This window comes from Ictidomys tridecemlineatus, unplaced genomic scaffold (genome assembly GCF_052094955.1).
Source record: "Ictidomys tridecemlineatus isolate mIctTri1 unplaced genomic scaffold, mIctTri1.hap1 Scaffold_50, whole genome shotgun sequence".
NCBI classification, from domain to species: domain Eukaryota; kingdom Metazoa; phylum Chordata; class Mammalia; order Rodentia; family Sciuridae; genus Ictidomys; species Ictidomys tridecemlineatus.
Window position 1 is genome coordinate 116,513 of NW_027523264.1, and position 144,179 is coordinate 260,691.

The 144,179-nt window shown below is 38.1% G+C and overlaps 1 pseudogene; it reads left to right on the forward strand.

The window, feature by feature from the left end:
• The first annotated feature begins 755 nt into the window (after positions 1–755).
• Positions 756–72,675, forward strand: LOC120883660 (tRNA (32-2'-O)-methyltransferase regulator THADA-like; annotated as a pseudogene).
• The last annotated feature ends 71,504 nt before the right edge of the window (positions 72,676–144,179 follow it).

The window sequence follows — 144,179 nt, forward strand, 5'->3', positions numbered from 1 at the left end:
AAATTATTCTGAGGGCTTTAGGAGGGTGTTCTATACATACAGAGAAAATTCTGGGAGGAGTGCATTTTTGGTGTAACCTCTTAAATTCTTTTTATGCTGGTTTCACCAGCAGCAGTGGTGTGGCTATGCCATATCCCCAACAACCCAAGGGAAAGTGTGCTCTTAATTATCTATTGTTCATCTCCTGAGCAGATCCCATGGCTGGGCACCCAACTCACTCATACTGCTGATGCTGGGAAGGGCAAGGCAAGCATATCCCACTTCCTCAGGGAGTTTTACCAACACCCAGTGAAGACAGGCAATCAAAAACTCATCTCAAGTGCAATGGTGTTTAGGCTTGAATGCTGGTTAAGGCTTGAAGGCTTGAAGGCTTGTGCCTATCAGACATGAATGCTGCAGTGAAATGTGCACTTTTGTTTTACACATGTTCATATTAATTCCTAAGCCAGAAAAATTTTAGCAAAATGGAAAAGAGCATCCACATGTAAAATATCATCGACAATGAATAACTTTATGGTCCTTGCTTCCTGCTAAGCACTGCACATGCATTAATTTGTCTTGATAGTGACCATAATTAAATAGAAAGCTTTCTAATTAAGGCACAGAAAAGTTAAGTAATCTGGCTTTTCAAAGCCACACAGCTTGGATGGAAACATATGCAGTCTGCTCAGAAATCTTAGCCACCATGGCTGAAAGAAGGGGATACATTATCATACTAAGGTCCTATTGGAGCAGCACTATTAGAGAAGGCCATCATGGCCAATCCTACTCCAAGTTTTAGGGGGCTTCCCAGCCATCTCTGCCACAACCATAGCCCAGGAGGCAATGAGGTTGAAGGAACAGAACGCAGGTAACGGATCCCTTCTAGCAGCTATGTGACTCTGAGCCAGTACTTAACCTTGCTGTGCCTCAGTTTCTCCCTCTCCAAAACTACCTTGGTGACAAGTATGACTGTGGAGGATGCTATGGGTGCTCCAGGCATAAGTGCTCAGCCTAGCCCCAAACCTGGCTTCAGACAATGGCCTTTTGGGCTAACTGCTGTGATCTCTGCCAGAGGAACTCCTAGATGGGGACATGGACTACTGGAAGTGCTATGGGAAGAACAAGAATTGGTGGGCAGATCAAGGAAGGCTCTGCATAGTCTCCCAGGGATTCCCAGCAGGGTAGAGGCCCCAAATAAACTACATGCATTCAACTTCTTATCTCAGAATTACCAGTGGGTCTGTGTCAGAAATACTGAGCTGGGTAATTATACTTGGCAGCAAGATGCCCTGACTCCAGGTAAGATGGCTACATTCCAGAAATTATGGTGGGCCAGAGGGCCCTGTGGGTTAGTGCTCTGGGCATCAATCAAAGCAGCATATCAGGGTGCCCATGATGAGTTGATTCCTGCTGGTTGGGTTCTCCTGGCATCTGGACAGTAAAGCAACATGTTCCAGAATAATGTGTCCTGATATCGCTGCCACATTTTAGTTAATTTCTCCAAAGAACAAGAGCATATGTGAGCTTGCATGAGTTTTAAAACAGTTCTTCACATAAGCCTTAGGAGCTAGTATCGTGTGGTCACATCTCCACCCCTCATCCGATATCCCTTGATTTTTACATTTGAGAATCCAGCCTTTGAAGAACACATTTACAGCTTTAGAATAGCTTTTCTCTTCAGGCATTATCTAGCAACAATTAGAATGAAATGGAACCCAAGCAAAATGAAGCAAAAAGAAAACCAACAGTGCCTCTAAGTCTCTGTGTAACTGTCATACAGTGAGGACCTGAGAGGCAAAGGACAGAGAAGCCCAAGGTGACACAGAGGGAGCTGGTGAGGCCCATGTGAGGAAGCTCAGCTCCTGGGACACCTGACCAGAGGTGGCCCAGCTTTCACGCACAAATAGCCATATGACTGGTCCTGCCAAAATACCGCCAGAAGAAATAACATTGAACTTCACAAAGTTCACAGTGTCTTCCAGGTCTATCACTTGAGTACTGTTCTTATCCAAGCCAAACAGGGAAGACTGGCACTGTCGCCAATGGAAATTTTATGCCTTGAACACAAAACTTTATGGTTCATTTGGACATAAGTCAGTGGTGGGCAGGGAATGGTGTTGAATGGTTCTGGTGAGGAAAAGAGCCATGTATTTTCCCCATGAGGGTCAGGAATGGATGATTCAACTGAAAATCTGATTAAAAAAGGAAGAGGAGATTGGGCTAAAGTGAAACCCTCAAAAGTAAAGAGGAACTAGTATGTGAGTTTGCACATGGCTGGAGAAATGAACAAGATGGAAAATGTCGGGGTCAGGGGGGGAGCAACCCAGAAGAAAATACAAAATATTTTTCTGATATTGCTTAGCTCCTAAGTAATTATTAAGCATTGCCTTAGATTTAATTTCTTAGAAAACTCCCCTAAGAGATCTTAGCATGCATCCATGCTAAGATCCTTCACCAGCACAATCAGGAACCTTTTTTTTTCTTTAGTGATTGCCTCAGGTTCATCTTTAACATTATATATGCAATATATATATATATATATATATATAATTATACTATATACATTCTCTCTCTCTCTCTCTCTCTCTCTCTCACACACACACACACACACACACACACACACACACACAACTCCATAACATACACTTCTGCTGGCTATCTCTACACCCAGAGGTTTTATCTCACAGTTTGCTTTCCAAATAACAGTCACAAGATACATTTCATCAGAGATGAAAGAATGCTGAAGGTGAAAATTCTTCCATATTTGGTGACCTTGGGCTTAAGGGGAGTTGCTGACAGGGTGAACTGCTTTAATGATCATCCCCCATGTCCTCTATGCTTTGAGGAGAGAGCACCAGCTAAGCTAGTTGTCCTTGGACCAGCCAGAGAACTGCAATAGTTTCACAAAACATTGTTATCTGGGCTTTGCTTGGTCTCAAGGTTTATTTGAATACAAACTAGCAAGGGAGGCTGTGATAGGGACCCAGAGCTTCTGTACACTCCTACTAAAAGTCACCTTTATGGACTCTCCTTGGGAGGGAAACCAAGCCACTATATTTCTCCACCTTGTGGATCAACCCTTCAGCTATAGGGAGAGCTAAAAACCCTGCTCATGAGTCCCCAGCAAAACAGGAGACAGACCAAGTGGGGAAGTGGAGGGACTAAATCTCAGTGATGTACAGAATTTCCAGCAGAAAACTTGCACTAACATGGGTCTCATTTTTGTAAAACTGGAAAGCCTATAATAGTTGATCTCAAACGCCCTTCTGAATTAGTGAAAGTTTGCTACAGAACTCCCTGATTCTGTAAAATCACCTATATTTTGAATTAAATGAGTTTGTTAATGTTCATTAAAGGTTTATAGCTATAGAAGATTGTTAACATATACAAATGGAGTGAAGTAGAATAACCCCCCAGATATCACCATCCAGCTTCAGTGCTTATCAGCTCATAGCCAATCTATGTCTCCACACCAATCATTTCCCTCCTCCAAATCCTGGCTTGTTCAAAACATATATCCAACATTGTATCTTCCACAGATTTTATTATAAAAGAAAATAACTCTTAAACAATAACAATATTATTAAATAAAATAAGTCATAAAATTAATTTGCTTATATAAACCAAAATAAAGAAAATATCTGTGTTCAAATTTCCCTGATTAATTTAATTTTTTCATAATTTTTTATTTGTTCTTTTTAGATATACATTACAGCAGAGTGTACTCTGACATATTATATGAACATGGAGTATAACTTATTCTATTTAGGATCCCATTCTAGTGGTTCACCACGATGTGCAGTTACACAGATGGTGTATTCATATATAGACATAAGAAAGTTTTGTCTGATTCATTCTACTGTCTTTTCTGATGAGTTTTAAATGAATATTTTGCTCAGGCAGTGAAAGACCAAGCCATAGCATTTGAACCTCAGCATCCCGGAACTGCCATGAGACCCAAGCAAGTGTGTCCTCTGCTTTAGAGAGGGACAGGGAGCCAGGCAATTTAAAATTCTCACCCAGGCATCACTGTTAAACCTTCCAGGGAAATGTGTGTCCTTTCCTTCAGTGACGTGGTCTGCTGCTGCCAAAGCTGCTCATCAAATGACAAATCTAATGGCAGCTGGGAAAGCAAAGCCTCCTCCAAATGTCTTAAATATCTGAACCACGCAATTATTTCTCTGAGTGGATGTTAAAGGATACCCGCAGATCTCCATGCACACATGGTTGGTCACCCCAGTTGAGATGAGGCCACAGCTGAAGCCACGTGGTTCTGACCTCTTGCTGATTCCATGTAGTTCCTGCAACTCTTGTGGACCCAGGTCCCCTCAGCTTATTCCACAGAATGAAAAAGAAGACAAACCCTTAACTCCCCCAGACAGCCTGCAGGAATGGGGTACTGGCAAAGTGGGTTTGGATGCTTAGAAAACCTACAAGGTAACTTCTATTCCCCTGTTTGGAGGTTATTTTCAGACTCTCCCACTGTGGATAACTCAGGCTCCCCACCTACTTCTTCATTTCTGGTGTCTGACCTCTGCTTTGCTCTGAACTTTTGACTTGTATGTATCAGTACAAGATTTGTCCAGTTGTTTTCTGTTCTCTGAAATAATAGTAGCTACCATTTATTAAGCAGGCACTTTGTAAACAACAGATGCTGTTGTTAGCTTATTTAATCCTTTCAAAACCCCCTTGATTCATTTATTCCACATGTATTTTCAAAGGTCACCATGAGACAGGAGCCATCCAAAGTGTTGAGGATGCACTGTGAGCAACACGGACCAAAGTGCCTTCCTTTGGGAGACTTCTGTGCTAGGAGCAACCTTTCCTAGAAGTGACCATTGTGATTCCCACTAACAGATAAGGAACCTGAAGCTCAGAGTTGTTAAGTAATTCACCTGATATTCTGTAGCTAGGAAATAATAGCACACCTGGGATTCAATTTCCAAGTGGCATAAGTCTAAAATCTATGGATTTTTGTTTTAAACATACTATGCTGCATCATTACATGATCCTGACTAAAACAGTAAGTGCTTACCCATGGGCTGTGGAACACAAGCATGCTTTTAGCTTTTACACCTTTGAGTTTTAGACCCTGTACATGGTACAGGTAGAATCCTGCTTCTACCACCCTGAAAGCACATTTCTACTGCTCTATTATGAGCAGATCTTATTAAAATGGAAATCTACTGCTACCAGATAGAAATCTATTGCTACCATCTACAAAACAGGTACACTGTGTACTTTCTGTGAGTTTTTAAATGTCTATTGAAAAGCAAAGGTACAGGATCTACTCTTTTACAGAACAATAGAAAACTGGAATGGTGATGTTGTGCCAAAGGATACTTAAGAGCTTTTAAAGTCACGCTCAAATACTAATTGTTGCTGCCCCTAAAATTACTTCTGATCTAATTGCATTTGCTTTATCAAATGTTCTTACTGAAATTTGAATGTATTGAACATGCACTGGCTTTCAAGTCTTAGGCAAGGGTAAAATGTAAAGTAGTGATTTTGTGGTCATTGCAGGTTTGCCTAGTGACTTACAGGGTCTACAGCAAAGTCAGTAGCTCAGAAAGGCAGTTCCTGCTAGGTGCTGGCACTGACCTAGGCACGCACCCTCTCTTTGAGTCACTCACTATTACCGTGTGACCATGGGCCCCTCTTTCAGCCCTCACCCGACTTGATTGTTCAAGAGACAGCTCAAATGATAAAAGAAGCAAGCATAGGAAGAAGCAATATGACTAATTCAGAAGTGAAGAGTACTCATTAAAGATGAGACTTCAAGAAACTCTCAGGTGGGAAATGATGAAGAGGCAATAGAACCTTCAGAATCCTGGTCTGAGAATCCAATTCTCTACTCAACATTTCCATGACTGACCAGTAATCCATGACAAGCTTAAGGTTCTCTGGATTCAGGTTCTAAACTTTCCTGAGGCACAGACCCAGGAATTCTGTGCAGCCAAAGCTTGATGATGGTCAGTCAAGGTTAAGGACGTGGTCTCCTGAAACTGAGCTTAAGTGGCATTGACTGTCCCCACTATGTGCTCAGCATCAGAGACCCTATCTTTCTAAGCTCATCCCCAGGCAGTTGTAAGCTAAAGACAAGACAAAACTAAGTTCCTCTGCATTGTGGCCACTTCTGTAATGTTGATTCTCTGCTGCAAACCATGGGTTTAACTCAAATGGAAACTTGTAATTTTTTTCTATTTAGAGGGGGAAATCAACAGAGCAAGTTGGGGAAAACAATGGATCCACAAAGAAAAAGAAAAGAAAAGAATGGTCAAAGGAGCAGGTTAGGCATACAGGAAGGAAATCTGGAAGATGCGTCCAGGGTTTGGAGAATGGGATCCATTGATTTCCTGGTTTTTAGATTCAAATAGGTAGAAGCAATCCTTGAGAGTTGCTTCCCTGAGAATTTCAGTAGACTCAATGCCCTTTGAGTTTACATCAAAGAGCAGTTGGCTTACCAGTTCAGAGCAAGGACTGGTGCCATTCGTCTGGGGTTCAAACCACACCCTGCCCAGTTAATAGCTACATGCCCCTGGGTGAGTCACTTCTCTCTCTGCCCCAGGTCCATCATTGCAAAATAGCACTATCAGTGTTGACCTCACTGGATTACAAATATGAATTTAGAATCCATATTACATGCTTAGCATAGTACCTGAGGCACAATAGCTATTCAGGTGATGTTTATGATTATTGCTATACACTTTATCTACTAGAGAACTCCAAAAAGGCTTGTTCTACATGTATTGAGCCCAGATAGCTGTCACCAGCAAGGTTTAAAAATAGGTCATTCCCCAAATCTCCAATAACATGGGTTTTGGTAAGTTCATTTATTCTGGTGATTCATCCTGTATCATCATATTTAAAATTATTATAAGCTGTTCCTCAGTGGGAGCAATCTGTTTAGGATACATATGATAACTTGTGTAGGTTTCATTCACTTATAAATCGCTCAACACTTCATGATGACTGAATTCTACCGTGTGGGGTTGAATTCATCAGGTAAACTTTAATACTTATTCCTATTCTTTTTATATATTTTGTCCCCCACCAGGGGACATTTCACAATACCCGGGGACATTTTTTATTGCCATGTTTGAGGGATTCTACTGGCATCTGGTAGGCAGAGACTAGGGTTGTGGTTAAGTATCCTAAAATGAACAGGGCAGCCCACTCCTCCAACAAGAATTATCTGGTCCCAAATATCAGTGGTGATGAGATTGAGAATCCATGTTCTAAAACAAAATGACCACCCTCTGCGGCCCCTACTTAACCCAAACCAAACTATGAAAAAAGGAGAGTGTCCAGTAGCACAAACTGAAAGAGAAAGAATTTAGTCTTGTGCAGACAGGGAAGTTTTAGTGATTTATATGTTTCATTGTGTCATTTCACATGACACTGGCATGGCAGTGTTGGTGTCTCTTGTTTATGAATGGTCCCAAGAGAGGGGTTTCTGCTCTGAAAAAGAAAAAGAGGGGTAGTTTTAAACATGGTTGTCTTTCTTTATATGCAGGAAGTTCATGTGTTACAGACACATGCATATTGTACACATGCATATTGTTTCCTTCTTTGGCTTGTTCATTAATTCATTGAATTCATTTATTCACTTGCAGAGCCCAGTGCAAGGCTGGCCTCATTTGAAATGCTGGGAACCGGCCAGATTCTAGAGATAATTAGGTGATAAAGCTGATAGAATTCAGCTATTTTGTCCTCAGTACCACATAAAGTAAATAAAGACATTATGTCCACCTATAACTAAAAAATAAATATTTTAAAAAATCGAGTATATAGAGAAATAGCCACACTTCCTTCTATAAGGATTTTTCCAGATAACTGAAATCCACATCATTAGAATTGAGCCTGCAGTTTTATCCTTTTCAATGCATACTGCATAGACTCCAAACTTCCTAAGCAGAGCAAACAGAATGAAATTTAACCTTTTCTGCATGTCACGGGCTTAACATTACTCATGATGCAAGCCTCAAGCAAAGCTTCCAGGGGGCGTTAGTCATTCTCCTGCCTCTTTCTCTCCTGTCATCTCTGACTTTCCTTGCTGTCCCCATATCATAGTTTCTGAACAACCTCTGGGTGTGGGCATGCACTTCTCCTCTACATAGACTTTAATCTGGCATTTGCACACCTAGGGCTTTTAGGCATGATTCTGCAAATAAGGTTCTATTTCAGATATTTCAAATAGTTGATATCTAATCTGCAGATAAATGTACTTGTCTGCAGAGCACACGTGTGTCTGGATGCAGATGAATATCTTAAAACCCACATCAAGTCACACTGTAAGGACTAAAAACCTATATTAAAGAATCCCCACAATTATGACCCTTTTAACCTTCACATAGTCTACTGGATTTTGCTTACTTAATACGTTAGTTCTCTTTATCATTTTACACAGTGCCTATTATGTGACAGGCCAATCACATTAATTTCTACGACAATCCTCTAAGGCCAGTAGTAACATTCTCATTTTTATAGGTGAGCAATATGCCACTCAGAGACATGAAGTTCTTTGCTCAAAGTCATACCCCCTGGTTAACCTTGGACTGGAAATCAGGCTTAAAGGCCCAAAGTCCAGTCTCCTTTGTATACATGAGAGAATTCCTAGAAATTGAATTTTTAAGACCAAAAGTTATTCATGTTAAAATTTTTATAGCTATTACTAAATTGTACTCCCAAAAAGTTATGGCAGTTTGTACTTCCATCAACAGTGAATGAGTGCCTGTTTCTTCATAGCTCTCTAGCACTGGTTAATATCATTCTTTAAATCTTTACAATCTAAGGGTGATAAATACTCTCTTGTATAATTTGCATTTCTCAGATGCTCATGTGGTCGAACATTTTTTAATGTGTGAAGTTTGTCTTTTTAATCATTACATAACTTTTGTATATCTTCTCATAATTTTTTTCATTTGTAAGAACTATGAGTAGATTATATGCCATATATATTTCTTTTTCTTGTTTAAAGTTTTCTTCATGTTATCTTTTAATGAAAATTAAAGAAATATTTTGTTATCAACATTATTAATACTTTTCTTTGTATAGATTCCTGAGCTTCATGCCTTACTTATATGTTTTCTCTAAGATGATGATGATGATGATGAAGAAGAATCATCCTAGGCAAGCACTCTCTACTGACCTGTATTCCCAGCCTTCTAATACAAGATTACTAGAGAATTATTTACTTGTCTTATAATTATTATTATTTTTTTGTTCAGCTTTAAAATTCATCTGGAATTAAGTCCTGAGTATAATGTGAGGTAGAGGTTCAACTTAGATTGCTTTTTCATATAAAAGTCACTAATCACCAAACTCTTGAATAGTCTTGTCTTTCCTCACATATTAGGGATGCTACATTGTTGTGTTATATATGCTTGCATAAACAAGAGTTTTATTGATTTTAGACTTGGACATGTTCATTGATGTACCACATCATAGTCTTATTTATTGTAGTTCTATAACGTGGTTTAATTATGTAATTGTATGTTACCTCTCTACTGACTTTCTTTTTCAGAATATTCCAATTTTTGAATTTTTTTCTTCCAGAAAAGCTATTCAATCAATAAAAAAGCCTATTGGTTTTGATTTAGATTTTTTTAAAAGTATAGTTGTTGATAGACCTTTATTTTATTTATTTATATGTGGTGCTGAGAATTGAACTCAGTGCCTTACACATGCCAGGCGAGTGCACTACTGCTAAGCCCCAGCCCCAACACCTTGATTTAGATTAATTGAGGTAAAATTGACATAAGTTTAATTTATCCATTCAGTAAAGTTTTATTGACTACCTACTATGTTTTAAACAATGTTCTAGGAATTGGAGATATAATGAATCAAATAATCTAGAATGGGGTTGTATTACAAGGGGAAGATAGAAAATAGACAAAATAAACAACATATAAGATATTAGATGGCATGGGAGCTAAGGGATGGGGGAAAGAACATCAAAGGTGGGGTAGTAATTTCAGTGTAAAATACAGTGGCCATTTCACATAACTTTGCTCTATGTGATAAGGTGATTTTTGATTATTGGGTATTTGAGAGAAGAATGTTCTTGGTGGAAGAAATAATAAGAGTAAAGACTGTTAGGGTGTCAGAGGCCAGGGTTGTCAGAAGGCCATGTAACTAGAGCTAAGTGAACAAGGAGGTGAGGTTGGAGAGCTAATAGTGGATGGTGCAGATTGTATAAGGTCATTGAAAACTGTGTTTGTATGCATGTGTTTTGAAGTTGTTGAAGGCTTTTAGGCAGGTCAGCTCTGCATATGTGTGGGTTTTTCATTCAGCCAACCATAGATCAAAATATTCAAAAAATTGCTGTGTGCTACACGTGTATAGACATTTTCCTTGTTACCATTCCTAAACAATACAGAATACTATTTACATAGCATATACATTATATTGGGTATTTAAGTAATCTAGAGATGATGTAAGTATATGGGAGGATGTACACAGATTGTATGTAAATACTATGCCATTTTATATAAAAGACTTGAGCATCCTCACATTTGGTATTTGTGTGGGATCTTGGAACCAAATCCCTGTGGATACTGAAGAAGGACTGTCACATGGCATTTTAGAATTATCACTCTGGCTTTTCTGTTGAGAATGGTATAGGAGATGTGAGAGAAGCAATATGGAGCCAGGGAAACCAGAAGAGAAATGATAGACCAGGGAATTCCAGTGATGGTGATATGAAGTTGTAATTTTCTGGCTATACTTTGAGGGTTTAGTTCAGTATTTCTACATTTGGATGATTATCCTCCTTCCCCACATATTGGCAGTATGAAGTTGTCAGATTTTTAATATTTGATTCTTTTTCTAGCTCACTAAATGGCCTACCTAAATTTTTTCTAACTGAGGCTGTACACAGTTTTACTTCTCATCTTCAAGAAGAATTGAATACTACTGATCTATACTCATATAGGAAAGTAATTGACAATATATCTTCCTGTATGGAGAATTTTAATTTGGGTAAGCCAGCACTTTTCTAATACTTTTTCTGGATAATAACCTGTCATGTCATTATTTTTAAATGATGTTAAGTTTAGTGAAATTCCTTACTAATATTAATTTCCCCCCCCATAGGTAAAGCAAGTATTAATAATCTTCTTAAAAATGGTAAGTGCTATTATTTTATTTTGTTCTTAGGGTATTTTGTTGCTTATGTATCATTTTGGAACTGGTGCTTTTAAGTTTTTTGGCAATAGGAAAAAATCACTAAAGTATATCATGCTCTTTTTAAAATCTTTGCTTCTCTATTATGATATTTTAGAAAACCGATTTAAAATATGTTCTTGTACTGAAGTTAAAGTTCCCAATTTTAAGTTATGTATTGTCATTATATTCTTTTTGTTTCAGTACTTCATTTCCTGCAGGAGAGTTTAATTGAAATCCTAGAAGAAAATAGGCAAGTGCTATGTATTTACATGCTTGTGGTGTGTATGCGTGCATGCTTATAGTTGTACATTTTCTCTGTACAAAGAAAATTTTCAAAAGTTCTCAGATTGTGTCCTTTTCCCTTAATGTTAGACCTGATTATTTAAATTTATTCTATAGAAATTTGATATTTAATTTTTTAAAAATTTTATTTATTTTGTTTGAGAGAGAGAGAGAGAGAGAGAGAGAGAGAGAGAAAGAGAGAGAGAGAGAGAGAGAATTTTTAATATTTATTTTTTAATTTTCGGCAGACACAACATCTTTGTTTGTATGTGGTGCTGAGGATCGAACCTGGGCCTCATGCATGACAGGCGAGCGCGCTACCACTTGAGCCACATCCCCAGCCCATTGATATTTAATTATTTGTCTTAGTTATTTTTATTATGATGCTTAAATATAGGCACCTTGGCAGATGTTGACTATATTCCAATTTAAATATTATCACTTTATGAACTATAGGAAAGCTATTTTAGGTTGAGATGAGTATTGCTGTACAATGCTGAATGCAGTTTTTGACTTAAGTCATTTGTACAAATTAAGGAGTTATTCTAGTTACAGAAACTGGATAAGTTTCCTTAATTATAAGGTTTTAATTTATTTTACCAAGTTTTTTCTTGTTATTGGAATAAAAATATGTTTGCTTTATATAATTTGCTTATTTAAGTGATTGAGACAGTAATTAAAAATTGTTTTAGGCAAGTTGAAAGACAGGTACATTGGTAGAAGCAGTTTTTGTCTCTGGGAGAGAGACAATATTTGGAGTCATAACCTAAAGAAAGAACTATTTGTAGTCCTTTAAAATAGGGGTAAATATTCCATCAAAACTCAGACACTGAAGGAAATACTGCAATAAAGCATATTTCAGTAAATAATATGGAAAATGATGATCATGGTTCATTATACAAATCTTAAAATGATAATACTCTAACAGCATATCCTGCATAATTTAAACAGTATTTTCAACTAAAAGTTAAAGACTTTTGATTTCTGCATATAAAAATAAGCCATTATTTGTAATTTAAAAAAATTTTTGGAAGGTCTCACATGTTGCTCAGGCTGGCCTTGATCTCCTAGGCTCAAGCCATCATGCTTCCTCAATCTTCCCAAATAGCTGGGACCCTAGGTGTGTGCCACTGTGCCTGGCTTCCTTTAGGTCTAAGCTTTTTTTTCCCTTTTTGATACTGGGGATCAAACCCAGGGCCTTGTGCATTTGTTTATAATTTTTAACAACAGTTTTCCTTGCCTTTTTGAGAAAAACCCTCTGAATCTGTTCTGAAACAAGGCTGTCTTTCTTTTGATATCAAGGTACGCCAGAACTTGCTGTCCCCTTAGTAATGGCCAGTGTCTTAACCTCTGATACCAATAGGTTCTTTGTGATTTTCCTTTTATCTTTATTAGTGAGAAACAGTAAATCTGAAATGTGCAAAGAAGGTCAGTGTTTGCTTTTAAAGACACAATGACCTTTTAGTCACTGAAGGTTTTTCCTATTTTTGGCAGAAAATTGTTCTAGTTTGTTATTGTATTTCACTTTTTTCCCCTGACTTATTTCCTGGTTCACTTTCTAAGTATCAAGGAAAAAGTAAAAATATTAGCAAAAAAGTTACGATTTCTTTATGTTAACAGTATGAAAATTATGCTTACTTTGAAATTATTGACTCAAGAGCAATTAAATAATTTTAAAATAAGGATTACTTTAGGAACTTTAATTCATGTTAGAATTTATGTAAAATTTTATTTTTATTTCTGAAAACATAACTTTAATTGGAAACATTAACATTAACAACTGAAAATTGCAGTAGTCATTGCATAACACTGTCGTAGTCTTTGTTAGTGTGCTTTTGGGACAATCTCTTCCATCCTTAGGGTCTTGTGATAGCATAGGGGCTTTGGGAGCTTTGATGGCATGCTTGCGAACAGCTAGAGCTCATGGACATCTGCAGTCTGCTACTGATGCCTGGAAGAACCTTGTGTCTAGTGCAAGAGTGAAGCAAGTTTTAGTTCATCAGCACTGCCAAGTAAGGAAACAAAATACCTGGGGATTTGTACAGGACCCTGATTCTTTCAGTCCCAATATAGAGGCTCCTACATTGAGCATAGCACTGTTTTAGGGAGTCTATAATGAGGATGAACAGAAAGTGAAAAGTGTCATCCTTGTACTCGGCTATCTAGTTGAGAGACGAGAAAGCCTTGTGAAATCTGAGAAAATAACATAGATTCAAATATGCCTTATGCATGAGGACTTATCTAGGAGGCTCAGAAGAGACTAATCAGAGGTGGCTGATAAGAAAAGTAAAATATTGGAGCAGAACGACAGATAGACAAGACCTGGAGGAGAATTAAGGATGTTGTCTGGCAGAAAGAGACTGTTTTGTCTATTTTATAGACAGCTCCAATGCCAGGCTGATGACTTCATTACTTCCCAGTCACCAGTTAAATGAAGTCTTTCAGCCACAGCCACTCTGTCTTCAGCAAGAAAGTGGCATTAATGGAAACAGAGATGAGTTTCCAGAGTGAGAGCAAAAACAAACCAGGAGACTAGTTAGAAGTGCATGACAGTAGTGTGAGTGTGAGGTAAGGTGGTCCTAGGGTAAAGTGGTCACTGAGACAGAAAGTATGAAGCTGAGCATTGCCATGGAATAAAACTGGAGATTGTTGATTTTTATGTATCTCCAATTCATACAATAAGATAAATTAATAGAAAAGAGCTACAGGATTTTTGCAAGTTACATATGGTTAAATTTAGTTTTATTTTTGTTGATGGCCTGTGCAAATAATTAGACATTTCAAGTGGTTTAGGCTTTCCTTATCTCAATGAAAAATTAACATTTCATTACTTGGTATTTTAGGTACGGATAGATACATTAGGCTTGCTTTGTGAAAGTAATCAGAGCACAGAAATTGTTTCCACAGAAGAAACAGAGTGGATTCAATTCTTTATCACATACAATCTTAACAGCCAGTCTCCAGGAGTGCGGCAGCAGATTTGTTCTCTTCTTAAAAAGGTAGAATTGAGCATTAGAAAGTGGTGAACTTTGCTCTGGATATTGTTTTGAGGAAGAGCCCAGATTTGGGAGAGTGTGGGAATGATAAAGGGATTGGGGTACCTCTTCTTGGTCCTTCTGTGACTTGCTCTGTGATATTATAAAGCTTACATGTGGTATTAAAATCTAGAGTAAAAAGACCGTTCATTTTGGGGTAGCAAAACTGAAGGTTTTTTTTTAAGCCTTTTATTTACTTTTATGTGGTGCTGAGGATTAAACTAAATGCCTCACACATCTAGGCAAGTGCTATACCACTGAGCTACAACCCCAACCCCTTGTCCTCTTTTTTTGATAGAAAAAAATCTTGTGTTTGGGCTCTTGGAATGTAAGGTAGTTTTAAAAAAACTTTGGTAAATGGAGGAGCGAAGCATTTGCATTTTTATAGTTCTCTAAGCATCTCACAAAATGGGCATTTTTGAATAATTGAATTTGAATTCATCACACAACACATCCATGGGGTGAAGAATTGGTATAGAAATGAGTATATAGTCTTTAGATTCATGTTGACTTAAAGGAAAATGTAAGAACTGTGGTTTAATGGCTGTATTCTAGTTGCACTAATACTGACTTTGGTTTTAAAATGTACATGTTAATTTTTTGTCAAAAAGAAATACTGTAGATTTTGAGAGTTTAAAAACCAGTACTCTGTTTGCCTTAGATGTTCCCTTCCAGGGCTGACAGTTTAGTTTAATGTGAAGTTCAAAGATGCTTTTTATTTTTATTTTTTGTCTCCAAAGTTGTTTTGTAGGATACAGGAAAGTTCCCAAGTACTTTACAAATTGCAGCAAAGTAAATCCAAACATGAACCAGAGAATGAGTTAGCCAAAGAAGAGCCTTCTGTTTCCTTACAATTGTATAAGGTAGGTGATATCTTTCCAGATCTAGAGTTTTAAGAAACCTAAAATAATTGTACATAAGCATTAGAGGGAAACAAATGGAATTCTCTTGGTGAATTGTGTTCCTGTGCTTTTTCCTTCAAGCTGGGTGTTACATATTTCTTCTGGTGCTTTGGTACTCCAGGAAAGGTAGCACATGACTCGGGGACCAGGCTGCACATGAGGACTGCTAGAGGATGACATTAATGGGCTCACCTCAGTAAGGCTCACCTTACAGCTTATGTGGGCCAGGTGAAATTAGTACTTTAACAAGCAGGTAATTGCTGGCTCTGGACTTCTCCAGGCCTCCCCAGGGTAGGAGGCTACTGTGGCTGAGCCTTCTTCCTCTTGAGGCTGACATGACATTCAGTAGCTTGACATTACTGACCCCTTTCCCATAGTTCAGCAGTGGAAGGAGGTAGTGTCTATTTGTTCAAGTGAGCTTGGAGAGTAGAGCTACTTCAGGGCATAGCATTAATGGGAAGGATGGAGTCCCAAGTACAACAGCTCTGGTCTGGACCAGGGCTCAATTTAACAATCTTCAATTTATTTTCAGCAGAATATTCTGTTCTACTGAAAATCTAGCCTTTCAGAAGCAGACCTTTATTTTCTCCTAAGGTTAAAATCAAAGACAGAGCTAATAAGAAAAAACAATGGTGGTGGGAGAGAAGGTAGACCTCATCTGTTTCCATTTTAGTTTGTTTAGAGGAACAGGTGTAATAAATTAATGATACATTTGAACTATGGCATACCCTCTACCTACTCTAAGGATTAGTATGGATGGTCTTGGTTTTTAATTTTACATTTAAAAGATAAAATCCCATTCAATGAAGGCTTTTCTCATATAAAGGCTGAAATCAGCTTCATCATCTTACAATCCCAACAGTAAAGATTAGAAAATCATAGCCTGAACATTAAGGATGTAAGATGAGTCCCACTTCTGCTGTTACTAGCTGAGTGCCTTGAGTCTCTTCCACTGTAATTGGGATTAGTAACTCCTCTGAAAAGGTTGGCTTTGAGGACTAAGTGAGAAAGCCCTTTATAAACTATAAATCACTCTAAAAAGCCTCAGTGGGAGTCATTAAAAATGACTTAGAGTATATGTGGAGCCCTACCGTGTGTGTGACAGTTTTTGGTTAGCTTCTCAGAACTGCTAGATTTAAAGAAAACACATCTCTTTTGCTTCTTTCCACAAGGGTTAAAATGACATTTGTGAAATCTCAAGTATGTAAAACATACAACTTGTTTTTTGGATTGAGGTTCTGAAATTTAATGTATTCATGGTTTCTTGGTTTGAGCTTAAGGATATGTATTTTCTGAACATTGGTTCTTAGAGACTTAATCTGAGTCAATCTTGTGGTTATGATCTTTTCTCCTGACTGGTAGTCTCCTGTTGCTTCTAGAGGCTGTGGCAATGGCACTATGTTGTCATCATCCTCATAAAAATGGCTGTTGTACACAAAGTGCTGGGGAGGACAGGAAGCTATTAGTTGAAAAAATGCCTTCTAGGCTAATGGAGATGATTTTATACCTTAATAATTAGTATTAATAACAAAATTTTAAATATATTTTCAATGTTGATGGACCTTTATATTTATTTATTTATGTGCAGTGCTGAGAATTGAACCTAGTGCCTCACACGTGCCAGGCAAGCACTTTACCACTGAGCTACAACTCCAGCCCTAGAGTACTTTTATTTTTATAAAATGCTTTATATCCATTTTCTCATTTCATCTTTAATAAAAAGGCTGTGGGGTAAGCATTATCCCCATTTAAGAAGTGAGAAAACTGAAACTCAGTGAAGTTCAGTAACCTGCCCAACATCCCTCAACCAGTGAGTGAGTAGAGCTAGGGCCCAAACCAGATCTGCTTTTTTTTAAAAAATATATTTATTCTTAAGTTTTAGGTGGAAACAATATCATTATTTAACACTTATGTGGTGCTGAGGATTGAACCCAATGCCTCGTGCATGCTGGGCAAGCACTCTACCACTGAGCCACAACCCCAGCCCCTCGGATCTGCTTTTGACTGAAACATCTCAGTATTTTTTTCCATGAGACTAGCTTAAGTGAATGTATGGCGGTGAAAAAAGAGGGAGAACTTGGGGAATGGTGAATTCTCTGGTGTAAATGACTTAAGATTTGGAGGAATGGAGGAGTTGAGTAATGGGGAAAGAGTTTATAAAATCAAGTTGAGTGTAGAGAGTTTTCCATGGAAGGCCAAGGTGTTTGGAAGCCTCACTTGGAAGCATTAAAAGAGACTAGGGCATATATTGAGCTCCACCTGAAATGTAGGATGCTGTGCTCAGGACTAGGGATCCTAGTGTATATATGTGGTCTCTGTCTTCATTATGGTTACAGTATGATTGAGGGAAAGAACTGTATCTAAGAATGTAAATGACAATACATTTAGGGTAAGATAACTCTTAAAAGACAAGTTTGTGGTTCTTTAATGTGAAGGCTGTATTACTTAAAGTTAATTTAACTAGGATATTTTTTGGTAAACACCCTACTCCTTTGAAGCCCAGAATCATTAATAGGCGAGTAAACAGGGCTCGTGAGGGCTTAAAGGATAAATTCTTGAGGCTGTATGCCCACCAGAAAAATGCAGGGATTTTTTCATTCTTGACTCTTGTCTTGAGCCATTTGGAACCAGGGCTGCCTGTGTGCTGATTAGGGTGCCATAGTAACAGGATGCTTGAGACTCATAGTCATTCTTTATAATTTTTCTCTTTATCTTATGTAGAAACTATTATCATTATTATTTTAATTAGAGAAAAAGAGTTTATCCTGGACTAAGTATATTCCACTTTGCTTTTTCAAAATTGCATTTTATTATAAGCTTTCATTTTTAATCATTTATATAAACAGAATAGTAGAGCAGGAGTCTCAAAGGGCCAGGCAGAAGAAGACAATGGAATAGTTGGATCTTTGAATGAATTATATTATAGCCACACTTATCAAGTAGTCTATATTGGGTATTTCTTTGTTTATTTTAAAACATTAAAAAGTATTCATACCTTCGACACCTGAATGCCTCTGGTTAGGAAAATCAATATTCATACAGCTCTGTCACAAATCAGACAATAGATCTTGCTTTCACCAAAAAATATGTTTTTACTTGTCTGAGCTATAATAGGAATTGTATTTCTTGTTGACTCTGCTAAGATAGGTTCATTAAATCATATTATAGCTGATGATCATAGGTATTGTCTCAGTCTGTTTTGTTTTGCTATAACATACTACTTGTGGCTGGATACTTGAGAAAGAAAAGAGTTTGGTAGCTAGAAGGTTCAAACATCACAGTAATGACATCCGGCAAGGACTCTTTGGCTGTGTCACAATATGGCAGAAAGCTTGCACAGAGTAGAAGCAACACGTGTGTGAAAGAGTGAAAGCAAGAGAGCAAGCCAGGAAAGTTGAATTTGTATATAACAAACTCATTCTCATAGAAACTAATTTAGTCCTATAAGACTTGACATTCTTGGGAGAGAGCTTTAATCCATTCAGTAGGGTGGAGCCCTGAGTAGGCCTTGCCTCTTGAGGGTACTGCCATCTCAACATCACCACATTGGGGGCTTTGCTTGAAGCACATGAACCTTTGGGTGACAAGCTGTATCCAAATCATAGTCTATGCCAAGCTGAATTATTTAGAGACGTGAACAACCAGTATTAGTTTTAGAAATATTTTAATTAAAAATGAAAGAAACACCCATTCTTGAAGGTGATACTTTAAAGATAACCTATTGTGAGTGAACTCAGTTATGCTTACTGTAAATTTTTTTTTTAGAATTTCATGTCATCCATTTGCAACAGTCTTTTTGAAGCATTATTTCCTGGATCATCCTACTCAAGTAGATTTTCAGCTTTATCCATTTTAGGTTCAATAGCTGAAGTTTTTCCTGTCTCAGAAGGTAAGTTTTCAGTTATGTTTGGGAAAGGTTTTTTTTAAGACCCATACTTTTCAACATTTTTTTCTTAAAGTTTCAGTTTATTGTCTTGTCTTTAGATTCCTTTGTACTATATTGTTCTTACATGTATAAGATCAAATTTGCCAGTAAAGGACAGAAGGGAAAGAAACTATGTCTCCTTTCCATTGATCATTATTTGCCAACTCCACACTACAATTTTTTGTGCTTATTATGAGAAGAGGGAAGTGTTTTACCTCCCTCATTTTTTTTTAAGAAAGGGCCCCAATCTGTTCCTCCCACCCTCCCACCTCAGTATTGGTAATTGAACCTGTGGCCTCACATTGTTCTTTCTGTTTTAAAAATTAGAATAATAATCTTCCTTTTGTATTCAATATTGCTTAGTGAGTCTTTGTGGTTAAAATGTGGTTTCCCCTATATGCTATCTGTTTCATATGCCTCAATCTGGTTTTGGAAAGACATTATGAGGATGTCATTGCCAGGCATTCTGGTTTAGTGATATTCTGTTTTCCTTCTGTGGGGTACTCAAAAGGATAAGCACTTAGCTTCCCTCTTTGAATCATTTTATTTCCTTTTTGACAAGAAATGATTCTTTGTCCCTGTACATGAGTGTAATGTATAATTTAATATGGGTTTCTTTTCTTTTTTATTATTATTTTTTTTTTGGTACCGGAAATTGAACCCATGGGTGCTTGACCACTGAGCCACATCCCCACCTACCTTTTATATTTTATTTAGAGGCAGGGTCTTCCTCAGTTTTTTAGGGCTTTGCTAAGTTGCTGAGGCTGGCTATGAACTTGTAATCCTCCTGCCTCAGGGTTCCAAGTTGCTAGGATTATACGCATGTGCCACACGCCCGGCTTAATGTGGATTTCTTGTTTTCTCTGAGCTTTCCTTGACTCTGGTCAAGTAGGAAAATACCCTTCTCAGCTGCTCTTTAGCAGCGAATGGCCAGAAGACTGGAGAATGTCACATTGTATCTGTTTTTTTTTTCTCTTTTTCTAAAAAATTATTAGGTAAAGTATTTTTTTTAAATGGGAATGTGAGTTATTTGCTGTTAATACATGTTTGCTTCATTTGAAGGTCATAAATTTTCAGTTTTTATTTAAAAAATCATCCCAGCAGCAAAGTTTTAGTAGTAGTTTAATGAATAGCCATGTACCTTCTACCCTAAATTTATTTGTTTTTAATATTTTATCATATTTACTTTATCTGTTATCTCTTATTACTTTTATAACCATCACATAATTATCAAATTCAGGAAATTTAATGTTGATAAGTGCTATTATCTAATATGTACTCCATGTTCAAGTTTTGCCAGTTGTCTCAACAAATGGTCTATTATAGGAAAAACAATTTTCCCATGATCTGGGAAGCAGCCCTAGCTCACACATTGTGTTTTAGTCTTAAACTTCTCTTTACCTTCCTCTGATCTGTAAAGTTTCTTATCTAATGCCATTGACATATTGGAAGATCATGTCTTAGGTGAGTGTTGTCTCATTGTTTCCTGATGTTTTGATTCAAGTTATGCATTTTGGGCAGAAATATTAAGTTGATACAATGTTCTCAGGGCATCCTAGCAGGAGATAATGTGAAATTGGCTCATCTCATTATTCACAGGGATAAACACCTCACTTAGGTAGGGATGATAGGCTTAGAAAAGATCCCCCAAAGCATCTATGTCAAATCCTTAAAACCCGTGAATGTGAACCTTACATGGAAAAGGGGCTTTTGCACAGATGTGATTAAGTTAAGGATATTGTGATAATTTATTATCTGGGTGGGCTGCACATGCCATCAAAAGTTTTCTCTTAAGAAAGATTTAGAGAAAGATATGGCACACTGAAGAGCAGACAGGGTGACAGTGGAGGTGGAGGTTATGGTGAGGTAGCTACCAACCATAGAATGCAGGCAGCTACCACAAGCTAGAGGAGGCTCCTTTAGAACCTGTGGATTGAGCGCAGCCCTGTTGACTCTTTGGCTTTGGACTTCTGGCTCCTATGAGAATGGATTTCTGTTGTTTTTAAACTACTAAGTTTGTTACAATATCCACAGAAAGTGAATACCAGAGTAACCATTAGTTCAGGAATTTCAGCGGTGCTACAACTGAATTTCAGGTTTATCTGAGAGTGATCAATTACTTTACACATTCAACAAAATATTTTTTTGCATGTTTCATGTATTTATACTAAATCTAAGTGTATGGGGAAAATACTAGACTGTATTAGATATGTATTTTTCTGTCAGGAGAAAGATTTAATATATTTAAGTATACTTTGAAAATGAACAACTTAAGTCATCTTCCTAATGGAAGATGGAAAGTTTCTTATATGGAAACTTTATTTTATATCTATATGTATCTTATTTTTTAAAAAATATTTTTTTAGTTGTAGATGGACACAATACCTTTATTTATTTTTATGTGGTGCTGAGGATTGAATCCAGTGCCTTGCAAGTGCAAGGCAAGCACTCTACCACTGATCTACAACCCCAGCCCTATATGTATCTTATTATATAATATATATATATATATATATATATATATATAAAACTAGGCTGTTTCTGATGTCATAAGTACTTATATTAATTAAACAACGTGGGGATAATGAAAATGTAGCAAGCCATACTATATCCATAACTTTTAAAGAAGGCTGAAGAGCCATGCCTTTGAAATATAGGATGCAAAATGCAAATTCATCATTCATCTTCATCATAAGAGCTTTAATGTGGGGATTTTACATTATTTTATAGAAGAACTATGATTTGGTAATAGTCAAAATGATTTCTGCCTTTCCTCAATTGTATTCTAGACCATGAAGAATAGTCCGCATGCATTAAGTAGAATTAAATGTCACAGTATTCAAGGTGAGAAATTGAATTCTACAATTAGATTAAGAGGATTTGTTCTGGAAGTATTAATTTACTGCTTATTATATGTCAAACAGCTAAGGATAATGGAGTGTATGAAAGCAAGTGTTTCCTTTTTTGGAGTTTGTATGTTAGTGAAGTGAGACAGACAGTAGTTAACAATATGTAGAAATTCAGATGGTGATGAGTTCTATGAAAAAAAATTTTAGGAAGACAAGTGGGAGATAGAGAGTGCCAGGGACAGTGGGGAATGCTAGCACTTTCATACAGTAGTGTAAGAGAAAACTTCAGATTTGAATGTCTCTTACCCAGTTGGTCAAAGAAAAAAAAATCATGAAGCAAGTTAGAAAATACCTTGAAATCAATGAAAGCAAAAATATGACATACCCAAACTTATGGAATATAGCAAAAGCCATGCTCATAAGGAAATATGTACCTGTAAATTCCTACATTAAAAAGTAAGAAAGGTCTCAAGTCAGTAACCTAACTAATGCCTCAAAAAAAGTTGCAAATAACTAAAATCAGCAATGAAAGTAGAGACATTTCAGACTGGGGATATAGCTCAGTTAGTAGAGTGCTTGCCTTGTATACACAAAGCCCTGTGCTCAATCCCCAGCACCACAAAAAAAAAAAAGAAAAAAGAAAAAGAAAGTAGGATCATTTCTACACTTACAGCAATTAAAGGATAATAAGTCAATACAATGAACAATCTCCTGGAATGAGTAGGTCACTAGAAACATAAAAAATTCTGACTTAGGAAGAAATAGTAATTTGAACAAACCTATGACAAGAGATTGAAATAGTTAATCAGAAGCCTACCAACCCATGACTAGAGTAACACCACATCATGTACAACCACAAGAATGGGAAGATATACTCCATGTATGTATGATATGTCAAAATACACGCTACTGTCATGTGTAACTAAAAAGAACAACAACAAGAAGAAGAAGCCTGCCAGCAAAGAAAAGTCCAAGCCAAGAGGCTTCCCTGGTGAATTCTACCAAACATTTATAACACCAGTCCCAACTAACCTCTCACAAAATTAGAGAGTGATCACCTCCTAACTCATTCTGTGAGGCTCTCCTTACCCTGATACCAAAGCTGAACAAAGATACTGAAAGAAAACTGCAGACCAATATCCCTGTGAATACAGAAGGAAAATTCTCAGCAAAACACTACTAAACACAACAGTGTGTTAAAAATATTGTATACTATGACCAAGTGGAATTTATCCCAGGAATATTGGGGGTGAATATAAAAATAATAAGATGTAAGAATATGCCCTATTAAAATAAACCTCAAATAAAGATAAACATAAAAATAACATTATTCTGTATCATTTCATTCTAAAATACAGTAGGACTTTGGATTCTAGGTCAAGTTTTTAAAAAATTAAAAAATGTTTTATTGCTGCATATTATTTATACAGAATGAAGGATTTCATTGTGGCATACTAGATCAAGAAGTTTTATGAAGATTTTTCAAAAGATATGTTCCTAAATTTATTTGGTTTTATTTATTTTTTAAAAATTACTTAGAAATCTTTTATAGGATACCTTTTGAAAAACAATGAAATTGTTTTAAATTTCCTTATAAAGCTTATTTCCTATTTGGAAAACCAATTTTTTTAATTTTGTCATATGAAGAAATGAATTAATGGAAAAGTGTTTTTATGCTAGTGTGGCAAAGTATGAAATAAAGTAGTATCGTGAGTGAAGTATGAAGTGTGGATTTTTGAACTAATTTTCTATAAATTCGATAACTTCAGAAGGTTGTTTTCCTTTTTCTTAAATTCATTTTAACTTTTTTAAAAAAATTTAAATTTAAATTTTAAATTCATTTTAACATTTTTTTTCAGGTAGAGGCCAAAGAGTGTATCAGCTGAGCCATGATATTGATGTTGATCATTTCCAAATACTAATAGAATGTTTTACCAGTACTTTCGAAGACGTGAAAACTATAGCATTTGATCTTCTGATGAAATTATCAATAGCAGCTGTACAATTTCAGGTATTTGGACTTTTCCTATGGAAATGTAAATATGATATAGGCATGAAAATCTACTATTTTAGCATAGGTAACACAGTCTGAGAATTATCTTGATTCTTTGTGTCTGTCCTCTTATGTCTTTTGACTGTTTCTTTCAGTCATTAATGTCTCTTTTATTGTGGGGTAGAAATATTGCAAAAGAGAAAGTCCAAATCAGTGAGCCTGGTTTCTTCTTTTTCTTTTTAAATTGCTTTGTTCAAAGGAGTAGCATAGGAAGCAGTAGGTTTTATTATTTATAAGATTACTAGTAGATTTCAGTTAACGATAGTCTCCCCAGTTCACATGGCCACGTAATATTTGATCAAAACATGTCACTTACAGTAACTTGAGTTTTCTAAGTTAATCTTCGTATTCCTGGGAAGCTGAATGTACATAGGGTAGAGAACATGCTTCTGGTCTTCCAATAAGCAATAGCTAAACAGAGACTGAAACTCAAAAAGAGTATTTGAGGTTAGCAACTATTCTCTCCCAAGTGTTCTGCTCTGACTCTGGCCTCAGCCCTAGCCTCTGCCTAGCTCAAGCCCCTGCTCTTCCTGTCTTGGAGTAGGAGCCAAATATGGGCTTCAGAGTGAAGGCAGTGAAGGTACAGCATGGGGTGGGTCTGCAAGAATCCCCTCACTAGGCTTTTCACTTTGTACTTGAGGTGTATTCTGGGGCTGTCTGTTGGGGTTATCAGAAGAGTACTGGCTCTAGAGTTTTGCTATAGCTCTCTGTTAGAGTACTGTAGAGATCAAGGTTGCCTGCTGCTGAGCTCTGCATGGTCAGGGCCTTAAGCTGTATTTAGGGCTTGCCAGCTTGTAGGTGTAGTGGTATTGTGTAGGAGCACATACCAGAAAGCACAGTGTTTGTTTCTGTGGCTTTTATGGCATTGTAAGATCTCAGGGTATCTTTTCTGATTTGGATCCAAATTGGGAATTTCTCTCTAGTGTCTACCTGTGCCTGTGATCTTCCAGGTGCCCTGGTAAATAGAAGGTTCTTTGGTGCTTAGTTTGCTAACTCTTGTACCCAATAGAGTTTTAATATAAGAGACTCTTCCTCCCTTAGCTCCTATTCCCTTACCATTCATTACTTGTAGCTTTGTATCACATATAAGGCTATGCTTCCTTTCTGGCAAAAAATTTGAGAGTTTTTGGAGTGAAGAAGGTATATTGTAGCACATATGTAAAAGACCTGATTCTTAGATAAGCTATGCAGGGCTTTAGGGAGCCTCTACATCTCTAATTTGGTAAAAACACACTTGGTTATAAAGACACTAATGTAAACTTCAGAAAATTTGGTGCCACATGTGGCTTGCTGAAGGCTTTTGCTTATTCTCTCTGGTCTGGCTTGCCTGTTGGTAAACTGGTCATTTGAATAGGTGTTCAAGATTTTTAAAAATGTTAACTAAGTACCCTATATTTAATACATATTTGTGATGACATATCTTTCTAAATATGTCTTTACCACTCACTTGGTTTACTGCCCTTCTTTCTGTGGAGCTTAGGTCTTCATGTTGTATTTTGATGGATCTAAGATGGTAGAGCAAAGATATTTAGATTTCAAAGTCTATTTATTCGTTTTTTTAAACTAATTGCCTAATAATACTATTCAAGGATACTATCAGTTGTCAAAATGTTTTAGGTGCTTAATTGTTACTTTTTATATATATTTAAATTTGAGTTGGTTTTTTTAGGAAGTACTGGTGACTGAACCCAAGGGTGCTCCACCATTGAGCTAATCCCTAGCCCTTTTATTTATTCAGAGACAGGGTTTTATTGAGTTGCCCAGGCTGGCTTCAAACCTGTGCTCCTCCTGCCTCAGCTTCCTGAGTTTCTAGAATTACAGGTGTGCACTACTACACCTGGATGGCCACTATTTTTTAAGTTTAGGTCATAGAAAATTAAACATATAAAATGACAAAGAACTTAAACTGATAATCAAATCAGCACATTAGATATCTACTATTTTGAAATTATAAGACATCTTTAAATATCTATAATAAGCCTAAAAATTGAGGTTCTAAAATATTTCCCCATGTACTAGACAATTATGGAATAATCCTAGTAGAATCAGTATAGTATTGAGAATTCAACCCCTGATTTCCAGTGTGGTGAGCACATGGCCTTTCAGCTGTTGAATTAGAACTGGGACCCATGACTCCTGTTGTCCATCCAGGGCCTTCCATGACTATTACAGTGAACCATTCTTTGTTCTGGCTTCTTTAGACTATGTGAGTAGATATTTATAGGAGATCTAGGTGTGGGAGCTCAGATGCAGATTTGTGAGGCTGATCTGATTACTTCATTTCCCACTTGTGGAATTTCACAATGAATAACCTCCCCGTAGCTTTGTAATTTTCTGCATTGAACTACCTGTATGGGAAAGGGGATGGAGAAGAAGGGCAGACATATAATTTGGCCAGGTAAAACATAAACTGTGAGGAAAAAGATTACATTCTATAGAAACAACAAAGGTGATTTGACTGTAGCCATAGTGAATTTCTATAGGAAAAAGTACACATTTGCTGAAGAAAGACTTCAGTTTTAAAAAAATGATAGCTGCTGGCCGTGGTGGCACACGCTTGTAATTCTAGCTGCTCAAAAGGCTGAGGCAGGAGGATCACAAGTTCAAAGCCAGCCTCAGCAAAAGTGAGGTGTGAACCAACTCAATGAGACCCTGTCTCTAAATAAAATACAAAATAGGGCTGGGCATGTACCTCAGTGGTTGAGTGCCTTTGATTTCAATCCCTTGTACCTAAATAAATAAATAAATGAATAAATGATAACTTATAGTGTTGAATTTTCCAATTGCAAGCATTTTAAGCATCTTCATCTCTGAACTAATAATAATTATCATCAATTGCTATAAAAAAACTAACATATTCAGGAAGAAAATAAATTAATCTTCATACTGAGTTAGTTATATGGTAGGCTGTGGTTTTTATTATGTGTTATTCCATCAAATCTTGGAACTCTTCCGTGGCAGTGACTGAGACTGTACTTCATTCTAGGATTCTGAGAAACTGCAAGGCTTTTTCCAGGCAGCTCTGGAGCTCAGCACAAGACAAAACCCTATGACTGTGTAACAGCCTCCTACCTGCTGAGATTTTTAATCTATCAGGATGCTCTGCCCTGGTCCCTTTCTGTGGCTACACCCCAGCAGGACCCATGTGGTGATGGAGAAAAATCTGCTGCCATGGTGGAAAGGAACACACTGATGGGTTTGTATTGAGGAAATGACCTTTTGCTCCTTTTTTGTTGTTGTTAATCAAAACCATTATCTTATTCTCTCACCATTCATTGGTTAGATTCTCTCATGGTTAAACATTTACTCATGTTATTTTTTTATTATTTTTTAAAGATTTATTTTTTAGATGTAGGTGGACACAATACCTTTATTTTATTTTTATGTAGTGCTAAGGCTCGAACCCAGTGCCTCACGCATACTAGGCAAGTGCTCTGCCTCTGAGCCACAACTCCAGCTTTACTTGTGGTTTTTTTTTATTTAAGAGTTTACCAGCATATAAATGCCTGCAGTTCCTTTTTTTGTGAATAAACAGTGAACTCAGCTATAATATTTGTTTCTAAACAGAGAATTTTTGTTAAATAAATTGATATACAAATGTCCATTAATAAAGTACTTTTTAAAAAAATATTTTTTACATGTTGATGAACCTTTATTTTATTCATTTATATATATGCAGTGCTGAGAATCGAACCCAGTGCCTCACACATGCTAGGCAAGCACTCTGCCTCTGAGCCACAACCCCAGCCCTAATAAAGTACTTTTTAAAAGAAGACCTGTTTCTCTATAGAATGTCTGCTCTTTTATTCTGCAGAAATTTTACCACATTTAGAAAGATCAGCTTCATTATTTCTATAATGAAGAGTACTTGAGGTTAGCAACTATTCTCTCCTAAGTGTTCTGCTCGGACTCTGGCCTCAGCCCTAGCCTCCACCTAGCTCAAGCCCCTGCTCTTCCTGTCTTTCTTTTTGTTTTGCACTTTGCCTCTGAGCCACAACCCCAGCCCTAATAAAGTACTTTTTAAAAGAGGACCTGTTTCTCTATCGAATGTCTACTCTTTTATTCTGCAGAAATTTTACCACATTATAGACAGATCAACTTCATTATTTCTATACAGAGCAGAGTTCCCTTATCTGTTGGAGTTTATGTTCTGATTGACTGTCATGCTCCCTTCCCTTTTTTATTTTTATATAGCCTGTTCTAAAATCTTGGCTCAGAAATGGGTTAGGTTTAGTGGTTTTCTGCAAATATTTGTTTGGGATTCATAGTCTTAATTTTATGCTAGTAAATATTTATTTTGGAATTGTAGTGGGTATATGAATAGATACAAATATATATATTTTAGTACCAGGGATTGAACCAGGTTAAGCACTTTAACCACTGAGTCCCCTTTTATATTTCATTAGAGACAGGATCTTTACTGAGTTGCTGAGGCTGGGTTTGAGCTCACCATCCCTCCTGTCTCGGCCTGCTGAGCTGCTGGGATTATAGGCATGGGCCACAGTGCCTGGCTAGATACAAATTTTTGCAACTCAGATATAGGTCAGAAATAGAAAGAAAGTTGCAAATTATTTTTCTCAAGATGATAAAAAAGGCCATGATGAAACCTGTAGTGGGAGAAAAGTAGGAGGTATAGGTAGTTCTGGTGGGAATGTGGCCTTTAAGTCTCCAGAGAGATGACAGAATCATAGAAGATGACATTTGCCCACTTTAGTTGCTTCAGGGCTAGGTTCAAAAGGAGACCCTGGAAGAGGACTGCAATTGGGGTGTGCTGGGGAGTGCATGAGTCACAGAAAGCCTTTTAAGATATTTTATTTTTTATTTTTTTATTATTTAAAATATTTATTTTTTAGTTGTTGTTGGACACAATACCTTTATTTTGTTTTCTTTTACTTATTTTTATGTGGTGCTGAGAATCGAACCCAGGGCCCTGCATGTGCTAGGCATGTGCTCTACCGCTGAGCCATAACCCCAGCCTAAGATATTTTAGAACTTCATTTCAGACATGCAAATAACACTTGAGTAAATAAGGTTTAAGTAACAGAAATAGAAAAGCTTCATAAATTTTGTTCACTAGTTAGGTGACGACAGCTTAAGAAGTAGAAGAGGGGTAGAGGTAGAGCTCAGTGGTAGAGAATGTGCTTAGCCTGCCTAAGGCCAGGTTTGATCTCAGAATAACAAAACAAAACAAAATAACAATAGTAAAAATCCTCCCAAAACAAACAAAAAAACAACTCCTCAGTTTTTTAGCTGGATGCAGTGGCCCATACCTGGGATCCCAGCTTCTCTGGAGGCTGAGGCAAGAGGATCCCTGTCTTGAGCAACACAGGGAGACATCCATCTCCTAAAAAAAAAGAAAGAAAAGAAAAAGAAGAAGCCTCTTCTTTATTCTACTTAATCTTTCATTTTGTTTTCTTTTTTAATTTACCACCAATGTATTGTCATAAATTTGGTTTCACATAATTTTGAAAGCATTGTATATGTTATACAGATTTATCACAATTTATTAATCTATTGTCCGGTTTCAGAGAAGCAACAAATGAGCATAACACACTTGGTTGAATCATCATGATAGCAATCTAAGTCTTCATATTTCCCATAGTACCTAAAATAAAAGTAGAAATACTATATGTATGTTGGGGGTTAGGAGTAGGGACACAAACCTTTATTCCTTAACAGACATTTACCTAGAGAAATGAAAACATGCCCAAATAAAAATTGTACAGGAATGTTCATAGCAGAATTATTTATAGTAGCCAAAAAGTAGAAATAATTCACATGTCTATCAACTGATAAATGGATAAATAAAAATGTATGGCCATACAGTGAACTATTATGCATCCATATGAAATAAAGAATGAAGCATCTGTATATGTGGCAGCGTGAACATGGAAAATGTTATGCTAAGTGAAAGATGCCAATTACGGAAGACCTTTTATTGTGTAATTCCACTTATGTGGTATGTCCAGAATAGCAAAATCTATAGGAACAAAAGGTAGGTTATGATTGCTGAGGGAAGAGGAAGAATAGAGGTGCAGAGAGGAAGAAACTGCAAATAGGTAAAGGTCTTTGAGTGGATAAAAAAATGTTCTAGAATGTGGTATATGCCTATATCTCTGACTATACTAAAAACCATTGACTTGTATGCATTAAATGTGTGAATTGCACAGTGTGTGAAATATGTGTCATGAAAGCTGTTATTAAAAGTTATCTCTTGACCAATTAGCACATGCCACACGGACCTGGGCTTTGATACCCCAGCTAGAGGAGGTTTAGAGTGAATGCATAATGAATCCAGGCAATTAGGGAAGACACTCAGTTCTTTAACTAGTATCTTTAACTTGAAATGGGCAGTGGGCCAGATAACCTTGAAAAATCTCTTTCTGGTTCAAGTATGAAGTTCAGTTGAGTGTTTTTCATGGGTACTGTTTTGCTATCCATAAATTTATAAATGTGTTTTAAAATGGGTATTGTTTTCTCCTTGCTTTTTCTAGTTATCAAGTGCTTGATGGAAAATCTTGAGGAAGAGGTAGCTCAAGCTGAAAATTCCTTGCTTCAGGCAGTGGCATCGTTTCCAATGTATGGGTGAGTTCACTGTATAACAGGAGCCCCGCAGAAGTTACCACTAAAGCAATAACATCCACAGCCGCCTCTCCTCTCAGAAGCACACTTAGGCCCCAGCTTTCACCTCTTATCAGTGTGTCCTGGGAATGGAATGTAGTCTGCTGCCTTAAAGAGAATAGAAAATTAGACTTATAAATCTGTTTATACTTTTTTGTGTTTCAAGTATTTCATATATTACCCAATTTTGAAACACATTCTTTAAACTCTTTTTATGTATCAATTTCCATTATTAATATTTGTTTTTTGCTTTTGATATAAGTGTCCCCAATGTCCTTGTTGCAGCAGCCTGCAGTTGGTGAGTGAGTGGAGACTTTTGGTGGAGAAACTCCTGTCCATGTCCTACAGGCTTTCTGCTGTGGTGTCTCCGGTCATTCAGAGCTCCTCCCCTGAGGGCCTCATCCCCATGGACACTGATTCAGGTCAGCAGACAAAGAGAGCTATAGTGCTGTTGTTTGATTATTATATCATCTGTCTCTCTTCTTTGGTAATCATACCTTTGGAGAGATATAGAAGCTAAGTTGAGAAAATAAGAAAGGCCTGTAGAAGAAGAAAACTAGTAAATATTTATTGATTATGAATATATCAGTGAATGAACAATTACTGAAAGGATAGGAGCCAAGCTTAGTGTCTGGGAGGTCCTACTGTGATATGCATGGGTACTTGAACAAGTCCAAAAAGATTGGCTATTAAAGATGTGCACAAACATAAAAGTGTACCTTTAAAATGAAGTAAATTCATATTTCAGGTTAAAGTTTGTGAATGCATTTTGTAATGCAGATGAGAGCCTTTTATTAGGAAGAGTCTGAGTATATTATGAACACATGCTGTCCATACAATGAAATACCTTGGGATGATATTTAAAGTGGCTTGGAGCAGTGTGTTTTACATGGAAAATGTTGGCTTTTTAAAAAAATAATAATAAGTTCGGTAATGTGTTGGTTCATGATGCTAAGACACATTTATTTAGGTTAATGTTTTAGCTTTCTTTCTTTGTACATGAAAAAAGTAGTCTTTTTTTTTTAAACTTTTGAAAATTATTTATTTTTATGTGGTGCTGGGGATTGAACCCAGTGCCTCACACATGCTAGGTAAGTGTTCTGCCACTGAGCTATAGCCCCAGCCCAAAACATGTAGTCTTATAGCTGATATTTGGATCAGGCAAATATCAGATTATTCTGGATCAAAGGTCTTGAATATTTCAGTTACCTATTGTAGAAAGAGCCTATAGGGTATACTAAAATTCTTTGTGTAGGGAGTTTTAAAATATTTTTGGCTCACAGACTTTTTAAAAATTCTGTCTCATCTTTTGATTGTCTTTATTTTCCCCCTTCTTCCCCATGTTATCTGTCATGCATTCTGAATTTTTTGGAAAAAAACCTCCCAAGAACCATAGAATAAATAAACAGGATTCTTGAAATTTTATTCTGATTTTTTCCTCATCTTTGTATGGTATCTTTTGGGCTAGTGTTACTTTTTCATAGCTATTGAAGTTTGTTTGGGACAAAATTTCAGTGAAGAGACAAATGAACATAACACATTGGTTGTATTTTCATGATAGCAATTTGAATTTTTATATTTCCAACAGTACCTAAAATATAAGTATAAATAATAGATGTATGGCTAATACCTGTTCTTTGATTTGTTCATCTATTCTGCATGATTACCTGTTGGTATTTTTAAAAAGTCAGAGCTTGGGGGCTGAGGTTGTGGCTCAGTGGTGGAGTGCTTGCCTAACATGTGTGAAGTCCTGGGTTGGATTCTCAGCACCACATATAAATAAATAGATAAATAAAATAAAGGTTAATCAACAACTAAAATGTGTATATTAAAAAAAAAAGTCAGAGCTTGGCTAACTTCTTATTACCTAGCCATTCATTTATTTGTTCAGCCCATGTTATTGGAACCTTGGCCATGAACCAGTTTCTGTTCTAGGCACTGGTACTCCGCAGTGTACAAAGTGTTGCGTTCATGGAGCTTACTCCTAATCTAGTGATTGCTCATTGAGTAGAAATGAAATTTAATGAAATACTAGGACTGTAAACCTCACTGAGAAAGCAGTATATTATATGATGTATTTAAAGCCAAATATGGAGTCTTCATGATATTTTTATGAAAGACTGTTTGGTTGTTAATTTTAAAGAATTTTTAACATTTATATTTTTTAATTATATTGCAGATAGGGAAACAAACTCTTAAAATTAATTGAAATTTATTGGACTTCTTTCACATAATAAGCATCATGTTTGAGATACTTTTTTTAACCTTTATTTATTTAATTATTTAAAAAATATTTTTAGTTGTACATGGACACAGTATCTTTATTTTGTTTATTTACTTTTATGTGGTGCTGAGGATGGAACCCAGTGCCTCACACAGGGCAGGCAAGTGCTTTACCACTGAGCCACACCCCAGCACACCTTACCTTTATTTTGCTGAGGATTGAACCCAGCACCTCTTGCATGCTAGGCAAGTGCTCTACTGCTGAGCTACAACCTAAGCCCAGTGTTTGAGATTCTTAAGACAACACAGAAGCAATGTAAATGAAATGGCAGCCTTTGTTCTGTGGATGGTTATGGTTGTATTTTTTATCATATCTTCAGCCCAAATTGCCATGTTTTAAAAGTACACTTAAAGGGGGCTGGGGATGTGGCTCAGTGGTAGAGCATTTGCCTAGCATGCACAAGGCCTCAGATTCAATCCCCAACACTGCACCCCTGCTTAAAAAAAAAAGTCTACTTAAATATCATGAAGACTCTATACAAATAATTTTCACATTACCTACTCTGTCTCTTCTAATAGAGGTTATTATCAGGTGTTGAAAACTACACAATTTTTAGTGCAGGTACCCCCAAGTGAATCTGCATGAGATGTGGAACTGGAGTTTCGTGTCTTTCTTGCAGAGTCAGCAAGCCGCTTACTGGTGATTCTCAAAGAGATTCAGGCACGAGATACTAACGATTACTTCAACCAAGCCAAATACTGAAAGAATGTGATAGTTTTGATTTGGAGGACTTGAATATCAATGTGTCAAATATTGATACTTCTGCAGAAATCAAAGGTAACATATATAAAGTTGGTATGTAATCATTGTTTTTTTTTTTTTTTTTGGTATGGTACTGGGGATTGAACCTATGTCCTCATGCATGCCAGGTAACAGCTTTATCTTTTAGTTTTAGTTTCAGCCCCACGTGATTAAGTAATAGTAAAATACATGGAATGTTTTTTATTTAATAAATGAAGTCTTTCTTTAAAAAAAATTGGTTTTGGAAATGATCTGGTTTTAGGAATGAATTTTATAGACTTTTAAAACCAGAAAATGATGTGTTCCAGTTCAGCATACAAGGTGGTATAGCAGAAGGCTTTTGAGTGCTAAAATCCTCTTGACAGGCCAGGTGCTGTACAAGCAGTGTTGCTCCTTGAATCTGAGTGGGGCAGCAGTCATTTCCTTGCAATGGGGTTCATCTGCTGTGCAAGTTCTTAAAGTAGAACAGCCCTTAATGGAAATAAACTTTAGTACTCATCAAAATGTGAGGTGCTCTGTTTTACTAGGCCACCAGAATTTCAGTCTCTACGGCTTGTTTTTATCATTAGTTGTTACTATTGAATTTTCTGTGATACTATGAAGCACTAGTTTCTTGATTTATTACATATTCTGCATTCTCCACTAGGTGGCGATATGGTTTTACAAAATTGTCTTTGCAATTATATTTTTAAAATTACAAAAACTATTATTATGTGCTTATTGTAATAGTTTCATACAACATAGAGATAAATACAAATTAAAAACAAATTAAAGCTGACTGTTATTACTTCCTTTTCCACTTTCCTGTTTAGTATATGTTCTTTTATACCTATAGTATGTTATTTTTTAATAACATACTATAGGTATATATATTTATATATATATTTATCATTTAAGTTTAGTGGAATTTTTTTTTAAAAACTTGGGATTACAGTATAAATATTATTTTGTTAATTTGTATTTTTAATTTAAAAGTTTATTTTGGATTTTAAAAATGTCAGTACTAAAACACTCCTAAAGGGACTGGGGATGTGGCTCAAGTAGTAGGGCGCTTGCCTGGCATGTGTGCGGCCTGGGTTCGATCCTTAGTACTACATACAAACAAAGATGTTGTGTCCGTCGAAAACTGAAAAATAAATATTGAAATTCTCTCTCTCTCTCTCTCTCTCTCTCTCTCTCTGTCTCAAAAAAAAAAAAAACACTCCTAAAATATTCCTAAAGCAAGAATAAGGTAGTAAATCAGGGTAATTGTAGCTTATTGACCATGGGATTTAAATATATCTTCAAGGAGATTTTGTATTATTCTTTAATTTATTTTTCTTCAGTACTAGAGGTATCAAACCCAGGGGTGCCCTACCATTGTGCTACAACCCCAACCCTTTTTATTTTTATTTGAGACATGGTCTTGCTAAGTTACTGAGCCTTGAAATTATGAGCCTCCTGCCTCAGCCTTCCAAATTGCTGGGATTACAGGTGTGCACCAATGCACCTAGCTTTTTCCTTTGATTTTTCCTTTGGATAGGAAAGAGGGGAGAGGGAAGAGGGCAAAGGGGTAGGAAAGACAGTGGAATGAGACAGACATCATTACCCTAGGTACATGTATGATTGCATAAATGGTGTAACTCTACTGCATACACAACTAGAGAAGCAAAAAATTCTGCTCCATTTGTGTACAATGAATCAAAGAGCTTTCTATTTTCATGTATAACTGATTAGAACTAATAAATAAAAAACAAAAGGAAAGAAAAAATAAAAATGTAAAAATAGAAAATAAAGTTCTATTCTACTCAACTGATATAACAGCCATATTTGCCAAAATAAATAAGAAGTGTAGTTATTAGTCATTCATATAATACTTTATGGATATTAAAGAGGCAAAGAGAATTTGTTTCATTAATTTCCAAAAGTTAAACTTAAGTTTTGAAGGAATGTTTTGTTTTTTAAAAAATTGATTTTGAAAACAACAAATTAAAAAATACTTAGCATGATTTCTCCTCATGGCACATGCTTGACAAATATTAGATTTTTTCTCCTGAATAAATAGAACATATAACAAATTGGTTTGTTTAAATGGATTATTCTTGGGGAAATTATGAACAAGCTTGTTCTAAGAAACCTAGGGTGTGAGTAACCGAGTGTCTAGTGTTGCAATAGTTTTTTTTTTTCCCTTAAGGTAAAGAAGGAAAAACATGTGATGTAACTGCTGAGATGGTGCTGGTGTATTGTTGGAGAAGTATGAAGGAAGTTGCTTTACTTTTAGGCACACTGTGCCAGCTTCTACCTATGCAGTCTATGCCAGAATCTTCTGATGGATTATTAACAGAGGATCAGGTAAGGCTTCAGCAGGTATCATTTTTGATCAAGATGTAAATCACAAGCTTCTATTTATGATCCAACTTTAAAAAAATTTTTGAATTTTTCTTGAATAAAATTTTACAGCTGTCAACTGAAAAATAGTTCACAATAACTTAGGATTTTAGACCTGTAGTACATTTCAAAACTATGGCATTTTAGGAATATTTTTATATAAGCATAGTTTTTAACCTCACTTTTTACTGCAATATTATTATTTTAATTCTCTTTCTCCATTTAACACACATAAACTTAAATTTTAGTTGAAACTCTCTAGTAAAACTCTCCAACTCTCTTAAATTTTGCAGAGGAATACAAAGTAACATATTGGTTGATTATGGATCTTATGTTTCCCACTACTTCAATAATAAAGCTGTAGTCACTTTGGTTTTTTTGGCTGACTTTTATTTTAAGACCACAAAGTTAGTTCACCATCTGGGACTGTTCAAAGGACTTGAGGGCAGTGTTTACAAGAAATTAGTTTACCACAAGCATTTCATTTGGAAATATTTTAGATTTATTAGATTTCTGTTTTTAATTGATTCCCTCTTCCTTTCCATATGGTTTCAACAAATCCATTTCCCACAGTTTTCCAGAAAAGATATATAACACATACTTTCATTTTTAACCTTTTTCAAATAGAGATAATTTTTTCCCCTAGGGTATTACAACATTCAAGAACAAAACAAATATTGTAGTATGCTAATGCTGATTATTTCTGTAATCACCACGTGACTCATTCCATGGAAATAATGCTAATATTTTTATTCTCACACTCTGTGGCTCATGTGCTTGCATCTGGTTAACAGCTGGCCTGTGATGCTGCAAGGCCCCAGGAAGGAGAGAGGCAAAGGTGAACAGTACACTGTGGGCAGCATTATGTTCCTTATTCTCCTCCAAATCAAATAGGTATAAATGCTCTAGAGTTACTTGGAGTGGTTGCTGGTAACTGGCTGTAGCGCCAATGCCAACATCTTTGCTTAGGAATCAGTTATGATTAATGATTACTTCACTGATGTTTACCATCTTGCTATGAAATAAATATGTGCCTTGATTTCTCATCTTCTCTTTACAAGGACAAGTTAAAACATATAGTTTTTGGGGGGTTGTTGGAGAGTATTAAAAATAAATTAAGGGAAACATTTTGTTTCCACTATAACTGAGGCAGACCTGAGAGCTTCCTATGAAAATTATTTTGCTTTGACATCTTTTCTGATGCATCCAAAGTTTTATGCAATGTAAGTGAATTTATGTGGGATAACTATGTAAAAATTCTGAATTAAGATGAAAGAGAAGTTTGTAAAAAAACTCACAGACTAACAATAATAATAATAAAAAGATGGGCTCTTAAAAATCATAGAGTACTTCCAATGGTGATTTGCTTGAATAAAAATAGAATTCTGACTTTTTTTTGTTAAACCTTAGTTTCCATTTGAATGTCCTGCAGTCATTTTTCCAGTGTGTTGTTCTGTGATAACTGTAGTTTTGAGAAGAAACTAATGGCTTAACAAGGGATCAAAAATATACGTGATAATTGTGTTCTAACATTGAAATACTTCTCTCTATGGAAAACTTTATTCTTGATCTTGCTGACTTTAAAGAAATGTCTCAGTTTAGGAGTATTTGGTCCATGAAAATCCAAAGTCATCAAGAAATTAGTTACATGACTGTTTTTAAACAAAAATTTCTACTTCTTTAAAAATATTCTCATGTCCTTAATACCTTTAAGAGTTAAAAATATAAATGACAGAGAAGAATGTAATTTACATTGGAATGGCTGGGCACACCTCAGGTATTGCCTAGTTTATCGCCTAGCTTCCTGGATAGTTGGTGTGTGTCTAGGTTTCTAGCTTGATGTTTTGCTGATACAGACTTTTGCTTGATACATTTTCTTGGTCCTCTTTCCATGGGATATCTGATACCTGTTGCCTACTGATTTTTTAAAGCAACTTCCTCTACCTGGAGTAGCAATACGTTTACATATCTTTTCTGATATTCCTAAAAAGAAGCTTTTGTGCAAATTTTTCATTGCTCTTCCCTCTACTCGTAATTGTTGGCACAGAAATCATGAATAAAAATAATTGCCAACTATTAGAAGAACTTCTACTTTATTTTTATTTTATTTTTTAATATTTATTTTTTAGTTTTAGATGGATACAATATCTTTAATTTATTTTTATGTGGTGCTGAGAATCAAACCCAGTGCTTCATGCAAGCTAGGTGAGCACGCTACCACTTGAGCTACATTCCCAACCCAGAAGAACTTCTACTTTAGATTTGGTTATAACTTGCATAATGCACAGGGCTAACTGGGTTGATATATTCCCTCTAGGTTTTTCATTATGGTTTTAGATTTTTTGAAATGGACTACAAATGAAGTATATGTTTATTAGCATTTGTAAATTTAAAAGTAATTGCCTTTGTATTTTATTTTGCCCAAGATTGATTAGTTTTTAGAATTTGAATTGTGTTGCATGGAAGTTACCTTTTTTAAATTTATTTTTTAAATTTTGAGATAGGCTCTCACTATGTTGCATAGGGTCTCACTAAGTTGCATCAGGCCTCACAAAGTTGTTGAGGCTAACCTTGAACTTGCAATCTTCCTGCCTCAGCCTCTCAGTTTGCTGGGATTATAGGTATGTGGCATCTTGCCTAGCTGAAAGTTATCATTTTTAAGTTTTGAAATGAAGTTGAGCATGAAACCACATCTTTTAGTCACCTATTTATTGGCTACCTTACTATATGGGTATCGTGGGGACAAAAAAAAATAATAATTTGTGGTTTTTCTGACCTTAGAGAGCTTAGAAGGATAATAAGGGGCATAAGACAAGTTCATTAAAAAATTCAGACTAAAGGGCAATGGTTAAAATGGCTCACGATTAAGAATTTGCTAGAAAGCAAAGAATAAACACTCTGGTAAGATATAGGTGAACACCAGAAAACTATGGCCTTTGTTGTTGTTACCCAGGAAAACAATGTTTCAGCTTTGAAGACATCACTGTAGTAGAGAATGTACAGTTGAAAACATTAATTATCTTACTGGAGGATAAACTTTTGTAAAACATCTCATTTAACCAAAGTGGAATTTGAAACTCAACTGTTGACATTCTCAAAGTTATAAGAAGTGACTTTGTTTTGAATTGAGTCTTATTTTTTAAAATACAAATAAAGCCCCAAATGGACATTTCTTGATTGCTGCTGTGCCAGGTACTCGACTAAACACTTATATGCTTAAACTCATTTATTTCTCACAATCATCCTGTGAAGTAGGCTTTAGTTCACCATCTACTGGCTTCAAAGTCTCAGATCTTAACCACTGTATGTGCCCTTGATAGAAGTGTCCCATCTGTACTTAAATCTTCTTGGGTTTATGTATTTATGAATGGAATGAGTCTTGATTTGTCTACTATATTTATTGTATAGGTAAATAGTAAGTTTTAAAAAGTGAGTTTACATTTGACTTTTGTTGGTGTTATATTCTAGATGAACATTTAGCATCCCTGATTTGTCTGGTGGTAAATTGTAGATATCTGAAGACATAGCATGTAGCTGTCTTTCCCTATGGCAATTTACATGCTATAAATGCAAAAAGCATATTAATTTGCCTGCAGAAATAAGTTTATAAAAAGTTAGAAGCAGGATATGCTAAATTAAAAGACAGTCACTTGAATTTAATTTAATTTTATTTTATTTTAAAAAAATTTTTAAAGTTTTATTTTAGTTGTAGGTGGAAACAATACCTTTTTTTTTTTTTTAATTTATGTGGTGCTGAGGATCGAACCCAGGGCCCCAAACATGAGAGGCGAGCGCTCTACTGCTGAGCGCCAGCCCCAGCCCCTTGAATTTAATAATAAATAAAAGAAATCATTGCCATTTGTTCTGCATTTTTAGCGTAATTCTTTTTTTACAACCCTGAGATGTATGCTATTTATATAAAAATATTTTGCAAATACATCATTCAGAAAGAAGGCATTTATGGATTTTTTTTAAGCCAGGTGTGCTCTACCACTGAACTATTCTCCCCTCCCCCACTTTTTTTCTTGTATTTTGAGACAAGGTCTTCCTAAGTTTCTGAGGCTATTCTCAAACTTGAGAGACCCTCCTGCCTTAGCCTCCCGAGTGGCTGTGATGAGAGGTGTGTGCCATTACAGGCTTTTATGAACTTTAAATAGGAACTCAGTGGCACCTAATAAAAGACAATTGAGTTGGAGTTTTCAGAGAACTTTTTTATTAAGAATTAATTAAAAAATTTTTTTCTTCCTTTTTCTTACTTTTTAAGTGGTTTAAATAAAATTTGTTCTCCAGTCTGAATATCTGCTGGGAGATGTCTGGAGGGCCCTTCTATGTCTGCTCATAGACCACATTACTCACTACTCCATCCCAATAGTTGGGTTCATCTCTTCCTTGCATCCCCATCATCCACTGTTTTGTAGCATGAAACCTCTAGGTCATTCATTCAGGTCTTCTAGCCTTAGCTTTGTTTATGTTGCATCCATTTAGATAAAAAGACCTAGCTCAGTGTCTAACAGGTGCTTAGAAAATGTTTATTCATTCATTCTAGCCTCCCAGCCTCTTCTCATGTCAGTTATGCCTTTCCATTTTGGTCCACCCAAATGTGTATATCCTGTTCAAGGTCTAGACATGAAGCCTTTTCTAATTCTAGTGCAGAAGGATCTTTGATTTCTTAGAACTGGGTACCTCTCTGCATATTGATTTTTCCTCTGCCAATCCGAACTGAAAGCCTACTGAAGACAGACATTTGTTTTTATCTTCTTTATCTACCCCAGCCATTAAGCTGCTAAGCATTTTGCAGGGTTCCAAAGAAGTACTTGTTTTCTGATTAACAGTAGTTTTATATATCCTACAAAAGCAAAAAATTCATAATAAGCTTGGTTATTATCTGTGTGTGTTTCTTGGGAGATGAAGAGCAGAATAAAATGAGGAAAGACTCTATTTCACCTTTTTCTTTAAAATGTCATTCTGATTTCTGAGGCCAGGATTAACTAAGGCAGAGGTCCAATCTTAAGAAGACTGGTCACCCTACTAAGGTCTTTATTATATGCCTTTTGGTTTAGGTCCCTTTGGAGGAAGTTAGGATAAAGGAAGCAATGAAAGTGGATTTACTGCTTAAGGAGATTGCAAATCATTACTGAGTCCACAAAGAAGCACTTTTCTAATAATATTATGTTTTCCTGAAGTATGTTTTAATATCTGTGACATTTTGGGAAACAGAATTAACTAAGAAAGAAAGAAACTATCTCTATGATTTCCTGTTTTAATTTTCTCTGATTTGAAACACCATAGAAATCTTTTATTTCTCTAATAATAGAAATGGTGGATGTGATGAGTTAGCTAACTGGTGTTTCTTCTGGTCCCCGTTTGGTAGGATTAGATATTGAGCTTCAGATCTATTTTGAGGATGGAATATAGATTTAAGTCTTGATAATTTTGTTCAAAATATCTTCTGCAATTACTGTTTTGAAGATGAAATAAGATCTATTTTGTGGCCTTTAGCCTCATATAATGTGACCTTTAAAAATATTAAAGGAGTAACATTGAGATATGAGGTGAATCATTAGATGTTTATAGGAAAGCTTTAACTGAAGAACATGATATATTAATCTTTGGGATCTGAAAGTGTTAGAACTTTAAAAATTTAACTTTATACTGCTTTTCTGGATCTTTGTTGGCCTCGTTTCTGAGTCTTCTTTCTCTAATGACATCACTTGTTAGGTCATAATAATCAGGTAACACTATGAGCGTGGATACTTTCCCTCTGTTTAGAACCCCAGAAGGCTTATGTCAAACCAAATTAGATTATAGGTTATGGGCTGGTTCAGAACTTGGCAATTTATTCATTCTAACAGAACAACTTATGAGGTAAGTTCTGTTACAATCCCTAAAGTGTAGATGAGGAAATTGAGACACTGCCTGTGGTCACTTTTTTATTCCTTGTGCCTCCTATCACCTCTGATACATGCAGAACACTAATCTAGTCACTCTGCTGACATGAAGGCTGTTTCAGGGTAAGTAGATTAAAGTATCCTGGGATGACTTGCCTTCCACTCTACTGAGATCTGTGGAGATGTGGATCAAGAGATAGCTGATAACAGCTTTGGTTCTGAGTTTTTTGCAAAACCTGGGTTTTCTAAATCCAGTAGCCACCAGATATAATGGTATAAAGCCCAATCAAACTAACCAGTTTAACATCATAAGAACCAAAGCCACAATCACAACTAATTGTTACATGTGTTTTCTTTAAATAATCAGTTTAAAATTTGTTTGATTTTGCATGGGGAATCTGAATCACAGTGATAACTGTTGATTTTTTTAGTATATCCTTTGTACTAAATCTTATGTTGCCATTAACAGCGTATCACTGGAAGGCATTTATTGGGGGTTATTGTTTACTGAGTGTATTGTTTCAGTTTGGGAAGGTGAAAAAATTCTATAGTTGAATGATTTTGAGGGTTTGGTTATACAACATGTTCCTGACATGTACTTAATGCCACTGAATTGTAATTGAAATTAATAAATAATTAGTAATTTAATTAACAATTAAAATGGTTAAAATGGTAAGATTTTTATGGATGTAAGAGAGGGAAAAAAACTTTTATAGAAAGCATGATTATTTTATCCAGGCCTACGTATGTGAGTGCTGTTGTTTGGTGTATTTTATATTGGTGTTGAATGACAGGAGCACACTGTGAAGTTTGTGACTCTGGCATAGGAAGGCAGTTCTAGTGTGGCACTTAAAGATGGCTGACTCTGGAATCAGACTGCCTGGTTGTGTGTCCTGGCTCCACCACTTACTTGCCATGTGACCTTGGGAAGCTACTTACCTTTTCTGGACTTCAGTTTCCCCATTGTGGAGTAGAGATAATAATTGTACTGGGCCTGGGGTTGTGGCTCAGTGGTAGAATGCTCGCCTAGTGTGGATGAGGCACTGGGTTCAATCCTTAGCATCATATAAAAATAAATAAATAAAAATAAAGGCATTGTGTCCACTAACAACTAAAAAAATATTTTATAAAATGTACTTATTTCCTGGAATGTGAGGATTAAATGAGATAATAATAAAAATGCTTAAAGCATCATCTGTCACACAGTAAGTGTTAAGTGGATGGACATCTAGGAGTAGGTTCTAAGTTATATTACTTATATACATATAAATGTAAGCATAAATTGAATGTTTTTTTAATTTTTTTTAAGGTAAAAGAAATAGGAGATTACTTTAAACAACACCTTTTACAATCCAGGCACAGAGGAGCATATGAACTGGCTTACACTGGTTTTGTGAAACTAACTGAAATACTAAACAGGTAAAACAAATATCCTTTTGTGTAGGTTTTTAAAAGACTAAACGTATAAACCATGTGCTTGGAGTATAATTTAGTTTTGTCTTTTGATGTTGAAAAGAATAAAGACTTAGTTGGCTACAAAACTCTTGGAAGGAATGGTTTTCTTAGGTCTCATTGTGTGATTTACTGCAGATGATTGAGTGAAATGTCCATACCAAGTTGCTCTCTCATTGAAAGGTGATTTGAAGTCAACTCAAAAGTTTTTGCTAAAAATAGCTTTGAAATTACTATTTTTTTTCATTGAACAAAATGAATGTTTTGTCTGTTTGAAAATTACTTGGCATTTGGAATAAAATAAGCCCTGGAGTTTTGCATTTGTATGTATTACAGACAGAAAAAAACACTTAAGGATTTTGTCTTTTTCTTCATAATTTTGTTTTATAGAAAATTAAAAGGAGCAAAAAGAAGATTATTTCACATTACCTAGAAAAATACTTAGGCATATTTCATATGTTTAACCAAATGTGTATTTTTGACATAGGTGTTGGTAGTTTCATTCATTCATATAATAGATTTCCTCCGAAGAGCTTGTGAGGAAACCTTAAATTACTTAATGAATAAGTGTTCATGGCAAGTGTTCTCTAAATAAAAGGTAGTATTTTCCAGGAAATCATTTCATTGGCCTAGAAACTTTTTGAAATAAAGCAGAGTTCTGCCAGCCTTGTAGCTTCAGCAAACATTTTATTTTGGGCTGTTAAGACATCTACTCCGGGGCTGGGGATGTGGCTCAAGCGGTAGCGCGCTCGCCTGGCATGCATGCGGCCCGGGTTCAATCCTCAGCACCACATACCAACAAAGATGTTGTGTCCGCCGAGAACTAAAAAATAAATGTTAAAAATTCTCTCTCTCTCTCTCTCACTCTCTCTCTCCTCTCTCACTCTCTCTTTTAAAAAAAAGACATCTACTCCTTGAATATTTTTAAAACTTTTCTTTCACACTCCTGGTGAAAACATTTATAAAACATCTTGGCAGTTATGGACTGCACAGAATATCTTTAAATAATCCTTTTAAAATGTCCCTGACATTAAACTGCTGATCTTGAAAATATTTTGTTATCTTTTAAACTTTTGTTTTCAGTGTAGATATGACTTATGAATATTTTTTCTCACAATGCAACATTTTCCATTCCTTCAAATCAGCTGACCAATACATATTGAATGTTAGCTGTGTGCTTGGTATTGTTTTTATTTTGGAGAATATACTACTTATTTATAAGACATGGTTTCTGTTAAGAATTTATGGTTTCATTTGGGAAATAAGCATGGATGAAGTTCACAATGTTTAAAAAAAGGTGTGCCCTGGGTACCAACTGGTTAGAACAGACACTGGATAATAGGCATCAAGCATCTCTCCGTGTGTATGGGGATGTGCTGCTTGCACAGCAGCCTGGAACGTTAGACCAACACGCTTGAATAAGATGAAACTGCCAAATTTTTATATGAAATTGAGCTTCTGTTGTAATGGCAGAGAGAGAAAACCATAAGAATAGGCTGGTAGGTCTTCATAGGAGATAGAATTTGTGCTCATACTTGGGTAAGGTTTGAATGCATAGGAGAAGAAAGCAGGAAAAATCGTTCAGAGGCTAGAATCAGCATGGTTTATTGTTAGGTAACTAAGTCTTTTTATAGTGCTGCTGCTGCTGCTGCTGCTGCTGGGGTTAGTTATTAGCTAGATAGATTGAGGCCAAATTCTTATCAACCTTGAAAGTAAATTTGCTGTGTTAGGGATGGGGAGAGACATCAATTGTTTTTGATCTGAGTCAGATCATAGTGTCATAGACAAGAGAAACAATGATGGGATGTAACTTAAGCTCTTCTTGGTATACCCATTCTGTTAATTGGTAGCAAACTGGTACAAAAGTTAACCTCCTTAGCTTCTTATCTCTTCATCTCTAAAATAAGAAAAAGAATATCTGCCCTCCTGAAAGATCTCTTTGGCTTTGGTTGTATGTAGCAAATAAAATAGATTTTATAACAACTCTTTGTATTATATAATTTCCTACAAATGTGAGATTCTGTGAGATTTGTTTTGGTTGTGGGGCTGGTTGTATTAAAATAGTTTTTGGTTGGAGGTGTTAGGTTAGATAGACTGTGATGACAGATTATAGTGAGGAGAGTCTGGATCCAGTTATAATGACCTAGAACCCAGGTGATTGGTGCTTCCTTTATGTCAATGGCTGTGAGGGTGGAGACAAAGATGTGACATTTCAGTTAACATATGACCTCAGGTAGTAATGGTTCCACATATGACAGATGGAGTGATTAGAAGAAAAACTCTGGACATATTTTATTACATTTTATGAATTTGTGTGCCAGGAATTAGGGCAGGGCTCAACTGGGTTCTTCTCCCCAGGATATTTGCTAAGTTCAATGGGTAGAATTTAGCTGACAGATAAAATGGTTGGAAGGGATCTAAACAGCTATGATCACATTTCTTTGATGGGGACAGCTAGAAGATTGGGCCTAATTGGGACTATGTGTGACCTCTCACTCAGCATGGCAGTCTTGATGTAGCTGAATTCTTATGTGGCAGCAGGCTTTCCTCACAGAGAACAATCCAAGAGAACCAGGCAGAAGCTATCTGGTTTTTTCTGACCTAGCATTGGAATTCTCACAGCATTTTGGTTATTAGTAAGTCTCTAGATCAGGCTGAATTAATTTTCACCTTCTGATGGCAAAGTGGCAAGATCATGTTGTAGAAGAATGTATGGATGAGAGACACTGTGATAGCCATCTTTGAAAAATGAATCTGCCTCTTGAACCATTGAATGTGGGTTTGGAGGTCATCAAGGAGTGATTGCTTCTCTGGTTTTAGTTTATAGTGACTAGAAAAGTGGGATTGATATTGCCTAAATTAAGGAAAAATTGGCTTTGTTCTCAAGGAATGAGGTAATTTGTTTGATAAAGATGACTGTTTGTTTGGTATGGATCAAGTGTGAGATAATGATGGCATATCCTGGTGGAAATATTTAAGTTACCAGTTGGAAGTAGGGAATTAGTTTAGCTGATGTAGCAAAAACAGAGATGTGGATTGTGAGTTATTTTCCATAAGCATCATAGTTAGTAAGATTGAAGTTATTAGAGGAGAGCAAAAATGAGAAAAGAAGAGAGGACCAGGTACAGAGGCTCCTGAACTACTGTGTTGGTATAGTTGAAGACGTACCAGATACAAGGAATGGAGAGACTAGAGAAGGCCCCTAATCTACTTCAAAGATCTCCCTCATGGCTGTCACTGGTGGCTTTTAACTCATCTGTCATGAATTCTTGGCTGTTGCTTCCAAACCATGTGCTTCTTTCTCCTTTTGGAGACATTTCAAATTTGCCAAACAGAATGTTTTACATAGAACATCTTTGTAGTATGTGTGACTTTCTTTTGTTTGGTTTTTATTTTTAAGAGAAAATTTTCTTTTGGACTCCTTTTGAAAGCTTTTTATAAGCTCTTTAGTTATAAAAAACTTGTTGAGGCATATAGCATTTTTCAAACTTGCTAAAAAGATTTCTGGGCATTCATGAAAACTCACAGAAATGGAGGCCAGCTGCTGGCCAGCTCTTGAACTACAGCTGCATCAAGGAAGGAAGCACTTAAAGAGATTAATAGGTACATACCCAAAGAGGTAAACATGAGCTATGCCATTTAAACTGGTTTTTAATAGGATTATTCAGAATGTCTTCAAATGTAAACTGATTTCCCTGTCATACAATCATCTAGGAATAAATAACGAGGGGCACTCTTTTTCTGGGAAATTTTTTGAAGTAACACTTGTACACATAAGATACACAAACAATATGTTAAATTTTTATAATCTGATTTTCTTATGTAGTGATTTCTATTTAGAATTTGAAAAAATTATACTTTCTTTGAAAAACACAGTTACTGTCATGAATAATTACCTGCCTAAACATTTGGTTGGTTAATGGTTAACTACATTAAAATCATAACTCTAAATTGAAGTTCTGATAAAATTCACAATTGCTTATTTACTATATATGATAGTAAATTTCTTAGTATTTGAAGTTGTCCTTTCAATTGAAATGACCAGAATCCTACACTAGGGTGTAAAGTTGCAGAATCTAGTTTTCATTTATCCAGCCATAAATTAAATACTTAATTATAAGTGGACAAAATTATTGACTGCAATTCTAAATCTAGAAGGTATGTTTGTGACTACTTGGCAATATCTTATTCTTTGTATATTTGAATTGCTCTGCTTATTGCAATATTGATAGGGTTTATAAGATGGTTGCAGTGCAACCATTTTTCCACTGCTAGCTTAAAGATATAAATGCTGGCTTTTAGCTGTTTTTGTCATAAAATACTTTTGCTGAGTCATGGAAATCAACACTTATGGTGGACAGAAGTAATTTAAATATGTATTTAAACTTCATTAATTAGTTATTATAATTCAATAGAAAGCCTTTTAATGAAAAATTAAAATATAATAGTAAAAAAAAGCCAATTTCTTTTACCTTTCTAGAGATAGAAACACTATGTCTTTAAAGAAAATGCAATTGAATAAGAAATAAATGTTGAATGTTAATATATGAGAGTTTTGGAGGGAAAGTCATTCAACTCTGAATGAAAGAATATACAGTCTTGTCTAAAATTTAATCACTTTTTTTTTAGTACAAGTGTCAAAAGGATTCTTATTTTGCACTGGACATCCTGTGAATTTTGTTTGATTATTAATAAATAAAGAATAACTAAGTTAAGAGTCACTTTGGGGAGCCATATGAATTCTTCATAGAACAGTCCTGTTGACACTCTGAAATGGATTAAAACGATCTGGGGAAAAGCAGAATGTCTTAATATTCACCATCTAAATCATTATGTCTTTGGTTTATGATCTGTTAATGACTCTTTAATTTTTATTTTTAAGTCTGCTCCTATAGTGGAGTCAAATATTATCTTTTTTTTCTGGAAATTTGTACACTGGTTTTCAAAGTCCTCATAAAAATCCTGTGTCATTTCAGCCACAGCAGAGGGACGTATTCTCAGTGAATAATCTCTATCCTAGTTTTTTAGAACTTAATTTTTTTTCTTCTTGATCTCAGGGAAATTGTATTAAGAGAACAACTATCTGTATGTTCTTCTTCCAACCACTTTTAATGGCCCTCTGGTTGCTAATTCAGTTTAGATGTTGTCCTTGTTACTGTTGTGTGTGTCTGTAACTGAGACTTTGGAGTCACCCCTGAGGTTTTAGCCTGTAGTAGACCTTGGCTGTGGGGCTGTGGTGAGGAGGCTAAGATGGCCCCTGCTGATGATGTAGCTTTCTCACTGGGTCTCATTTGGACAAATCAGTTTCCGGGCTTAAGTTTCTCCATGCTTCAGGATTCTGTTTCCTTTTAAAAACAAGCTGTACACACACAGCCTTCCTGCACACATCTGTCAGCATTTAGTTTAATTGAAATAATAAACATGAACCTTGAAATAATAAACACGGTACTTGACCAAAGAATAAATGGAGTTGGAGAATTTAGCTAATAAAATAATTGGAGATTAGAAAAATTTCTAAATTAGGAAAAATAACCATGCTGAAATAGTTTAAGGAAATAATAACATTTCTCAATTAACAATTCATAAGCTATATAACTAATTGGAAGTATCAAAAAAATAGCTATGTTGCCACCTACGTGGATGGATGAAGCCATCAGAAAGCCACTTTGTAGTCAGAGAATCTGATTTATTAGCATAGAATAATCTAATGACCAATTAGGGGAGTATACAGCACATGTAATTTGATTTTGGTCTGTGGGTTTTATGCTTATCTTAGAATACTTACCCACTACGAGTGAGATAGCTCTGTGGATAGAAGTTGGACTAATCTGTTTATGGAATAATAATTTGCTTCAGTGATCTGCTGAAGACAACTCAAAGGCCTGTGCACTGGCTCCTGCCCTGTGTGTTTCTGTAGGGGCTCAGGGCATAGCACTTGGCTTAGGAAAACAGCATTATTTCCTGTCAGCATTGTCCTTCCCCACCCCAGTTTTTGGACCCTTCTTGATTTTGATGAGGAAAATTAGTGGTTCTGATTGTCCCCCACCTGCATGAAAGAATTTGGAGCTATGAATTTGAGTGAGTAGATTTATCTATTGGCTTGTTAACAAGTAGAATCATTTACCCTTACTGGGATTCTGTTTCAGCTCACCAGAAGATAAGCAAGTTGGGCTGTGTAAGCTTCCTTTGGGCATTCTGCTCATTGCACAGTGCTGCTTTCCAGTTTCCACTTGGGAAAGTCTGGGGACTTGGGGTGTGTAAGATTGTGGAAAGCTGGATACATTTTAGAAAGCTTCTTTTAGAACTGGTAAACTGATCTCATAGAAATATTTTGTACAAAAATATTAATGTACAAAACACATGGTATTAGTGAGTTGTTAATGATAAAGCTTAGAGCACTGGGAAGAAACTTACCATTTTCTCTGTGGCAAAAGACACAGCATGTGTTGTATTAGTTTGAAAGGACAGTCAAATAGAAGAGCCTTCAGACAGAGAGGATGTCTGCCCTTTTAGCAGAGAGGCAGTCACTAACAAAAGTAGGATTTTGGAATTCCCCAGGACTGTGGTTGGTGACTGCATAGAGCTGGCAAGGATCCAAGGGCTGCTTCTTTACTCAGGAACCTTTCCCTTTTCCTCACTGACCCCTGGGTGTGTGATGAAGAACCAAAACAAACAAGAAGGGTTTTTTGCATTGTTCTTGGGATTCTTGTCTGTTTTTACCTCTCAGTTCCTTCATTATCATAAACACCAACAACACTAGAGCTTTGCAGTCACTTTCTTATAAAGTCATCTTTCCTTGCTTGGAGTACACAGAAGGTTCATTAACTGGCCTCAACTCTAGATGAGAGATATTGCATTTTGTTTTATTTTATTTTATGTTATGATGTTTTATTTTTTGGTACCAAGGCTTTAACACAGAGGCACTTAACTACGGAGCCATATCCCCAGCCCTTTTTTATTTTATGTATTTTTAATTTAGAGACAGGGTCTCACTTAATTGCTTAGGGCCTTGCTGAATTGCTAGGGCTGGCTTTGAACTTGTGATCTTCTTGCTTCAGCCTCCTGAGAAACTGCACACCTGGTAGGGTAGTGTATTCTTAAAGGCATAGTAACTTGTCACTATTGAGAAGCCTTAAATTCCAGCCCCCCTTTTCCACACCTGGCTTTTCAGTTTTGTACCTACCAGGGGGCACAGCTAATGTGCAGCAGCTGTACCAGTGCTAGTTGGGCCTTAATAACCCCATTTAAGAGAAGGAACATCTATTGTGTGCCAGATATTGTGTTAGATCAACTCCTTTGACAGTTACTCTGAACCTGGAGACAATTAATAGGGTATAAATTTAGGAACAAAGGCTTATGTGGGGCCATGATATAAATTGTTGGGTGACATTCTCATCAGGAGCTTTGGGCACTTGTATATTTTAGGGTCATTGCCTTCAGTAGGTCAGGGAATTGCATCTTGTTGGAGTTTTAAAGCATTTCTTTAGTGATATTATTTCATTTTTAAACATTGAGAAGTGAAGTGATTTGTTCATAGTCATATAAGTAGGTGACAGAACTAGTACTAAAATCAAATATTTTTCTGGAATTTTCTTAGAGATTAGCAATTTAACAAAACTTTATTGATAAGCTACTTTATATACAGGATTGTGCCAGGTGGGCACTATAGAGGGTAAGAGTACTGATAAAACACAGACCTTGTTCTTAGAGGGACTTCTAGCCTAGCATTTTAAACTTGGGAATTAGATAAGTGAGCTAGAGAATTTATAGACTTAGAAAAAGGTCCACTTATTGAGCTATTCCAGGTGATGGGAAAAATCATTAATGCTAATAACCAAAAAGCAAGGCAAGGAAAAAAGTGCTTGATGGGAGGCAGAATGGCACTTTAGACGCATCATTTGGTGTTGGGGTGCTGCCTAGAAGGAGGACAGACGATTGGAAATACCAGTCAAGAAATTGGGAGAGGAGTCAGAGTTGGAGATAGGGTGACCTGAGACTCCCCCAGTTTTTTTGTACTGAAGTACAGTGTCCAGGAAAGCCCTCAGTCCCAGGCAAAAAGAGAGTTGGTTACTCTGACTGGAAATATGTATTTGAAAGACAAACAAGAAATAGTAGAAGCCATGAGCTTGGAAGGAGGACTCCTAAAGAGGCTTAAGACAGAAGGGAAAAAAGTTATAACCTTGGATTAATGTTTTATCTATTGCTAAAACTTGAAATATTGGTTTGCAACATAGTTTTTACCTCACTAACAACTGTACAACACTTTTTGTGAACCTGAACTATCCTTGGTTTTGAGCCCTATACTTGGTTTTGTTTTGTATTCTGGGAAAAAAAAACAAACAAAAAGAATATCTTTTGGGGCAACATTTAGACTAATAATGTTCATTTTGATAGGCTACTTGGAGATTTCAGTAGAAAATTTAATCTTGATGTGAATACCATCCCCTTGGGATGTAGAGATTTGCTGAATGTTTTTATGCTTGATTTAGGAAGCTAAGCAGCTGACTCCATCACTGAAGACCATGTGTTTATGCTTTCTTCTCTAGTTACCATAGCCTCTGTATTTGTCAGCCTGGCTTATTAGAATGGCATACTCAAGGCAGTTGGTCGATCATAGACCATTCATTTATTTATTCAAAAATATTTCTTGAGTTCTCTGTTAGATGCCAGGCCCCATTGTAGATGCTGGTAATAGAGAAATGAACAGAAAAGAGTATGTTTTATTTTGAAGGACACATAGTAGTCACAAGAAACTATCAGATTGCAATGGTATTTTGGCATGATAAAAGTTTGGTGGCAAGATAAAGCTTTTCTTCTTGGAGTAAAGTACCATTCTGAGTAATGAGAAGCAGCAACTTTCTGGGGAAGAACTTTTCAAACAATAGGAGCAGCTAGGCAAAAGTGCTTTGCGTATTTAAAGAACAGAATGAGATGAGATGAAGAAGAATGAGGTTGTCCAGATGTGCAGGGCTTTGTGAGCCACTGTAAGGAGTTTGGATTTTGTGCTCCCTGGAAATTATATTTCTTTTTAAAATATTCCACATGGGTGAAAAATTAAAAGGTATCTTTGGAGCTGTACAAACAATAATGTTGTGGATTCTCAAAAGTACCTTTGAGATTATGAACAAATAAAGTATGTATTTGTGTTACAGAATTGCCTATAATGAATGGGAAGGAATTGGATTGGATAATGAGAAATTTTGTTAATGTATAAAATAAATGCAGATAAAGTTAGCACTGGTCCTTTCTAAGCTGTTCATATCTTGTTCCTGACTCTTTGCCTGCCTGTTCTTAAACTTGAGATCATTTGCTTTGGTATCATTGGGAGATTATGTGTGTGTGTGTGTGTGTGTGTGTGTGTGTGTGTGTGTGTGTGTGTGTGTTGTTGCTTGGGATTGAACCCAGGGCCTTGTAAATACTAGGTGAGTATTCGAACACTGAGCTATATTCCCAGCTCTAGTAGATGGTTTTAGACACAGACTATTTGAAGCAAGTAGCTCATGACAGCAAAGATATCTTTTTACATAGAAGATAAGTTTCCTCTTCTAAATCTATAGGATGTACTGCTACAAGTGTTAGGGTGTAGAAAGGCACCCTCTGACATAGTTGAAAGTCAATAATCTGCATTTTTTTATGTTACAGGCAGATAAAAGCTTTGCTTTTATCTTGGACTTAGGGTAAATGTTTGAGAAAACTAAAATTCTGCATGACAACATTAATATGATATGAGTTTGGAGGTGATTCTGACATTATCAGATTATCTTTCCATTTACTTTTTCTGAAAGACTCTTTTTAAAAATGTATAGATATGTGTTTTTCATTTTTTTATGATTTTATCTGTAGGGAAGAAAACAGCTCTTAGATCTTTACCAATTATCCTCCCCTTGGTTATCTGTGTATCATTTACTCTGAATGTATTGTGAAGTGTTTTAACAATCTAAAAGAGTGCTATCATGAGTAGCCAGTCTTAGAGTTTGTTATTGTTGAAATTATTGTTTTCATTCAGATGATGCTATTGATGACTGATGATGTTGAGTTTGAGTAAACATGTATCATTTACTTCATATCAAGGATAGGGACAAATTCTTGTTCTGTCCCAAGAATTTTCCTTGGCATAACTCAGAATTGTTTAAATAGTTGGTAAATGAAAAATAAGGGGAGAAAAATAAGGAATCTTTGTAAGTAAACATTTATTAATAATCAGCAAATAAATGACTGTTTTGTTGATTTTTATTTTTCTTGACATAGTAGAAAGCCTTTAGTGATGACAGCATGGTAAGCAAATGATTTGGTAAACAGAGGTATAAGCACATCTTTGCCTTTACTCAGATAAGGTTACACATGATTAATTTCCTAGCAATTGGGTCTTGGTACATTTCTGGGAAATTGCTTCATATATTAGCTTTAAATGTACTTAATGTTTCAATGTGAAATTAGTTGCTTTGTGTTTGTAGGTGAGATAATTCCTTTAGGCCACCATGAATCATTCAGTTAATAAAAGAAAGCAGTTTATTAACAGAAATGCATTTCTCAGTTCCCCAGGGGTATTGGAGTACCTCCAAAATGAATGAGACACAGTTCATTTCATGCCAGTCACAAGTGGGTTATCCACCAAGAAGATTTTCTGTAAGATACTCTAATTCTCTTGGTAACTTTCCATCTATATCACTGAGTTAATTTAGAACCATTTTAACCCCACCCTGATAGATGTTCAAAGATTGAAAACAGTCTGAAAGACAACCTAAATAAAACAAGGTTAGGAAGATAATTTCTTAAAAGTAATATTTTCTGATAATACATCCCAAAGCCTCATGAAAATGCTTCCTAATTTATATGCTGCTCAGCATTTTTATTCTATTGCTCTGTTTCTAGGGCATAGGATTGTGCAACATAGGTACTAGGTGCATCATAGATCATTTTTTTTAATGAAAGAATGAAATCCATTGAAGCAAATAATAGAGAGTTGATGGTATCTTTATCATAAGACAGATAAGCCAGAAGTGTAACTGAGCATTTATAGCAGGTACCTTGAAGTCATGCCTTCTTGCTAAGCAAGAGCTTTAGTGTCAGTCTCCATTTTAATTCTCTTTCTGCCACTTCTTCACTCTATACCATTGGGCAAATATTTAACTTCCCTCCACCAATTTAGATTTTTTATTTTTTACCCAATTTATAAAAATGGATGTGAAATAGTTGAACATACTGGAAGGTCTAGTGAAAACTGTCATCTAGAGTTTATGGCCACATTGTCAGTCTCTGGAGGAAGAACATTCAGGGAAGAGAGATGTCAGGTGCAAAAGTCCCAGGAGGTATGGACTTAGGGTATTTAAGAAATATCAGGTAAACATAACTGAAGTGGTGTGCATCAGGGAAGGAGTTGTCGATGAGATCAGAGAGGTAATGGGAACTAGACATTGTGTAAGGACTTGGCTGTTCCTTTGAGTAAAATGGAGAGCCAGGGAAGGGTTTGTGAATAGAAGAGTGAACATTTGTGGTAGAGACTGAACATTTAGTTGGTTTGCATCTGATTCTTAAATAGAAGTTATCCCTTCATTTATCTTAGGAGTGTACTCAACACAGTTATTTTAAAGCCTCTATCAGACTGCTTCATAGGATCATTTTCATAGGAGTGAATTTATGTTCTAATTACTGGATTTTAAGATTGTCTTAATATGAAATTTATTTCTGTAATCTGAATTTTGGTTTGCTGCTGTGATGGGAAGGCTTTTGGTTTTTTTACTTATTTTTCTCTGGAGAGCTCATTTCTCTATCTAAGAAACTATATTAGATGGTGACATTTTGTTCACCCACCCATGTTTCCAGTTTGTTCCCCAGTGATATGGGGGATACCACAGATCAAGTCAGAGTTAGTAGCCAGCCTGATCAAGGGTCTTCTGGTGCCCACGTCTTTCCTTGGCTGCAGCCCTAGGCAGCTTTGGCAGTAGCCCTTTTTCAGTGTCCTTTCGTGAGAGAGGATGCCACTGAAATTCTCTGTTTCCCAGGAGAAAGGCAAGTTACACCACGAAAATGGACTTTGTGGCCACCACTGCTGCTTGTAAACCTTTCACCCAGCAAGCCTCTGGCATCAACACACTCAATGCTTTGTGTTTTCATTCAGTGTTACCCAGATGATTATCTTGTTTTCCAGCTCATCTTGTTTTAGTGTTTCTATTTGTATATTTTGGGTATTTATTACTAGGATGTGTTGTGTGTGTGGGGAGTGTCTTGTTAAAATGGAAACAAACTAACTTTTCAGTCTTTTATCACAAATTCCATTGAAACTCTTTAGAACTTGCATTTTTCATTATCAGATATCATATTTTTAGAAAACAACTGTTAAGAAGAACTTATTAACATTATACAAGAATCAAGTCATTGAATCCTTCCACCAACCTCATTTTGATAGAAGAGGAAAGTGAGAAGTGGAGAGGTTTAGTAACTTACCTGGATCACATGGATGTTAGTAACAGAGAAAGGATCTAAACCTGATAACTTGACTCTGGTGTTGCTATTCCTAACCATCGTGATACATATTCCTCTCATCTGTCAGTTGGGAAAAATAATAGTTTCTCACAGATTTGTTGTTTGTAATAATGAAGTAAGATCAGATATGGAAAACCCTGGTGTTGACCAGATATGTCATAATAGAATTTAATAAATGTTTTTCTTTTCTTTGTAGCAGGCAATATAGTTCTAGTGTTTCATAAAATATAGTAGGTTTCGTTTTAGTGGAAAACATGGGGAGTCCTGTTGTTGAACCAAATTCTCCTGTATGGCTAGGAGGATGTGGGCCTGGCCTGGAAGAGTTGTAGAGCTAGAAAGAAAGGGAATCAGAAAAATAGGATTCAATGGCAGAGTCCAAATTGGAAACCAAACAATTCAAGGATTCTGCAGAAAAGCTCATTTGAATCTGGGGAATTCCAGAGCAGAACAAGAAAGTCTGGACTAGATAGTAAGAAGTAGTGCCTTGAGCATTTCTCAGAATTCCTGAGGTTCCTGGGTTTTTAGTAGTGGGCAAGTAAGGCTCTTTCTGAGGGCACTTTGCCAGGTATGACCTTGTAAAACATTCTTCTGACTTATATTTTCAAATTCCCCAAATTAGCAAGGAGCATTTGGTGCTTAGTGCATAATACTCAAGGGAATAAAGGGCCTGGCCAAAAACTTAAACTTAAAATAGCCAGGAATATAAATCAGGGTCTTGCCTCTGAGGCCTTGATTTTCACTATTCCTACACAACCTTCAAAATGTAGCTCAGATTCCACCCCTTCTAGGATACTGTACACCTTATGCTAAGGAATTGCTGTAGATAAATTAGAAGGGTATAGAAAGAAAAGGTTCTTGTGAGATGCAGTTTATTTGGAGAAAGTTTTATCAATTTGGATGAAGAGGGATATTTGTAGAGAGCAAAAACAAATGCTTGGAAATATGGCATATCCCAGCATTGTGTTGTATGTTAGCATGGAAACCATCAAAGAGAACAACCTTACTAGAATCTTACTTCAGTCTCTGTAGGAACTGAAAAAGCTGAGGTTTGATTTGAGGAAAAGGACTGAGTTCATATCATTGGTGATCTTTCAGACTAGGAGAATTTGATCAAGTTGGAAGAGGAGTTAAATAGATCAAGATTGGTTAAGAGTCAAGAGCCATTGTAAGTTTATGCAAAGGAGAGAGATGCATTGTGAGACAGCCTAGTCTGAACTCAGACCTGACTGCTTTCTAGAACCTCTGTATACCAGGCAGGCAGGCCCAGGAGTGACTCATTGAACATGTTGAGGATCATCACTGAACTAAGATTTGATGTACTCTTATTTCAGTGCACTGAACAGAAGCAAAGGAAGTAGGAAAGTACCCCTCATCTGATGCTGTTCCCTTTTCCCTTAGTTTTTACTACATAGTGAATCCCATGCAAGACATCACCTTAGATGACAGTATTACCTGTACTCCAGTTAGCCCTGTGTTGGGGAAGAAAACACATGTAAATGAAATCCATTGATAATATTAGATCAATAGTTTTTTATCTATCACCTGTATAACTCCAGGTTTTTCTCAGGTGGTCAGATCACCAAAAATGACTTATGTGTTAATTCTCTTTCTTTCTTTTCCTTGCCCACTCATTATGGACTAAATTAATCCAAATGCACTATTTTTTGTTGACAGTAAAGAAGGAACAAAATAATCAGTTATATAATCTACAACTTTATCATTAGAACAAATAATTGCTAGGAGGCATTTGGATTTCAGTGTTTTTTAAAAAATATATATGTTTTAGTTGTAGTTGGACACAATACCTTTATTTTATTTATTTATACGTGGTATTGTAGATCAAACCCAGGGTCTCGCATGTGCTAGGTGAACTCTCTGCCACTGAGCCACAACCCCAGCCCAGGATTTCAGTTCTTGATTGAGCCATGGTGTGAGGATTATACCAACTTGGCAATGTTAGTAATAAACTAAATAAGTTATTCCATGAAGCATAATCTTAAAAATATACAAAATCCAGTGGTTTATAATTTAATTTCAATCCTCAAAAAATGTAAAAGGTATGAACATTGTTTTAATTATGAAAAAGTTCAGCCATGTATATGTGTATATCCTACAAACATATGTTTAAAGGAGAGACACTAATAGAATGAATTGCCTTTGTTCATCACCCAGATTCATTCTCTATCAAAGGTTTGCCATATGTGGCTTTGTCTGTTCCTTTGCATTGTTGTTTGCTGAAGCATTATAAAGTTCATCACAATTTGTGATTTGCACTCCTACACATTCCAGCATGCACCTCTAAAACTACTTACGCTTTCACATCCATACTGCCATTGGCACATCTTAAAAATAATTCCTTGGTGTCATCTCATATCTGGAACTTATGTAAATTTCCTCTATTTCTTGGCAGTATCTTTTTTTTTACACTTGATTTGTTTAACTCAGGATCTAAAGAGGGTTCACACATTGCACTAAGTTCTGTGTCTTTGAATCTGATTTAATTCAGTGGTTCAGATTTTTAGAGAGCTGGTTTTGATGGCTGAGGTGGATGGATTTTTTTAAAAAAATTCTGTGAGAAGCAGGATTGACATGATAGCTTTTAATCCATGCTAACGCGAAGGAAACCTTTTAAATCACAGAGTCTGAGTAGGGTGTTTAGATTATAATGCTTATGGCCAAAGTATCTTTGAAGTCCCTGTCAAATTTTTTAAAGCGACTCTTTTAAAGTAGTATTGTTTATATATAATCTGTTCTATGTGAAACATATGCCTGAATTTAAGCTGCTGTTTGGAATGTGTGTTAGTCAGTTTTTCTTCACTGTGACCAAAATACTCTATAAGAATAACTTAGGTTCCATGGTTTCAGTTAGTCCTTGGTTGGCTGACTCCATTGCTCTGAGCCTGAGGTGAGGTGAATATCATGGTGGAAGGGAATGGTGGAGGAAAGCTGCTCAATTCATGGTAGCAAGAAATTAGAGAGAACACGTAAGGAGCCCCCGGACAAAATGTAATTCCAAAATGCAATGCCCCTAGTGACCTAATTCCTCAAGCCTTGCCCCACCTTCCTCTAGTTGCCACCCAGTAATTCATTCAGATTATTAAACCATCAGATGAACTAATCTATGATTAGGTTACAGCTTTCATAAACTAATTGAATCACTTTACTTCCAAATATTACTGCATTAACACATGAGCTGTTTGGGGAATACCTTATATCCAAACCATAATATTCTGGCCCTGACCACCAAAAAACTCATTTTGCATCTTACGGTTTAGAATGCATTCAGTCTATCTCCAAGAGCAAATGATTAGTCAGAAACTTAAGTTATTGCTGACCATGGTGGCACATGCCTGTAATCATAGTGACTTGGAAGGCTGAGGTAGAAGGATTGCAAATTCAAGGCCAGCCTCGGCAATTTAGCAAGGCCCTAAGCAACTTAGTAATATGCTGTCTCAAAAGAAAAATTAAAAAGGGGTGGGGATGTGGCTCAGTGGTGGTAAAGTACTCTGAGATCATCCCTAGAACCAGGAATAACAAAAACACAAAAAGAAAGAAATAGGAACTGAAGTAATCTATTATTGAATAAGGGGGAAAAAGAAATCCCAAATGTGTTTCTAATTCTCAATACAAATTGGAAGCCAGTCATATTTATGCAGATTGTTTTCCTCAATTTAAAAAAAGAGTATATTTTTCTGACTTTTATATGTTTATTTTCACATATTAATTGCAGTTATGTGTAGGTATTATACTTCTAAGAAAATTGTGTCTACCTATCACTGAATATGCTATTTCTTTAGATAATGTTATATAATCTGATAGGGTATATGTTTCAAAATTACAAAAAAAATATTCTTAAGTACTCTAGGAAACCAGTAATAGGGCAGAAACCCTGATACAATGTTCAAATAACCTCAAAATGTTCTTGCCTCTTCCCAGATAGCTTTGATTTTTACTGTACCACAGGTTGTGTTGAAAATTTTTTTTGTGGTAAGCCACATTTTGAGAGAGTTGAAAATAGAATTTAAAACATGTTTACTTTGTGTATAATCTCTATAAAAATAAAACATAAATTACAGTAAACTGTAATTATATTCTCTGTTGGAAATCTTGAGTCTTACATTAACCTTCTCTTGAACATTATTAATATGGAGGCAAGACTATGTATTAAAGCTTAGTTTGCAGATAAGACACTTGCTTGGTACATAGTAGTTCTAAGATGTGGAAAATAGCTTCAAATCCTAAGACCCATAGTAAAGAAGAGAGTAAATGAACAGTACAAGGGAGACATTTTTTAAATACCCCCTTGCAAAGATATTTATTATTTTCTAACAGGGTTAATATATAGAACTAATTTGCACTTTTTTCTCTTGGTACCTGATAATTCCAAATGTTTGCTCATATGTACCTTTCAGGTGCCCTAATGTGAGTTTGCAAAAACTGCCAGAACAGTGGTTATGGAATGTTTTGGAGGAAATCAAAAGCAGCGATCCTTCATCTAAACTCTGTGCTACAAGGCACAGTGCTGGAATTCCCTTCTACATACAGGTATGTATCTATAGGATCACAGCTGGCTGTTTGTTTTTTGATAGTGTATTCTAACCTCCTTGACATGTGAGTGAGCTTATTGCATAAGGGACATTTCTTTCTCCTTAGTACCATAGCATTTATGGCTTTGTTTTAATGTGTGGACAGTGTGTTCTGTGACAGCTCTTTCTTGGAATGAACCCTCCAAGAGGTCAATCTTGTAATATAAACAGAAGGTGTATAGATTTCCGCCTGTAGATTAAGTAGACAGACATCACTGTGGCACATGCATTGCTCAATTCCAGGAAGTATGTGTTGCCCCACCTTCCAAATTGCAAAAGAATAGTTTTCCTCTCTTTTCAGAACCCTCAAGACTTTCTATAGACAACCAATGTTAATAGGTTCTTTTGAATCCTTCCATGAAATGACTGACCATAAAGTGATCATAATCCTAATAGTATCTAACATTTATTAGTGTTTATTTCCCGTGCATTTCCTCATGTAATCTTTCCCCAAACCCTATGAGATAGCTACTGTTATCATTCTATATGTTCTAGGTGAAGAAACTGGGACTTAGAAGCGTTACGTGACTTGCCAAAGGCCACTGAAATAGTAAGAACTCAGAAGCAAAACAAAAAACACCCCAAAATGTGAGCTCAGACAACTTGACTCCTTATCCCCTCTGGATACAAAAATGTCTGTGTGCACACAGTTCCTGAATGCAGAGGAAAACATACTAGAGCCACTGTTGGCTCTGTGTTCTTTTTCACAATACTTGAAAGGTTGCTGCATATCAGAATACCCACGGTTTATTTTTAATGCCCCAGTCTGACCCATTTTGAATTTGTGTGGTTCTTTTGACTGTATCTCTTTCCTACTCTGTGTATTTATGCATCATTCATCTATTTCAGGACAAATGTTAAGGTGATAGTGAGGTCATGCTGCATATTGTGCTTTGTACTTTTTCTTTCTGTGGTTTTCAACTAGTATGAAGTATTGATCTTGGTGACAGAGCACTGAGCAGCTGTACCTTTCTACTCCAGCCTCAGTAAAAGTGCCATGACTTTGCCCAGTACTTTGAGGGAAAAAAAAAACAATGGTTCCAAGAAGATATTTTGGTAATTGAGTGTAGCTTTCTTTTTTTTTTTTTTTAGTCGAGTGAAGTCTAAATTATTAGAAAAATATGCTCAAAGATACTCTATTTCTCTCAGCAGGACTTACCAGTAACATTATATTTTTTGTTCTGATGAAAACTTCTGCCTAGTGTTAGCTATGGAGAAAAACTACCTGCTTAGTTTATAAGTTTACTTTTGTTTAGGTAGATATAAAATTTTTTGATAGTTATAAAAATAATATATATGTTTTCTGAGCATAAGTGTACTGTGAGAAATTTCTTTTAAACTTGTTTTGTGGTTGTTTCTCCCTCTGGAGATGGCCCACATTCTTCCTGGAATGTATATTTTTTGCTTTATCCCCAATGCTTCTCACTCTTTTTAAAAATATTTATTTATTTTCTTAGTTGTATTTGAACACAATATCTCTATTTTATTTACTTATATGGTGCTGAGGATCGAACCCAGGGCCTTTCACGGTGAGGTGATCACTGAACCACTGAGCCACAACCCCAGCCCAAAGCTTCTCACTCTTGAGATAGCCTGCATTCTCTCTTAAATATGTTTCTGCTTTTCCAAATAACCTCTTCCTGTGTCTCTGACTGATGTGTGTTGCAATTCTTTTCTTTATGTGTAAGTGCCAAGGACCTCACTTGTCTTGAGTCAAAGTCCCTCTCTCAGGGATCTCCTCCAGTAATAGGTTCAAATCAGGATGTCCCCCTCTGTTCTAGAGTTTCAGGGCTGAGGGTGTAGCTTAGTGGTAGAGTGCTTACCTAACATGGCCAAGGTCCTGGGTTTCATCCTCATCACTCCCCAAAATTAAAATAAAAATAAACTTGCATATTTTAGACTTTCCTCTTTTCTGGCTTACAAATGCTTAGAAAATGTTGATTAGCTTAAAACTTTTGCTCTGGGGAGCCAGAGGTTACATAATTGAAGAAAAGTAGATATGGAAGAAGGGAATCTGAGAAGATGACTAAGTGATATTTCTTTAATAGCTTTGGGGAGATATAATTCACTTATGATACAATTCGTACATTTCAAGTGTGAGTTAATGATTTTTAGTATATTTGCAGAACTGTAACCATTAGCCCAATCTAATTGTAGAATATCACCTGAAAAGACCTCCAAACCCATTAGCAGTTGCTCCCCATTTTCCTCTACCGCTGCTGCTCCTAGCCCTAGGCAACCACTAATCTACCTTCTGTCTCAACAGATTGGTCTGTTCTGGACATTTCATGTAAATGGAATCATGTAATATGACATCTTTGTGTCTGGCTTCTTTCAGTTAGCATTATGTTTCAAGGTTTATCTGTGTTGTCACATGGATCAGCACTTCATTCCTTTTTACTGCCTCAAGTGGATTGATATTCCTTTTTTATGTTTCTTGTATTTTGGTGAAGTGTTTGTTATAAAGTAAATAAGCAGCTCCTGCAAAATTCAAATATGAGATCCCTTTGGAATTTGCAGTGTTCCTTCTTGTCCCAGGGAGTTTCAAATACAATGATTTGATTAGTCTTCCAGGAATAGAGTCTTGTATGAAAAATTAAGAAGTTGATCAATCTCTAGGAAGCCTCAAATTCCTTACAAGAACTCTAACACAGAGGGTTTATTGTTTTATTGTTGAATCAACCAAAGAGAATTTTTTGTTGGATAAATTTGTTACCCAAAGTGACTTGCTTATTGTATCTGATTCTTGCCACCTAATTGTGGCTCTTAAGGACTGGAGTAGTTAGAAAGAGCTGGGTGTGCTGTAATCCCAGTAACTTGGAGGAAGCTGAGGCAGGAGGATCACAATTTCAAGGCCAGCCTGGGCAATTTAGTATGACCCTGTCTCAGCTTTGGGTAAAATGCCCCTGGGTTCTAACCCAGTACTGGGGAAAAAAGATAGCTGTATGTTTTTAAGAGAATTTCGAATATGGGAATTGATTATTGATGCACAAAAGCAAGAAATTGCTGTATGTAAAATAAGAGTTCATTAATAGCTGCATTTTAATTTTTTTTTAATAGGCATTGTTGGCATCTTAACCGAAGAAAGGCAAAATGGATTTGTTGAAAATAACAATGAAAGAATTAATTTCCATGGCTGGGCCTGCTTGTGACTCACAAAACACAGTTCCTCAGGTAATAATTAAAATAAATAAACCCTGCTAAGATGGCAGTGATTTTAAAATCTTTGCTACATATTTATTTTCTAAAAGTATCTGGTAAAAATAAAGAACTCTAGAAGATCAGGCATTTGAAGTTTGGATTTTGTTTTTCTGTCTTTCCTGTCCATAAAATAAGCTGTTACTTGAGTTGATATGTAGGTCAAAATATTTTTAGCCTGTTGTGGTGTCACGGGCCTGTGATCTTCAGCAACTCAGGAGGCTGAGGCAGGAAGAACGCAAGTTTGAGGCCAGCCTAGGCTGTTTAGTGAGACCCTGTCTCAAAGTTAGAAAGAAAAACAAAACAAAACAAAACAGGGCTGGGAATTTAGTTCATGACAGAGGGCCCCTGGGTTAAATCCCTAGTACTATTAAAAAACCCAAATCAAACCAAACCAAAACAACCAAACAACAACAACAACAAAACTATTTTTAAACTCTGGTGTAAACATAGAACTGATATAAGATATTTTATAAAATTACTATTGCATCTACAAATTGGAAAGTGGATATACAATTACTTTGGAATTCATGTTTGTTTCTTTGAGTTAATGTACATTTTGAAACTAAGTAGTTGAATCTTTCCCTAAAATGTAATATCTGACTTTTTAATTTTAACTAATATTTTACACTTTTTAGTCACTTCCTCTGTGTCTGAACTTGTGTTAAACATTCCTCACAACTCCACTGTAATGTTAGGTGGTAATTTATAATTCTTAATCCTTGTAATCTACACTTTCTTAGTAAATGCTTCAAAGTTGGATGTTTCTACCCAACTGCAGGAGCCCCATGCTCAGTCAGGGAATATAATGAGAGCTAAAGTTTATAATCAAGTACAGTAAGTTTTTATGTTTCTATTTTAGAACCCGTGGAAGGTGTTAAAAGGAAGCCATGGGTCAGAATGTAGTTGGGCTAGGGGAAAAATACAGTGTTTATTAACATGTGGTACATAGTGACCAATGACTGTAAGATACTTTGTTTAAAAATTTAGCGTGTTAATTAAGACTTTTCAAAAATTATCATTTCAAGATGTTTTCCAATGAAATGTGAAAATATAATTGTTTATACTTTCTTATATTATCACTTTAAAAATTCCTAGTTTTGTAAGAACATCTAAAAATAAAGGGGTTTAAATGTGGCATATACACAATGGAATTTTACTCAGCATTAAAAAGGAACAAAACCATGGCATTTGCAGGTGAATGGATGGCATTGGAGAAGATAACTCAGTGAAGTCAGCCAATCCCCCAAAAACAAATACCAAATGTTTTTTCTGATATAAGGAGGTTGACTCATAGTGGGATTAGGAGGGAGAGCATGAGAGGAATAGATGAATTCTAGATAGGGAAGAGGGGTGGGAGGGAAAGGGAGGGGGCAGGGGATTAGCAAGGATGGTAGAATATGATGGACATCATTATATAAAGTACATGTATGAAGACTTGAATTGGGTGTCAACATACTTTATATACAAACAGAGATATTAAAAATTGTGGTATGTATGTGTATTAAGAATTATAACACACACACACACACACACACACACACACACACACAAGGAATAGCATTACCTTAGATTAAGTAGAGGGAAGTGAAAGGAGGGGAAGACAGAGGATGTGGGGATAAGAAAGATAGTGGAATGAAACAGACATTATTACTGTATGTATATATGTGACTGTATGACCAATGTGATTCTACAATATGTATACTCAGAAAAATGAGAATTATGTCCCATCTATGTATGATATATCAAAGTATATAAGTGCATTCTACTGTCGAGTTTGACTAATTAAAAAATATTTTTAAAAAGCATATAACATAATTAGAGGAAAATTTAAAAAAAATAAAGGGGTTTTCCTTTAAGTTGTTCTGTATGATTATCGCTGTCCTCTATTTCAAGCTGATTAATGGCAGTTTAATTGTTTTTAGGAAATTAGTGAAATTTTAAAATTTAGTCTGAGATTTGTCTTCTAGGCTTTAGTTGATAATTTTCTTTCTTTCTCCCCTCCCATGGCTTATTTATTATTTTTAATATGTATTTCCAAAATATATCAGCATAAAATCAACTTTTTTATGCTGTGAATAATGGACATCTATGAAACCAATTCAGTATAAGAAATTAAATATTACAGATACAGTTGCAGGGCTGGGGATATAACTCAATGGTAGAGCACTTGCCTACTGGGTTCCATTCCCAGTACCAAAAAAATAAAACAAAAATTAAAAAAAAATTACAAGCATATAGTTGGATTTCTCCCCATCTCATTCCTTTTTCTTCCCTTTCAGTTGTGATCACTAACCCAAATTAGTATTTATCATTCCCATGAATTTTTGCTAGATGGTTAAAATCTTTTACCCAAATGGCATTATCTACACAACTTTTTTATAGTTTGGGTTTTTTCAGTCAACATCATTTTTTAAGATTAGTAAACTTCACTTCATTTTCATTCCTAAAAATTGTTTCAGCATCTTATTCCAATTCATACCTTCTGTGAATGGACACTATTTGCGTTGTTTCTAGTTTTCTTCTATTATAAACCAAGTGCAAACATTCTTTTGTTTCTCCTTACACATAGTGTGTTGCCACAGGTTGTGTACCTAGAATTAGAATGGCAGGGTTATAGGATATGTACGTATTCAACTTCAATGCTGTCATTGTCACCAAAGTGTTTGATGGAATTTACATTCCTACCCACAAGGTATGAGAATTTCTGTTGCTTACCAGCACCTTGGTATTATCAGATCTTTACAGTTTTTACTTTTCTGTATGAAATGTTGTTTACTAGTTTTGTTTTGCATTTCTTTGATTATTAGTTAGCTTTAACATCTTTTCATATATTTACTAATCTTGTGAATTCTGTGAATTACCTGTTCCAGAGATTTTGCCTACTTTTAATTATTTGCCATCTTTTATAATACTTGTTGTTTTAAATATTTTTATTAGTTATTGATGGACCTTTATTTATTTATTTGCTTATACATGGTGCTGAGCATCAAACCCAGTGCCTCACACATACTAGACAAGCACTCTACCACTGAGCCACAACCCCAGCTTTACTGTGTTGCCCAGGTTATCTCTAAACTCCTAGGCTCAAGCCATCCTCCTGCCTCAGCCTCCTGAGTTGCTGGAACTATAGACACATGCCACTGCACCTGGCTTAAAATATCATTTTTCAAAAAAACCAAAAGTATTAAGGAAGATCTGTATATAGAGAAATATGCCATATCATTGTCATTCTTGCAGAGGTGGGGGGGGGAGTTTCAGGGAAATAGAATCCAAGGCCCCATTGCATGCTGACCATCACTCTCCTGACCTACATTCCCATATCTCATGGAAGATTCAATATAAAAAAAAAGTCATTTTCCCTAAAAAGCCAATTTTTCACTTTAAATTCCAACAAAAATTCCAAGAGGACATTTTGTTGAACTTAACAAAGTGATTCCAAAATTTAGATGGAAATGTAATGGGATGAATATAGTCAAGGTAATTCTGGGGAAAAAAATGAGATTCATCCTATATGATATTATATGTTATTATAAAGTATAGTAATTAAAATCATCAGTTTAGTCCAGTGATAGACCAGCAGATCAATGAAATGGACAGAAACAATTTCCTGTGTATGCAAATAGTACATGATAGAAGTAATGTTACAAATCAGTATATATGAGGAAGAAATAATAAATTGTATCAAAAATGCTTTTATGTTATTTTTCTAAATGGAAAACAAAATTATTTTCATATTTTATATAAAAAATCAGATTACAGGTAACATAAAGAAAGAAGTGTGACAAGCAAAACTTTAAGACTTTTAAAAGAAAATATAAACTATCTTTCTGACCTTGGGGTATGCAAGAATTTCTTAAATAAGTTCCAAATGCACAAACCATAAAGGAAAAAGCTGACATATTCCACTTAATTAAATTTTAAAACTTCTCTACAATAATAGAAACCATAAGCAAAATAAGAGAAGCCCTCAATGAGGAAAATATATGTGTAATTCAAATAACCAAAAAGGAATTACTATCAGGGAAATATTTTTAAAACAACAAGTCTTGGGCTGGGGTTGTGGCTCAGTGGTAGAGTGCTTGCCTAGCATGTGTGAGGCACTGGGTTCGATTCTCCGCACCACGTATAAGCAAATAAATAAATAAAGGTCCATCAATAACTAATAAAAATATTTAAAACAACAAGTATTACAAAAGATGGCAAATAATTAAAAGTAGGCAAAATCTCTGGAACAGGTAATTCACAGAATTCACAAGATTAGTAAATAAATATATGAAAAGATGTTAAAGCTAACTAATAATCAAAGAAATGCAAAACAAAACTAGTAAACACCATTTCATACAGAAAAGTAAAAACTGTAAAGATCTGATAATACCAAGGTGCTGGTAAGCAACAGAAATTCTCATACCTTGTGGGTAGGAATGCATATAGTTTCCTCATAAAAGTCTTATGGACCTTTTATGAGGTTTATTTCTATATATTTTTCTTATAAATGATATTTCAAAATTTTATATTATCTGTTGTTCTCTGTGAGAATGAAATTGATTTTTTGGTGATTGTTGTACTTACGTTTAGCAACTTACCTGAACTGCTATAATACAACTAATGAATTGTCTATAAATTCTTAGGATTTTCTTTATAGATAATCGTATCCCTAGTAGGTAATCCTAAGTTTGTTAGCTTTCTAGTGCTTAGTCTTTTAAAAAATTTTTTTATCTTATTTTGCTGCTGGAACCTGTAGCACAATTTTGCTAGAAATAGAGATAGCAGGCATCTTTATGTTGTTATTTGTTGAAATTTTTAATCTGTCCTTTATCTGATTTAAAAAAAAGACAATTCTTGAGTGTTTTCCTGCATCATTTGAGATAAATACGTTTTGTTTTTTCCTAGAATTTTCAAATATCATGAATTACATGTTATTCTTTTTGTTGTAGTTTTCAATGCTGGGGATTGAAGGGCCTTGTACACGCTAGGCAATTGCTCTACCACTGAACTACGTTCCCAGCACTTATGCTGATTTTTAAATATAATATATTTGCATACTGAGAATGAACTCAACTTTGACATGTTTTTATACATTATTAAATTTTCTTTAGAAAGGATATACATTTATGCTTCTCACTGGGTTCATAATTGAGATTGGCTTATGTTCTTCCTTTCTCATGCTGTCCCTGTCATATTTTATATGCATTTTTAGATTTAATTATAATATACAGTGTGCAAGTCATTACAGTTTTACAAAGTGATCACGTTTGTGTAACAAGAAAGAAGCAGAACTTTTCTAGGACACCAAGGCCCCTTCATGTTCTCTTCTAATCAGCACTCTTTCCCTGACAGTAACCAAGATCCTAATTTCTAACACTTTAGATTTACCTTTTACTTTAATGTTATAAAAATGAAATCCTATATTATAAACCATACTTTTGATAGGGTTTTTTTTTGCTCAAATTAGGTTTATGACATTCATCCATAAATACTATGATTTATTCATTCTTGTTACTATTTAATAGTATAAAATTTATCCATTCTGTTCTTTTTTGTGTGTGTGTGGGGGGGTGGGTACTGGGGATTGAACTCAGGGGCACTTGACTGCTAAGCCACACGCTCAGCCCTATTTTGTGTTTTATTTAGCTACAGGGTCTCACTGGTTTCTTGGCGCCTTGCTTTTGCTGAGGCTGGCTTTGAACTTGCGATCCTCCTGCCTCAATATCCTGAGCCTCTGGGATTACAGGTGTGGGCCACTGCATTTGGCTTATCCATTCTATTCTTGATGAACATTTTTATATGTTTTCATATATTCTTAGTGGTGAACATATGCATATTTTTGTTGAATATACATATATATTCAGCTTTAATAGATACTACCATTTACACTCATACAATGCTGCTGGGACTGCAAATTGGTGCAACTGCTCTGGAAAGCAATTTGGAGATTCCTCAGAAAACTTGGAATGGAACCACCATTTGACCCTGTTATCCCACTCCTCAGCATATACTAAATGACTTAAAATTAGCATACTAATAGTGACGAGGCCATATCAATGTTTATAGCAGCTCAATTCACAATAGCTAAGCTATGGAACCAACATAGGTGCCCTTCAACAGATGAATGGATAAAGAAAATGTGGTACATATACATAATGGAATGTTACTCAGCCATAAAGAAGAATGAAATTATGGCATTTGTTGGTAAATGGGTGGAACTAGAAACTATCATTTTCAGTGAAATAAGCCAATCCCCCAAAGCCAAAGTCTGACCTGTTCTATCTGATATGCAGATGCTGACTCACAGTAGGCTTGCCGGAGGAAGGAGTGGATGTTCACTGCATTGGACAGGGAGGAGTGGTGGGAAGGGAGTTGAGTTGGGAATGGGAAAGACAGTAGAATAAATTGGACATAACTTTCCTGTGTTCATATATGAATATATGACCAGTGAAACTCCATGTCATGTGCAACCACAAAAATGGGATATTATACTCCATGTATGTATGATATGTTAAAACACATTCTATTGTCATGTATAACAAAAAGAACAAAGAAAAAATTAGAAATAAAAAAAGATACTATCATTTTACCAAAGTAATTATTTATACCTTGTTTTGATAGTCAGGATATGTTAGACTCAAATCTGTGAGTCTTCTCTTGATAGCTTATAAAATGGCAATTTTCTATTCTTTCAATATTTATAGAATTCATTTGTAAAATTCGGTATACCTTTTTTTGTTACTGTAGTTAATTTATTTGATTTTTTAAAATCAAAGTCTGGGAGGATTTAAATTATTGATTTTATTTATTTAATGGTAGTATCTAGGTATTCAGTTATTTGTTTTAATAAATTCTATTTTAGGGGATTTTTTTGTTTTATATATAATATGTAATATATAGTATGTATGATATTATCATTTTTACTGATTAGTATAGGATTAGTCTTGGTTTTGTCTTTTGCTTTATTCTCGACTTTGTCTGTGGTCATGTCCTCATTGGTAGTCATAATATTGTGTTTGTGCCTTCTCTTGGTTAATCTTCTCAGAGGTTTGTTACAGAGAATCAGCTTTTGGATTTGTTTGCCCTTAATTGTATCTGTGCTGTTTAAAAGAAATTTCTATTTTTCTTTTTATTTCCATTCTCTATTTTGAGTTTATTGTAAAAAATTATAATTGTCATTGTAAGTGGACTTAGCACATCCAATTTTGGTCTTTTTTTAAAAAAAAACAGACCATTTAAAGTACACATTTAAAGCATGCATTTCTTTCTTTCTTTCTGTATTTCTTTGTTTGTTTGTTTTTTAGTTCCACTTAAGGTGCAGCCTATAAGTTTTGATATGTAGCAACTTCATTATTGTTCACCTCTAAATATGTTTAAAAATTTTCTTTGACCAGTGTTTTAAATGTGTCAATTTTAGAATTATTTAAAATTTTATTAGTTCTTTTTAATTATACATAACATTTGGATTCATTTTGACATAATTATAAAAACATGGAATATAATGTAATGTATAAGTAAAAATTCAGTTCCCGGTATTTCCATTTTCCCTTCCTGTCTCCCTCACCTTATTCTCTTCCCTCTATTCTACTGATCTTTCTACTATTTAGTTACAGTTTTGTTTTTTTTAAATAGTGCCTTGTGGGTATACATAAAGATGAGTTTCACTATGGTGTATTTATTCATATGTAGACATAGTAAAGCTAGGTCAGATTCTTTCTACGGTTATTTCCTTATCCTGTCCCTCTTCCCTATCCTCAGTCCCCTTCCTCAACTCCATTGATTCTTCTTCTATTGAGATGGAATTCGCTCCCCCCTCTTTTTTGTGCCCCCCTCTCCCCACCCCCTTATCTTGGACTAGTTTCTGACTATCATAGAAAACATTCAGCCTTTGACTTTCTGGATCTGGCATATTTCACTTAGCATGATGGTCTCCAGTTCCATCCATTTACCAGCAAATACCATAATTTCATTCTTCTTTATGGCTGAGTAATATTCCATTATTTGTATATGCTACTTTTTTTAATCCATTCATCTGTTGAAGGACACCTAGGTTGGTTTCATAGCTTGAATATGTGAAGTATGCTGCTGTAAACATTGATTGATATGACTGTGTCACTGTAGCATGCTAATTTTAGATCTTTTGGATATATACTGAGGGGTAGGGGGATAGCTGGGTCATATAGTAGTTCCATTTTAGAATTGTTTTTGAAAAACTATAACTCACTTCCACTGTGATGACAGCATAATCTATAAGATAATAATTATTTGGTATTTTATTGTGACTAAGTTTGAGGCCATTTTAAAAAATAAATGTTCCTTGAAAAGAATGTGTTTGTTAGATTCAGGATTCCTCATAGGTTCGTTGGATCAAGTTTTTTATTACATTGTTCTTACTAATGTCTAAAAATTATTTTTATCAATTATTATTTTATTAAATCTACTGTTTCATTTGCATATTATTACTTTCTTCTTGTAATTTTATATACAGATTTAGAATCACCATAGTTATTAACCCACAGCTAATTTTGAACTTCTTGTCCTGGTTCATGCTTTGAATATCCTCAGAGCCTTGTTTAGAGATACACGTCTAGGAGAAAATATCATTCCGTATGTTGCCGATGGAGCTAAGGCTGCAATTCTGGGTTTTACCTCACCAGTCTGGGCAGTGAGTGCTTTTGCCATTTACTTTCATTGATTTAATTGTACTTCTGATTAAGTTTTAGTAAACCTTTCACTGGATGATAAAAAATATATATATTGCATTTTATCAAGGAATTTCTCTAGGGAATAAATTCTTGGATCAGACTATATTTTGATTCTTGATGTTTTATGGCTTCATTTTATCTCTTTTGTTGGTTTATTAGACGTAAGTCTTTTATTTTAGTGCAGTAAGCTATAACTTTAACTTATCAGAGTCTACCCTTGAGTGATATTTTGCTGTGCCACTTAAAGTATAAGAACTTAATATTTTGCTTCCTTTTTCTTCTTCCTATCTTGATGCTGCTATTGTTATATATTTTACTTTTTTGTGGGTTGTAAGCCTACCCTAGGTTATTATTACTTTTGTTTAAAATCAGTTATCTTTTTTTAAATTTGCCATTTTAACCATTTAACATGGCATAAGTGTATACAATATTCATCACATTACACATTTTCAGAACCATTTTGTCATCCCCAACAAAAGATCTATACTCATTAAGTTTTAACTTCCTGTATTTTCTCATCCCCGGTAACCTCTATAATACCTTAGGATTCTATGAATTTACCTGACCTAATATCTCTTATAAGTGGAATCATAACAATATTTATTAATTTATGTTTGGCTTATTTCGTTTAATATAATGTCTTTAAGGTTCAACCAAGTTGTAACGTGTCAGAATTTTATTCCAGAATTCATGGAAGAATCTGTCTCAGTTTATGGATTTTTGAGAAGCTGTCCCAGCTCTAGACTCCTCCTGAATGACAGAAGCCATGCAAGAGACTCATGAAGGAGTCAGTGACATGGAGTCACAGTTCTGGCCTTGTCAAGCGTCTTTTGTGCATATTGCCAATAGAGGCACCTCGGTATCCTCTCTTTCTCTTGCTCTCTGTCTCTCTCTCCTTCTCTGTCTCTCTCTCTGTTCTTGTGGTGCTGGGTATTGAACCCAGAGCCTCACTGCTGTACCACTGAGCTGCACACCCCCCTAGTCCTGACTTATTCTTTTCAAAGAATGTTGTTTTGACGTTCTTGCCTGTGGAAAGGCAGAATTTTAGAACAAGTTTCCTCTCTCCTTCTCTGTCCTCTCAACCCTGTCCTCCAACCTTTTTCCATGGAAGAAGGACAGACGGAAAATAAAGTGTTCCAGAATAGTGTCCACTCACTCATCTATGGCAGGGTGAAGTGAATGTCCTCCTATGTCTAAACCATATGTCCTCTTCACCTTACCCTTGAACCTTGGTAAGACGGTCGATAAAACATGGTGAATTCACTTTCACTACTAGTTACTTCTTTCTGACTGAACGATCAACTCACTTTTACCACAGTCCTCCTTTTTGAGGAAGACTGGGGCATAACAAAAACTCAGTACTTCCCCCAGCCCTCAGCCCCTTTTCATCAGCCAAGCCCAGCCTTCTGGCCCTCAGACACACACTCAGCTGTGTTCCAGCATACAAACATTTGCACCCATGCACACACACAGAGACACTTTCCTACCTCATCAAATCCCATCTTGTCTGGATATTTAGGGACAACTGACACAAACTGGGAGGGTTCCATGGGAGGACGGTCAACTGGAAGACACAAGAAACACACAGAGTGCTTTGTTAGGGAAAGGGTCAGAAAACAGAATTCCATCTGCACACCTGATCACCAGGGCTGGAATCACCCTAGACACCCAGGGCAGGGGACAACCATTCAGCAGTTCTCCAGGAAGCCTGAGGGTCAGGCACTGGTTGTGAAAGCACTTGTGCATATGCAAATTACAGTATCTGCTTCACATCCCTGAAGACTTACTTTAATTGGGTTTGGAGGCAGGTTAGCATAATGGCCAAGAGAGAGGGTTCTGGAGTCAGATGATCCAGTCAGTGAGAGCCTAGGAGAGTTATGAGACCTCTCAAAGCCTGTTTCTTTGCATGCAAAATTGGGATAATAAATGTATTTTTTGCTGGATTGTAAAATTTAAATGAGATCTGCATGCAAAGCATGACCACAATAATGTAATAAATTCTCTTAACTATTTTACCCTCTGTGGCCCATGGTGAAAGAGCTCAGAAATAGGTTAATTTTATCCTCCCTGAAGAATGTTCTTTTTCTGTACATTTTTTAAAATTGTCAAAGCCTGGGACTACTTTTATCCCAACCAGGCAGGGGCAGCTACAGGTGTACAGAAGGGCTTTTGTTTTAACTCCATCTCACCTCAAAGGGCTGGCTCACCTCTCAGGCTGGGTACAGAGATGATGGAAGATTACTGACCCTCAGAAAAGCCTTCTTATATGCTATATGCTTTAATGGTTTAGAGGAAATGGTTGAGAGGGTCTTAAAGATTTTTTTTGGTGTTGTACAAATTCAAAGCACTAATCTGATTTTCCTTAAAGAGATAAAGAAAATTTGAAATGAGAGGTGATCACTGGGTTGTTTAAAGATCTGTGAGTGATGTCCATCCCTACTCTCATCAGCACCCTCTCTCCTCTCTTCTGGGCACAAGAAATGAATACACTTTCTTGCCCATGAAGTTAGTCAGGGCCATGTGACTTTCTGAGGAGGTTTGGATGACAGCTGCTTGGCTTGGCTCTCCAAATCCTTCTCCCTATCCCATCCTAGTGTCCCCAGGGATGGCAGCAGCACGTGTTAAGACAGAGAAGGCAGAGATCTGCAGAGCCTGGAATGTTCCACACCTGGAGAGCAGCTGCCCAGAAAGACAGGAGGACTGTGACTCTGATGAGCAGAAAATGAGCCACCAGTGCTTGAAATCAAAGAGATTTGGACACAGTTTGGCCAGCCAAGCACAAGTCTGCCCTTCTTCAGATACTGTGCAAAGGGTCTGATCTGTTTAACTTACCCTTCACTGAGGTACTAAGAGAAACCATGGCCAGTTTCACTTAGGATCAAATCATGTGAAATTCTAGAAGGTAGTGAGAGAGCTTTCCTTGGCCAAACACAGGAGTTGGTCTCATCACTTCAATCCTGACCCTGACAGTTACATTTCTGGGGGTCCATGGCATGTGTATTATTCTTTCCAACAGCAGCTCAGAATAGCTTGATCCTTTCTGCTCCACTACTACTTATTAGTTTCCTTCAAAATCAACATGCAGGGTCCACCATGTACAGGGTTAGGTTTTGAAGAGAAAAAAACTTAATGTTACAACCCCTTCCTATTGGTCATGCTCTGGAAATGGTCTGTCTTCCTCCTTGGCCTTAGACCTGAGTTATACTAGTCAAGTAGTCTCTGGCGACTAGTCTTCGGTTTCTTACCATCAAATATGGGCATCAAATACGGACATTCACAGGACAAGTATTCCACAAAAGTTGTAAATGGCTGTTGGGAAAAAAAAAAAGGAGTGTGCCTGGATTTCATCAATGATGGCGGCACTAAACCATAGGAGGGAGACACAGGACTTGATCCAAAGAATCAGACCTAAGAAACTTACTAAAGGGAGAGCAGGATGTGTCTTTGCTGACATCACACTTGAAGGTTAGTAGGTCCCAGATTTTGTTGTGGTCATTTCTGACTCCATCATTCACAGCTTATTCAACTTGACATTGAATTCCTTCCTGGAAATAGTGCCTCCTATATCACCACTTAGGACAATGGACTTCACTGGCTTTCAGATAGTTTCAAGATCTAGGACTAAATAATTAGAGCTACCCTTATGAAGATCATATGGCTCTCTGGGATCTGGGATGCCCTCTTGACGTATATGGTAATCACATTCAGCTAATCTTCACATGTCCTATGTGACAGGTACCAGTCTCTATTTTTACAGTTAGGGAAACAAAAGCTTAAATAACTTGCCCGAGGTCACAGGGCTCATAGAGTTGGTATCTGAACACAGAAATGACTCTTGCACTTGAGCTCTTAACCCCCACTCCACATGAATCCTTGGTGGCCACAGTTCTGTGCTTATAGCTGTTCATTTAGACCAGTCTTGTCTGGAAAAGCACCTCAGAGATCGCACCAGATCAAACCCTAACACTTCTTTCTAGTTTCTCCTGAACTTCATTCATTCTGTGGTCCTCCCAGCTGAGGGCCTTGACCATATTTTTCAAACATACTCTCAGGCTTGCCTATCCTAACTCATTATGCACAGAGTTGTCAAAATAATCTTCCTAGAGTACAAATTTTGTTCTTGGCCTTAACAATTACTTAAGTGCTTTATGGTTTAAGTGTTTTCATAGCTACCATGTAATTTTATCTATACTCTTTGGTGGTGGTTGTTTGTTTGTATAGGTAAACAAAGGGAGACCAATACAGATATGGACTTGCCCAAGGTTAGATAGTGAGTGATTAGCAGAGCTGGAACTCAATTTTAAACCATCCAACTTCAGATCCAATAATCTTAGTAAGCTTAATGTGATGATCTGTTGTCTCAAGATTTTGGTACTGAGAATGGGTACCTGAGATTACTTATCATTTCATGCTGTGATTTGCAGGAACAGTCTCTGTGCCTCATAATCCATTCATATCTATCCCCTCTACAAGATCTAGCCTCCTGCCAGTCTTCTCCCAAATTCTCTGAACAACTCCTAATGTACTAATTAGGAGCTAGTTACATGTACTAGTTAAAGCGATAGGCACTGTGTTTTTAATAGGTGTCAGTTGTTGTAATAATGCATTCCCACACCACTCAAACCCTTTCGATCTGATCTCTGAGACTGTAGTCTATAAAACTCCCTGAGCATTTCCTTGTACAGACCCTGAATTCCCTTCCACTGATCTCGCCTGGCAAGACCCTGGGCCCACGTGAGGCAGCACCTCAGGAGGGGAGGTCCCAGCTGCAGAGTGCGGGATCCTCGTGAAACCCCATCGCCACATACTCAGGATACACTCTACTGACCAGGTCACTTCAAAGTTACAAAGACAGATGCTGAATTGGCAAATGATGCAAATATACTTCTACAGCAAATTTACTCTCCCAGTCTCTAAGAGAACCTCCTCAAATCTCCAATAGCTCTCTAGCTCATGACTGCACAATTGCCAAGAGAATTCAGAATCAATTAGATCTACCTTTTCATTCTACCTCAAGTCCACACACGAAATTGCGAGTGCACCTGTGCATTTCACCTTCCCATTTGCGGCAGGGGATGAAGCATCCCTGTGTCTAAACCTCTTGTGCCGTCTCAAGTTACAGCTCCTTGCTTTCTTAGGCACTTCCATCTTGTGATGGTCTCCTCTTTGGCACCATCAAGCTTTCCTTCTATCTTTGACCCTTCTCATTAGCATGCAAACATGCTGTACTATCCCCACATAACACAACAAATAACACAAAGAAACCAAACCAGAAAGCAAAGCAAAACCACCAACAACAATATACTCTCACCTCCTAGCAGCCCCAACCCATTTCTCTATTCTTATCCGTTATGGTTTGGATATGAGCATCCCCCAAAAGTTCCTGGATTAATGCAAGAATATTCAGAGGGTTAAATTGATTGGATTGTGAGAGCTGTAACACACTCAGCCCATCCTAGTTTGAATGAACTGAGTGGGTGGTAACTGTATGCATAGGGGGCATGACCAGAAAGGGTGGGTCACTGGGGACTTCCCTGGGAGGGCTCAAGTTCCCTATTCTCCCACCTCCTGACCTCACTATGAGCTGAGCAGCGCTTCTCTATTGGAATCTTCCCTCCTAATGTGCTGCCTCCCTTGGGCCACAGCAATGGAGTGGGCTGTCTATGGACTGAGACCTCGGAAACCCTGAGCCCCCAGTAAACCTTCCCTCCTCTGCGTTGTTCTTGTATTTAGGTGTTTAGGTCACAGCAATGCAAAAGCTCACTACATGCCACCCCAGCAAGATCCCTGCTTCTCACCTTTTTGTCTTCTCTTTGGCCGGCTCCAGTGGGCTCTCATCTGCATCACTGCCCTGAAGAAGCTCCTGTCAAGCTCCACACAACTCTCTACCTTGACAGAATCCATGATCCGTTCTTTGTCCTTTTCCTTGACTGCTCAGCAGCATTTGGCTCTGTCTTGATCACTCCTGAGTTCCTTCCCAGCTTTCTAGCTGTTTGTCTTTCCCACTCCCCCAGGATCTGTCCTTCTTCTATCTTCTTTTACTATAGGAGTGTGCACTGTTTCGTGGCTTCAAATTCCTTCCTGTGTTGATGATTCTCCGATGTCTACCTCTAGATGGAACCTCTTCCCTCAGCCCCAGATTCACATAGCCAACGACCTTCTGACTTCCCTACATGGGTACCTAGTACATATCTTAAGCTCACATGACCAACACTTCCCTCCCCAAGTCTTTCCCATCTCAGGCCCAAATCCTGGAGTCATTCCTCACTCTTTATTTCCTACCTAGACTGCACCCAGGCCTCTAAGTCCGAAGGGCTCTGCCATCAAAATATCTTAAATCTGTCTTTTCTCATCATGCAGCTCAGATCTCAGCCAGAATCATCTCCCTCTACCCAGCTCCTCGTTCTCAACCATGATGGTCTTTTGTCCCTGGAACCCACCAGCTTTCCCCTAACGGCCTTTAGAGGTGCTGTGCTTTCTGCTTGAAACACTGTTCCCCCAAATACTCATGTGGCTGCTTCTTTAATGCCTTGTCTATCTCTCCCAGTTAGAAGATAAGTTCCTCAGTAGCGAGACTTCTGCCTGATTTGTTCACTGCTGTATATACCCCAGAATCTTGAGCAATTAGGGACTGAAGTATGTGTCAAATAGATACTTACAGCTTTTTAAAAATTATTTTTATTTTTTTTAGTTGTTGATAAACCTTTATTTTATTTATTCATATGTGGTGCTGAGAACTGAACCCAGTTCCTCACACATGCCAGACAATTGCGCTGCCGCTGAGCCCCAGCCACAGCAGATAGTTAATAGTTTGACCCTGTCTTCCAAATTAAGACACGGCAACTCTTCAAGCTTTATTTCCTTCTACTGATTTAAGCCAACTTTTACAGAGGAAATGCTTTGGCTGATCACTGTTCCCTTTGCCCTGAGGGTCCTCACTGTATTCCTCGTTCTCAACCATATTCCTGTTTAAATGCCACGCTCCTATCCAAGTTCAGCTTAAGAACCACCAAGAACCAGCGTAATGGTTCACACCTGTAATCCCAGTGGCTGGGTTATGCATTACAGGTATGGTTTCCATATTTGTTCACAAAAAATGCACGTTCTAATGCTTCGGTGAGTGTAGTCCAATAACACTGCCAGCAGCCGTTTTCACTGCCCATTTGGTTCCAAACACTGTGCAAAGTGCTTTCAATGTTTAGTTCATCTTTCCTTAGAGGAGAACACTTGATAGATATGATTTCATCATTACCAACATTTTATTCACCACCTTCGGTCTTTGGCCCATATTTCTGCATGATAACCCTCAAAGCTTTGTTTCCCAATCATATTATTATTTCAATTATCTTCTATATTTTAAAATTCAGAATGTGAAATTTAAACAAAAGCAAAACCAGAGAAAGTAAACTACAAGAATTAAATAAAATGGCCAGGTGTGGTGGCACATGCCTTTAATTACAATGACTTGGTAGGCTGAGGCAGGAAGATGGAAAGTTCAAAGCTAGCCTCATCAACTTAACAAGGCCCTAAGCAACTTAGCAAGGCCCTTTATCAAAATAAAAAATAAAAAGGTCTGAGGATGTGGTTCAGTGGTTAAGTGCCCCTAGGTTAAATCCCTGGTACTGAAAAAAAATGAAATAAAATGTCATATATAAAATGCTTAGCATTAGAGTTGGCACATATAGGGAGAGCAATAACAAAAGCTATATTTTATAGGTTCTGCCTTTTAATCCCTCTTAAAAAAAAATGTGTTTCCGCTGGAATACATCATGATGGAAACATGCAGGCTCTGGGCTGTTCAGAGGGTTGGAGAGAGAATCACCCAAGGCCCAGATGCGAGCTCCCTGGGGGAGACAGCAGGATCACATTAAGGGCTTGATATTCAGAGCCTTCCAGAAAGCACAACAATGAGGTGCCTGTCTTGCCACAGACTCTACAAGCAGCTGCTCACAAAAGCTTCTGTGGCTGAGGTGGATTCTTCTACTGAGATAGCAAGCTGGGCACCCACGTGTGCGGACGCCCTGGGAGAAGCTGAGGCACTCTGGCTCCTCCCTCAGCCTGAAAGCTCCATCCAGGGCCCAGGAAGAATGAGCCATCTCGGGTCTGCCATTCTTCTCTATCAGACCAGAAAAGAGATCCAGAAAGTGAACAGACGTCACCGATGACTCCTTGAAGCAAATCAATGAAGTGACCATCTGGAGGGATGATCTGCAAGTGATTTACAGTCACTAGTCAAACTGGAAAGCCACTGTCTGTGAAAACACAAGCATCCTGCTGTGGTCTCAGCGTGTCCTCCCAAACTTCGTGTCGAAACTGAATCACCAGTTTGATAGTGTTAAGTGCTGGGGCCTTTAGGAGATCATGAGGTCAACCTCAAGGGCAATGTGACTGCTTCTGCTCCTGCCACAAGATGCCATTTATAAGCGTAAGATCAAGCCCTCTCCAGATACCAAACCTGCCAGCACCTTGATCTTGCACTTCTCCACCTCCAAACTATGGGAAATACATTCTCCTGAGAGGCTAAGATTGCTCAGCCATTGCCTTAAATCTCCCAAGCTGGAGGGGTTCACACTCCACTCCCCTCTCTCTTCCCTGGGTCTCTCTGACTTGGGTTGGGGGCAAGGAGAGCTCAGCTCTTGAACTGTGTTTAGTTTTCTTTGAATCATGTTGGGTTGATATCCCTTTGCCCTCAGAGAGAGCCAGGACTGTTCAGCCACTGAACAGATTCCCTTTTCTAATTTTAGGGGAACTCTGACCTTGATATGGTCTGTCCATCAGCCCCTGCTTGGCTTCTTTGGAGTAGGATCTGGAATGGAAGATCTGCTCCAAACAGGTACAACATCTGTTCCAAATAGGTACATGGTGCCAGAGGGAAGTGTGGGCCACTTCTCCCCCTGAGGCTGCTCATCTGCTTCCTCTCTGACCCTCTTCTAGTTCCTGTTTCCCCTTCTTTCTCATCTCTAACTGTAAGTTAGCAAGGGCCCATGAGCCCTGGCTCCAAAATTCAATTAGGACAACGGTAAACACATACTAGGAATGTGATTGGTAGCATGTGTGGGTGGCAGATGAAGATCCCAGGCTAAAAGGTGCTTTGTCACTTGGCAGGTGGAAGAAAGTGCACAGACACCAGTGAAGAAGCTCATCTGCAGCATGGCACGGTTTTATGGATGACTCTGAGCCAAAGAAATTTGAGATTTTATCTGGCAAAGCCTAAAATCACTGACATTTCTCCTTGTTCCAAAAAGTCAGTTTTCATTCCTGTGTCTTGGCTCTTAAACTGATAGCCAACTTTAAATAATTAGAACTGACTTGTTTATTTTGCCACAAGTCCAGCTGAGGTTGTTAGGGCTAAACTACATTGGAAAGTGTGGGGAACCCAGAGACTGAAGACAGGGTGCTCCGGATCGCTTCCATCTACACGGAGCCCCAGGGAATGTTCTCAGTTGCCCCTGGCTCCCCAGAAAGTCTAGACCTCAAGTATTACAGAAAAACAGGACTATGGTTGATGGGAGGTTGGTAACACCAGACAGCAGTTGGTCTTTGCTGCCTGAAAAACTGGTTCCCCAGAGACTCAAGGGAATGGCGATGGAACGAACAACAAAGTTAGTCACCACCTAGACAATTCCCCCCATGACAAGCAAATTGGCTTATGTGAATTTTCCAACTTAAGTCTTCAAACCCTCTTAAAGTTCTCTTGTTTTCATCCAGCAAGAAGATTCATCAGTGTAGAAAAGAAAGAACTTCACCTAAACCTATTCCACATATGGAAACAGTTAGTGAAATGCATTTTCAAGAAAGTTCACACCATCTAGTCCCATCCTGTGTCTGATCACACACACACACACACACACACACACACACACACACACACACACACACACCTGCCCAGAAGCAGATGTGACAGGGGACAGGTGTGTTCCACCACTGGGCCTGAATACACCCATTAATTTTTGCTCCCTGGTGCCAGGGTAGAGCTCTAGAGATCCAGAACCCATCCAGCTGGGTGGAAACTAGACATGGATATGGTTAAAGATGTGAATATGAATCAAGGGGCTGGGATTTCCATTTGTTCTAAATTATTTATGAGCATTCTATGATAATTTATTTATTGTTCTTGGCGGCTGAAAGGTAAAAACCTTTTCCTAGATCCCACCAAGTGGATCAGTTACAATTCTTCCTAATGAATGAAAAAAATCAGAAAAACTCGCTTCTCAGAAAAACCTTCTCACCAATAAGTTAAATGTTTTCACTCTGGCAATGTCTTTCCTCATGGTGCCCCTTCATCCGGGAAATGATCACAGACATAGCACCTGAATCCTGGGTGAGCATGATGTAAACAGAGGTATTTGATACTAGAAATGCATGGAGGGAATTTTTCCTAATGATAACATTGCTGCTCGTCCAGTTACCAAGCGATTCATAAACCCAAAATCATTTTAATAAAATCAGGATGAACTTGAACTTAATGCAAGCAAACCATGTCATGATACTTTTGATTCTGACCTATCTTTTTCTTCTCTTTGTGTTAAGAACTTCTCTGTGTCGTGTACTACCTCCCTTTCAAGTCCTGTGATCAGCTAAGTTAGGTATTATTTTTATTTCCTCTGCTCTGGGTTTTTCCTTCAGGACTGTCCAGCAGAGAGAAGATGCCCAGGAACCACCCGTCAGATTCTCTACCCAGTCAAGGACATTAATCAACATGACCAATATGATCATCTCAGAGCAAAAGATAGAAAAATCCCAGCAGAAAACCAAACTAGAAAAACGGAAGGACTCGTCAACTCCCCACAAGTTTGGCTTAGGTTGACCTCAGCAAGATTTCCCTCGGAGTTGAAACTCTTAGAATTCTGCAGAAGTATCTGGAGCAGTGCTGAGACAAGACGAATCTGTTCCTCATTTGTCTAAGTACCTCTTTTTCCTGTTTTTCTTCTCCTCTGTCCCTTGTTTATTCTTTTTCCCACCTGTTTTCACCCGCTCTTCATTTTCCCCTCTCTTCTCCTTGGTGGATTTCCCAATTATGTTACCTTCCCTCTGTGGATGTGGAGTTCCTCAGGAAATCTTCCTCCCTGGTTAAGAACTGAAGTGTTGGTGCTAAGTAAGGCCCCAGTGGGACCCAGGAACACTCTCCAGGAGGAGTGCTCTCCGCTCCAGATCACTTGGGCTAGACTGAATGCCCCGTATCTGTAATCACATGTATCCAGCCTTGAACTTGCTGATGTATTATGATTAACTGGTTCTATTTCTTTATCACCAGACTCTCTTCCCGGAGGAGAGGAACTGTGCCAGGACCTAACAGAGTTTACGTACAGAACAGACTCACTGCTTATGAGTTTGACTAATGAATAAATGAATATTTTCAGGGGGAGTTTCCTCCATTCCTGTCAAATGCCCACAAAGGCCGAGCATAGCTAACATAAAGCAGCAGAATAGACCATATATGAGCTAATGTGTGCGAGGTAGGCTCTTATGGGCCCCATCTGATTGTTGCCATGTGAGAATATGTGCCCAGAAATGCTAGATTTTCCAATTGTCTCAGGAGAAACCAGCTCTCCAGGTTATAGAGATAAAAGTCTATTTATAACCTACAAGAACTTTTAGGTTGAAATGCTATGAAAATATTCCAGCCTAACAGGGCCTCTCTGGAAACCATGGACCCAACACAAAGACCACATTATCTCAGCTCTTAGCAGTTAAGGCCCATCCATCTGCACATGCCCAGGGTACATAGTTCAGTAATTAAATATTCCAAGTGTGGCTGGGAGGATAGCAAAAATATCACTTCTTTGTTTTCACAAACACAGATACCATCTTCAGTTAAAAAAGAAAGACAAACACACAGGATGAGCAAAGTCTAAATAAGTCTCTTGACCACCAATAAAAACAGAATTGGGGGGAATGATGCAGGCACCATGGAGCCATCGATCATAAGCACACACCTCCCCCACACACCATTTGTATCTTGTTCCATTGTATAAAAACTAAGGCACAGACATTTTTAATTTTGAGATGGGGTCTTGCTGGTCACCCAGCCTGACCTTGGACTCCTGCGCTTGAGCAGTTCTCCTGCCTCAATCTCCTGAGTAGATGACACTACAGGTGTGCACTACTGTGTCCCGAACAAAAATAAAATAACAGATTTTTTAAGATGTGATACACATCTCATATTCACTTTTTAATTTTTCAAATTCAGTGGTTTTAAGGATATTAGATTTGTACGACCATCACTGGTTATCCAGAATACTTTCATCACCTCAGAAGGAAACCCCGAGCCCAGCGAGGTGTGCACACCTGTAATCCTTGTGGCTCAGGAGATTGAAGCAGGAGGATGGCAAGTTCAAAACCAGCCTTAGCAACTTAGTGAGGCTCTGAGCAACTTAGTGAGACCCTAAGCAACCTAGTGCCAGACGCTGACTCTAAATAAAATATAAAAAGGGGATGGGGATGTAGCTCAGTGGTTAATGCACCTGGGTTCAATCCCTGGTATAAAAAAATAAATTAAAGAAAGAAAGAAAACAAAAGAAACCCTATACCCTTCAGCCTCATTCCTTCCCTAATACATAGTTCTACTTTATGTCTATGGGTTTGCCCATTCAGAGTTTTTCACATAAATGGATTCAGTGTCTGATTTCTTCCACTTTGAATAATGTTTTCAAGATTCATCCATGTTATAAGATGTATCTGTAATTTGTTTCTTTTTATGGCTAAATAATGTTCCATTGTATGGACACAACTACAAATTGTTTATCTACTCATCAGTTAGTAGACATTTGGATGTTTTTGTTTTTCAATTATTAACAATGCTGCTGTGAGCATCTATGTGCAAGTTTTTATGTGGTTATATTTTCATTTTTCTTGAGTAGTGCTGCCCAAAGTTTAAAAGTTGTAGAAAAAGAGGAAAATATATTGTTTTAATTTGTTTGTCATTTATGGAAAACCTATTCTAGCACACAACTGAACATTTTAAAGATGGAACTAGTCCTCGTAGTGATTTTCAAGTAGCTATTATTATCCCCATTTTACACCTGTGGAACCTGAGGCTTGGAAACTCTCCCAAAGCTTATTTTATTTTCACTTATGATTTCTGAAATTCTCCACTTTCTATTCCAGTGCATCAGAGAATTCCTGCTTCCTGTGTGTCTTGACCATGTGTGACATGAACAGAGGCAAGGACTCAGGAACGAGAGGGAAATTGTCCACCCACAGAAGTGAGGGCTCTAGGGAGGAGCTGGGTGGAGAAGCTGGAACAGGACAGGATGATGAAGCCCCAAGAGGAATCCCAGCTCTGCCTAATGGTGCAGCTGGGTCGATGCCACTGATGTAAACAGTCAGCCTAGAGCCTGGCAGGGCAATGCTATGGCAAAACACGGAACCTATGAAACATGAGGTCATGGTGAACTGCAGCCAGAGTGACCACAGAGAAAGCCACAGCCTGGGGACTTGCCTTGCTGAATGAAGCAATCCTACAGGAGGGTCTCACCACCCCAGGATCTATGAGTGGACGGTAGTGACAATTGAAATTCAACGAGGCCCCCTGCATCCGGGACCAGAAGAAAGGTGAAATAGTGTTCAGGCTAAATTCAGGAAGGTCGGCTTTGATTCACTGCTTCTGGAATCAACTGCAGCTAAAAATAACAGTAAATATTTTGGTCTTGAGTTACTTGAATCTACTATTTAACAAAGCACATCCTTTCATCAGATAAAAAATACAAGGTCAGGAGTCACGCCTCTTCTAAGAGTGAGCTCTATGATCTTAATGAATTTGCTGGAACTCTCTGCGCCTGTTTTTCCATCTGTAAAATGGGGAGTGACATCTACTGTATCTACCTAGCTCTGTGGCTTATCATGTGAAGGAGCTTTCAAGAATGCGTTCTTTAAAAGTTGGCCTTTCCCTGTCTCCAATACATGCGTGCATGTGCACACAAACACACACACACAAAAATGAGGCAGCTTGTTAAACAACCTCAGAAAACACATGCAACAAAGTTGAACACATGCATTTCAAGCAAACAACCCAGAATTACTAGAGTCTACCATTTTTGAAAGATAAAAAGTATACATCCCATTTAAACTCAGAAAAAAAAAGGCCAGAATAGTATGATAAAGACTGCTAAATATCTTGACATGTGTTCTCCTCTTCTTCTCAGCAGTGGACTCTTCAGCTGAGTCCATGGCCACCCAGCTTCAAGGACAGACTGCAGTCTCCGTGACCCCAGGCTGTTCATTGTTTCAACCCCAGCACTTAAAAGTGTCCCTGGCACATAGGATGCGCTCAACGAATATTGGTTGGTTTTTCCTTTTCTCATCAAATCCTTCACTTTAAAAGAACCATAAAATACCTGCATGGTTCGTTCAGTTCGACAGACTCCAGCTATGCATCTCCTTGGTACTGGGGTCATGGCACCTGATGGAAAACATCACTTTGTTGAGGACATTGAGGCACATGCAGTTTTTCATGGTTTAATAGGAAATAAAAGTGCATACACAAAGAACTGTAGTTCTATGTAGTTCAATGGTGTGTTTGTATGACAAGGTCTCCCAATGCCAGAGAGAAGGGAATGGCTGGGTAGGGTCCTAGGGAGGCTTCTTGAAGGATAAGAGTCCTGAACTGAGACTTGAAGAAGGAGCAGATATCTAGGGGGCAGGAAAGGTAGGAAGAAGACTATTCCAGAAGGAGGTACAACATGTGTGGAGGCAGAGAGGTATGGGACAGTGTGACTTTTTTGTGGAACTACATTTAAATTTGCTGGACTAAGGCTCATAAGTCAAGGGGGTAAGGTGGCTGTGGAAGGTCAGGATGACACAACTGTTGGGGACACAACAAGTATAGGGAGCGGTGGTCAGGCCCATATTCCTGGGTCCTTAGCATCCAGCCCTGCATAGAAAAATAAAGCAGTGAATGGGGTCTACTATGAAATAGTCTACTGTTCCAGATTATGACTGATTCGCCCTTAGCATGAAATTCATTCTCTGAATTCCTCAAAGGAAATGCTCAAAAACACATAGGGTTACTTTATTCCATTATAGCTGTCATTCTGTATCTGCAGTTTCCACATGTAGAGATTTCATAAACTACAGATCAAAACTATGAAAATAGAATTGTGTCTCTACTGAATATGTGCAGATATCTTTCTTGTCATTATTTCCTAAACAATACGGTATAAGATGAACATATATAACCTATTTGCATAGCCTTTACAAGGTGTTAAACATTGTAGGCAACCTAGAGATGCTTTAAAGCATATAGAGGATGTGCATGGTCTATACAAAACTACAGCATTAGTATAAAAACCTTGAGCTTTCATGCATGTTGGTATCTGCAGGGATCCTGGAATCAATCTCTTCCAGATACTGAGGGATGTTGGTGTCTGCTGGGAACCCGAGGGAATGACTGTATTCCCCTTTTCATACACAGGTCTAGCTGTCCCATAGGCTGAGTTTTCTGGGAAAGGTGTGGTTTCTAGCACTCTGAGCCATTTTCTCCATAACTTCACTTGCATGTACTTGCCAGACTACATGTCCAAATTTTTCATTCAAAAATTGTGTCTGGAACATAGTAAACACTCTGCATGAACTTGTGGGATGACTAAGTGAATAAATAAATGCTCACATAAATCAAAGACAAAAGAAAAATATGGTGGTCATACCTAGTAAGGGTCTACACTTAATCATATGAAGCTGTAAATCTATGAAAAAAAAAAACAATACTAGTCCTGTACAAAACACTTTGATTTATTTTAACAATTATGGTATTTTCCCCCATTGAAAAAGTTGGACTAGGAACAGGAACAAGGAGAAAAAGCATCCACTTCGAAAACTGAATTTAAGGCTGTGTTCCCACAGAATCACCCAGAATGAGAGCTTGGCTTCAGCTGGCCAACATTTCCATGCCGTTACCCAATATCTGTCGTCTTGGTGCCAGTATCAACATGCCCAGCCCACTCAGGAGAGAGACAGAAATGTTTGCCTTGAATTTACCTGCCTTGAAAAGTTTTAAGTCTGGCTTTCCCGTGCACTTCATTCGTGGTTTCTTGACATGGAGTAGGGGACGGCTGTTGGCAGGTGTTAGGGACACGTTCATCTTCTAAGCTCATACCCACATGCAAATTGAAAAGTCCCAAGAAATATTTTTGAGGAATTTTAAGTCCTTTTACTCATCGTTGTGGTGTCCGGGCAAACAGGAGCCTGTTTCGGGTGGTATTTTCTCCCATTCTATTATGGAAAACTACTGTCAGAGGGCAGAGAACACTCTGTTCCTAAAGTGTCTCCGTGACATACTCCTGGGGAGCAGGACATGTAAACACACTGTTCAGAGCCATCTTCTACTATCTTTTGGACTCACTACTCTTCTGTAGAGAAGAAGGAGTGACCGTGAACCCCAGGGCCCTCCCTGATGTGCACTGAGCTAGAACTCTTGTAACCTCAGGTCTATGACGCTGTGTTCTATGACCCCCTTTATACACAGGAGGAACCTCAGGGCCAAAGAAGCCCGCACTCTCGGAGTTAGTAAGTGAGGCAGACTTGAGTCAGAGCTGGACTCAGAGGAGGGCACCACCAACCACTCCTCTAGGTCTTATTTTGAAATTGTACTTTGGAGTGAAGTTGAAAACAGAAGGAAAGACTTTTAAAGACACAGAGGGCAAATGGCGATTTTGTCTTCACAATGCCGGGTACATCAGCAAACTTCATGTTGTCGGTAAAACTGCTGCAGCTACAGGGCATTTGGGTTATTTTAGAGCCTCTTGGTTCACTAGCCCTCTTCATGCCTCAGGAACAAACACATTCAACGGAGGGCTCTTCATTTTGAATAATGCCTGGGACAGTCGAGGACATTGAACAATGAATGATTGCTCTCCTTCATGTTTCTCAAAATTTTCCATTAACTTGGAACTCTCTAATGGGTAGTTTTAAGGATCTTTGCCCTTGCTATGAGCGGAGAAATGGGCGTTTGGAGAAGGAAACCCGAGAAACTAGCTTTTTAAAAGCCTGCTCTAGATTTTTAAAACTTGTTCTAATTAGTTATACATGATAACAGAATGTATTTTGACACATCATGCATAAATGGAGTACAACTTCTCACTCTTCTAGCTGTACATGATGTAGAAGCACACTGATGATTATTACCCTATGTGCACATAGGGTAATAATGTCTGATTCATTCTAGATCCTTCCTACCTACGTACCCCTCCCCTCCCCTCCATTCACTCCCTTCTGTCTAACTCAAAAAATTCTTCCCTAGCCCCCACCCATTTATCATGAATTAGCATCCTCATATCAGAGAGAACATTCAACCTTTGGCTTGTTGGAATTGACTTATTTTGCTTAGCATAATATTCTCCAGCTCCCTCCCTTTACCTGCAAATGCCATAATTTCATTCTTCTTCAAAGCTGAGTAATATTCCATTATATTTCCACATTTCCTTTATCCATTCATCTGTTGAAGGGCTCCTAGGTTGGTTCCATAATTTGGTTGTTGTGAATTGCCTGCTCTAGATTTCATGTGGTGACTTTGGAAGGTAAGACAAAAATCCAGGGTCCCAGAATTCCAAGGTGTGGAACCCTGCCTGACCTCCCCAAGTGGGTCATATCCCCTGGTTAATACTCTTTCGATACCATGTGTCTCTTATTTCTGGTACTTACTGGAGTTGCATTTCTACATTTATTTCTATGGGACTGAATAATTTATCTTCCCCCTGTTGGTCTATAAGATCCACAGGGTAGGGATATGTTTGTCTTGGCTCATCACTGTATCCTCAAGCCCAGGATAGCACTCGGCATCAGCACTGAGTAAAGTGTTGCTAAATGAGTTACTGCCTCACAAGAATGCTGGCCCCCACCCCTCGTTTATCTTTTTGCTAATATATATATATATATATATATATGTAAATTCTTCACCAGTAAAGACACACCATCAGGTAATTAGATAAGGGTGATGAAATGTCTTTTAGGGCACTTTATTACTGTTTCATATCTGGAAAATTTGACTTTTATGGGTTCTGGAAAAAGGCTGGGGTCAGATGCTCTTTGGTAAGGAGCTGTTGAAAGGCCCTGAGGGAGCCCAATATCCCAACTAGGAGGAAGTGGGGGCCATGATCAGTAGCTTTGAAGGCAGCACTGGGGAGACACTGGGCAAAGGCAGAGTTCAAGCAAGTGTAATTGTGGAGGCCAGTAAATAGGGGCACAGGTGAGTCACTCTTCTTCCCGGCTTTCAGTAGGGTGTGTCCTTTGAGCCAAAGTAGAAATCCAGCAAGAAGTTCTGGCACTCAGTGTAACAGTGTCCAGACCCCCTCCTTGCCCCACACAGCAACTTTCCCCAGGAGGCCCCGTGGCTTTCCTAGGACCAAGCAGGCCAAAGGAACTCCCACGTGCCCTTCCCCAGCCCAGACCAGCCCAGGCCGTGTCTAAGAGCTGCCACCCTGCTCTTCTGGAGGCACCAGAAAAAGGAGGCCACCGATGTCCAACATTCAAAGTTCACTTTCTCCAAATTTCCCAACTGATTTTTCAATTGACTCTGTAAACTATAACATGACACTATGAAATTCTTATTTTCATTCCCACATGCTAATGGTTAGAAGAGGAATTAGGCACTCCCAAGAGTCAGAATCAAACTCACTGACCTAAGTTTCTCCAGCAGAGGATCCAAGAGGAATCCAAATTTTTAACTCTTTAACTCTCAAGTGGAGGATTTGGTAAAATCAATTGTTTAATCCTTATAAATCTTAGGAAGTCGATATTCTCATTATTTCATGATGAGAACACAGTTAATCGCCACAAACTAGTACAGATGAGCATCCCTGATCTAAAAATTCAAAGTCCAAAAATGCTCTAAAATCCAAAAGTTTTTGAAAAATTCTGAGCATTTTGGGTTTGGAATTTTAGGATTAGATATGTTGAGTTGATAAACTGTGTGCAAATATTCCAAAATCCAAAAAACTCTGAAATCTGAAACACTTCTGATACTCAACCTGTAAGTGACAGACCCAAGCAAGACTGATTTACCTGAAAATTAAAGGTGAATTTTCAAAAGCAAGGGAGGAAGCCATTACCTTGTGGTAAAGTCTCAGCGTAGTAAACACGAAATACTTGGCATAAAATCAGGGACCTCGTATTTAGTCAGAGTTTAAAACCTAGGAAATAAAGTCAAGAGTATCTAATTTTATCCTGTATGTAGACAGATTCTCGTCCATCCAGGAGGCAAAGTGAGGTCTAGAATTCCTTAGCTAATTAACCCTGGCTAAATCACTTCACATATTTAAGCCTTAGTTTTTATCATTTGTACCTAACTATATTAGAAAGAAACAAAATGGAGGAAAACAATAACCTGCATATTAGTAGTTATTTTTTAATGTATAAATTTCTAAACCTATAGAGCAAGAAACCATGAACTAGAGTTACTAATAAAAGAAATCCGTATTATTTCTTCTATTAGTAACTCTAGTTCATGGTTTTTTTTTCATAGATATTTGGCTCTGATTCAATGGGGGGAAAAAATCTTCCAGACAACTGAAGAACTTAAGAAATTTTATTTGCAAAAAAAAAAAAGAATTTCAAATCCTAAATTGATAATAATTCCAAATATATACATGCCTGAATAGAGATGAACAAAAATTTTAAATCAAGGCTTAGTAAAGTAGAATAGAACAAACATGTTAGATGAAGTAAATGAAGTATCCTCTTGAACTAGCTGTGGGTGGAAGTGAATCCCCAGCCTCTTCATGGACCTCTCTCAAGCAAGACATTTTGTAAGAGCCACCTCAGGCCAGCAAGAGCTCAAGGGCTTCTTTGACTCCTGCGCTGCATGTTTGCTTCCAGCTAGTGTGTGTATTTTCTTTTTTTGGGTTTGACTATTTGTTTTTCTAAGGAAACCTGAATTTTTCTCCATGATTTTTTTCATTTAATAACCCAATTACTTAAAATATCCCAAATACTTTAATACATATAAATATATTTTGTCTTGATACTTCTAAAATATTTTAATTTGAATGGACACATAGTAATTGTGCATATTTCTGGGGGACGGTGTGACCTTTCAATGCATGTCTAATATGTGTAATGCTCACACACATCAATATTGGTGTAACCATGACCCGAAATGCTTGTCCTTTCTCTGTGCAGGGACTATTCAAAATCCCCTCTATTGGCTGTTTTGAAATATATAATTAGTTATCAATCATAATGATCCCACTGTGCTGTAGAACACCCACCTATCCAGATGCATTGCTATACCTGCTAACCATTCTCTCCTCATCTTCCCTACCCACACTCTTTATTTATACTCCTTTAATTGTCCATTCATGAGTAATTCTAATTTATCATCTTGCCCTATTCTCTTTATGAATCTTATGTTTTTCTTTAAAAAGTGCAACCATTTTAATTATGATTTTTTTTGGTCCTAACTTTTTACTTCCTATTACTGGTCCTTAATATTCAACACTCTTATTGCCAGCTGTTTCACTGCTGTGACCAAATGACTTGATAAGAATAATACAGAAGAGGAAAAGTTTATTTGGCTCATGGTTTCTGTGGTCTCGGTCCACAGATAGCCCACCCCCTAGCTCTCAGCCTTAGATGAGGTAGAACAACATGGCATAAGGGCATGGAAGAGGAAAGCAACTCAGGACATAGCAATCAGGAAGCAGAGAGAGCTCTGTTCACCTTGGACAAAATATACACCCCAAAGGCATGCCCCCAGTGACCCACCTCCTCCAGCCACACCCTACCTGCCTACAGTTACCTCCCAGGTAATCCATATCAGTGACTTAATCCAATGATTATGTTAAACCTCTCATAACCCAATCATTTCACCTCTGATAATTCTTGCATTGTCTCACACATGAACTTTTGTGGGACTCTACAAATCTGAACCATAACAAACCCCAAATATAATATGCATATATTTTAAACTTTTCAAATTTACTGGGTGTCATCCTCTTTAACTTTTGAGTTATGTGATGAAATAGATCTTATTTTTCTTTTATTTTAAATCTTACAGTATCCTTTTTTAGGTCTATTTTAACTGGTTTGACCTCCAATGTCTATTACTCCCATTCTCTTGAGAGACAGATGATAAATGATAGGAAATTAACATCTCCACTTGAAATCACAGTGACCTTAATACAATCAGTGCAGACCCCATGCTGGGCAGGAGAGACCTGGGCTCCCACTTACTCTGTGCACTCTGATACATCCTCAGGGAAGTGACTTGCTCTGCATCCTGGGCCTATGACCCTTTCAAGAAACAAAAGCAAACATATAGGAAAAAAGGAATGCAGAAAACTGAACTTGGTAATACATAGCAGCCACTAGAAGCTGATGTTTGTTATCTAATGACAGGTGATTTAAAGGCATGGACAATGATTGAGTTTCAGTAAAGAGACCCACATATCAGGACTGATGAGATAAGATGCAGAGAAAACTCTGTGAAGATTCAACAAAGAGACCTAACTCTAAACACTGGACACTACAGCTCTCAACAAGGAAGGGCCTTTCCTGACAAATTACCTCTCCTTAGACCAAATTAATGTTTTGACATTCCTGCAGGCTCTGTGAGTAAAGGCCGGCTGCCTAGAGGGGGGAACCCAGCTGACAAGCTGTTGCCTATGTATCTGCCTTAAACCTCTGAGGCTGCCTTCTCTAAACATGGCCATGGTGTTAATGGAAGGCTGCAGTTCTCTCTCAGATGAGAATTTCATACTAGAGAAACTGAAAGTTTGGACATACGGCAGATGTCTGAGAGCCTAAGAAAGTAAATACTGCATGGGCCGAAGGAGATGATCTACTGTAAATAGGATGAGCACATTCCCAGAGGGCACTGCCACCCAGACAATCAATATATTAACCACTTAGGCTTTTTTACCTTCTTGACCTTTATCCTTGAAAGAATTTCAGTAGAATAGTGCCTGAGTCAAGTCCAGGGTCACAGTCCATATTAGGTGAATAAATAAATGAACAAGTGAATAAATAAATAAAGTCACTGCATGGCCACTGGCAAGCAGCCGAAGGATCTCTAGAACAAGAGGCATTGGGGTCTGGCCCAGGCCCACCATTAACCTAGTGTGGATGTGCTATAGGGTGAATGCATTAAATGCATATTTATTTGGAATAAAATTATTTGTAATATTCTTATATTCGTAGTATTAGTTGCATCAATATATTCTCCTTTCATCTCTTACATTGTACAATCAGCACTGTGTAATCAGTCTTAACAGGATTTTGTTGATTTTACTACATTTTTTTAGAGAATCATATATTGGGTGGTTGATCCTTTGTAATATCTTCAGTTTTAATTTTCTTAACTTTCATCTTTTTCATATGGAATTTGCTTCCTTCTTTTATTGAGTTTTGGGATTTTCTTCGGCCATTTTCCCCCTATATCTTTGTTGTTATTGTTCTTATAATTGACAGTAGAATGATATATGGAGTATAATATTCCTTCTTGTGGTTACACATGATGTGGAATTACATTGGTCATGCATTCACATATGCACTTAGAAAAGTAATGTCCAATTCATTCTACTACCTTTCTTTTTCCCGTTCTCCCTCTCTTCCCTTCACCTCCCTTTGTCTAATCTGAAGTACTTCTATTCTTCCCTACCCACCCCCTGTTATTGTTAGTTAGCATCCACATATCAGAGAGAACATTCGGCCTCTGGTTTTTTGGGATTGGTTTATTTCACTTAACATGATAGTCTCCAGTTCCATCCATTTACTGGCAAATGTCATAATTTCATTTCTCTTCATGGTCAAATAGTATCCCATTGTGTGTAGATACCACATTTCTTCATCCATTCATCTGTTGAAGGGCACCTCAGCTAATTCCATAGTATAGCTATTGTGAATTGAGCTTTTATAAATGCTAATGTTTATGCATCAATGTAGTATGTTGATTTAGAGCAAGAAGTAAAATCAAGAATCAACAAATGGGAGGGAATCAGACTAAAAAGTTCTTTACAGCAAATGAAACAATCAAGAATGTGAAGAGAGAGCCTACGGAATGGGAGAAAATCTTTGACATCTGCACCTCAGAGTATTAATATAAAGAACTCAAAAAATTTAATATCAAAAATAACAAATAACCTAATTAGTAAATGAGCAAAGGAACTGAATAGATACTTCACATAAGAAGAAATACAATCACTCAACAATTATATAAAAAAATGTTCAACAACTTCTCCCAATCTTACGTTCACTACTGATCTTATTTAGTAGTAGTCAGTCCTTCATATCTTCTAGATTTCCATTATTATTTCTTCCTTGATCTTTGAGTCATTTACAATTGTTACTTCTATTTTCCAAATATATGGCCGGCCATTTTTGAGTTAACTTTTTGTTGTTGATTTCTGTCTAGCTGTATTGCATCTTGGGAATGAGCTATTATACCAATTCTTTTCAATTTATTGAGTCTTTTTGTTTTTACCTTAAATGTGTTTAATTTTTTGTAAATGTATGTCTCCAAAGAATATGCTTTCTACAGCTATGGCACTTTTTTCTTTCATTTTTTTCCTTTCTTGACTTACTTAGATTCATTGAGGTAATTCTCTTTCATTTCATATTTCCCCTTTTGGTAATTAATGGTTATCATAAATTGCTGAGGGCCATTACCAAGTAGGAATGACGCATCGAAATTTCCTTGCCAAGCGTACCCCATGCTGCTTAGAGGACATTCGATGGGACATTGCATGCATGCTTTAATAAGGTGACCTTGCTCAAGGACCAAGGCGGATCCGGGTTTAGAGCTGATCAGGTTTGAGGAAGTAACCGGCTCCTTGAGTTTAAGGCGTTGCCAGTTTAAGATAATGGGTTTTAGGGAAGTTGGAAGTTGAAGATTATTGCTGGGATTAGGGTGTTCCTGCTGCTTGTTCCCGTTGAGTTCTCGTGAGATTAAAATGGGATTTGGAGATAGCCTCGTGGGGTAGGTGAATTGTGTGGGCAGACGGCCGAACGCGTTTGCCCCTGGACCTGTGTGGAGGCGGTGTGAGAGCTGGAATAAAGAATTGCTGTTTTAATCTACAAAGGTGTGTGGTGGCTCGTGATTCTGGTGCCAAGCCAAGACCTTGGCATTTTGGTGGCCCGTACGCGGAACGTCTGAAATTTGGAGGTGAGTAAAATCGCTCGCCCCTGAGGGAAGGCGAGAGAATGGGTGACGATTTCAAAAACAATGTGTTCTTGTTTTGATTTATTTCGTTTTTGTTTCAAGCTGCCTATCCCTAGAAATTTCTCAGGCAAACTGGGAAAAATGGTTGGCTCAAGGTTTGAAGTTTGTTAGCCCCGAGAAAGAGAAAATTGATACAGTGAATTTTTATTCAGTTTTTGTTTCATTCAGTTGTGGTTTTGTTTTGTGTTATCTTATTGGGTTGCGTTATCTTTATAGAAGATTAGAAATTATTAAAAAAGAAGCCGAAAAAGTGTTAAGTAAATTGTTAGAGATTCAGACCATGGAGGAAGACATTTTAGATCAAGCAAAAGAGAAGGTCTCTCAAGCTAGTCAGAGAAAGGGAGAAAATTTAAAGGAAAAGGGTTTATTAGGAAAAAGGCCACAACAAGAGGCTGTTACTAACTCCATTTTACCAGAGGGTGTAATTCAACCAATAGCCCCGCCGATGGAGACAGCTGAGTGGCCCTCAAACCCCGTAGTTGATAGATGGGATCCTGAGACAGGACCTCAAAGATTAGCATGCCCTGTATTTGAACAGGTAGGAGGGCAGCGAATTCACCGTGTTTTAGAATTTAAAACAGTGAAGCAGTTAAAGGAGGCTGTAACAACCTATGGTCCTCAAGCCCCCTTCACGGTAAGCATGGTGGAGTCCATTACTAACTTGGACATGACTCCAGCAGATTGGGCTAGCATGTGTAAATCTGTGCTAAATGGAGGACAATATTTGTTATGGAAGGTTGCCAATGAGGAATTTTGCATGGAGACAGCTAGGAGAAATGCAGCAGCCGGTTACCCTCAAAGAAATCTTGAAATGTTATTGGGAAGGGGACCTTATGAGGGTCAGCGGCAACAAATGGAATATGATCCTGCTGTATATGTACAGATTGCTGCAGACGCAGTTAGGGCATGGAAGACTTTACAAGGACATGGAGATTTACAAGGTCAGCTATCTAAGGTAATACAGAGACCTAATGAACCTTATGCTGACTTTGTAGATAGGCTTATTCAAACGGCTGCCAAAATTTTTGGTGACACAGAACAAGCAATGCCATTAATAAAACAACTGGCTTATGACCAAGCAAATCGTTGCTGCAGAGAAGTTATTAGACCATGGAGACATGAAGATTTAAACACATATATTAAATTATGTAGAGATGTTAATGAACAAGGGCAAGTCTTGGCAGCTGCAGTACAACAGGCTTTAGATGCCAGGCTAGAAACATGCTATAATTGTGAACAAACAGGACATTTTAAAAGGAGTTGCCCCATAAGAGGAGGGTTTAACAAAACTAGAAATCAAAGGAATAGAATACCGGGTATTTGCCCACGATGCCGTAGAGGGAGACATTGGGCTAATGAATGCCGTTCTCCAACCACCATAGAAGGTACTCCCTTATCAAAAAACGGACAAGGATCAGGTATTTACCCACGATATCGTGGAGAAAGGCACCAGGCTTCATTGCCAAAAAACGGACTGGGGGGCCCAATGCTCCGGGGCCCACAACCACAAATATACGGGGCAGTGGAGGATCCCAGCAACACCATCAGGGTGGTGCCCAGGACACATTGTCCATTAAATCCCTCATCAGACAAACCCGAGGGAGCGCAGGGTTGGACATCTGCGCCTCTGTCAGAGCAGTACTAACTCCAGAGATGGGAGTTCAAATCATTCCCACAGGAGTAAAAGGACCTCTTCCCCAAGGAACAGTAGGCTTATTATTGGGACGTAGTTCATCTACATTAAAAGGACTTATGATAAGTCCTGGGGTGATTGATCCCGATTATGTAGGTGAAATAAAAATTATAGCTAGTTCTCCAGGAGGTATATCAGTAATTTCACCTGGAGATAGAATAGCACAGTTGTTAAGACTACCCAGCCTACATAATAAGTTCTCTAGTCTTAATGTAGAAAGAGGTTCCAAGGGATTAGGCTCCACAGGTGTAGATTGGGCTATGTTGTCTTTAAATTTAGATTCTCGCCCAATGTTAAAACTAAATATTCAGGGTCGTGACTTTAATGGACTGCTGGACACAGGTGCTGACCTTAGCATCATATCTCTTCAAGAATGGCCAAAACATTGGCCATTACAACAAGCCACTCAAACGCTTCGAGGCCTAGGAGTGGCGACTAATCCCCATAGAAGTGCTATGGTATTAGATTGGAAGGATCCTGAAGGATGTGAAGGAACTATACAGCCATATGTTTTGGATCACCTTCCTATTAATTTATGGGGACGAGATGTCCTAGATCAACTAGGTTTGATGTTAACAAATAACATCAATCCTAATGTGCCCACTACTAGGGCTAGACAAGGTATCAGGAAAGAAAAAAGATTAGGAAAACAAGAACAAGGTATAGCAGCGCCAATTCAAATAGATCAAGGAACAGACAGACATGGGTTGGATTTTCAGAAAGGGCCACTGAGACAATCAAAATTACTTGGAAATCAGAAAGACCAGTGTGGGTTCCTCAGTGGCCCCTGACTAAAGAAAAGATACAAGTAGCCCATGATCTGGTCAAACAACAATTAGCGGAAGGACATTTACAACCTTCCGTATCTCCCCATAATACTCCCATTTTTGTTATCAAAAAGAAATCGGGTAAATGGAGATTATTACAAGATTTAAGAGCAATTAATAATGAAATGGTCATTATGGGACCTGCTCAATCAGGGATTCCTCAATTGTCTGCTTTACCAAAAACGTGGCATGTTTTAGCTATAGACATTAAAGATTGCTTTTTTTTTCGATTCCAATTCATCCCGAGGATAGTCCAAGTTTTGCATTTACTATCCCTGCATTAAATCATGAAGGTCCTGATGAAAGATATGAATGGAAAGTACTCCCTCAAGGAATGGCTAACAGTCCAACTATGTGTCAAATATATGTTAATAAAGCAATCCAGACACTTAGAAATCAAAATCCTGAACTAAAAATATTTCACTATATGGATGATGTATTATTGGCACATAAAGATAAAAACACATTGCTGGAATGTTATGCCACACTTACAAACTTGTTAAAAAATTATAATCTAGAGATAGGAATAGACAAAGTACAATTAAATTTTCCAATTAATTATTTAGGAGTTCTATTATCCTCAACCATGGTCCGTCCACCTAAAATTCAAATACGAGTAGATCAACTCAAATCACTTAATGACTTTCAAAAGTTGTTGGGAGATATAAATTGGAGAAGGCCTTATCTAGGCATACCAACAGGAGAGTTGGGACCTTTATTTGATATTCTAAAAGGTCCATCAGATCCGAATTCACCCCGAATGTTAACTCCTAAAGCTAGAAAGGCATTAAAAATTATTGAGACATATATGGAAAATATGCATTTAGATAGAATTGATATAAGTTTGCCTTTATTATTTATTGTACTACCAACAAGAAATATTCCTACAGGAGTATTTTGGCAGGAAGGTCCATTATTGTGGATACATTTATCTTATTCTCCTAACACTATTCTTACTAGGTATCCTGAGGCTGTAGGGCAATTAATACTCAAAGGTATAAGAGCAGCAAAGGCAGTGTTTGGAATTTCTCCCAATAAAATTATTACTCCATATACTATGGAGCAAATTGATGAGTTAGCTAATGAATTAAATACTTGGGCAATAATCATGTGTAAATCGAATGTTTCATTTGATAATCATTTACCATCTAATCCTTTGTTGTCTTTTTGGTCTAAGCATCCTGTAGTTTTTCCTAAAATGACAAGAAAAACACCTATCGTGAATGCTCCAAATATATTCACTGATGGGTCTAATAATGGTACAGCTGCAGTAGTTACCCCTGATCAAACTTTTACATTTTTAGTTCCCAAACAATCAGCTCAAAAGGTAGAGCTTAATGCAGTTCTACAAGCTTTTGTGATGTTCAAAGATTCTGTATTTAATTTATTTTCTGATAGTCAGTATGTAGTTAATGCTATAATATCCCTTGAAGATGCTGGTAGGATTTCCCCTTCCTCTACTGTTTTCTCTTTGTTTTCCACTATAAAAGTCTAATCTGGGATAGAAAAGATCCATTCTCTATAGGACATATCAGGGCACATACAGGATTGCCTGGAGCCCTTAGTTTGGGCAATGATTTAGCAGATAAAACTACACATGATATACATATTTTTTCTACTGTAGAAAAAGCTACAAATTTTCATAAAAGGTTTTATGTTAACGCTAATACTTTACAGAAGCATTTTAAAATAACTAAGGAACAAGCCAGGCATATAATAAAACAATGTCAAAATTGTGTGACCTTTTTACCACAAGTTAATCTTGGAGTCAATCCTAGAGGACTGATACCTAACCATATTTGGCAGATGGACGTCACACACTTGCCAGAATTTGGAAAATTAAAATATTTGCATGTTACAGTTGATACTTCTTCCGGATTTTTGATGGGCTCCCTTCATGCCGGAGAAAAAACTAAAGATGTTATAGCTCATTGCTTACAAAATTTTGCCACTGTGGGTGTTCCTAAACAGTTAAAAACTGATAATGGTCCTGGTTACACTTCTAAATATTTTAAACAATTTTGCTCATCATTTAGTATTACTCATATAACAGGAATCCCATACAATCCACAGGGACAAGGCATAGTTGAAAGAGCTCATCAAACTATTAAAACGTACCTATTAAAGCAAAAAGAGGGAATTGGTAAGGGGTATATATCCCCCAAAGATAAACTTAAAATAACTCTTTTTACTCTAAACTTTCTAAATTTGGATTCATCAGGACTTAGTGCTGCCGAAAGACATATGTATCCGAAAAATGTACATAAGCCTAAGGTACTTTGGAAAGATATTCTAACAGGACAATGGAAAGGTCCCGACCCAGTTATTGTCTGGAGTCGGGGTTCCGTTTGTGTGTTCCCACAAGGAGAACAGCAGCCAATTTGGATTCCAGAGAGGTTAACCAAAACAATTTCTACAGAAAAAGAAGATGATTTGACTGAAATCCATAACAGCTGAAATCCAGAGCTCCAGCTTGGCTATTCTTACATCTGCGACAGTGATTTACCACGGTGCTTTTTTCAATATCTATTTTATTATTGCATTTTTCCCACATCATAAAGTTCTATTTTATTTTTTGAGCTCATACAAACCTAGGTTAATGTTTTTCTGATCAGTTTTGTTTTTTGACTGAGTTTTATTTTTTGACTGTGGAGTTTTTAAACATTGCAATGGAGATTTTACCTAGGTAAAGCTACAAGGCCGTTATTATTGTCTTATGTGTTGTATGTTATGTATGCACTGTTTTGTGTTGCATGTCAGTATGTGTGTATGTCCATATTTTTATATGAGGAGCACTCATGAAAAAATGGATCCAAATTTTTTTTTTTGTTCACGTGATTTAAGTGGTTTAATCTAATTTAGGTAAACAGCTGTTAAGGATTGTTTTTAAAGGTGGTTAACAGATCTGTTTGTTTACTTTCACTTTTCCTTTTCATTATATTTAATAATTCTGTTCAGGATAATGTCTCTTTAACATCATTGCCAGAATTCCCATCTCCATCCCAGTGCCGGTGAAGACTAAGAAAACCAAACTACAGCTTCTATGATAGCTACCACAGTAAACTGTATAAACTGATGCATCAATGAATATAACTCAACAAGTAATGCTCAATCAAGGACTTGATTTACTTTGGGAGGAAATGGACATATTGATAGACTCCTCCGATTTGAACTGCCTGCAGAACTTGCCTGGACTATATATCAGTTGCATGCATTGTGAACTCTCGTCTGGTGCAGCGAATTGTGGTACTGCTGGCATATTTTTGCTGATGGTGTCACCAGTGATGCAATTTCCTTGCCAGCGCACCCCATGTTAATTGTGGTAATGCTGGCATCTTTGCTGATGGTGTCACCAGTGATGCAATTTTTCCAAAGGAGCCGTCAATTGGCTTGGTGTCGTGGCATTTCTGTATCTTCCTCCCTTCTACTAGTGATGGTCTAAAATTTGGGGGCCAACAGAGGTGAGGCAAGAACCTCACCCCCCCACTGGCACCAAGGTTAAATTTGGGGGCCAACAGAGGTGAGGCAAGAACCTCACCCCCCCACTGGTGCTTAGGCCTATCCACAAGCATGGCTGAATGCTGCTCCGGTAGTCAGTGACGGGTTGATCTGATTGCAGTGGATTCAACCTAAGACAGGAAATTGACGTGTAAAGGTCAGTTCTCCCATGACGGGTAAGAACCACATGTTGAATTGGACAACCTACCAGGCACGGTCCTAAGCCACATTGCTTGTTGTTTAATTAATCAGAAGGGGGGAGATGCTGAGGGCCATTACCAAGTAGGAATGACGCATCGAAATTTCCTTGCCAAGCGTATCCCATGCTGCTTAGAGGACATTCGATGGGACATTGCATGCATGCTTTAATAAGGTGACCTTGCTCAAGGACCAAGGCGGATCCGGGTTTAGAGCTGATCAGGTTTGAGGAAGTAACCGGCTCCTTGAGTTTAAGGCATTGCCAGTTTAAGATAATGGGTTTTAGGGAAGTTGGAAGTTGAAGATTATTGCTGGGATTAGGGTGTTCCTGCTGCTTGTTCCCGTTGAGTTCTCGTGAGATTAAAATGGGATTTGGAGATAGCCTCGTGGGGTAGGTGAATTGTGTGGGCAGACGGCCGAACGCGTTTGCCCCTGGCCCTGTGTGGAGGTGGTGTGAGAGCGGGAATAAAGAATTGCTGTTTGAACCTACAAAGCTGTGAGTGCCTCGTGATTCTGGTGCCAAGCCGAGACATTGGCCTTTGGCATTTGAGCTGGAATAAAGAATTGCTGTTTGAATCTACAAAGCTGTGTGGTGGCTCGTGATTCTGGTGCCAAGCCGAGACATTGGCCCTTGGCAATAAATATTAGAATGTGTGTGTTTAACATTATAGAGTTAAATAAACATTTTCATCTTCTCCTGATCAACAGAAGGACCTTGGAATGATTTAACTCTGATCACCCACATACCAAATGAAACATTATTGTTATATCATATTTTACTTCTATCTTAATTTTTAAATTCCTTAAGTTTAACACTATTATCATTTTACAATGTCAATAAGCTAAGACTTACATGCTTATTGATTTCCTTGCTCACTATTGCTTTTTGCATCTCAAATCTTTCTGATATCATTTTTCCTCTTTCAGAAGCACATGCATTTAGGTGCTTCTTTATTAAGAGCTATGATTTAAATATGTCCCCCAAAGTTTATGAGATAGAAACTTGATCTCCAGTATGGACAAGTTAGGAGGTGACACCTAGTGGGAGATGTTAGGGTCAAGGGCAAAACCCTCATGAGTGGATTAAGGTTGTTATCATGGGAGTGGCTTCCTTACAAAAGGTCAAAATTGGCTTCTTCTTACTCACCAGCATTCTCTCCCTCTCTCTGTCTTCCCTCTCTCCTTCTCTCTTTCCTCTCTCCCTCTCTTTGCTCTTCTGCCATGGAATGATGTAGTGAGAAGGTCTTTATCAAATGCCCGCAACTGGCACTTCCCAGCCTCCAGACTATGAGAGATACGTTTTTGTTCAATATAATTCACACAGGTTCAAGTACAGATGGTCCCTGACTAATGATGACTCTACTTAACAACTATTTTGTCTTATAGTATGCATTATTCAAAAATGACATGCATTCAGTAGAAACCATACTTCAGATTTTGACCTTTACCCAGATTAGCAGTATGTAGAAAGATACACTCTCAAGTTCCTGGGTGGTAACAGTGAGCAACTGCTCCCAACCAACCACATGATCACCACAGTAAATAACCAATACTCTACAGTGCATAGTGTTGCTAAGTTATTATGCTCTGTAGGGAAGGTGTATTAAGTGCATTTTCAACATACAATATTTTCATCAAGATGTAACCCCACTGTAAGGCAAGGAGCATCTACATTCTGTTCCAGTGACATAAAATAGACTAAATGTCTACTGAGAATAAATTCTTTCCATTTTTGTTTGTCCGAAAGTGTCTCCAGTTGACTTTCCTTGTTGAAAGGAAGTTTTGCTAGGTAAAAAAAAAAAATTCCAGAAAGACTTCAACACTTTAAAGATGTTATTCTGGCTTTGGTTTTTATTCTTGAAAAGTTAACTTACTGATTTCCTTGTTTACTATTGATTTTTGCATCAGAAATCTTTCTGATATATTTTTCCTCTTTTGGAGGCACATGCATTTAGGTGCTTTTTTATTAAGAGCTATGATTCAAATATGTCCCCCATGTATGATATACAACATTGGTCTTTTTTTAGTAATCTATCCTTTCTTTCTGCTGTTTAAAAGATTTCCAAATTTTAAAATATATATTTTGCTGTATGTAATCTATCAAGTTTTGGATTTCTTTTTATTTATCATCCTGCAATATGGATTTGAAAATTGTCATCTTTTACAGATTCTGGAAAATTCTCAGCCATATTCTATTCATATAATGCTGCTCCCTTACTTTCTTTAAAATATGCTTTTGGAATTCCAATAAGCATATAGTAAGTCTTCTCATTCTTCCTTCATGCCTAAACCTCTCATATTTTCCATCTCTCTGACTTTCCATACAACATTCAGGATAATTCTTCAGTGATATTTTCAAGTTTATTAATTTTATCACTTAATGCATATTTTTAATTTCTAGAAATGATTAATACATCCCTACTTCATATTTTTATGTATGAAATCATGTTTTTCCCCAGCACTTTCACTACAGATTAATTCAATGAATATATTGATTGAACAATGTTTAAACTTCAGCCTCTGAGTCTTTGTTATAGGAAAATCAGCTGACATCACATAGAAATATTTGTGTCATTTATAACACCCCATGGAATGCTTTGCTCAATGCTTCTTACCCTTTGAATCTCAAAGCGATACAATCTGTAAGTTAAATCAGAACACCAAACCTTCAGTTATAGTGGGAGAAACTTCACAGGTCCAAGGGTATGTACCTTATGCTTCTCTGGTTGAAAATTTTACTTCTTAAAAAGGTTCTTCCAAGTAAGACAAAGCTTAATAGCTGTGCTATTCTATGCTCCTTTTTTAGCCTCCCTGTCCTATTTGAAGACTAGGATTTTCTAATTTCACTACTGCAGAAAGTAAACACTAGACTACTGGGAGTTTGGAATGGGAGTCAGGCCAGTATGTCCATCTGGGTTCCTAACTGGGCCTGTCCCAAAGGCTGTGCATCTAGAATCTAAAGGGTTTAAGGTCCTGAACCCACCAGGGAATGAGGTCCATTTGACCTGGAGTGGATATTGTCGGGTGACAGCTGCCCCAGGCTGCAAGAAGAAACCTGGTTAGATTCCAGGCCTGCAAATAAACTTGTGGCTATCTGCATTCCCTTTCATGACCCAGCCATCTTTATGAAAGGATTCACTGTGTGAGAAGGAGGCTAGACAATCTGAAATAAGAAACAGCAGAGGAGATTGTTGGGCCATTCAAGTCAAGGTGCAAAGCAGCTTATCCTAGGCTGCGGCTGCTTTATAACAGCAGGAAGAGACTTTTCCACTTAAAGAATAATTACCATGGAGGAAATTAATCTTCATGTACACCATGTACACACTACTAAAACAAAACAGGACCAAGTGCCCTCACCGGGAACTCAGAGAAGAGCAGTCACAGGTGAGGATGAGTCAAGGAGAGGCTGTGATTGTAACCTAAAGTCCTATTCTGTTCAGGAGAGTGGGACCAGGACTCAGGTCTGAATCCTTATTCCAACCTTTCTCTCTTTGGGAATTTGGGCCAGTTTCTTCCCATTCTGAGCTTCATTTCCCCTTTGTGAGAACTAGAGATGACACATATGCAGGAATGATACAGAAACTGCTGGTGGCCTACTGGTGCCCATTCTCCTCTTCTCCCTTAGTAATAAGAGCCATGGTTTTATATGGGTTCATCACCAAGCAAAATAAAGAAGAGGCTCCCCCAAGTTCAACATCTGTATATGTATAAGTTGGGGCTAATGATAGATTTTTTTAAAAAAACATTGTACATGATTTCCAGGAATTCTCTTAAAGGCAGGGGAGTAGGTAGTCTTTCCGCCTCCTTTATTCCATTTTGTTACTTGACTAAGTCACTGAGCTGACATTTAGGACTAGGAACACAAAGGCCATGCCTGAGAGATTCAGAATGAAAAGTTGGAAGAATGTCTGTCTGTTTGTTTGTTTTTAATTAGAGCTTCATAGTAATACATGGTAGTTGGTTTCATCCAAACTCATACATGCATGGAATTCAATTTTAGTCATATGCTTTTTATCTCCAAATCCCTTCATATGGAAAAATAAGTTCCTATGCATTTAAATCATTGTTATTTTGAATTCTGGATCACACTTAGCCCAAATAATCTTAATACAAAGAACCAGGCTTACTATCCACCAAAATTTGAATTTTAAAAAATATTTTTTCAACCCAGCAATCCCACTTATAAGGTTATATCCTATAAATAGTATACTGAGTGTATATATAAAGGTATAAATAAATATACTTATTTTATCATTGTTTGTGATGTCAAAAGACTGGAAACAGACTAAGTGTTCCATAGAGGTGACTCATTAAGGAAATGATGTGTTGTCAAGCTGTACATCATTATGCAGCTGTCAACAGTCTGAGAGATCTGTATGGAATCTCCAAGAGGAGTAAATTCCCTTTTCTTGGGAAAATATATATTTTTCCAAATATAGCTGCAACCCTGTCACTTCCCTCTCATGATGTGACCTTGACATTCCTCCCATCAAGAGGTGGGGTCTAGGTGGCCTCCTCTTAAATCTGGATATCAAAAGTGACTGCATGACTTTCAAGGCTAAGACAAAAAAGACAAGACAGCTTTCTCTTTCTTGGCCAGAGGTCTTGTGCCTGGAGCCTGACATCTCCGTATGAGAAGCCGCCATACTGTGAGGAAGCCAAGCCTTTCAAGGTGGCCCTGTGTAAGTTCCCTGCTCAGGGGTCTAAGTTTTCAAGTCTGCCCAGTCCAGGGCCTACACATGGGGACAAATGAACTTTAAGATGACTCCAGCTTCCCGACCTTCCAATTTTTATGAGCTAAGGATCCAAAAATTATGCAGCAAGATTGCCCCTGCTCTGCGCTTGATGAATTTCTGAATCACAGAATGACTGATAATAATAAAATGGTTGTTTCTTTACCACACTAAATTTGGGGTGGTTTGTCATACAGAGCAAGTTCAGTTTTACATTTTTCCTGTATGCTTTTTTCACACTCTTTCTGTTTTTCTCCCACCATGTTCATGTGTCATTATACTAAGCAGCTGTGAGAGTTGAGTGGTTCTCCTAGCTGTAGTGCTTCTTTGCTGGTGGCAGGAGGATGGGCACACAGGACCCTCCTGGTTAGTGGGGCTCCAGAGTTTCCACTATCATGAAGCTCCTTAGACGTGTCTCGAAGGCCCAGATGACTTTCTGGAACCCAGGCTAGCTATATTTGAAAAGAGTTACCTGGTTGTAGTCAGAATCCTCCCTCCCTTCCCCTCTGGTCTGAAACTTGGCTTATGGGTGGCTTTTCTCCCAGAGGCTCTCTCAGCACCCTGCACAGTCCACCCACACTCTACCTCTCAATTCCTGATTCACTGGATCAACAGACATGCCCACGCAGCTCTAGTCCCTGGGTGTGAATATAATTTGGGTTATTTCCTAAGAGACTCCTCCTTCCTGATGTGAATCCTGGGACCTCTCCTCTACCAGACTGGTCTCACCAGCTCACCATGAGCCAGCAGGTGAAGACATGTCTCATGCCACCATGAGATGGGAGGCTGTGGTTCAAGTGCAGCTCCACAGAAAAGCATGTTTGAGGGAGAAATAGCAAGTCATTGCATAGATGAGAAAATCCATAAGAGAAAGTCACAACTTTTCATATGTGACTCTATCATAGAAACTCAGGAGGAGTTTTAGGCTCAAGAGAAAGGAAAATGCCTTCCCTTTCTGTTTGAGGAGGGGTGTTAAAAAGAAACCATCTAGGGACCAGTTTTATTCCCCATCCTTCTGTTTTCTCTCTCCCTTCTAATATGTCGTTAAACAAAATTGGAAGCATACATTGCACACAGCTTGTATGCTCTAGGGAGTGTTGGCTCATATTTTTAAACATTCTTTTATTCACTCCCATATGTTGAACATTGTGCTTGTTTCCAATTTTTCATTTTTATTAATAATGCTGGGGTGAATAATTGGTTCATAAAACTTTAACTATTTGGTTATTTTTGCTTTTTAGAAAAAAGACCAAAAAATTAGATTAATAGGGTAAAGGATACTAACACAATGAAGACTATTTACATTATAAAATCATCTCCCCCAAGAATCACAATGTTTTTTGCTTTGTTTTGTTGGTACCAGGGGTGCTTAACCACTGAGCCACATCCCCAGCCCTGTTTTATATTTTATTTAGAGACAGGACCTCACTAAGTTCCTAAAGCTGGTTTTGAATTCGCAATTCTCTTGCCTCAGCCTCCTGAGCCACTGGGATTACAGGCGTGTAACATGACACCCAGCCAAGAGTCACAATTTATAGTGCTGGGAGTGCGTGTGATTTATTCCACATGCTCACCAACCTTGCTTAATACCACTACTTTAATATTGGTAGTTACTCTTTAACTACCATATCCAGGTTATATACTTTGTTAATTCTCAGGAACCATTGCTCCCCTGCATTTTAACCTCTCTGAATGCACATGCACCATAAAATAGCTGGCATCCCTTCATTCACAACTTGGTAGCCATTGCGACTCTGTTATCTGTGATGAGTGAATGTGACTGTTCCTTCTGGTTTGACCATTGGACAACTACTATCATGTACAACATGTCAGTGAGAAAGCACTCAGGGACCATCTGAGGAGAGAATGTACTTAGGGACCATCTGAGGAAGGACCATAAATCATGGTTGTTGACTTATTCTGGTGAGATTAGGACAGAAGCAGCATTACAATGTGCAGTGCAGGCATCAGTGACCCAGAAAAGAATCCTGACACCCAAAGTAGAGTACATTCTTTAGCAAGCTGTGACCCCCAAGCTCACGATGGCACAGGGAACAATGGCATGCATAAAACACAGGCCCTGATAACTCTAGGGGGGAAAAGCAACTCTGGAAAGTTGGACTCTGCCTGTGAAGTTTTAGGCATATCTCAGTTCATGTAGTTCTCTTTTTTCTTCTTTTTATTTGTTAAATGTTCAAAAGAGATAAATATCTCTGTTTCCAAACTCAAAAGAGCTCTTTTGATAAACATAAAATAAACAAGTGATAAGAATTGTGTTACAGTCAAAATTTTAGCTTTTCTTTCTTTCTCTGTAACATAAAAAATTTGACCTGATGAAATACCATATCTTACAATATGACAGTAGTCTATAAAAATGGAAACTGAAGACATTTTAAAATATTTATTACTTGTAACAAGTCACTTGGTTTTTACTTTAATCTGCTTGTAGGTCTTGCCCTCCTAACCTGTTGTCACTTTAAAAAAGAATTAGTAGAACCAGGCATCTTCCTGGGGACTTTGTAGCCACTCTAAGAATCAAGATCAAAGCTTCATTTGGTGTTGAAGCTTCATTCCTGGGAAACTGGTTCATAGCTTCAGGGTCCTCAAGCCAAAACTATTTTGAAAAGAATCCCCTGTACTCTTCTTCTTTCATCTTTCTTCTACCAAAGGGACCTCATCTTTCTCTTTAACAATCTCTGAAAACTATTAAAGTATTATCTATACCCAGATCCATTTTATTCAACAAATGTTTCGTGCCCACTATTGGGAGTTCCCATGCTTGGCACTGCAGATAGCCTGGGGAACACAGAATGCTTCCTGCTAACTAGGAATTGAACATCTAATGAGACAAATTGCTTGTTAGTTACAAAAGAAGATATTACTATACAATGGAGAAATTAGAAATGCATGAATTAAGTGATTAAAATTAACATCACCAGAAAGGGGCTAACAGACATCAGCCTTCAGATATGACATGGAAGACGTCTGACTTACCCAGTATTCCACCCCCAAGGGGATAACAAGTATGAATCACAAGGAAACATTAGACAAACTAAACTGAAGAACATTTTATAAAGACAGGCCTGTAATTTTTTAAAAAAAATATCAATGGTATGAAAGAGAAAAATTGCTGAACTCAAATATTAATTCAAGTTAAAGATGACTAAAGAGAGAGAACAACAAAGCAAAAAATGGAATCTGATTGCATTTGTTAAAAAAAGAAAATTCTATTGATGACAGAAAAATCCATGAATCAGAAATGTAGATTGAATTGTATTGCAATGTTGTGTCAGTGTTCAACTTCCTGATATAACAGAATTTCAAAACTGTAAGGAAATATTCTTTCTTTTAGGAAACATATCCTGGAGTATTTGGAGGTAAAGAGGTATTATGTATGCGAACCATTTCAAATGGTTCAAAAATAATAAGTCTAAACACACACACATATACAGAAAGAAAAAATTGACAAAGCAGATATAACAAAATGTTGGTAGGAGAAATTTCTTTGGTATTATTTTTGCCATTTTTCTGCAATCTTTGAAATTATGTCAAAATTAAAATTAAAAATAGATAATTCACATGAAAGTCTACTGTGTATACTTGTACAGTTGTGATATAACTAAGAACAACTCCATTCTTAAGCTGAAAGATAAAATTTAGTAGATGAGGAGTCTGGATGAATAAACCTGCAAACCTCAGTGTTAGGAGTTCCGCCACATTAATTACCAGACCTTCAGAAATGAACCTGAGTTAGGTCAAGGTCAAAGAGGAAGTTGCCAGCATTAAATGTGATTTGTTAAATGCAAATTAAGAGAAACAAAACCTTCCATCTGTCTCAGCATTCCTGAAATTGCATTTTATTAAGAGATTGACATTTTTATAATCAACATAATTCCTTCTAATCCTTTGGAAATAGGTGAGGTGTAAGTAAATTAACAGATATATGATTCTTATTTTGGTCTCTTTCTCAACCACATGCATTACATTGGATCATTTTTTCCAGAAAGCTCATAAGTCTAAATTGTAAATGGCAATTCTTCAAATTATGTCCACTTTGTTTGTGCTCTGCCCGCCTCGCTTTCTCTAAACATCTGTTGCTGTGCTTCTTTCATAGTTTAAATTACAGGTCATCTTGGGGATTCTTTTTAATTTTCCCCCTTGGTAAAGGGATTGAACCCAGGGCCTTGTGCATGCTAGACATGTGCTGTGTCACTGCTTGACATCAAAGTCCACATCTTGGAGATTTTATTTATATTGTCAACAGAAAACAGGGCTACTTTTTTATTTTCCAAATCACTGAATACCCAAACATGAGTAGTGATAGTCCAAGAAGTTAACAGACAGAGAAAGTTAAAAAAAATTCATCTGAAATTAAAAACTTGGGATTATTATGTGATTTTAAAATATAACTTCTCTCACTGCATCTTGGGCATAATATATGCTTGTTCTTCTCTTGCTTGTGTTCTATGGTCACCATAGAGCTGAGGCCACAGCTTTACCCAGGGGAGGGAGCAATGCCACACACACCATCAGACAGCCAAAGACAAGGATGGTTTTTATAAACAATGTCCATTTCCAGATTTCTGCAGGTGCCAGGGGAGATGCCAACTTCTGTGGCTTCATCAAGCAGGGGCTCCTGCAGTGTCTTGTCACAGCATAGAGAGGTTCCAGTCAGCCTGAATCTAGGGTCCATCTAGGTTTTATGCCTATACATCTTCACGGAGCAGCCGGTCAAGTCAATGAATAAAGTGAGTGAGGGATTCCATGCTTAGGGCATGGCTACTATGCAGCCATTTGGAAATTCAGACTTAGTGAAACCTCCAATTCTTAAAGAGGAGATGAAAATCCAGGTTTTAATAGGAAATCCTTAAATATTGCAATTTTAAAGGAATAGGTAATGTAAACCAAATTAACATTTGTAGACTGAATATGACTCATAGGCACCCAGTTTGGGATCTTTGCTAAGGGTATTCACCAACTGTCTTCTCACTGAAGATGTTGACAGTCAGGGACAGCTCTGCTACATAATCACCAAATATCCCCACACATCTCCAAGACCTTAAAAGACACCAAGTTTAACTGAACTCCAAAGCCATCATGGTGATTTAGAGGCAAAGACCACATTTTTTTCAGAAACAAAGAGATATTTCCCACCTTCCCTCCTACCAGTCTCCCTCTCTCTCTTCTTAAAGGACAAGGTACACAAGCCTGAGGAAAAAAGACCCTAGAATTGTGGCCGAAAGAATAGTGGTTATTGTGAAAACCGAGGGGAAAATGGCAGAGCATCTAACATTCTTCGACAAGAGCTGCCAGATGCCCTGCTTTTGACCAGGAGGAAAGGACTTCAAATTTTCTTTGGTTTCAGTCTACCTTTGCTCCACAAGTAATGGCCACATCTCAAGCAGCATCTACAGAATCTCCTGTCCAGAATTAGGAACTGAAACAAGTGACCATCAGCTCCCAGGAGATGGGTGACAACCACTGGGCAGGAAGCTGGCAGTGCCCTATGGCCTAGGAAGCAAAAACAGCCGGTCAGCAGGGAGGAAGATCTGTTTTAAATTCTCAGTGGCACCATGCTGTGGTTCAGTAAGGGACAAATTAGAAGAAGGCCATTGCCTGACATATAATTACCAAGGGCAGCAGTCTACTAAAGAAGCTAGTGGAGATCCCGGGCTTTTCAAAAGCAGATTCAAAACTATGTCAGGACAATGAAATCCACATTTCCTCTCTCTCCCTAGTGCACATCCCCACCTCAAGTGGAATGCACAGGACACCATTAAGAGTTCTCAGTGGATGTGAGCTAGGCAGGCTCTCATGGTTTGTTTGGGGAGCTTATTTGATGAAAGCTGGAATCTAGATCAGTACAGATTTCATTTTGGCACCTATTCTCCAAAATAGTTCTCTGATGACTTAACTGATAAAAAAAAAATTTCTTATCCCAAGGGAGACAGCTACTGGAGTCCATCTGCTATTCGCAATCTCCTGTCTCTTTCCAACTCACTCCTGAGTAAACCAACCTTCACTTACCTGCAAAGTTCTCTGCTGAAACTCTCTCGCTGCTTTGCTGCTGCCATGTGCTATACAAGAAACCCAGACTGCCTCCATCTCTAGTACCAACTCTGATGTCAGCCAGTGTGTGCAAAACTGATGAACTCGTTCCAATCAGCTATTGTGCTTCTCATCACTTTAATCACAGGGTCAGGGAGCATCCTCTCTGAAATGCAAAGGGTCACAATTTTCAACTCCCCTTGTTCTAATTATGTAGTTACTATCAGCATGCAATTCTCCTGTCTTGTGTCACTTTCAGGGTGTGCAACTCCTACATGTGAGTGCAACAGCTGAGGTGCAAGTGGGCAGCCATCTAGGTTCTTGGTTAATGTGTTTCCAGACTGTTTATGTAAACCAGTGTGCACTGGAAGGAAATGCAACTCCTACAAATTCTCGGCATTTACAATAGCTTTTACTGTAGAATACTATATTCTAATTCATAATTTTGTGATCTCTAGGGAGAATATGAAAAGAAGGAAAGGGGCAAAAAATGAAGGATTATTTTTGTCCTCTGTCATGCTTGCTGTGGATGCATTTGTCAGACTCACCGCCCCCCCCAAAAAAAGAAAGAAAAATAGAATAACAAACAAAAGAATAGAGAGCGTCTACCATCTCCTGAACCTAGCCCTCCATGTACCAGTCTTTCTGTTTTTGCTGCCTCCTTCTCTGAGATGGAGAGTGCAAGTTATTTTTTGGAATCCACTATTCTTCTAAGTATTTTGTGCAAAAGTTCTTTGCAAGTATTTTAGAACACTGTACAATATTGCATCAATACAAACACCAAAAAGAAACTACTCAATCAGAGATTTCAATAATCACTAAATCTAAATCCAGCCCTGAGTATGGTGGAATCCTCCAGCATCTAAGATCATTAAAGGAGGAATACATTTCCTCTAAACCAAATGAAAACACAAGGATGGGTCATATTTCAAAATCCTTTTTCTCAAGAGAGAGAGAAAAATATATTGAATCTAATTTTCATGGTGAAGTATGGATATCTCTTTGAAACAATGATTCACAGTTTGTTTTTATTAAACTTAGTATCAGAATATATGAACTGTATATTTTCAGTGTGGATGTGGAAGTTCTAATAAACATAAAATTCTTCCTCACTGCTGTGCACTTTGAAATGCATTTATCCCTATCGTCAAATAAGCAAAATTTTTAAAAAAGGGCTCCACAGAAGAGAAATTAAAATAGCTATTGAAAGCAGTTAAAGGAATGTTATGGGAGATGCATGAGAGCACACCAAGGGTCTCAGGACAGATTGCAGTCAGTGCCTGACATGACTGAATGATGAGGCTACCAGGAGAGGGTAGGATCTGTTACAAGTTTGGGAAAATACATAAGTTAATGATAGAGGGGGAAATGGGGATCCGGCAAAGAGCATCCACGAAGGTCCAGAGGCCAGAGAGAATTGTAGCCCCCTCTGGCATTTCCATACTATTGCTGCAGGAGAAACAAGGGCAGGATGGGGAAGGATGGGCAGGGGAACCAGTAGAATCTGATAGCGTGCAGGGCCTTGGGTGCCTTTTCAAGACAAATGGATTTTACCTCTAAAGGTCATTCATGGTTTGGGAGTGGCGTGGCCAGTTTCACCTAAAGGAACAGTACGTACCTGCAGTGTGGACAGTAGGTGGATTGGTGGGGGTTAAAACCAAAGGCAGAACAATCAAGGTGGGAGATGACCTTGACATGAAGGAAGGAAGTGACAGATAGGGAAAAGTGAGAACACACTAGAGGGTTAAGTAGGTAAAGCTGGCAGAATTTGTTATAGAGAGAAGTCCCATGTGGATGTAAGGTTAAAACGCACGGGATCTTGTCCTGGGGATGGCCAACTTCGCCAGCCTGGCTCCGTGACCCTCCGGGCTCTCAGGCAGGGCCTGGTCCTGCACCACCATGCTCTGTGGGGCTGGGCTTCTAAAGGGAGGGAGGCGGCAGTTCACTCATTCCTCAAAGTCCTGTCAGTGACAAGTGTTTAGTGAATGAGTAAATAAAAGAATGTGGCCTTGCCCTTGCACATCTGCTAATTTGGTAAAATGGAGCCTGTTGTGCTCACTTCCCTGCACGGGGACCTACAGAACATTCTTAGTTGTAAGTTCCACACAGCAGGTTCCTGGGCCTGCCATGAAGTCATTCCGTTGAAAGTCAGGAAAGAAGCTACAGAGAGAACAATAGCAGCAGGTGACAAGCCAGAGAGTTCTCAGGATGCCTCCTGAGCAGTGCAGGAGATTTATTAAAGGAAACAAAAAGTTCTATATGTAAAACTAGGAAGAGATGCTAAGCCCCAACAGTGGATGTGATAGACAAGTGCAGTATTCAAACATGTTAGAAACTCTAACTCATTAGGATTTATTGACAGTCACTACCAACCTTAGTGAATATGCTGAAGGACTTAAAATTTCAAAGGTAATGCTATAAAAATGAATTCTTGCACCAAGCCTCAGATTGTCAAGGGTGGTTTTATTTATAGGCACATGATAGTTTCTGAGGCCATACACAGTTAATAAATGTGACAAAATGATTTTTTATGCACAAAATGACCCTTAATTATTAAAATTATCTCCGTGTCAAAATGATTTAGAATTTTCCCCTTAGATTGTAAATTATCAGCCACTAAAATTGTTGTCATTCACTGAATTACGCCAAAGATCCAGGAGGGAATGACGAAGCCAGCTGGAAGTAGAACTCTTTGGGCTAAGAATTGTGCAAATTCATGGTGGCAAAAGCGGCCATACGGAATGTCTGAAAAGCATTTTTATTGTGGGAAATGAGTGTGAATGAGTGTGAGTGTTAAAATACTATTCTTTAATTTGGGGATGCTGTTTTTCAGTAGTGAGATTCAGTGTTGAATAAAGCTTAATTTCATTAATCCAGAAAATCCTGACATGAGCTTTAATGGAAAGATCAGCTGGTTTGTGAGATAATCAAAAGTGAATGCAAGATTTTAAAAGGAGTCTTTGTACCATTCAAGTGGCACCGTGCAGCAACAGGACAGGTGCTGGGTTTAAATCCAAGGACCTAGATAGGGTCGAATCCAGCTTTTATGGGGTTTTAGGCCCCACAAAAATTTTGTACTCATTTAAGAAAAATATAAAAAATTCTATGTGTATGAATATACATTTTAATATCATGTAAAAGTATATAAAGTGAGTACTTATTTTGAATTAGAAAATAAATTACAACATTTTAAAAGCTGAGAAATACCACAAACATCTAAAACCCACAAAAAAATTTCATGAATTAACTGCCTGATATTCTTCTATAAATTTATTTTCTCATATTTTCATTTATATACTCTCAACTTCTTCCCAAACAGATATATATGATATATTTTTATATATGCAGAATATAAATTTGCTTTCTTCCTTTAAAGTTGATAAAAATTTCTGTTTTATTATTAACAGTTTAGAAATTTGCAAGCCACTGCTGTATTGGTGACAGTTCTAGTGCCATTTCAAATGGAACTTCCAGGCTTTGCCAGGGCAAGATGCCTCCAGTCTGCCAGAGTACAACCTGAGGGATTACTATGTAGAAGACACTTGTGAATTTGGACCTGTGGTCTTGTGTACTCACTGTTCATAGTGCTGTCATAGGCTTGAGTTCTTTAAAAAACAAAAGTAGTTCTGAAACCTTCTGCTTCACATGGTGCCCAAAGGAAAAAAGAAGTGTGTCTGGTATTTTTATAATTATATTCAACTGTATCTGCTGTATTACTAAGTATGTTTCTGACATTAGTTTTGTTTTGAGCAGACATTAATGAGACCCACATCATTCACTTAAAACTGTCCATGTCTGATGAAGTTATGTTAGTTAGTTTTCTGTTTCTGTGTTCATAATACCTGACAAAAATACCTTCATGGAGGAAAAGTTTATTTTGACTCACAGTTTCAGAGTCCATAGTCTGCTGACTCCATGGCTCTGGACCCAGGTTGGGCCCACAGTGCAGCAGAACATCATGGCAGAAAGGCATGGCAGAGGAAAGCCAGCCCCCTCATAGTAGCCAGGAAGCAGAGAGAGGGGTTAAGGGGCTGCAGGGAAGATGACCTGGGCATGCTCCCCGTGACCCACCTCCTACCCACCTGCCTACAGTTAACACCCAGTTAGTCGGTTTAAACTAGGATGGACTGATTAGATCACACCTCTCATAATCTAATCATTTACCACTGAATATTCCTGCATGAATATAGGAATTTGGTGGAGGACACTTCATAACCAAACCATAATGAAAGTATTTTCCAGAGACAAGGTTCAATTGTTATTTTCTACACCCCACTTACTTCTCATATGGGTCCTTCATCTGGGTGCCAAGTGGACCTTAAGAGTAAAGCACTGCATGTGGAAAGAACTGTGAGTCACGTGATCCCACCAACCCCAAATCACATGCATCCTGAGTCAACGTCCCCTGAACCAGATCACAGATATGCCATTGCTGCTCCAGGACCACCCAAAACAAGAAGTGTGATGGAAGGGTCTTAGCCAATTGATGATTAAATAATTCCTTTTGCTGGTTTTATAAAAACAAATGTGAATATATTGTGATGGGTCCTCAGCAAGGGGCCAGAGCTCACCCTTAATTTGCCTCTGGTCCTGGGTTAGGTCACTACTACTAGTAATTATGTGTGTTTCATGGGATTATTGTGAGTTCACTCATGGAAATTTATCATAATCCTTGGCACACAGGATTCAATAAACATTAGCTGTCATTATTAAGTGAAAGGCATTTTAAAATTTAGGGTGTTACATCATATAGCAAACTGTTCAGAAGAATAATTGCTATGCTAGCAATATATATACACTAAACAGACACAATTAGTATATATTAACTAAAACGTATTATCTAAGAGTATCAACAAACAACAAAACTACTTTTAAAAATTATATCTGAGAGATCTAGCTCATACAGAGGACACCCTCCCTCTCTCCCTCTTCCTGCCTTACTACATTTGAGCTGGGCTGGGTGATCTGCTGCACAAGAGGGGAAGGATGCTTCTTTTCTAGTATTAATTATTCTAACTGATGTGTTATATTTCCTTTCCTAGGAAGCATAGACAGAATTCCACTCCCATAAATCAAGCTTTCAAAACATCTTCAGAAGCAAAGCAAACAAGATGGGAAACAAATCCAAACAATGATTTCATTCATAGGAAAATTTTTTTTGATTGCTAATAAAGTCAAGGTGCACTAGAAACCTTTTTTTCAGGCTATACACACATTCTTCACTCTACCTTGAAAATCTAAATATTTAATAAGATATAAACAGTAATGCTGCACAACATATATAAATGGAAAGGTGTGAGATATTTTGGAGCCAATTTTTGGCACAGAGACCTGTACAGAAATGAATATGCAATCTCTGAATGTCATAAATTAATATGCTGGAAGATTCTCCAGACAGCAGGGATCAGAATAAATTGAGAAGGAAGAAATATTTTCTGCCAGTAGCAAGCAGTAAGAATGCCAAATGCAGGGGAGCAGGGGAAGCCTTTTGAAAAACAAATTGAATTTATTGTGGAATCATACATCTGCTTAAAGCAAACCAGATTGCAATTATGATTTTTATTAGAGATTAGACTTTGAAACATCTTGATTTTGAAAACGCGCATTTGAACAGCTGGGGTCTTTCCCTCAGTCACTGTCCATGTGCCCCTCCCTTTCAAAATAAATGAATCATTGCTCTCTGCCTTGATATTTGGCTCCTCTGTATCAACACACTTCTTGGTGGCACTATATGAGGAACAGAGAAAATGCCATGGTGACCTAAAGAATCTCAGTCTTGCGAGGTCTCCAGTAGCATTTGTGAAGGCTCAGGTATGAGACAGAAAAAGTCCTGGCAGCTATTTTTTTCATGAAGAAGCCAAAGCTGATCTTTGCCAAGCAAACACTATGAGCTCACTGGTCTGAAATAATTACTCATTGAGACTTTTCCCCAGGACAAGGCTAAGGGATTTAAGCAGGAAACATAACTTGAATATTGATTTAAAGGGGTTTTGTTTTTAAATCAGTAATCGGTACCCTTTGCTTATAATCTTGGGCCTGACAAACTTTTCTGTTATATTAATTGATAAACTAGAAAATGAAGATAGTTTTTCATTCACATTCTGCATTTGGTAATCTGATTCCTGGTTTAGAAGATAACAAAACCAAAGCCTCAAACAATTGAAACTGACAGAAGAGTTTTAAGGGGTACAATACTCTGTAGTTGAGACAGAATACATTCACAAACTCACAGATGCCCATAACAAATTGTTGTGTGTAGCCCAGAGCCAATCTGAGAAATCTCCTTAATCAAGAAGACATGTCCTGTCACAGCAACCAAGGGATCAGGGACAGCAAAGGTTGACATGTGCAGATGATTTCTGGGGAAAGATAAGGAGGATTCAAGACGCAGATCTACATTTTTGCAAATTTTTTCTCCATGCTTAAGGAAAACAAATAAAATTACAGGAGAACAACAAATTATCACCTAAAACCCAGTATCTCTGCTGTAAGACTAGGAGTTCTTTTAAACACTCCTAACCTGAGCTTTAAATGAGAGATAAATGCTGATCTGATGATGCTCAGCACACATCTGTTTTTAGACACATTGGATGGTTTGAAGAATGTCTCCATGTATTGTTGAAATGGTATGTTTAATTTAATTTAATTTTATTCTCAAATAAAGCACTTTGATTTTTCATGAGCACCGCCTCCTTGATCCTGTTAATAATGGCATTGCCACTGGTGACAGTAGAGCCAAAAAAGTCCTATCAGAATATTCCTCTGTGAAATCAGTATGCAGAGGATCTTAAAGTAGGGAATTTGCTGACATAATAAATAAACTTTAATACACAAAGCCTTGAACAGGCAGATGTTAAATTGTAAAGGTAAATGGATTGGTAAGAATTAGAAATATGCAGCTATTGATATTGAAAACTGATCATATTTCTCCCAAGAACAAGCTCAAAGAATGGAATGTCATTCAGAAGGCACATAACATTCAAGAACAAAACAGCCTTAGTCATCTTGCTTCCATGAGAGCCCATTCCCTGACTTTCTCCACCCTTCCCCATCCTGCCACCTACCACCTTGACAAGGCAGCTCCTTCTCTTCATTCAGGCCTCGGCATCAATATCAACTTTTTGAAAAGCCTTTCAGCTGGGGCTGCAATTATCTGAAAGCTCAACTGGACTGGAAGATACACTTCCTAGGGGGCTCATTCACACGGTGACAAGTTGATTCTGGCTGTTGGCTGCCAGCCTTCTTCTCTCCATGAAGGTCACTCCTTGGAGAGCTTGGCTGTCCTGTGGCATGGAGGTTGGCATCCCCCAGAGCAAGAAACCATGAGACCACAATGGAAACTGTAGTGCCTCCTACCATCTGGCTTCAGAAGTCACATGCCCTCACTGCCACCTTGGCTATTTGGTCACATGACTCAGCATGGGCAGAGACCACAGAAGGAGTCAAATCCAGGATCCAAGATTAGTGGCCACCATATTGGAGGACGGTTCCCACACTGATGATTACAGTTTGGTATTTTAAAAAGTAGACTTTTGAGATATGGAAAGAAAATATCCATGCAACCTCATATATTTACACTTTATTTCAACAAATAAAGGTCTTTTGTAGAGATTATCAAAGCTTTCTACCTTTCTAAGAAGCCTGAAAAAAATGTATTAATTTCTTCTGGGTGAAAAAATGACTGAAAAGAAACATAAAATGACTATTTTTGTCAATTGTACTTTTTATTTCACAATATGTTCCTGGTATGCCTTACTGTCTACTTCCTTGGAGTTGTGCAGCACTCAGAGTGTCTGAAATGTCAAAGTGGGATTAAAGCCAAGTTCAGAAAAAGCGGGGAGGAGTCTGAGCTAGCGTTTGGAAGCGGGTCGCTAGACAGAATCTGCAGCCCATTTCTCTTTTGAGACAATGACATATGCAATTCTTCTATCCAAAATGATCTCATTTGTTAACAGTAGATTGTTCAGGGATCTGGAATTGATAGCATATTATTTTACCACCCAGAGTGAAATTAACTACAGACTGTGGCCATCTGTAACCTTTATCTTCCCAAGGATCAAAGGCTAAGGAAGGCAAATACTTTTTTTTAAGTTGCCCCAAACAAGAATAACCTGTCTAGATATTTTAAAGTCCTAATCATTTTCTACAAGATGAAAGGAAGAACAGCTTCTCCTCATTATTTCAGACAAGACAATTGATTTCTACTAAAACTAATTACATGGATAAATAAATGTATTGATAAATCTGTTAACCAAGGCCAACCCAGAAAAATGCCTCTTTGGAAACTTGAATAAGGAAGAATTGGAAAAGAGAAAATGAGGCAAAATCTATCATGTTAGTAAGAGCATGGAGTGAGATTTAATTAAGATGAGAACTCAAAAAATTCACTAGGAAGAAATTATTTCAGGAGGTAAAACTATGGCTATGTACTCTCTGTTCCTTTGGACTCAAATGATGGTGTTCCTTTTGAAGAAATTATGTGCTCTCTAGTTCAAATCTACAGAATATCAAGTCAATTTATTATATAAAATTTGACAACTGATATATTGATCAGAGAAGCAACACTAAATTTCAGGTATTTTGTTACATGGGAGAGAAGAGGGGACTTCAAAATCCATCTTATTTGGGGGTGGAAATGGTTCTAACCTTGGTCCACTGAATCCCATGTACTATGATATCAAGGTACAAATTCATTAGGGCATCTTCTGTGACCATGCCTGAGTCCCAGTATTACCAAGCCAGCCTAGAATAATCTAGCTTCAGTCACACAAAACAGCTGGCACTGGATTTTGGGGACCTGATGCAGCCAGCTTACAGCTGGAGACTGTCAGCAGAATAGCCAAGACCAGAGAGGACTGAAGGAGGCAGCCAGAGAACAGTGCTTCCTCAAGATAATCCTCATCTAGCAGAAGGATTTATTTTTTAATTTGTTGGTTATATCTCAGAAAGAGAAGATATGATTTTAGAGACCATGCCCCAGGAATATGTCAGAGAGTTACCAACAAGCACACTCTTTGTAAAAGAAAAGTTTCACCTTCTTGATTTTATTTTTCTGTAGCATAAAAAAAATTGAAATTAGGAGACAAGGGATTTGGGGTCAGCCATAGTTCCATTTCCCTGGCTGTCCTTCTGCTCCTACATTCAAGCTTCTGCAGGGAAAGAGATGGCCCTGTCCAGCCTTCACTCCAAGGACCTGTTATGGCACTTGTGCTTCTGGCCCCTGAAGGCATTCCAGACCAATTTTTCAGCATCTCCAGGATAGAATGGCACCACTGTGAAGTAAAGGCTTTCCCTGGGGAGTAGCTATCACTGCAGTGTGACAATCCATTAGCCTGGTGCGATGTGACTTCTGGTGGCCAGGTTGTCCTAGCCTGCAAATACACAAGCAAACCTTTCCCCCGTGCAGCAGATTGAGCAAGATACGACAGCCACAGGCTGGCCAGTGGCTTTGGCAAACACAGCACATACATTGATTTTCATCACAATGGCAAAGTGATGAAACTTCTATTTTTTACCTTTTCCTAAAAAAAGGAGGGAGGGAACCTTCTAGGGAAGACTTGTGTTTACCTATTTTATATCCATGAAAATGCATAAAATCTAACCAAACATTTACAATATGCCCACTCATTCCACAGATATTCTATCTCTGGCGTTGACGGCAGTGGCATTCCCAGTTTTTAGATCTGAAATGCTCTCTTTTAACTTAATTCTCTAGGTTCTTGTTCTCATAGCTGCTGTTGTTCACGAAAGTGGCAATTCCATTCCTGTTAAAGAGCCAAAAAATCTTGTTTAGGTTTTTGCAGATATGAATCATCAACCTAATCATCAAGGATGTGGAACACTGATAAGTCAAAACTATGCACCTGTAAGTACCAACAAAGTACCAAGTACCAACAAAGAAAGCAAACTCAAAATGCCATCTTAAATCACATGGAGTAATTTAAGTCATTGTTTCCATGGTATAGGTGGTGGAACTGCCAATACAGAGCACACTTGTGGCTAGAGAAATCTTTAAAGACCCACCATCCAACACTTAGTGAACAGACGAGAAGACCAAGGCAAAGCCAAAAATTCAAGAATTCAGGAAAATCTGATAATACACCGGTGGCAGAGACAATGTAAAAAAGCAACCAGTTAAGAAATCATGTGTATGGAACATCGATAAACTGAGATGAAAATTAGGCTCCACTGTCTAAATGCACAACTATTGGGCAACAGAGAGATGGGAACATAGATCAAGGGTGTGCTTTATGGTTGGGCCAAACTAACCCATTATCAAACTCGCCTCTGTCTATATAGACCACGACAACTCTGGGTAACTGAGAGTTCAATGACTGCCTTTGTTTTGATAGGACACATGGGAAAATGAGGATTTGGTTCACAGAGATGGCATCAGCAGCAAAGTCCCACCAATGGGCCTGGAACTTCCATGCTTCCCAAAGTGACTCTTAAAAATCTGCCTCTCACAGGGTGGGGGCAGTTCAGTAAGCATTAATGAGTTACTGTCTTTCCCTCTTCAAACACCAGTGTTCCCTTTGGGTTCACCAGTATTTACACAAGAAAAGATAAAATTCAGAACCAATATCAAAGAGGCTGGGCAGAATTCTTCTTTGAGAGACAGAAAATTGGCCCCAAAGTGGGACTGTAACCTCCAGTCACCTGCTGGCATTGCTGCAATCCAATGCCTAAGCAATGAGGATCCAGGGTGTCTTTGATGCCCTGTCCAAGCTTTGAAGCTGTGTCAAGATGACAGGACAAAGGCAAATCTAGAAACAAATCTAGAAACAAAAGAAGCCAAACTCCAAAGCCATTCAGAGTAACATCAGAAATTCAATACCCAGACATGATCGGAGATCTTCCATCAGTCCGAAATAGAAAACCAAAAAGCAAAACTGGGCAAAACACCAAAGCACACACTGCAGGGAGGACTCCGGAGCTGGCCAGAGGCTGGCTAGGTGCCTTCGAAGCCTGGAGATATGCAACTCCCTCGGCCAGGGGCAGCCGCCTGTGCCAAAGGAAGGCAGCCCGGGGCTGCTGCTGCCCCTACACCTGGTGCCCAGAGCCCTTCCTAAGAAGTTCCAGTAAGTGTGACTTCGAGGCTGGTCCTCACGCTGCTGGGTAGGCCGTCACCTTCCACACTGCCTTCCCCGGAGACACTCATCAGGCACTCTTCATGTGGGTAGTATACAATAAGAAAGGCCATGAGCTTCTGAGAAAAATTAGATCTAAAGTGGGGCTGAAGATCCAGGAAGCAGAATTATGATTTTTGAAAGTTCTTCAGGTATGGTACCCCCAGGAAAGGGTAAATGATATCAGATCAGGAAAGGGTACCAAGGGTCTGGTACAGAGAGATGGATTTTAAAATATCACTCTATGCAGAAAAGGATACATCAAACATCATATCTGGGTCAAAATGAAAAGGATACATGTACACACATAGACAGTCTCTACAATACATAAGTCACTGTTATCAGTGGTCACCTCTGGCAGGTGGCATGGAGTTGAAGGAGATTTACTTTTATCATATTCCCATTATGCTGTTTGAGGGTTTTTGTTGTTGTTGTTGTTTGTTTGTTTGTGGGCATGTGTTATAATGGGAAGTTGCTTTTCAACTTAAAAAGTGAAGTCAGGAGAGAAAATTATTAAACTACTTTCTAAAAAATCTACATGGGCTTTAAGGGGCTTAATTTTTAAAAAATTCAACAACTTCTGAGATGTTAGCAACGTAAGAGTAATTGAATGAACAAGTCACTGTTTTGAGAATAAAAATGTCAAGACATATACAATGCACACATTTTTAAACCCCTGATGAATAATAAGTATGATTAAACACATACAGTGAAATGTGTTCATAAGGCAGTTACTAGGGAATAGTCTAACAACCACATACAGATTAACAGTTTTCCTTCAGATTTTACTGTGTATTGTTATGTTTTGTTAAGATATATGTAGAAACAAGCCTTATAATTGTCCTACTATAGTTCCTACATAAGCCTTATAATGGCCCTACTATACTGTGCTCCAGACTCGGAGACAGTGCCACACAGTGATACAACCCATGTGCACATTTAAGTGTTGGAAAAATGACCAAGGCACAAGCAGCAGCATTCCTAGTTACAAAGCTTCCATTGTTCATTCCTACAACCACCAGAGACAGCCCAGCAAGAGTACCACAAGAAGCACGTTTATGAACCTGGAGTCACAAAGAAATTTAATGGTAGAATCACTTGGATACAGGACCTCAAGTCAAATCTGTAAAACCAAACTCAGCTTAGAATAACTTCCAAGGTCTTTAAACCAGGAGGTATATTTGTTATAAAAATAGGCAACATTAAAACAGCCGCAAAGGATTTAAAATCCAGAAATCGTTATTTATGCAAACATTATGTAGGGGAAATCCTTCAACTTCCTCATGCTTTGGATTCCCCATCCGTGGAACTCCATGAAATAGAACAAGGGCAATTTAAGTGCCCTTTCTAATTCTAAAGGCAATTTATCATAATGGAAGCAATAGGAGCAGTGACATTTATTAGTTGCTTCAGTTTTTGCCCAAAGTAAATTTATCATTCTGAATCCCAACTGAAATTAGAGGTTGGAAAAAAAGTGATGGTTTTCTCCAGTCATTGTGAAAAAAAAAAAAAAGTTAACTTTAGGCACAAGCAAATCCAAGGCCACTAACTTAAAAAGCTGAAAAACTAACTAATGTGAACCCATAAGGTAGCTGATATAGTTATGAAAAGTGTTTTAATCATTTGCCTCTAACAAGACTTGAGAAATTTCTTTCTGTTGCTTTATAGCAGTGACCACAGCCCATGACCCAATTTATGTCAACCCCTATACTATGCATTCCTGTGAAATCTACTAAAATAGAGCAGAGTTCAGTAACTAGAAAGTGCCTGAGCTAAGTGACAAAATGATCAAGACAGCAGAAAGGAACCAGTGAGTCCCTCCCGTCATTCAAGCAGAAGTGACAGTTCTCATTCAAAAGAACACTGCCGCTCTTATCTTTCCAGGTTGGGTCAATGGACAGAAGCAAAACCTAGGACTAATTAATCCTTTCTTGATCTTCAACAGACCATCTGTATTTAGTCTATGGCATTAGCTGCCTGGGTCACAACCTGGCTCCCCCATGCACTCGCCTTGTGACCTTGGGCAAGTTATTTATATTCTTTGTGCCTCAGTTTCCTCTTGTGTAAAGGGAGAGAGAATGGCTTTCCGACCTAGTGTTAGGAGTGAATAATTTACCATAACAAATAGGGCCTCCATAAATGCTACCTTTCATTATGCTGAGAATTATTTGTTGGAAGGAAGAAAATAGATGGACTTCCTTTTCAATGTTCTTTATATTTTATTTTATCTTTTATTAATGTACAAATTGTACATATTAATGCAGTTCAGATAGTTTTTTTAAGAAAACTTCATTTTGAAAGAGAAAGGTAAAGGAGATGAAACAAAACAGAAAAGATAGATAGGAAATAGCAACCCTCATTTTATTTAGTAACAATGATATAAAAGACAGGGTACATGGCTGGGGTTGTAGCTCAGTGGTACAGCACTTGCCTCTCATGCATGAGGTCCTAGGTTCAATCCTCAGCACCACATAAAAATAAATAAATAAAAATTTTAAAAATGAAAAAAAAGACAGGGTACACTCATAATCTCATTCACTTGTTTCCATAACTCTTTGGGGTACTTGTTATTAGGAGCCATGTTTGGGTGACGAAGCTGCTTCTGAGAGGTTCACCACTGTGCTCTGATAGCACATCACATTTGAGCCCTGGTGACTCTAGGTGTACATATCCCCTCCTCCATTCTAAGCTATCAGGTGGGGGAAAGGAAAGAGTCATTGTACTTTTTCAGCCATAAACTGAAACTTGTCTCCATAGGGATAATGTACGACATTTAATGGCAAGATTGTGATGATAAAACATGACATCATTCTTAACCTCTGGTGCTAAAACCCATTATTAATAGTAGTCTGGAGCATTTTATAAACATGCTTGCTTCTATGAGTGTGCCTAGTTCAACATTCACCAGACTGCTATTGTTTGGGCGTTCAAAGGTAGAGGTAAATTCAAGATAATCCTTAAACAATGCAGCAGCGAGTGTGTGCAAAATGTCAGGACCGGTGAGCCAGAACAAGTAGAAGCTCATCATTGTTTATGTTCATGTCAACAGAATCTCATCACTTGACTTAAAAATCCATAAGATGGTTCCCAATTTAGTACAATGGTTTTCAAAACTTGACCAAGTTAGATGCAAATCATTCTGTGATTACGTGGCAGTTACTGCTTTGTGACAGCTCTCTCTGTGAATCGACTGTCTCCCCTCAGCAAGAGCTGCCTCTCTGAATGACAAGACTGGTGTCTCCATTGGGCCAACTTTTTCCTTGTGCTTTGCTCCATTTTGCACTGTTATGATACGTGGCCTTGCTCCCCTAAATCATAGCTTTGGGAAGACGGATGAGGTCAGCCTTTCCTCTAAGGCCACTTCTTCCTGGCTCCACTGAATTAAAGAGAAGCCACTGAAGTACACTGCCATATGTCATAGTGACTTGCTGTGCTCTTTATCTCAGCACAGTGGTGAGTCCCCTGAACTCAGTGCATGTTTTAATTAGCGCACAAGGAACACCTTCCTTAGTTTCTCATCACAGGATTGTGATTTTGAAGTTTCCTTCAAAGAGTTTAGTGGGTTTTGAGATTGACAGGTCAATGTAAAAAAAATATTTTTGCTGATACAAAGTATCTATAAAAAATATAAACTGTTCTTTATTCAACCTAATCCCCCCAAACAGTGCTGAGACAGCTGCATTCACTCTCCAACAGCAGAATCTTTCAGATCCATTTCTAGGTGCTCATCTCACTTGTATGTACAATGCATATGTGATCTAGTTTAGATAAGGGAAAAAATAATCTCAGGGAAGTCTGAACATGATCCATGAGCCAGGCTCCCCTCGATGACACTTCTATGAAGAAGTCTTGACTCTCAATGATCTAGGGAAGGAGTCTTATCAGATGTTGCTCCAGCCCCTGGTAGGGGTAAGGAGATGAATGAGAAGAATGATCTGCACAGAGTGAGTTGCCAGGATAAGATGCAGGGGAAGCAGGCACCCAGTCTCTGTGCTCAGCAGTGTTTTGTTTGTAAAGTTCTCTGTAGCTCACAGCTATTTTTGACATTGGCATGTGCTGGCTTTGCAGAATGGATAGTCAGATTGGCATCTCAAAACACTGAATAGATCTTGGTTTTAAGAAAGTCAGTTTGGTATCTCAGAATGTTGAATAGATCTTGGGTTTAAGAAACTAGAGGCAGGCATCTGGTAGAAGCCCCTTAAAGCTGTAGCATCTTAAATGGAGGCATTATCTGCCCTTATGTTGGAATACATGAAATTAACCTTGCCAGCCAAATATTCTTCTAGTGCAGTCTAGACATCAGCATTTCAGAGACAGCCTATGGTGAAATACAATGAGTTTGGAGACTCACAGTAATTAGACCTGCCACCAGCTTCAATTCCCCAGTGGAAGCTCTGGTTAATGGCCAGGTGCTGATTTGCATCTTGTTCCCTCTTTCTGGAATGTTCCTTCTTTTCCATGTCTTAGCTGATTCCTATTCATTCTTTAAAAACTTAATTCAAACTAAGCATCAATTCCTCTCAAGGGCCTCCATGACAACACAAGTGCTCTAGTCTGATTTAAAAACCCTTGGTTCTCCCAAAATGCTTAAATATCATTTAGATCACCTTACATTGCCCAGTAAAAGGAGCCATATTTGTTTGTAAGGAGCCACATTTTGTTCAACTTTTTTTTTCAGACATAGTTGATGAAAGTACTTTAAGGTCTGGGAGGACTATTTATAAACTGATACTTTTGTTGCCAAATTATAAAGGGTTTCTTAAGAACCAAGAGTTTTCAAGGAAGTTTTTGGTGACTAATGCAGGGATTGCATTACCCAGGCCTCCGGCTTCTTCCTCAACTTTTGAACACTGGCTACAATGACAGGCACCATTAATGAGCGTAAGGGAAAATAAATCCCCAAAGCTTTTCTACATGGAATAGGAATAACACCCATGTAAATAGAACCAATGTCATACAGCCTGGACCACCCAGGGAATTTAGGATATACATTCACCCCTAGTTGATTCCAATCATATTATAAAATCTATGGAATGCAAGAGCCAGATAGAATTTTTGAAGTCATTTGTTCATATTTCCTCATTTCACTGATGTGAAGTCCCATGCCTATGGATTCTATACATCCTGCCCCCAAGTACATATGAAGCTAGTGACAACCTAGGCCTCCTCCTTTGTAATCCGTAGGTTTGTGTAAGTTTTGCTTGCATCATCTCCCCTCCACTCCTACTTCTTTAGGGCAGTCTTTAGAGATAAACTCAGAGTCAAATTTCATTTCTGGCATTTATTAATTTATTATTAATTAATTAATTTATTAATTCAATAAAGTGAATTATTGAACTAATGCAAGTCCTAGTTTCTTCTTTTATACAGTAAAGATCACAGTATTCTTCTTTAAATTTTGCTGTGTGATAAAAGAGGAAACATCTGTAAATTGGGTGGCACACCTGTGTCTGGTACCCGCCTTTCTACTAACTGTAGTAAATACTGTAAGATTTTAAAACCCAAGAGCATAGTGTAAATCTCTTTTGCAAAACAAAAACAAAAACCAAACAAACAAACAAACAAAAAAAACCCAAAATGCAGTAAAAGAACTGATATTTTAAAATTCTTTTGGTGTGGAGATGGTTAAAAAAATCCTTCTGCTTTAAAGCCTGGCTGGACCAGCGCTCCCACTTTCCACATAATGTACCCTTCTCCGTGGAGGCAGTCACGTACAGCAGGTATATAGTAACGCAGTGTGCAGCACAATGCTGTACTGTGGCACTTGTTTGCTTTCGCACCTCTGCACCTCTCCTACCAGGTACCTACCATCAGGTTGCAATTTCAGCTGCTGCCTGCCTTTCTCCTCCTTTCCTGCCCACTGCTGCTTTAGGCATATGTCTTTTCTGAGGTCAGATCCTTTTAGGGACACAGAATTAAAACCTCACCAGAGTGACCTAGGCTCTGGCAACCTCAGGGACCTGAGTCTTGTCTGCATATCTGACCGCAGGTCTGCTCTTGCCAGGGTCCACTTCCTTCTCCACCAGCCCCTTAGAGCTTGCCTAGCTAATTTCTTTCTGTCTGATAATGGGGTTTATAAAAGGCTGGAAACCCGACTGAGTTCTACAGGTGGATTAGGCAGCTACTCCTACTGATCCCCTGTCAATCTCCCCACAATAAACGCAAGGACCAGGGGTGTTTCATATGGAGACAAAATTTGGTTGTTTCTCTTCCCCGAAGGCGGCTCCGTTTTGTTCCAGGAGGCAGTACCCCGAGGATACTCTGCACCGTTTGCATCTACTGCGGTGGGTACTGCGCCCCAGGAAGACGCACAAACAGGTACAGCCTGGAGCGCTTGAAGAAGACCCGGACCAAAGCGGTGTGGTTGGGAAGACTTCGCAGGGCACTCCTAATCTTCATCCCTGAGTCAGGTCCCCAACCCACCCCGATCCCAGAGGAGAACCAGAAGTTACTTTCCTAGCCTCTTAAGTAGCAGCAGGAGCCCTGCATCAAGAAGTGAGAGCTGCGCACTGTAAGCACTGTACGCCACCCCAGGCAGTGCGGAACCTCCTTGTCAGCTGAAGTTATGTTCCATAGCTCCTGTCTGGAGGGACCGCGACGAGCACTCTATCCCCTCATCCAGGGTTAGGGGTATAAAGAAAACTTCTGAGAACTGAAAGGTAGGGAGTTGAAAGTCTTCCTGATGGGTCTCCCCAAATTCCCCTGTGCCGGAATGGGGAGGAGGCCACCCTGATGGTACATCACCCATATTCTCTCCAGCAAGCCGGTTATCCCTAGATCCCTAGCACCCCCAGAGTACACAGACCTGCGCGCCTTTTCTCAGCGCCACCTCGCGATCCCAAGGACCCGCACAGACAGCTAAGGATGTGCGAGCCAGGCGTCCCGCGTGCCCTCGTCCAAGCGTGGGGCGCTGTCCCTGCTAGACAGCCGCTCCCGCCTCCCGCCGCAACAGCCCGTGGCTCTTGCCGCTCACCATATGGCCATCCTGCTCTTGGGGTAATCCAGCCGCTCCAGGCAGCCTAGGAAGTGAGGCAGCGTGTGCGCAGCGTTGCGGGCGAGGATGGCCACGAGCACCGTGGGTTTCTGCAGGGGCGACTCTGGGAAAACCAGCGGCTCTTCTTCATCATCCACCGAGTCCGGCTCCGCAGCAAAGCGCGCCCGGCAGCTGCCGCCGAGCAGGGCCAAGGACAGGAGCAGCAGCGACCAAGCGAGGGTGGCAGTGGGGCGCGCAGCCATGTTTCGGACTGGGGCCGGCGGCGGGCAGGTCCTGCCGCGAGCGTGGAGCCCGGCTGCCCGAGGGCGCCAGAGGCCGCCGGGAGGGGCGGCGGCGGCGGCTCTCGCAGAGCTAGGAGGCTGCCAGCGGCGGCCGGCCGGGGGATGCGGCTGGCCCAGGACAGCCGGCACGCGCACAGCCGGCACGCGCGCGCTGGCACCGACTGCTACAGCTCCCAGGACCTCCTGCCGCCGCTGCCGCCACTCAGGCCCTGACGCTGGTGCGCACCGCGTACCTGCCTGCCAGCGGTCGCCTGTGGCTTAGCTCGCAGACAGTCGTGGCGGTGAGTCTGTTTGTCCGGAGTCCTGCGGAAACTTCCTCTAGTCCAGGCTCAGTCGGTACAGATGAGGTCTGTGGCTTTCCCCAAGCTGCGAGGTGTGGCCGTGTCTGCCAATGGGCGTGTGTGTGTGTGTGTCTGTGTGTGTGTACACATAACGGTACAACCCCAAGAAAATTTATTCTGCTTCTGCAAACCGCAGTCTGAAGTCCTTCACAGTGATGCAATGTATCCAGTTTTTCATAATGCACCTATTGACAAATGAGTCGAATTCTGAAATGGAAAGTCACCCCAACTTTTCACGACTATGATGAACAATTTTTAAACTACCACAAAGGCAGAATGTTTGCATTTCCTTAAGACACTCGACTTCTTCTGAAATTTATTCTTGACTGAGTAAACACCCAATAACACCAAACTTGAAGACGTGGAGAATTTTAGAGTCCGGGGAGACCCCTGGAAATAAAAGTAAACTCTTTACAGGTCATTGTTCTGAAGCCCCGCTCCAAGTGAGGATGGGTGTGAAAGATGCGAATAATTTAGTTGTTTTCTTTCTTTCTTTCTTTTTCTTTCTTTCTTTCTTTCTTTCTTTCTTTCTTTCTTTCTTTCTTTCTTTCTTTCCTTCCTTCCTTCTTTCTTTCTTTCTTTTCCTTCCTTCCTTCCTTCCTTCCTTCCTTTCTTCCTTCCTTCCTTTCTTTCTTTCTTTCTTTCTTTCTTTCTTTCTTCCTTTCTCTCTCCCTCCTTCCTTCACCCTGTTTCTTTCTTTCTTTTTTCAAAATGACCTAAACTAACCCAGAGTAACAGGGAAAATCCAATCAGCACATCCAATGAAATTGCTTGGATACACTCAGGAAAGATATTTACTCTTGAAGGTAGCTCAGGGAAGTGAATATGGAATGTGAAATTTCTTCTTTTTGTTTGAACTCCTTTAACCAAATGTGGAGGATCCCGCTCTTCCTTTTGTCCCTTGGCCCATGTATTTTGTGTCAACCTTCTCAGCTCTTAAGCCTTGGTCACTCTCCTTTGACCTGCTCAGTTCCTTGGAAGACCATGGCTTCCTCCATCCAACTCCCTTAACACTCTCCCTTAACCAGCATTTTTGGTACACTCCTTACTTGCAGGTTCCTATTCTCTCCAGGGTCATCTATAACCTCTGTTCCCTTTTTACCATGATTTTTCACCTTCATTTATCTCCACTGTTCACTGAATCCTCAACTGGTGACTTCTCACCAATTCTTTTCTCTCAACCTAAAACCCTGAGTCAGTGCTTTCTCTTATTTTAAAAAACAAAACCCAAAAAAACCCTTTGGCCATCTCCTTGAAAGAGAGGTTTGCCATCCTTTCCAACTTCCTCTCCTCTCAGCCCTCTTGCCACAGCCAATGTGGCTCCAGCTCTCTCTACTGAGACTGTTCTGGCAGAGCCCACAGATGACTTCAGTGTTGGGAAATTCAGTGACTTCTCTTTGATTTTCACTTTCTCTGACCTCTCTTACATAATCTCTTCTTCATGATTTCTTCTGATCCTAGTTGTCCACAAGCCCCTTCCCTGTGTACCGTTTTCCCATGTGCTGATCCTCTGTTCCTTGGGTTCTCCTGCAGTGATTTCATTTTCCAAATCTATGCCTCCTGCCCTTCCTTCATGTCTAATATTCCTACTCTTACATCTAACAGCCTAAAGACATTGCTTGCCTCCACCATCCTATGGGAACTGTGCTGTTCTTAAGGGACTCACAGTCTTGTAGAGAAACTTGAGTTAAACATTTCTTGGAATTGTCACAACAGAACTTTGTACCAGCTACATCAGAGGGAGAGAGGAAGGCCTGGTCACTTCTACAGTGCGGGGGGTAATGGTGGACTAGAAGAAGTGTTTCACAGAGATAATTTCCATTTGTTGTATCTTCTTTCTTTTCTCTTTTTTTAGCATGTCATGAGATGTTCAAGACTAGGATTCCCATGCCTTAGAGACACTTGGTTTAATATTCATCATCTGTCCACTGTACTGCTAATAGAGGGAGATTAAAGCCAGGAGACCACATTTCTCTCTTATTTTCCTTCAGCTACCTGAAGTCCACAGCTTAGCTGAGCTCATTGTTTCAATGGATGAAACACCTAAAGTCCTACTTGTGCTGGGCCCTATGGCCATTTCTGATATTTTAATGAAATCAACTCCACAGAGTTCTCCTGGAGGAATCATAATCTGGTCTGTAGATGAAATCAAACTTTTCCTAGTTATATAAATTGCAAAACAACTATTTAAAACTTTTAGCTAACTTGGTGTGCTAATGTAGTCACTGAGAATATTAAGGGCACAGCAGGGTGTGTTAAAAGTAGAAGATCACTTTAAATATAGGAGCAGGGTGGGGTGGGAAAGGAGGAGGAAAAGCTTAGGAAAAGTTGGGTCCCCAATTTACTCACAGAGTTGTTCCATAAATTCTTTAGAAACCAGTCATGTGGATCTTGGATTTTTTGCTCTCATAGAACCAATGCTCTAAGATATTTAATTTGTAAAACCTAATTAAAATGAAAGCCAATTGTATTTTTAAAACTATCCATTGCTTATGGTGTTCTCTCCATGGAAACTGATGGGATGGGAAGTCAGGGTTCTGCACACCTGTCTTTGTCCCTGGACTGCCCCAACAGTCCCCACGTGAAGTTGAAAGTACATGCTTTCTCTCATAACCCTTCCTCACACTCTTCTAGCACAGTGGGCTTTCTTTGGGGACAATAAAGCCTCATTGACTGTCACCCTTAGCCTAGTAGTGGCAGAAGCAAAGCCTCTGAGGTGGGCAGAGGGATTCTTGCAGGAAAACTTTTCAAGGTTTCAGTGCCCCCAGTAGGCAAGCTGCCTTTGTGGCAGCTGTGACATTCTAGAAAGAGCGATAGATGCTTGAATTGAATTTCCATCTCATTTGTGTCACTTATTTTCTTTGTGACCTTGGGAAGTTGAAGACCTCTCTGAAAATCAATTTCTTCCTATGTAAAAAAAAAGTGAAGACTTGCCTCATTTTTTCATTGAATAGACATTTATAAAATTACTTAGTGTCTCTCACTTGGGTGTTGTGCATTTGAATTCCCTCCTGGAAAAAAAAAAGGTGGGGGAGAAAAGGTCCCTGGCCTCTATATAGTCCTGCTGGGCAGCACTTGGCAGAGAGAATCTTGAGGCAGAATCATCCAGGTTTGTTTCTTCTGTTTGTTTCTAGCTTCCTTTCACTACCTGACTAGTTCTTATTCCCCATCTTAACCAGCCTAAAATCCTACAATGTAAAATCCACTTGAACTGACAAATATGCCAATTTTAACATAAAACACTTGGGAAATAGGCACTATCTTCTGTCATTCCTACATTTGCAAAATGATCACCTCAGACTTCATAATCTTAACACCTAAACTGAAAGGTACTATAAGAAGCTTTGATGGCAGAGATTGGCCGAATGGGATCGCTACTTGGAGCACGGAACATTTTGATGACAAAGCAAGCTCTATAGATATCTGGTGTGTGGGTTTGAGGACTCTGGGTCCTAGAAAGGGAAAGGCAATGAGGGAGGAAGAGCAGTTACTGAGTTACAAAGAGCTCAAGTCAAACTGTCTCAAAGTTTTGTCCATGAAAAATGAGAGTATCTTAAGGAAAGGACAATGGGCAGAAAGGGCGACAGAGGTTGAATTCCAAGTAAGTAGAACTGCACAACCAAGGAATGAAACAGCATAGCATGTTTGAGAAACTGCACTGAAGTTATGGAGCATGGCTACAGGGTAGCATGGGAAGTAGAATGAAAGCTGGAAGATCATATGGTTTTATATAATTTAATATGTAATCATTTCTTAAAATGGGCAAAGAGTTGGAATACATCTTTCGACAAAGAAGATATATAAAAGACTGTTAGCACATAAAGTTTCTCAACATCAGTAATCTTTAGGGAAATTCAAACTGAAACTCACATTAACACCCATTAGGATAGCTACTACCAAAAAATAGGAAATAATAAGCATTGGAGAGGATGTAGAAAAACCGGAACCCTTGTGCACTGGTGGTAGGAATAAGCTACAGCTGCTGTGGAAAATATCATGACAGTTTCTCAAGAAATTAAAAATAGAATTAACCATATGATCCAACAACTCCAATTTCCCTTCCAAGCATATAACCAAAAGAATTGAAATCAGAGTCTCAAAGAGATATTTGTACACCTGTGTTCATGGCAGCATTATTCAGAATAGTTAAAAGGTAGAAGCCATTCAAGTACCCAATGACTAATGAATGAATAAGCAAATTGTCTATATGCCTACAATGAAATATTATATATAGAAGGAAATTGGGATGTAAGCTACAACATGTCAATCTGGGCATTAGACTAAGTGAAATAAGCCTGTCACAAAAAGACAAATACTGTAAGATTCCACTTACATGTGGAATGAAGAATAGGACAAATCATAGAGAAATTAGACTGGTGGTTGATAGGGGCCGGGGTAGGGGACACAAGGAGTCACTATTTAGGAAATACGAAGTTTCAGTTTTACAAAATGAAAAGCATTTTAGAGATAGATATTGGTGATAGCTGCACAATATATGAATGTATTAACACTATTGAGCTTTATATTTAAAATTGGTCGAGAAATAAATTTCATTATATGTATTTAATCACAATAAAATAATTGGAAAAAATCAATCAACACAATTTACCATATTGATAAACTTGAAATGAAAAACAGTATGATTATCTCAAGAGAAGCATAAAAAGCATTTTACAAACCCAACATTCAATCCTCACTGAAATCCTCATATTCACAGGATTACAAGGGACCATTTTTAACCTGAAAAGGACATCTGCAAGAAGCCTACAGCTAACATCAGACTTAATGGTGAAAGACAGAGAGTGTTGCCCTTAAGATCAGGAACAACAGGAATGTCAGGTCTCATCACTTCTGCTTGATCTTGTACTGGAGGATTTGGACAAGGAAGGAAGAAAGGAAAGGTGGAGGGAAGAAATGAAGGAAGGAAGGAAGGGGGAGGAAGAGATGGAAAGAGGAGGGAGGACTTGAAAGGAGCAGGAAGGGGCATTTAAAACAAGGTTAAATGTCAGATATATTTTTTAAAAAATATTTTTATTAGTTGTTCATGAGCTTTTATTTAATTTACTTATTTGTATATGGTGCTGAGAATCAAGCCCAGTGCCTCACACATGCTAAGCAAGCGCTCTACCACTGAGCTGCAACCCCAGCCCAGAGATATTTTAACATGAATATGGAGGGCTGGATTTGTCTTTCTAGGCCAAAGTCTTTAAAATTCAATAATTTGTTTAAAAAATCTACTTTACTAAATAATTTTTTTTAATGTTGGAAATGGAAAAAAAAAGAAAGATGGGGGAGGGCAGAGAGAGAAAGGATTGGAACAAAAGAAGGAAGGAAAATCTTCCATAATCCACTACCCCACCAGAACCACTATTAAGATTTTGGAGTAATTTTAATATGGTATTTTCAATTTGCTAATTTTCAGTGTGGGTTTCTGTTCTGTTTGCAGTAAGGTAGGTTGATAGCATTTATTGAATAAACAACTAGAGACAGAGTTGGGATTTTTTTGAACAATGAATTGCTTTTAATGCTTTTTCACATCTGCAAAGCAAATATGAAATACAACTTCTAAGTTTTTGTAGTTGCTTTGTTCAAAGTGTAAGCAGCTCTTTAAAAATTAAATAATTAGCTGGGTGCGGTGCGCATGCTTGTAATCCCAGTGGCTTAGGAGGCTGAGATAGGAGGATGGAGAGTTCAGAGCCAGCCTCAGCAACAGTGAGGCACTAAGCAACTCAGTGAGACCCTATCTCTTAAAAAAATACAAAATAGGACTGGGGATGTGGTTGAGTGGTTAAGTGGCCCTGAGTCCAATCCCCAGTACAAATAAATAAATAAATATACTATATCTTGATTTTATAAATGGGAATAGATTGCACTCTTAAATTTATGGGGAATGAAGAATAACATCTGGATTATTCTAATTTTTTTCTACATGATGGAGACTCCTCACATATGCTCATGAATATGAATAGCAAAACACTATAGCTTTCTAAATATTTAATTAGAAGAATTAATATCTCAGCCATTCTTGAAACAGAGCAGGAAATTGCGTGGTTTGTATTAGAAACAGGAAGATATATATGAACAGCTAATGAATGAAAAGCTTTTCTATAATGCTAGCCTACATTTTTCAGCTTGAGATCATTGTCTTATACTATATTGTGAAAAAACCTTTTCTTCTTGTTCCTTTTTAAAAAACACATTAAAGGTCTGCATCATAATTCAATGTTTTCTTTTCCTCTTGAGACTCTAATTGAATTAATATGTCTCTGCCTAGACACTATAGATTTTTTTGTAGGAATAAAATGGTCTGACTCAGGATATCAAATTGGGAAATCAGTATAGCAAGTGCCAGATTACACAGAATTTGATTAAATGCAGTATACTCTGGAGGGAACTTTATTTGTTGTTACTTACCTAGCTTTTTTTTCTAACCACTTTGCTTCTCTAATATAGTGAACTATTGAAGCATTTACAAAACAATTCCCTCCTTCTATCAGAAGCTGAAATTTTACCCTGTTCATTCAAATGCAACATATTCTAGGACAGATTTCACTCTAGAGTGAAATAATAGCCATCTTGATTCTGTACTTAAAAAACCTGGTTGTCTAAGTGTCTCTAAATCCTTTGTGTCCATTTATAGACATTTTTAATCAGCAAGACCTATTTAAATTCTTTCATTGCTTAATCTGGAAGCCAAGGGACACTCCAATTTCATTCTTCAACTCTTTAAATAGGCAATGATATTATAAGTCAGAAGTATTTGATATTTTTGAATATTTGAATATATCATGTTTTTTTTTCCTTAAGCAATAGTACTTAGTCTATTTGCCAAAGGATGGCACTTATTTGTTGCTTTTTCAGTTTATGGTTCTTTCTTTATCCTTCTGCCTCTCCCCAAACCCCAGCCCCTTTTTAATTTAAACTTAAGCTGGAAATCTTTTCTTGAAGATGTCTGAGCCTTATTCACACAGGATCTGATTCCATTAGATCTCATTACTGATTTACAAAATTTCCCTAGTACTCAGATTAGCAACAAAATGCTCTTAATGCTTCTATAAATACCATCATGTCAACTGATTTAGATCTTAGGGACCAGAGAGATTTATTCACTTCCAATTACTTGAATTAGTGTCAGTGTTGAGTGCTTCAATAAGCCTATCAATGTCAGTGCTGTTTGCTTCTTTGGGATTTAGTAGCTGCTTTATGTGGCAAAGGTTAATGACTTCATTCAAATGCAACATATTCTAGGGCAATTTATGAATCTCATTTGTGGCCTCTCCTTGTAGGTAATGTGGTATGATTCCTTTGATAGATTCAAGGTTTTCTTCTTTTCTTTGACTTTCAACAGTTTGGAACAGTATTTATTTTAATTGGTGTTCATTTAGAATTTGTACTGGTAAATTTTTGTCTTATCAAATTTGGAAAATCTTGGCCATTATTTCTTCAATTTTTTTCTTCCTCATTTTTTTTCTCTTGCTGAGAAAATGTATACTGAATTGTCATGTTAGCAAGGCTCTGAGTCTTTGTTCATTTTTAAAAACCAAGGTTCTGTTTAGGTTTATTTATTTATTTATTGCCTCGGATGATTTCTTATTGCTCTACTGTCAAGTGTGCTTACTTCTTCCTCTATAATTTCCTTTCCTTTTGAACCTAAGGGCACTTACCACTGAGCCACATCCTCAGTCCTTTTTTTTTTTATATTGTACTTAGAAACAGGATCTGGCTGAATTGCTTAGGCCTCGCTAAGTTACTGAGGCTGGCTTTGAAATCACGATCCTCCTGCCTCAGCCTTCTGAGCCGCTGGGATACAACAGGCCTAAGCCACGGTGCCAGGCAACTTTTAAAATTTCTGAAACTATCTTCTTTATTTATAGAAAGTCCATTTGATTTTTAAAAGTCCTTCCCCCCGCCCCTCCGCTGAGATTTTGTTCCTCGTGTGATTTTCATCTGCTGAAAACGTTTTGTTTTACTTCATTGAGGATAGTTACAAGATTCACATTAAAATCCTTACCTGTCAGTTTCAGCAGCAGCTTCTTAGTCTCTCATGTTTGGAAGTAGAATTTCTATCCTGCCGGGGATTTTTTGTTAATCCTTTCTTGTCCTGGTTAATGTGATGACCTCCTAACTACTCCCTGCTTCTGTTCTTGCCTGCTACAGTCCATTCTCAACACATTAGAGTGATCCTGCCTCCAAAGGTCCCCCTATTTCATTCGGTAAATCCATAAAGATGTTTATAATGTCCTCAATGCTGGTGGAAACTGCTTGTCCATGGCCTCCAGGTCTCGTGCTTATGCTGACTTCTGACCATCCATAAACATCTGTGCTACTTACCTTGAAAGGTATGTCTGCCCTAAACTTACGGCTCTGCTTACATTTCTATGACAAGGACACTGAGTGAGCACACACACACCCCCAAAGGAGAACTCAAAGAGGATTTTAAGCGTCCCCCACTTTTTCCAGAGAGCAACAAAGCGCACAGGCTGAAGGAGGGTTAAGAGCTTCTGGGCTCAGGGTACTCTTGAAACTCCTTCACGCCACGGTAGCCCAGATCCGAATAGACTAGAACCAAACTAAAGTGCGATCGCACAGGTGCTGCTACCTGGTCAGAGGGAGTGACCGACCCAACTTTCCGGCGTCCCTCTGAGCAGGTGCCGGGGGAGGTGGGTGGGAGGCGGAACCCTGACGCGCGCCCCCCTGCTTCTGGTCGGGCCTGGGTCGTGGTGCACCACGGGAGCGCCGCGTGGGCGGGCATGGAGGAGAGTGGCGATTCTGAGCCGACCCCGGGCTGTAGTGGTCTGGACTCGGGGGGCGTTCGCCATGGCGGCGGCGCTCACAGGTGGACTCCGCCGGACGCCTGGATGAGCACCCACCCGAAGGTTAGGAGGCGCTAGAGGTGCAGGGCTCCAGTTCCGGTCCCTGAGGCAGGCGGAACTCTCGGGCAGTTCTAGTAGGCCGGCTGGCCTAGCGAGCGGGACCAAAGCGCATCGGCCGCGGGAAGGATCATTTGTTGTTTAAATTAGTAGAACCCTGGATGACACCTCTCCCAGCAACCCCAGCCCGGCACCAAGCCATTCTTAAACTGGACCCTATATGGGACCCCTCCCTTCCCAGTCTGGAGACCCTCATGAGCACTCCACTCTTGTCCGTTTTGCTATCCAGAGAGAGCGTCTTTCGTGTCTTAGCTGGTTCCCATGGACCGTGCAAGTCGGTGTGTGGGCCGTGGATGAGATCTAGGACCCCCAGTGATAACGTTTGGGCAGTCACATTTACACTTAGCCTCGGACCCGGGGTGTGCACCTTGATTCTGCACCGCTGCCAATGACCAATTTTTTAGATCTCTTGGAAAACTTTGAGGAAGTTCTTGCTCAAGATGATTAGCAACAATGAAGATATCTTGCTTCTGCTTGGGGAATTGCTGCCTTATACCAATATTGTCCCAATTCCTGAATAGACAGTGAATGGATATGTGAATTTTGTAGGAATCTTAGGGACTGAACTGGTACAGTAGACTGGCTCTCTTCTATTTGAAAGCTGTAATTCACAGATAATTGTCTGGAAACAGTCAAGAAAAGAAAAATTTTGAAGATAGAAGTCTGAAAAGAATGATTTTTTTTTTTTTATCTTGCCCGAATTTGTCTTCTGTCTCTCTTTTCAGCCTCCCAGGAAAGAAACAATAACATGGAAATGTTGCTCAGTGCCATAAAAAGAAAAAAAATAGCAAGGATAGCAGCATAGTGGTTAGGAGCATGAACTCAAATGCAGACCCCCTCAGTGGGAATCTTAGTTCTGTTCCCACCTTGGTCTGAGTTGCTTGATCTTACTATGTCAAAGTTTCTTTGCTTAATTTCATTATGCCTCAGTTTCTTTACCTAAAAAGCTGGCATATTGATACTTACCTCGTAGTGTTAGTAATTTTTTGTAAAGCATTGACATGTAGAAAGCACTATATAAGTATTTAATGTAACAGAGTTTTTTAAATCTGGATTTGATGTTGCTTTCAGACAATTTTCATATTTGAGGATTTTTTTCTCTTTGAAGCTAATAACTATATAGACCCTGATCATCAAATCTTTCTTTTGATTTTTCTTCTTGAAGGAGTAAACTGATTTTTTTAAAAAAGGAATAATAATGAGTGTCTTTACAGTTCTGTCTTTTAAAAAATTCAGTTTGAAAATTACTTAATAAAATGACTTCAGTGAATCCAGTAAAATGTTATCAGGTTCATCATCCTTGGGCATACACTCCTTTTATTATATTATTCTCCTTCTTAGAAATCCTCAGTGTTTGTTTATGGATAAAATTCACACTTTTGGCTTGGCCACAAAGATCTTGCAACCTCTCCCCAAATCACATTTTCAGTGTCACTTTCAAATACATTTGATGTTTGGGGCAGACAGCTCAACACCCTTCTTTTTCTATACCTGTGTATTTATCATGAAGCAGATGGGAGAAGGTAACTTCACATATGCCTGCATGTGGAGTCTGCTTTTGTCTTACCTTACATTAGTCTGCTTATATACTTGGTCCCTAATGTGTATTGATCATTTCCAGCTTCTCCCGCAGGGTTAAGTCCCTAAAAAATGTTCTTTTGCCCACTAGCAATTCTGAAAGAAGCAGAATTTTGCTTCTTTAAAATTCAGTAATTAGATAATTTCCTACTCTTGAGAGAGAAAGGGTGGAGAGGTAGAAAAAAAAAGTAAGAGGGTTGGAGCCCAAGGTTTTCTGACCTACGATGTTAGGTTGCATGACTGTTGGGAGGATAAAGAAGAGCAGAAAAAATGCCTTGATATTGAGTGGAGGTGGTGAGTTGAGTTGTAAAATTTTGAGCAGACTTCAACATAAGACAATGGAGAGAAGTTACCAACTGTGTAACAAGTGGTGCTGATGGCGATGATGGAGGCAGGGGGCTGAACAGGTTGAGAAGGCTCTTAGCTGGGAGCGGAGAGAAGACAGATTTTGTATGGCAAGAAAAGTTGACGGTTCAGCACAAGTGTGTGATGTAAGGATAAACTTTTGTATTTCCCTAACATGATGCAGGTGACATACTGATCATAAGAGTCTCTACCACATCTTCTAAAGTCTGCAATGGAGACCTTTCCTTTTCTTTTCAGTAAAACTTTTCTGAAGATTTGCTCTATGCCATGCCCCCAATATAGTAGTAGAGAGGTGGGAAACAATGGATTTTAGAAAAGCAATAGAGCAGGCCTTCTCTGTCCATGCAGACATTCCAGTGTCTCAGAATCACTTGAGAATTATTCCTCCCTCCGTTACTGCATAGTTCCAGCTTGCCTCTTGTTATAGATGTTATAGTTCTAGCTTGCCTCTTTTTTAATCAGCACCTTATACTTGTTGTCCTATCCACCCCCCTTTCTCTCTCAACTTTCCTCTCTCTCTTTCTCTTTAGTAAGGGATTGAAAAAAATCAAAATGGGCTTCTAAGAGCCTTTAACTCAGGAACAAAGTATCAGTTGGTTAATCTAAAGTAAATGTGTAGTTCATCCATAGACTTTTTAATAGATGAATTCTATAAACAGAATCCAAACACATCTCAGAAATAATATCAAATACAGTATTATAATATCAAATCATAGGGAATTTTTTTAAAGGCATTAAGGACTTAATGCCTTTATTTGGTTTTATGTGGTGCTAGGATCAAACCCAGTACCTCATACTTGTGAGGTAAGTGCTCTACCACTGATCTACAACTCCAGTCCCTAGGGAATGTTTTTTAAATTTTCTAAATGACCAGGCACAGTGGTGCATGCCTATAATCCCAG